The sequence below is a fragment of the Pseudonaja textilis genome, chromosome 14 (assembly GCF_049901715.1).
Source record: "Pseudonaja textilis isolate UNSWEBS1 chromosome 14, rPseTex1.2, whole genome shotgun sequence".
Classification (NCBI taxonomy): Eukaryota; Metazoa; Chordata; class Lepidosauria; order Squamata; family Elapidae; genus Pseudonaja; species Pseudonaja textilis.
In genome coordinates this window covers 9,555,428-9,698,084 of record NC_142003.1, presented here as the reverse complement: position 1 = coordinate 9,698,084, position 142,657 = coordinate 9,555,428, and the positions used below count along the sequence as shown (strand labels likewise).

Below are 142,657 nucleotides of genomic sequence, written 5' to 3'. Positions count from 1 at the left end.
TAAATCTGGCTTCCCCATTGACTTTGCTTGTCAGAAGGTCGTAAAAGGGGATCGCCTGACCTTAGAACTAGGCAACGGTCATAAGTATGAACCAGTTGCCAACCCTCTGTGAAAAACGGTTCATAAGTTGCTTTTTTCGGTGCCACTGTAACTTTGAACTGTCCCTAAATGAACTGTTAAGTTGAGGACTAAGTGGATGACAAAAGTGTGCATTGGTGCGCTGGCGTGCAATAGGGGCTCATGCCCAAAAGTCATGTGTTGTGGAGGGATCCACATCATGCTGCTTTTAATAGGAAGACTGTCCCCGTGTTCTGGAATAGCATCTGATTCCTTGTATCTAGCAACATCCTCTGTCATCTGCAGCAAACTTTCTGGAACATTGTGAGCAGCCTGAGACCAAGTCAGGCCACCAGCCCATCTGGCTCACACTGTCACATGCCAGCAATTCTCCAAGACTTCAGTCCTGGGTTTCTACCCAAGAGATGCAAAGGGCTGAAGCTGTCTGTGGAGCAAAAGAGCTCCTGAACTATCATCAACTGTCCAGGTTTTTTTTTTTTTCCACCTTCTGGAAGAAACCAAGAAGCCAAAGAAGAATTCTCCTGCAAGCAAATTTTCTCTTGCAATAGAATTCTGAGCACCTCAAAACAGTATTGGAATAAAAACAAAATAACCGGGTTGGAAGGGACCTTGGAGGTCTTCTAGCCCAACCTCCTGTTCAAGCAGGGATCCTGTACCATTCCAGACAAATGGCTGTCTTGTCTCTTCTTGAAAACCTACAGTGTTGGAGCACCCACAATTTCTGAAGGCGACCAGTTCCATTTATTAATTGTTCTCATGGTTAGGAAATTCCTCCTTAGTTCTAGGTTGCTTCTCTCCTTGGTTAGTTTCCACCCATTGCTTCTTGTCCTGCCTTCAGGTGCTTTGGAAGAACAGCTTGACTCCCTCTTCTTTGGGGCAGCCCCTGAGATATCAGAAGACTGCTATCATGTCACCTCTAGTCCTTCTCTTCATTAAACTAGACAAACCCAATTCCTGCAATCCTTCTTCATATGTTTTAGCCTCCAGTCCCCTAATCCTCTTTGTTGCTCTTCTCTGCACTCTTTCCAGAGTCTCAACCTCTTTTTTATATTGTGGCAACCAAAACTGGATACAATATTCCAAGTGTGGTCTTACTAAAGCATCATAAAGCATCTCACAGCTGGAAGAGGTTCTCAACACTGCAGCATTTTAAGAAATGGGTAATGCTACTCAGAAATAATTCCGGTGAAGGAATGCTTCATGAGCCTGGCTGGCTTCCTTCCTTCCTTCCTTCCTTCCTTCCTTCCTTCCTTCCTTCCTTATTTATTTATTTGGTGGGTTTATAGGACCAACCAACTCAAACCATGTGATTCTGGCTTTGATGGACTGATTCTGTGCCGTGAAGTCACTCTCAACTCCTAGAGAAAATATGGGGATAATCATCTTTCTTCGAGATGATTGTCCCATACTTGATCTTTTGGGGCTTCCTACTTTGGACACATTATGTGAAGACCCAACTCTCTGATGCTGGGATAAAGGTGGAAGGAAAGAGAGGACAATCCGCAGCAAGGGGGATGGATTCAGTTAGAGTGGCAAATGGGGGCATTTTTGGCTGACTCGAAGTACTGTACCAGTTTGGGGCACATTGTCAGAGGAAAATCAATCTCTGTGGCCTTTTAAGAGTTGACACCAACTTGATGGTGCATAATCAATCTGTCAGTGCAAAAAGCCAGCTCTCTGCAGAAGAAAAGGTGGAAGGAAAGAGAAGAAAACAAAGGGGATGAACTCAGTTATAAAGATGATGGGGACACTTTTGTGATTGATAGATTGATTCTTGGGGACAATATGCTGACATTGTAAATCACTCAGAGAGTGGTATAAAGCACTATGAAGCGGCATACAAGTCTAAATACTGTTGTTATTGCTATTTATATTCTACCTTTATTTCTTTACAACAACTCAAGGCATTGAACGTATCCCACACACCTTCCTCCTAGTTTCCCTACTACAACAACCCTATGAAGTTAGTTTGCTCGAGATTGGCCCAAGGTCACCCAGAAGGCTTTTGTGGCTAAGCCGGGACTAGAACTCACGGTGTCTTGGTGATTGGCCCAAAGTCACCCAGACAGGCTTTCATGCCTAAGGCCATACTAGAACTCACCATCTCCCGATTGGCACAAAATCACATAGCTGGCTTTTGTGGCTAAGGCTGGGCTTGAACTCACAGCCTCCTGGTTTCTAGCCCGGTGCCTTCACCACTAGACCAAACTGATTCTAGATAAAGCATTTAATACAGTGAGCGATGGGATGCCAACCACTTCTTGTTCTTTCATCTGCCAAATGGACCTGCCCCAACTAGTCATTCAGACCCCAAACAGCACCATGGACAGCACCCTGTGTAGCAGTGGCTGGTTAAATGGCACAAGGTGAGTTTGTCCTAATCTGGAAGCTGTCAACCCTCTGTGACTCCAGGTGGATGAGTTTGAGGATGATCCAAAAAGTCAAGGTAGCGGATCCAAAAAGTCAAGGTGGCCATTGGAATTCTGCAAAGCCCCCCCCCTCTTTGTTTATGTACAATGCCTTTAAAGGGGAGCATTGCCTACACAGTTGCAGCCACAACCTTGATTTTTTGGGGAGGGGGCACCTCCTCCCAACCGACTCGCCACGGCCAACTCACTATGAGGCAGCTCAACAAAGCCAACTTGCCATGTGACAACTCGCCATGGGAAAAAGAGTTAGCCCAATGTCCAAGAAATGGTAAAATAGAATAATTAAAGATGCAAAAGGAAGGACGAACGGAAATGTGAGCGACAACAATGAAAATCATTTTTTTTAATTATTTTAAATAATCAAATCATCCCACAGCAAAGTTATTGCAGGGTGAGTTGGCCACCACGAATTGTCCCTTGGCAAGTTGGCCGGGTCAAGATGGCCAGGACGAATTGGCTGTGGTGACTTGACCATGGCAAATCCACACTGTATATCAGACATTAATACAATTGAGCGAATCCAGCAGTATTTTACAAGAAGAGTACTACACTCCTCTGTTTGCAACAGAATACCCTACACCACCAAACTTGAGATTCTAGGCTTAGACAACCTTGAACTACGCCGGCTAAGATTGTACTTAAGCATAGTACATAAAATTATATGTTACAATGTCTTACCAGTTAATGAATATTTAAGCTTTAACCACAACAACACAAGAGCACACGGCAGATATAAACTTAATGTAAACCACAAACTTGATTGCAGGAAGTATGATTTCAGCAACAGAGGGGTCAATGTCTGGAACTCACTACCTGACTCTGTTCTCACCTGCTCAAACCCCCACTCCTTTACCCTCAAACTAACCTCTATTGACCTCACCCCATTCCTCTGAGGTCTGTAAGGGGACGTGCATAAGCGCACAATCATGCCTACCGTCCCTGTCCTATTGGGCCCCAATTATTCATTCCTATTTCATGTATTTATACTTATGTTTATTTTTATTTCTATTATATCGTAAGCATTTGAGAAAATAAATAAAATAAAAATTAAAAATAAATAAATTGGCCGCAGCCAATTGTCTCATTCCAACTCCTGGATCGAAGTATTTACAATCCTTCTTACAATCCTTACAATATTCTCTGACCAAGAATATCGAAAACAGCAGCCCTGCCTTCCGAAGGAAGAAAGCTGACAAGTTGTTTTTATTAAGTGAAAAATGGATGTGATCCAAGCTTTCCTTCCTCCTATAAAACCAAAAGTCTTCGAAGAAGCTAAATAAATGTCTCTCTGTCACCAAAGAGTCCCTTACAAACATCCGGAAGATTAGATGTCTGGTTTTGCTTCTTCCTTAACCCACTCTCTGCCTTGAACTCAATTCTCTCCACCATGCCTGCGTGCGTGGCTTTGCCATGTGCCCAACGCTTCTGCCCATTTACTTTCTGGATTTGAATTATTTTTAGCCCTGACAGCCACATTCAGAAATTTCCGTTACTCAGAAAGGCTGAAGGATTCTCACAGCTTGCCTGATGAATAATATTTATAGCGCTTAATCTTTGGATGCGGAGGTGTGCTTTTTAGGGGGTCCGTTTTACAAAAGAGAAAGGGAGAAGAAATACTTTTTTCCTCCCTTCCTATCTCCCGAGCTGGTACAAAAGTTTCCTTTGACCTTTTGTGCGTTGTTCAAAAGGTTTGGAGTGGTGGTGGCGGGGAAAACGCAGAAAATAGAAGCTGTTCTTGTTGGGAAATTGGCTCAGCGGGGAAAGAGGAGGATCTTTTTAAGTCTGGCTTCAAATCTTTGGCTGTAAGAAATAATAAATGGGAGCAGCAGCCTAGAGGCTGTCCTGGGGAAGGTGATTACCAGCTGTGCTTCCTTCCAAATATTCCCTCCCTTGCTTCCTGAGTTTCTTTTCCCTCCTCCAAGGAGAAACTTCCTAACAGTGAGGACTATTAACCAGCGGAACAGCTGGCCTCCAGAAGTTGCGGGTGCTCCATCACTGGAGGTTTTTAAGAAGAGACTGAACAGCCACTTGTCTGAAATGGTATAGGGTCTCCTGCTGGAGCAGGGGGCTGGACTAGAAGACCTCCAAGGTCCCACCCAGCTCTATTCTGATTCTGATAAGTAACTTGATGACCTGAGACAGGCTTACAAATTGCCTTTGTTGTGTGAACAGGGACATTTCTCCTGGAGGCATCCCGAGTTCCCGTTTTGTCCATGGAGCTTCTCGGTCATCCATGTCATGGTTGTGCCAAAGGTGCATTTTTAAAGAGGCAACTGGGCTTTCTTTGCTTTTTTCCTTGAAGGCATTTCCCTTCTCATCCAAGAAGCTTCTTCAGTTCTGACTGAATCAGGGGTTGTATTCAGCCAGTTCTGACCTGTTCTGGAGAACCGGTAGCAGAGATTTTGAGCAGTTTGGAGAACTGGGATATCCCACCTCTGACTGGCCCCGCCAACCCCATCTCTTCTCTGCCTCCCATTGAGTCCCAGCTGATCGGCTGGGTCTTCTTTGGTTGCCCTGCACAGGAGAACGGAGCTGGAAAGCAGGTTAGTGGGGAAAGAATGGGGATTTTGCAGTACCCTTCCCCTGCCACACCCACCAAGCCACACCCACTAAGCCACATCATGCCCACCAAGACTGCCATGCCCAATGACCCACGCCCACAGAGCCAGTAGTAAAAATGTTTGAATCCCACCACTGGACTGAATGGTTGTGAATGGAAAGGTTTACATGCCTTGCAGTGGTCTGGTCATTAGTGCTCTCTTAAAACTCTGAAAGAGAGAGAGAGAGAGAGAGAGAAAGGGTACTAATGACCAGATGGCTGCAAGGAATCTAAATCCTTCCATCTAAATCCTTCCGTTCCATGCAGTCAGAACTGAAGAAGCTTCTTGAATGAGAAGGGAAACAAGGAAAAACAAAGAAATTGAAAAAAAAAAAAAACACCTTTGGGACAACCTCCCATTTTCTTCTAAAGCTCAATAAAATACCCACAAACAGGTCCTCTGCAAACTCTACGATTCTCCCACACCTGATACACAGGTAATCCTCAACCTACAGCCATGGCTGGGACCAGAATTGCAACGGCTAAACAAGGCAGCGGTTAAATTACTTTTAAACAGATATCTAGTCTTCTTGGCTGTGCTTCTTTTGCTCCGTCTACCTCGCAAGGCTGGCAGTACCTTTGGAAGAGAGAAAGTGGTGTCCTCCATTTGCACTCCTGACTTTCTCGCGGGAGGTCAAGCTAACAAATTATTATTTTTTTAAAAAAAAATAGTCAGCAGTTTTATAAATGCAAGATTCCTGAATTCCCCTCCAGCCCTCACCTTGGATTATTTCTTGCCGTGCGGCCTGTTTTCCTCACTCCTGGCAGAGAGCCGGGGAGGAAAACGTTGAGCAGTTCAGTTGATCCAATAAAAGGCCTAATATTTGTCAGGAATGGCTGCCTGATCCTGGCCGAGCTCCAAAGTTAGTAATCGGATACCTCATAATCAAGAGGGTTTTCTTTGAAGGGGAGAGGAGGAAGATGCCAGCCTCAGACACAACTGGGAATTGAATCGCAGGGTACAATTATGCACAGCCCAATTAAGCATTTGCTCAGGTTTGAAATCCTGGTGCAAGAGAGAGAGAGAGCGGATGGGGGGGGGGTGGAAACAGTTCGCTTAATACGGTCACAAAATAGAAATCCTCGGCAAATAAAGCGTGTAATGTGCTTTCCTTTACAGCGTCGATTAAAAGCCTGCTTACTCCCTCGCCAAAGAACATCGATCTAATAAAGCAATAATGCGCATCTCAGGAGCTGTGATGATAATTTTTATTTTTTTATTTTTTTAAGTTGGGCAGAAAAAATTAATAACCAGCATCTAAGCAATTCGGATTGTTCCTTAATAAATGTTTTGCAGAGCCAAGCCCCCAGCGTTGGTTTGATTTCTTCGTGGCTTTTCCGCTTGTTGGGGAATGGCAGAGGAACAGGCTGGTTTAAGGACATGGACGTGGTATTTGAAAAGGACATTGAGGGCTAGAACCTTGGCCGGCTTTTGTTACTATTTGTTGAGATGGTACAATAGAATGAACAAAAGTTCCACATGATTCTTCAAGCTGTGTTGCTCTGCTTTCAGGAACCACACCTCCAAATTCAAACTATAAATGATTGTTTCGTAGGAATTCCCTTGGAGAAAAAAAAATGCTCCCTTCACTAACTTCCACTCCTTCCCTCCTTTTTCCCTTTTCTGGATGGTATATTAAATGAAAATGCATCGTTTGTCAAGTGTAGGCAGCTTTCTCCACTTTTTTTCTGTTTAATCCCCTTTTAAACCACTATGGAACTGGTTTGTGGTCAGGGCTGTGGATGTGAATTTCCAGAATAAACGCAAATATACGTGTCCCAGGATCACATTGGAGGATCCAATCTGAGTCTGTCCCTGGGACTGAAGGTTTATTCTTCCAAGCTTTGGGGCTTGTGCAGGAACCCCTCCTCAGGGAACTTCTCACTTAGCACTGATGGTGTAACCTAGTTGGGTCATGAAATGTCCGCAAGAAAACAAACAAGCGCAGAGAGCACCAAGGACCCCTCATGTCAAATTACAAATATTCTCCTTTATTAGACCTTCTTACTTGCCAGAAAACGAGAATTTCCATAGGTGAGGAACCCAGCTCCCAGAATTCTCTAGCCAGCTAGTTGAAGTCCACAAGTCTTAAAAGTTGCCAAGTTTGGAGACCTCTGCTCTTAAAGGAAGAAAATTCAGAATTCGCTAAAAAAATCCACCAGTGTTGGAGCATTCACAACTTCTGAAAGTCATTCCACCGACTAATGGTTCTAAACTGTCAGGAAATTTCTCTGTTTCTAGATGGCTTCTCTCCTTGATTAGTTTCCACCCGTTGCTTCTTGTCCTGCCCTCAGGGGCTTTGGAGAATAGCTTGACTCCCTCTTCTTTGGGGCAGCCCCTGAGATATTAGGACACTATTATCATCTCTCCCCTAGTCCTTCTTTTCATTAAACTAGACATACCCAGTTCCTGCAACCGTTCTTCATACGTTTTAGCCTTCAGTCCCCTAATCGTCTTAGTTGCTCTTCCCTGCAGGCTTTCAAAAACCAGCTTGCTCATTCAAAAGACACTTATTTAAAAAAAAAAAAATAGGAAAATTCCAGATGAGACATTATTCATTTTTCTGTTGTTGTTTTTCTCATCATGATAAACAAGGGAAACTGGCGGTAGCTCTTGGGAATGATGGAAGGAGGATCCCAGTGATGTCCCTGTTCTCAAACCTGAACTTAAAGTGTCCTCTAGTGTCTCTTTATATTATTGCAAGGAAATCTCTGCCTATCCGCACAGAAGGGCCAGCCTTCAACCAGCAATTTTCCTCATTCCTTAGCCTGTTTTGCAACCTTTAACACAGGCGGGGATCTTTCCCTAGTTGCTTCCTCATGTCCGCGTTGATCTAGTTATTTTAAAATACTCCCCCAGGCTGTGTTTAAGGACAAAAGTTCTCCTAGTACCATCTTCACGCAATGAAGTCTCCAGTGCGACCAGTCATGGCAACAACAACACATGAGCAACATCACGACCACCCAAAATGAACCGAGTCCAGCTTCTTTCAGTTCTGAAATCAAACATACCATTCTGAGTCAGTCAGCATGCTATTTGTTGTTGTTGTTGTTATTGTTGTTATTGTTGTTGTTATCTCTTTTATTCCTTAAACATGAAACTGAACATTTAAAAATGCATTATAAATATCACTGACTGGTGCTGATGGTTGATATGAGTTGCTGCCAGCGTCCTAGGTATCAACCAAGTATCTTCTGAAAATATACGATGTTCCGAGTAGCACAGTTTTTTGCAGTTCCACTGGTGTTATTGTAGGAAGCTGCAATTTCTTGATGTGTTTTGTAAAATTCTTGGACATGGTACCAAGTGCCCTGATGATAATGGGTATCACTGTTATATGTTTCATCCATAATCATGTAGCTTCAATGGCCAGGTCGCGAAATTTCATGATTTTTTCCAATTCTTTTTCTTCTACTCCAACATCTCCTAGTACAGCGATATCAATAGAGTAGAGTAGAGTAGAGTAGAGTAGAGTAGAGTAGAGTAGAGTAGAGTAGAGTAGAGTAGAGTAGAGTAGAATAGAATAACAGAGTTGGAAGGGACCTTGGAGATCTTCTAGTCCAACCCGCTGCCTAGGCAGGAAGCCCGACACCACTTCAGACAATAAATTGTACACTTTGGCCCTTGACAATCATAATATCTGGCGTATCAACTATCAAAATCCAACCAAGCTCTTCGGGGCATGAAACTAGAAAGACAATCGACAGCCAGCCGGTTTCAGTGAAGTATTGGATCAGAATCAGGCAGACAAGAGTGTAGGTAGGGAAATCCAAAAAGTCAAGATGGCGACCACAACTGCCCCATACAAGGCCCACCTCTTTTTACCGACCACATTCTGGATGATAAGGTGAGTGGTGGGGTGGCCTAAAGGTGGAGCTCTCACCTCACAATCAGGAGGCTGTGAGTTCGATCCTAGGTGTAGAGGCAGATATTTCTCTCTCTGGGCACAATGGGAATATATCTGTTGTACAAAACTCCACACTGGTGACAGGAAGGGCATCCAGCCATTAAAATACTCTGCTAGTTCCATTCAGTTGCCCAGACTCCACCCCGCAAGGGATATGGGGGAAGAAGAGGAAGAGGAAGAAGAGGAGGAAGAGGAGGAGGAAGAAGGAGGAGGAGGAGGAGAAGAAGAGGAGGAGGAGGAGGAGGAGGCGGCAGAGGAGAAGAAAGAGGAAGAAGAGGAAGAAGAAGAGGAGGAGGGGAAGGAGGAGGAGAAAAAAGGAGGAGGAAGAAGGAGAAGGAGAAGGAGAAGAAGGAGAAGGAGAAGGAGAGGAAAAGAAGAAGAAGAAGAAGAAGAAGAAGAAGAAGAAGAAGAAGAAGAAGAAGAAGAAGAAGAAGAAGAAGAAGAAGAAGAAGAAGAAGAAGAAGAAGATGATGATTCTGGATGATAAGTCAGATGAGATTGTGGTGAAGGCCGGTCTCCACTGAGAGCGACAAACGGCTATAAATGCATCTGAAACGTAATCTTGGCAAAACGAAACCATTAACTAATTCACTTAGAACATGTTTCTGGAGCCTGCTGTTCAGGAGCTGATCGCAAAAACAGGGGAAGCAAATGAGAGACCAAGAGGAGATCAGGTCCCCCGGGGGATCCATGCGCCTGCCAGCCATGTGCTGCGTCGCCAGCTGTTTCCTCTCTGCGTTCTAAAACCCCATTAGGAAGCCGAGGGCAGGGAAGAAACAGCAGCTCTCGCTGGGCCCCAAAATAAACCGAAAGCATCAACAGCTTCTCTCAACATGCAGAATTAGAAAAGGATGTCAGAGGGGCTTCATCAGAGAAAGCAGAAGGTGTAGCAGCCTAAAAGACCATGGGATTTCTTTACCTAGATCCTGTGGGATCCACAAGAGCTGGAAAGGGGAATAGAACCATCTGATGGGATCTCCGCTAACACCTGCCCCAGAAATCCAATGAAGTTCTGGGTTGGATCAACAGTGGGAGAGTATCACATGAAGTGTTAGCACCACTGTATAATGTCTTGGTAAGGCATTATATTGGAATATTGCATCTAGTTTTGGTCACCATGATACAGGATAGGATAGGATAGGATAGGATAGAGAAAGAATAGAATAGAATAGAATAGAATAGAATAGAATAGAATAGAATAGAATAGAATAGAAGGGGCCTTGGAGGTCTTCTAGTCCAACCCCCTGCTCAGGCAGGAAACCTTATACATTTCAGACAAATAGTTGTCCAATCTCTTTAAAACTTCCAGTGTTAGAGCATTTACAACTTCTGGAGACAATCCATTCATTAATTGTTCTCACTGTCTGGAAAATTCTTCTTAGTTCTAAGTTGGTTCCCTCCTTGATAAATTTCCATTTATTGTTTCTAGTCCTGCCTTCAGGTGCTTTGGAGAATAGCTTTTTTTTTTTTGAATTTATTTTGATTTGTCAATCACTTACAAGATAATAGGTATAAGTATATACATAGTTATGAATACATGAAATGGATTCATATAAGAAAAGTAAAAGAAACAGTAGGACAGGGACGGTAGGGACATTTTGGTGCGCTCATGCACGCCCCCTACAGACCTCTTAGGAAAGGGGTGAGGTCAATAGTAGACAGTCTAAGGTTAAAGTTTTGGGGATTTGGGGAAAAAAACCACAGAGTCAGGTAGAGTATTCCAGACACTGACCACTCTGTGGCTGAAGTTCGTATTTCCTGCAATCAAGTTGGGTGCGGTTAACCTTGAGTTTGTATCTATTGTGTGCTCTTGTGTTGTAATGGTTGAAGCTGAAGTATTCATTGACAGGTAGGACATTGCAATGTATGATTTTATATACCATACTTAGATCAGACCGAAGACGGCGTAATTCAAGGTTTTCTAGGTCTAGAATTTCAAGTCTGGTGGCATAAGGTATTCTACAACGAGTAGAGGAGTAGAGAGCTCTTCTTGTGAAATATTTCTAGACTTTCTCAACTGTGCTAATATCTGATACGTAATGTGGGTTCCAGACTGATGAGCTGTATTCGAGTATTGGTCTAGCAAATATTTTGTATGCTCTAGTTAGTAGTGTGATATTACCAGAGAAAAAGCTACGTAGGATTAAGTTAACAACTCTTAATGCCTTTTTGGCTGTGTAGTTACAGTGGGCTCTAGCACTTTGATCATTAGAGATGAATATTCCAAGGTCCTTTACAGAGCTTGGATCATCAACAAGGTCTTGACTATTCAGCTTGTATTTTATTTTCTGATTTTTGTTCTGCCAATATGTAAGACAGAGCATTTATTTGTTGAGATTTGAAGTTGCCATTTGTTTGACTATTCTGATACATAGTCAAGGTCTTTTTAAAGGGTAGCAGTATTGTCTGTGGTATTGAACAGCTTTACATCATCAGCAAAGAGAACGCAGTTGCTCTTAATATGATCACAGAGGTCATTTATGTAGAGTATGAAGAGAGTTGGTCCTAGAACACTGCCTTGGGGGACACCACTGTTGACAGGTACAGAATTGGATAGGACACTCCCAATTTTGACCATTTGTTGTCTGTTTGACAGGAATGCTTCTATCCAGTTATGCAGTTGTCCAGAGATACCATAAGTTTTTAATTTTAGGAGTAGTTTGTCGTATATCACTCCTTCTTCGTTGTGGCAGCCCCTCAAATATTGGAACACTGTTATCATGTCAACCCTAGTCCTTCTTTTCATTAGACTTCTAGACATACCCAATTCCAGCAACCGTTCTTTATATGTTTTATAAAGATCCCCAATCATCTTTGTTGCTCTTCTCTGCATTCTTTTCTAGAGTCTCAACATCTTTTTTACATCACATCACATTTACATTTACAAAAAAATATGTTGAGGTTCTAGAAAGAGTGCAGAGAAGAGCAACAAAGATGATTAGGGGTCTAGAGGCTAAACAATGAATGACTGAGGGAACCAGGGATGTTCAGTCTAATGAAGAGAAGAACTACAAGTGACACGATAGCAGTTTTCCAAAGTTTGAGAGGCTGCCCCAAAGAAGAGGGGGTCAAGCTATTCTCCAAAGCACCCGAGGGCAGGACAAGAAGTAATGGGCAGAAACTTATCAAGGAGAGATCCAACTTAGAATTAAGAAGAAATTTCCTAACAGTGAGAACAATTAATCAGTGGAACAACTTGCCCCCAGAGGTTGTAAATGCTTCAACACTGGAAGTTTTAAGAAAAACTGGACAATCATTTGTCTCGCTTGAGGAGGGGTGTTGGAGTAGAAGACCTCCAAGGTTCCTTCTAACTCTGTTATTCTGTATTCTACATCCTCCCCAAATTTACTACCAGTTTTGCGGGCATGGCTTGATGGGAATGGCAGGGGAAGGATATTGCAAAATTCCCATTCCCACCCCACTAACCTGCTTTCCAGCTCCGTTCTCCTGTGCAGGGCAACAAAAGAAAACCCCAGCCGATCAGCTGGGAGGCTGAGAATAGATAGAGGTGGAGCCAGTCAGAGGTGGGATTTGCCAGTTCTCCAAACTACTCAAAATGCCCACTACCGGTTCTCCAGAACTGGTCAGAACTGGCTGAATGCCACCTCTGCTCCCCAGGCCAGAAAGAAGGGTTAGAATATTGTCCAAAAGCTTTCAAGCATCCAAGTACCCTTAATGTGTTAAAGATCAGAAGGAAAAGAAAGGGTGGTAGAAATAAATGTGGTGGGGTTTTTTGCATGTTATTCCCTTTTTCCCCCAGCAAATTTTAATTATCTGGGTTATCCAGAGTGTGGATTCACCCAAGAGCTGAAGTTACATTATATTTAAATATGGTTTATGGGATAAATCACCAGTCAGCTTTATCAGGTAGACCAGACAGGAAACACAGCGAGATAAGTTAATTCTACTTTATTGCAGAGCTACGTTATCAGAATCTTGCAAATCGGAAAGTGCAAATCACCCACTACTTCTTTTTGCAGCCCGATGATTTAGGAAGGAGCGTCTTGCTCCATTATCAGGTTCCAAAAGCCAAGAAAGAGAAGTTCTTCTAAGCAGTTTCCTTTCTTGTTCCTCACTTATAGGCAGGAATCTTGCCAAACTAAAGCAATACTGTATTTGCACCCTAAAACCACATATACCCTGGGAACGACTAGAGATGTGCTGTCTTCAGCCTTGTTCTCCAACAGACGGTCTGAACTTTTCTGTCTCTTGGTCCCCGGGAAAGCAGCCTCTCCCTCCTATAAATCTGGTGGATATTTCATCACATCCACCCATTGTGCAGCTGTGGGCTATGCTCCCTCTTATCTGACCATTCCATAGGAAGCATCTCTTTGCCTGGTCTCCCAAAGAGTAGAGTAGAGTAGAGTAGAATAGCGTAGAGTAGAGTAGAGTAGAGTAGAGTAGAGTAGAGTAGAGTAGAGTAGAGTAAAGTAGAGTAGAGTAGAATAGGAAAGAATAGAATAGAATAGAATAGAATAGAATAGAATAGAATAGAATAGAATAGAATAGAATAGAATGGAATGGAATGGAATGGGATGGGATGGGATGGGATGGGATGGGATGGGATGGGATGGGATGGGATGGGATGGGATGGGATGGGATGGGATAGGAAATAATAGCATAGCATAGCATAGCATAGCATAGCATAGCATAGCATAGCATAGCATAGCATAGCATAGCATAGCATAGCATAGAACAGAATATGGAATGAATGGAACAGAACAGAATAGAATACAGAATGGAATGGAATAGGGAATAGGGAATAGGATAGGATAGGATAGGATAGGACAGAACAGAACAGCAGAACAACAACAGAATACTGGAATAAAGAGTGGAGTGGAGTGGAGTGGAGTGGAGTGGAAGAGAAGAGAAGAGAAGAGAAGAGAAGAGAAGAGAAGAGAAGAGAAGAGAAGAGAAGAGAAGAGAAGAGGTTGTAAGGGACCCTGGAGGTCTTCTAGTCCAACCCCCTGCTTGGGCAGGAAACCCCATACCACTTCAGACAAATGGTTATCCAGTCTCTTCTTAAAACCTTCCAGTGTTGGAGCATTCACAACTTCTGGAGTCAAGTTGTTCCACTGATTAATTGTTCTAATTGTCAGGAAATTTCTCCTTAGTTCTAAGTTGCTTATTAGGAGAGAGATGTAACAGCTGCTTGTTAACCAGAGAAGGGCGTGTCGGTTTGGAAGCAAGAGAAGAGAGAGGCCCACACAACTGTGCCGTGTCGGGTTGCGCCAAACGTTGTGCTGCTCAAGTTTCTCTTTGCAAGGTGGGGCTGAAGGACTCCCACGTTCGTAGAGAAGAACGGCCGCTGACGCACTCTTGGACTGCATTGGTTTGACCCTGGCTTGGATTTTACTGCAGGGAGTCCTTGGCGTACAATGACCACAGTTGAGCCTTCAATCTCCACGGCTGAGCAAGACAGTCATTAAGCGGGTTTTGCTCCATTTTACAACCTTTTGTTGCCAGGGTTTGTTAAGGGAATCACCGTAGAGGTCGAGTTCGCAATAGGGTTGTTAAATGAATCTGGCTTCAGAAGGTCGCAAAAGGCAGTCACGTGACCGTGGGGGGCAGGGCAACTGACACAAGTACATGCCGGTTGCCAAGCGTTTGAACTCGGAAGACATGATTGGAAAGACGCTGCAGCTGTCATAAGTACCTGCCAGTTGCCAAGAGCCTGAACTTGGATCATGCGACCTTGGGGAGGCTGGAAGGGTCGTTAAGTGTGAAAAACCGTCAGAAGCTGGGGTAGGATTCAAAAATCCCAGCAACCACTTCGCTGCCCAGTTGCCAGGTGGACGTGGCCATGGTGGGCGTGGCCTACCAGAACTTCCGATTTGGCCGTTTTTTTGCCTTTCCCAGAGTCCGGAGGCTTCCCTCGGGCCTCTGGGAGGGTGAAAACAGCCTCCCCCAGGCTCTGGAGGCCCTCCAGAAGCTGGAAACAGGCCTGTTTTGTGACTTCTGGTACTTCTGGAAGGCCCGTTTTTCCCACTCCCAGAGCCTCTGCACAGACCCTGCACTTACCTGCATCAAAAATGGGCCATATAGAGACTCCTGGGGGAGGGGAGGGGATCGCAGGGCTAGCCGGTCAGTTCAAATATCGGTTCACTTGAACCAGATGCAAATTTAACATCTGGTTCACTCGAACCAGTCCAAACCAGTAGAATCCCACCCCTGGTCAGAAGTCTCTTTGTTCAGCGCTGTCATAACTTTGAACAGTCACTAAACAAAGGCAAGTCAAGCACGATCTCTGCTACTTCGTCTTTTCCCATTAGACTCAGACAAGATAGTTGTCAACTCATAAAATATTCCTTTGGTGTTTTTAGAGTTGCCAGCAGAAAGGGAAGGGGGAGCAGTGCAGCAGCTTGGAAAGCGAAACTGCATTCCATAAATGTTTTCAAAGATAGTAACTAGGTGACTGAAGTTTCTGCTGCACAAAATTCTAACTGGAGAACCTGACTGATGACTCTTGGCTATGGATGTGTCCCATTGGAGAATCTGAATTACGATACACGCAGGGGGAAAACCAGGGTCAAGGGTGACAATGAATGATGTGTCTCAGAGTCAGCTACGCCCAGGCAGTGACGGCATGTTAACTCCCGATAAATCCTTGGGAAGTTTTGGAAGTTTGGCTCAAGACTCATGATTTAGATGGGGGTGACTGCTGGAGCCCTGACAACAGTGTCAGCAGAAGCTCAACCAAACCAAAACGTAGCTTCAGTGTGTAGGAAGACTGCCCTCCCGAGATTAAAATATAATTAATATTAAAAAGGGGCAGGATAGAATATTTCCCCTAAAGGAGAAGAGGAGGGGAAAAAATCTTAACAAAGACAGAAAGCAACCTCAAGCAGAAGCTTGAAGAGGCTGGCCTTTAGGAATGGAGATTTTGTAATCATTCAGAAAGACTGGGCCAATCTATTCATAAGCAAAGAGACTCCAAACAAGCAACGTAATTAGGTAAATCCAAGCTGACAAGATTCACTCAGACAAATACCTAAGATTTGCATTTCCCTGGTTGCCTGTAGAGCCAGTTATGACCCCCACATGACCCCACAGGAATCTGGCAACAGCTATTAAAATAAGGTCACATTCTTATACAGGAACAGGCATCTCAATCACAAAGCCCCAAAGAATGTATAAAAACCCATCTGTTCTCAACCCCATTTTGACAGCTACCCCAAAAACATGCTGCTGTCACTGACATTCCTGGCTACCAAATAAACAGAGACCTTCTTTCCTGCTGACGGCCTCCATTTTATTACCAGTACCTTTCTCCCAGCTTGGAACCAGACTGGATTTTTATTCCAACAAGAGAAAGAAAAAAGAATCGTCGTATTAGGGAAAGTTAATATTTTTTTAAGCTGAAGGACCAATTTCCTTCTCTCTGACCGTGGAAGGACAACTTATCCTCTGATTTTAAAGAATCATAAAATTTGCATTCATTTTCCTTTCCCATTCACATCAATGTCAAGGTTGAGCAAGGCAGAAACTTCCTATTTATTTTTAATAAGTACACTTAGATCTGTATATCACAGTGGTTTTCAAAGGCTGTGCTGCCACAATTGCCCAGTGGGACTGGCACAGAAGCAAAAACAAGAATGCAACGCTGATCAAATTAAAACAAAAAAAACAAAACAACAACATTGTGACTCCCTTCCAAGTGGCTTGGATTCCCCCCGCCCACTTCCCCCAAGGGGATCTTAACCATCCCTACTGCCTGTTTCTTAGCTCAGTGATGCTTGGAAGACACTTCCTTTGCTTAAGGATCCCCAGAATACAGAATAATGGGCTTGGAAGGGCTCTGGGATCTTCTAGTCCAACCCACCGCTCAATGGAATGGGACAACTTGCGGCAACCAACTCACTGAGGGACAAGTCAATGCGGATTAACAGTTTAACAATTCTATTTAATTATTTAAAATAAATGAAAAGATATTTTAATGTTTCCCATTCACATTTTGTCCATCTTTTTGCATTCTTTCTTTAATGAGACTATTCCACCATTTCTTTGATATTAGTGCAACTCTTGTCCCGCAGCGAGTTGTCCTGCAGCAAGTTGGCCATGGTGAGTTGGCCATGCCGAATTGGCGGTGGCAAGTTGGCCATGGTGAGTTAGCCATGGTGCATTGGCCATGCCGAGTTGGCCATGCTGAGTTGGCTGTGGTGAGTTGGCCATGTCGAGTTGGCTGTGGTGAGTTGGCCATGGCGAGTTGGACAGACCGAGTTGGCTGTGGTGAGTTGGCCATGCCGAGTTGGCTGTGGTGAGTTGGCCATGGCGAGTTGGCTGTGGTGAGTTGGCCATGGCGAGTTGGACAGACCAAGTTGGCTGTGGTGAGTTGGCCATGCCGAGTTGGCTGTGGTGAGTTGGCCATGGTGAGTTGGTGGTGGTAAGTTGGCCATGACGAGTTGGACAGACCGAGTTGGACAGACCGAGCTGGACAGACCGAGTTGGACAGACTGAGTTGGCTGTGGTGAGTTGGCTGTGGTGAGTTGGCCATGGCAAGTTGGACAGACCGAGTTGGACAGACCGAGTTGGCTGTGGTGAGTTGGCCATGATGAGTTGGACAGACCGAGTTGGACAGACCGAGTTGGACAGACCGAGTTGGACAGACCGAGTTGGCTGTGGTGAGTTGGCTGTGGCGAGTTGGCCATGGCGAGTTGGACAGACCGAGTTGGACAGACCGAGTTGGCTGTGGTGAGTTGGCTGTGGCCAGTTGGCCGTGGCAAGTTGGCCATGGCCAATTGTCATGGACCCCTGCTCAAGGAGGAGGCCTCATACCATTCCAGACAAATCCAGCTCGTATTCCCCTTTTGCCCTTCTGTTACTTACTCCGATTCCCCTTATCATTTCCAAATGGTAACAAGACTTCCCCTTTTCCATTACTAAACTAGGTTAACTTCATCAGTGCTAGTGATGAAATGTCTACAAGCCCACAGCCAAGCTCAAGGGAGCACCAGGTTCAAGGGAGCACCCCACGGTTCAAGCCCTGAGCTACAAATATTCTCTGATCAATTCCGAGGGTTCTTCCCATCACTTAAATCCCAATTCCTGCTTCTGAGTCGCCAAGCTTGAGAGTCTGCTGCACCAGCCGAGAGGTTTGAGACTGCCAATTTCTCTTTGTATTTTTTGTTTTTTACGACCTTGGAAAGTATTCCTTGGAAAGAGGCCGCCATCCATCACCATCTGCTTGGCATGATCACATCCATTTAAAACAAGAGGTTATGGCCATAACCCAGCAGGATGGCCTGGGATGGAAAAGTAGGCAGTTACCAGACTCACCGAGACTGGATGGGAAGGACATTGGATGAACTGGTTAAAGTTTTGGGTCTGGTTGGCACCTCTCAGGTTCAATACAGGTAGTCATTTAATCATCCCCATTTAACGATCTCACAATCCCTTGCGGGGTGAAGTCTAGGCAACTGAACGGAGCTGAGTACTTACTGGCCGGATGCCCTTCCTGTCACCAAAGTGGAGTTTTGTTCAGCAGATATATATTCTCAGTGTGCCCGGAGAGAGAAAAATATCTGCCTCTACCTAGGATCGAACAGTTCATTTAATGAATGTCTAGAATTATAATGGCACTGAAGGAAGTGACTTTCACACTGACAACCATCCTAGCATCTACGTAGTCACATTCAGACGATTGGCAACTGACTCGTATTTAGGACGGCTGCCGTGTCCTCTGGGGTTCACGTAATCCCCTTTAGCGGCCTTCGGAGAAGCAAAGTCCAAGGGGGGAAGCCAGATTAACTTAACAACCAGGTGACTAACTTAACCCCTGCAGTGATCCACTTGACAACAGCAGAAAGAAAGGTCGTAAAATGAGGCAAAACTCCCTTAAGTGCTGTCTCACTTAGCCACTGAAATTTGAGGCTCAATTGTGGTCGTATTGGAAAGGATCAGAAGTGATCAAGTCGAAATCTACAGTATATCTAACCCTTGACCTACAACCGTAATGGGGCCTGCCAATGACAGCAGCAAGACGCGATGGACATAAAACAGGTCATCATGTGATCGACTCAGTTTTACAACCTTTTTTGCAGCAGTCATTAAACCTTTTTTTTGGGGGGGGGGTAATCTGGCGTTTTATTGCCAAAATCTGCAAGTTATTCCAACAGGAAAGTATCCGAATTTGCTTTCTTCTTCTTTTTTCTCTCTCCAAACATAACGCTCGCTTCTGAGAAATATTGTTTTCCAAGACAAAAAAAGGAGAATGTTCTTAGCACAATCTGGGCCGTTTTCCAAGCGCGTGAGTTTGCCCTGCCACATCTGAGAAGCTTCGCCAGGGGCTTTTGTGTCACCTCCAAAATAATTCTGCAAATTGGTTTGGCTGGTGGCTTCGTGCGTTGCACTCCTATGATTAATTGAATAAGCCACGGCGACTGAGTTGTGAGTTCACACATCATCATGTGAAGCCCAAATCGAGCCAAACACCTCTGCACGAGCTGAATACTTTATAATTGTCGGATAATTTTCAGCATATGGCTTTATGAGCCAATAGGTTGCCCACTGCTGAGCATAAATGACACCCCCATGTCACCTTGGAATCCATTTTTTCTTGGAGGCTTCTGAGCTGCCACATTCCCTGCCTGGGAATTTGGAGCGAGGGATCTCAAAGAGCAGTGGAAGATTAGCCACAACAACATTCCTTTCTTGGAACGTCAAGGACATGTTACTCTGCACTAGTGGTAGGATTCAAATTTTATTTACTAGTAATTTTTTTCTGTGGGCATGGCTTGGTGGGCATGGCAGGGGAAGGATACTGCAAAATCCCCATCCCACCCCACTAACCTGCTTTCCAGCTCTGTTCTCCTGTGCAGGGAAACCAAAGAAGACCCAGCCAATCAGCTGGGACTCAGGAGGCGGTGAATACATGGGGGTGGGACCAGTCAGAGGTGGAATTTGCCAGTTCTCCGAACTACTCAAAACCTCTGCTACTACCACCTCTGCTCTGCAGTTGGAGGGGAGTGCCTGGGGATAATTTCCACTTGGAACCAAGTAATGATTGGACCATATAATGGACGCTTGGGTGCAGGGGTTGGATTTTGGATTTTGTTTGGGCTGGGGAAAATCCAGAACTCTCAAATTCAGGTTTTCCCCAGATGTGCCAATATGACATCTCTAATAAAATGGAGAAGGTGATACTCTTGGAGTTTTTTTCTCTGGAGGTTGTTACTTAGAACACTGACTCACAGTCAGGGATCTAGGAAATTTTGTTTGTGTTAGGTTTAGACAACACTCTTTCCCCTTCCTCTTAAGAAGTAGCCTTCAATATTCGGGTTATAAGAGGAACTTAAGCTGTGTAGATTTTATATCAGATTAATAGGGGGAAATACAATCGGTCCTTGACATACAGCTATAATGGAGTCTGCCCATTGTGGTTGTAAAATTATGACAGTCATAAATCACACTCGCTTACGTGACCGACCAGATTTTATGGCAAAGCCACGATTTGCTGTGGGTGCAGTTTTACTGGAAGTACAACTTTTCAGCAAAACTATCATTAAACACATAGTTTAATGATCCCAGAAAGTGGGAATATGCTAGGAAGAAGATGGATGGTTTTGCCCATCAGAGGAGCTAATAAGGTGGTTAGATGTTCCGCGACAGAGTCGATGCTGCTGACCATTTGTCTGGGTAGAGTTCCCGCTTTGTGGGTTTTAGGGAAACCAAAGTCCTTTTGAAAAAACATCCTTGGGACCCTGACCTAGGTGTTCCCAAATTCCCATCATAGACTGGGTTGGTGCAACTTCCCAAGGGATAATGAGACTAGGTTGGGGTGGATGCTGGTTTGATTCATACAACACACTCTATTAGGAGAAAATGAAGTTGGTTATTTTGCAGTCTGGCCTGGTGGGAAAAAAATGCTTTGTAGGGGTGAGCCAGCAGTTGTAGGTTGGCATGTTCCATGTTGTGTTCCGTCCCACAAATTCTAGCCGAGCAACTGGGCTTGAGGTGTTCTGTGGACACACAACTATGTTCCTTCCTCCTCCTGAATGAATTTGTTTGATGTCATCGAAAGGAGGGAGGTGGGAAAATTTGGGAAGAGGTGTGTTTCCAAGGTTAAACTCAACAAAAGTGAACATGGCTGCCACAGCAGTGGAGTATAGGTATTGCAAGTCCATCAATGTACGTGATGCTTATCAAAAGAGACAACTCTTCCATCACGCTGGCCTAGCTACCATCATGACTTTTGACATACCCTGTGGCTGCCTCTGCAATTGGGAGATTGCAAGGAGAAAATAACGTGTGTCGGTCTTAAAAAGCCAGGTTTCTGGCACAGCAAATGCAATATAGATACATAATGTTTCCTGACAACATTTTCCAATCTGTTGCTCTCTTTTACCAAACAAATCTTCAGTTTTTACCAATCTACAAGCTTGGTTCGCACTGCTATTTTAAGCAGAGGTGTGGGCAGTGCGGAAAAAAAAAAAGACAGGACATCAATCTAATAAGTAAATAAGCTGGGTTCTAGAGGACAATTTAGCACCAAATGTCCACCATTTTGATCAGGTTTTATTGAAGTTTCTCAGCAATTTAACTTCTTCTGGCTAAGAGGCCAAGCTGCTATCAAGCAAGCTTGCTAGGGGGGCGTGCATAAGCGCACCAACGTGCCTACCGTCCCTGTCCTATTGTTTCTTTTATTTTTTAATTTTTCTTATATGTATCCATGTATTCATAACTATGTTTTTACTTATACCTATTACCTTGTAAGCAATTGACAAAAATAAATAAATAAATGAATGAATAAATAAACAAAAGCTCAGCTCTTGCAGGGCCATCTGGTAACTCATAATTTGAGCCAAGGAGAAGGCTGAGTCAGCAATGGGACACCTGCTTTGCTGCAGGATTCTTAGGCTGGATTCACCCAACACGCAAAGCTGAACTCTTCGTGATTTCAAACCCTCTGTCTGAAATGGTATTAAATTTCCCACTTTAAGCAGGGGGGTTGGATTAGAATAGGGGTCCGCAAACCCTGGTCCAAGGACTGGCACCGGGCCGTGGCAAAGCAACAACCAGGCTATGTAAACAAAGCAAAGCCTCATCCGCAGGATCCAGGCAGCACGCAACTCCATGTCCCATCTGGTCCAGCAGAAAAAAAACTTTCTCCATGGAACTAGTCCCTAGTGATCAAAAGGTTGGGGAGCTGCTGGACTAGTGTCAGCCTTAGAAGCCATATTTTACTTGGAAGCTTTGAGGCTACCACATTTAGTGCCTGGGAAATTGGGAGGGGCGATTTCTTAGTGAGTAGAAGTTTCAAGGCTCAACAACATTCTTTCTTAGTAGTCAAGGACATGTTGCCCTGCACCTGGAAGGGAGCGTCTGGAGGAATGGCTCCAGTTGGGATGATGTTTGATTGGGCCATGTGATGGGCTGATGGGTGCAGGGGGTGGATTTTTGAATTTGTCTTGGGGAAGGGAAAACCTAGAACTCTCAGATTTGGGTTTTTCCAGATGTGACAATATGACTTCTCTCATAAATTTTTACTTGGAAGGACTTTGTTTCTGAGCGCTGAACAATTACGGGGGAGCTGACACAATCCCTAGTGATCAAAAGGCTGGGGTCTGCTGGACTAGAAGACCTTCAAGGTCCCTTCCAACTCTGTAATTCTGTTACTCTGACCCCAGGGACCATAGTAGACTAGGCCCCCTATCCTCCACCATCTCCTAAAGTTGCCCAAACTCGTGTTCCTCGTATCGGTGACACTATCTAACTATCTTCTCCTCTGCTGTCCCCTTCCCCTTTGGCCTTCCATCTTCCCCAATATTCAGGGTCTTTCCCAAGGTATCTTGTCTTCTCATTTGGTGGCCAAAGTAGTGGAGCTTCAGATTGGCTGTCTGTCCTTCCCTTAAGATTGACTGATTTGGACAGATCTTAATACAGGACTATTGAACAAACTGTGGTCAAGTAAAACTAGTTTAGCCTGACTGGGGAGCCTCATTCTGGTCTAAAGCAGATTGATCTTGAGCTCAAGAGACAGCACAAAAAAAAATCATTCTCTCTTGGGGGAAAAATAGAAGGAGGAAGCAGAGGTGATATTCAAGCCAGTTTGGACCGGTTCTGGTGCATTCAGTAGTGAAAATTTTGACACACTCTCCAAACCGGTTTGGGAAAAAAAATTTGAAACCCACCACAGGGAGGAAGGCATGTTGGATATGTTCGCCGGCTTGAGTTATTTGTAAAAATAATAAAAGGGGAGATACCAATAAATACATAATTAGGTAAGCAACATTATGTCCAGGGGATTCCCTCCCGCCCAGAACCATTTCTTCTCTAAGGAAAAAAGAGAAGATGAGTGAGGTGGAGAGGTGGAGGAACGGGACAACCTGCTCGCATCAACTCTGTTAGTGATTGAGAAGAGTCACAAACTCATAAGGGGAACGGATGTAAGAAGTGACATCATCTCTGATCTCTGCTTGAAAATTGGCTGGGCACAAAGCCTCGATCTCTGCAGAGAGAACCATGGCAACTCTATTCCTCCGAGGAGTTTCGACAGGATTCTGAACCAGGGTTTATCTAGCGATCACCACACTATAAAAAAGAGGTGGAGACTCCAGAAAGAGTGCAGAGAAGAGCAACCAGGATGATGAGGGGACTGGAGGCTAAAACATGCGATGAACGGTTGCAGGAGCTGGACATGGCTAGTTTAGTGAAGAGAAGGACCAGGGGAGACAGGATAGCAGTCTTCCAAAATTGGAAGAGCTGCCACAGAGAGGAGGAAGGGGTCAAGCTAATTTCCAAAGCACCCGAAGGCCAGACAAGGAATAATAATGGATGGAAACTGAACAAGGAGATTCAGCCTGGAAATAAGGAGACATTTTCTGACACAGCAATCAACGAACAGAGCAGAAGTTGCCTTCGGAAGTGGTGGGAGCTTCATCACGGGAAGCTTTCAAGAAGAGACTGAACTGCCTTCTGTCAGAAATGGTGTAGGGTCTCCTGCTTGGGCAGGGGGTTGGACTAGATGACCTACAAGGTCCCTTCCAACTCTGTTCATCTGTTAATCCTGTTAACTTCCTGTTTTGCATTTACAGCCCTGCAACCTAGACCAACCCAAATTGCTAAGCTAAAAAAGGTAGCTGGTTGGCTTGGGGTGCCATGTGCGTTTGGGTTCACCGCCTACCCTTCAGAGCAGGCCATTCTGGGCATGGCAGAATAATAGTCTGATCTGGTCTAAGGGAGGTTTTTAATCTCCTAACCTTTGCCTCGGTGAAATGGGCCGCAGAGCTCGCTTGCATCGTCAGACTGTATTTCTAGGAGGGGAGAAACAAGGGCAACGGTGTCCCTGAGCATGCACAGACCACCTGCGTGTTATCTCTCAAGTCGGCGTAAAACAACCACCCGCCCTGCGCTGTGGCGCCTGGGATCAAGGTTTAGGGTTCCTTATTTCTGACCTTTGGCACCTGGACATCCGAAACACCTGGACGCCTGCCTATTTGCCCTACCCCACTTTGCAGGGGCGCGCAGAGAAATATGGGGACCTACCTATTGGGTTTCAAAGGCTGGAGCTCCTCCTTCTGGAAGCAGGTAAAGCAGAAGGAATCCATCTTTCCAAGGAAGCAAAGCAAGGGGCGATCCTGGCCAGGCCACCCCTGACAGCCATCAGTATTTTGCAAAGGACGGGCTGGGCCCTCCACACTCAGCTGTTCTGGCCCAGCTTCCAGGGGCAAACATTTCGCACCTTCCTTTCTCCGATTTCCCGCTGCTCCTTCCAGGGTGCAAAAGGTCCCCGCCCCTGTTACGGGGTTGCTCTGCTGGGGATGGAAACCAGGCACTTTAGAGCCGGTTGCTTTGTAGGTATCTAGTAAATGCCTTGACAGGTCTCCCGGCTTCCATTGAGGAATGGCTTTTCCTTGAAAATTGGGGCCACCTTCAGAAGAGCTTGCTTAGCAGCTTTTGAGGGTGTCCTTCCTTGGGGAACCTTTGACGTTGATGTCTTCTTGGAAGATGAACAGGGAGGCCTCAGCATCTGTGTCTTCTCCTCTTGTTCAATCTTGCGATGGCCTGTTAGCTCCAGGTGTAGACCTCCAAAGAGACCTTATTCCAGAACCAGAGAAGAGGTCAAGGAAGTTCTCAATCTTCCGCCAGAAAGATTGACAAACTCGTCATCAAGTCTTTTGAGATTTCTCCCATGCCTCTTGCTGGTCACTTCCCGAAAAGTAAGCTACCATCTGCTGGAGAGGTTTTGTCTTCGCTGACTCTGAGAGATAGATGATGAGGAGAATCCCATTCAGCCCAGATGACCAAGCCAGGCTTTGCCCTTCGATCTTCCAGACATCCTAGGACAACTTGCCCGGTGGTAAGTTATCTTTTCCCTTTTGGGAAGGGAAGTCACGGACTTTGCGAGCGGAGGCAGCCAGCGCGACACTCTGGACCTCTTGGTCAGGACGAGGAGAAGTGACGCCTTGGCAGAAGGTGGCACTTCTATGAGTGCGTGTGTTTGAGGGAGAGAGAGAGAGAGAGAGAGAGAGAATATGTGTATGCCTAGGCAGACATCCACACAGAAGAGGAAGGAAGGGAAGGATTCACCCTGGGCAACCAAGCCTGAGTTCCGTGCTCACGGTCTCTTTTGCCTTGGGCATCAAAACTTCAAGACCTGCTGAATAGACCGAGAGATTCCCAGGGCTGTCTGGTTGACCGAGCAGCCAGCTCTCTCTGACAGATAAAGCAGGCAGGGTATTAATAGCTCGAGCTTCACGCGGTGAGGCTGGAGAGTTAACTCTTCCCCTGCCGCAGTTCTGGTCCGCATGCCTTGAAGACTGAACAGCAGCCTTCGTGCCTCTGTCTCTTGGAGAGAATCAGGGGTGGGGGGGTGTCTCAGGATGACCAGTCTCTGGAGGCTGGATCAGTGGGGGTGCCCCCCCCCCACTTTTAACTACTCATCCTCCCGGTGCCTTGGACAGCAGCCTTTCCCGAAGGAATGGAAAGGAAGAAACGTGACAATAAACATAACTGAAAAACTGGATTGGCTAGGTTGGGTTACAGGGCATAAAAAGGGGGTCTTAGCTAGATTCCCAAGATATGCTAGACTCGGCTCAAAGAGGTTGGGCAGCTTATGATTCAGCATCCTGTGGCAAACCGGTGTTGGGAGTTAGCACCCAGCCCTCTCCTAGGAAAATGAAATATTTTACGATATACTTTAAAAAGGCAGAATATTTCCCCTAAAAAGAGAAGTAGAAACTCAGAGGCAGAAACTCAGCCCCCCATCTTTGCTAATGGGCCATTACTTTGGCCTGGGCCAGTCTATTCTACATAACAAAGATCAACCTCCTTCAGACAGAGCCATAAGAGGAATTGCCCAAAGCTCTTTCATTACATCATCATCCAGCAAGGCTCAACCAAGCCTGGCACTCAGGACAGCCTACAGAGTTGCCCCTGCATGAGTCTGACAACCAATCAGAATACATGCTCAAATTCAAATCCCAACAGAGAGCATAAAACCAAGGGACTCTCAGCATGTCAGCCCCTTTTTTCTTCATCCAAGGCATGTGATCCTGTCCACCATTAAACCATCTTTCCAGGCAATCACCATGTTTCCAGTGTCTTTCTTCCCCACTTGGAACTGAACCCAAAAGGCTATTTCTTCCAGCACCGGCAATGGCCTTAGCTCCTCGCTTGAATCAGATTCCACGTTGATTCATCATAAGGAGCACACAGTCGTGTGTTATGGGAAAGGTAATAATCTTTTACAGCATAGTAATTAATGATGTTCGTCTAATCGTGTTCGAAGAGGACCTTGACATCTCACGGGGTTGGTGGTGCTGTCCACGGTGTGTCCGCAGGTGGCTGGTAAGGCCTATCCTGGCACGGAATGTTCCGCCATGTGATGAGCAGACCTGCGTGGGCACCGTCGTTGCACCATTTGCAGCTCTGGCTTAACGGAGTGCGTGCTTCTCTTGTGCTGTGGTTGTCCTTCGGTCTTCAAAGGCCTGGCAGCCTTGGTGGATCAACGTGTGCCATGTCGATCGATCTCATGCCAGGAGATGGTGTCAATATCCAGGGACGAGGCTTTCAGCGTTCCCCCTCCCCATGTCCTTGAGACAGCCCACCCTAGAGAGGCTGTGATTGGGGATGTGGTGGTCTGGCATCCTTGCAACATGGCCTGCCCATGGGGCTGGGCTGCTTATGTTTCAACATCTTGTGGCAAACCAGCAATGGCCTTAGTCCTTCGCATGAATTAGATTCCACATTTAATCCAGAGGTGATATTCAGCCGGTTCTGAACGGTTCTACAGAACCGGTAGCAGAAATTTTGAGTAGTTTGGAGAACCGGCAAATGTCACCTCTGACTGGCCCTGCCAACCCCATCTCTTCTCTGCCTCCCATTAGTGTCCCAGATGATTGGCTGGGTCTTTTTTGGTTGCCCTGCGCAGGAGAACAGAGCTGGAAAGCAGGTTAGTGGGGTGGGGAGGGAATGGGGATTTTGCAGTATCCTTCCCCTGCCACGCTCACCAAGCCATGCCCACCAAGCCACTCCCATCAAGTTACACCATGCCCACCAAGCCATACCCACCAAGCCATGCCCACAGAACCAGTAGTAAAAAAATTTGAATACCACCACTGATTTAATCATCATCATATGGTTGATGGGAGCACACAGTAGTGTGTTACGGGAAAAGTAATCATAATTTACAGTAGAATAATTATTAAACTTGTATGCCGCCTGACTCTGAACAATTCCGGGTGGTTCACCCTAATCAAGCCAAGAAATTGCAATAAAGCACAGAAGTTTAGAAGAAGAAAAAGACGGCAATTGTAATGGTGGGATCTCAGATTCCTGCACTGAAAATGATATCATGAGGCAAGGTTTCTGGGTTTAAGGTATGTTGTATGAACCCAATCTTAAACAGAAAACCAACAGCTCTTTCTCAGGAGAGAAGTTGACCTTCTAGTTATCTTAATTTATACATCCCCTGATTTGATGTTTCCTGAGTATGAAACACTAGTAATCCAAACTTATTTGGAGGCTGTTCTATCCAGGCTGGTTTTCGTACGACATTCTAATCTTAGTTTAATGAACTGTGGTTTCCCAAATTAACCCGGTTGCCTGAAGTTTCAAAATATAATCATGAAATAACCAACTGCCCTCCAGCTTAGAGTCCCGTGGGAACATAGCTGTTGATGAGCAAATAGCTCTCTTCAGAATCTTAGACAATATCTTTTTTTTTGCCTTCCTCTAGAGATTTATTTATATAGTTTATGTAAATGTCACTAAATGATCCCAGGGAGCTTCTTTAAGGCAAAGAGAAACTCCACCGCTGGGCTGAAAACCTTCTGCCAGGGCTGAAGACCTCCAAGGATAGCAGAATAACAGAGTCAGAAGGGACCTAAGAGGTCTTCTAGTCCAACCTGCTCTCAGGCAAGAGACCCTATATCATTGCAGACAAATGGTTGTCCAAACTCTTCTTCAAAACCTCCAGGGATGCAATACCCACAACGTCTGAAGGCAAGCTGTTCCACTGATTGTTTTCACTGTCCGGAAATTTCTCCTTCGTTCTAGGTTGTTTCTCTCCTTGGTTAGTTTCCATCCATTGCTTCTTGTCTTGCCTTCTGGTGCTTTGGAGAATAGGTTGACCCCCTCTTCTTTGGGGAACCCCCCTTTCAAATATTGGAACAGTGCTTAGAGCAGTGTTTCTCAACCGTGGGCACCTTAAACATGTGTGGACTTCCATTCTTTGACACGTCAGTCTTGTGTCTTTCTGGTCATGGTCCAGATTGGTCAGGAGAGGGGCATAATTGAAAGCAAATGCTTGCCAATGTTGAATGACCAGAGGGGGGAAAAATTCTTCAGACGGCCTTCAGAAGCCTCCTAATGTTGCAACAAAGGGAGTGTTTTCTGAGAAATGTTTGCTTGGATTTTGATGGACTTTTACAAAATCCCAGTGACGCGGTTGCCTGTGAGGGCAGCTCTTGACAAAAAGGAACTCCGTGCCTCTAATCCATCCCTGTAATGCCAGTTGGTGCCAAGCCCTGGGGTATTGATATGCCGCAGGAGCCAAAGGCGAGTTTAATAATATATCTTGCAGAAAGAGATGGACATTGCAGGAAGTGGATTGACGCACCGCCATTATCCTGGCCTCCAATCAATGAACTGGAGAGCTTCGGATTGTATTTGGAAATGTAGGTGCCTAAAAGCAGGTGCTCCCTGAACATTTTAGGACTCTCTGTATGTGTGTGTGTTTGTGTGAGTGTGTGTGCATGCATGCACATTCACGTGTATAAAAGTTCGAAGTGGCAATAAAAGTAAAAATGAAAACAGTAAAAAGAAAAGAAGAGAAGAGTAGAAGAGAAGTGAGCAAAGAGAAAGGGAGGGAGAAAGAGAAAATGAGGGGAAAAGAGAAGGAGAAAAAAAATATGTAAAGAAGTGATTTCCAGTCTTCTTTGCAGGTGATTTCCAATCTTCTTTGGAGATGAACACAGTTAATTTTCCCCCTTCTAAATTACTGTATATAACATAATTCTCTTCTTCCTGTAAACATACTTTTTAATCAAGAAATTATCCATTCGTTTTTATTTATTCTCAACAGAAAAGCCGATAAAGAGACCTTTTGCATTGAGCACCAAGCACTAATTCCTCTTCCACCTTTGAGGGAATCAAACAGGACCAGATTTAAATAATTATGAAGAGGCTGCATTTTTCAACCTGGTGCACAACAAACAAACAGATTCAAAATAATTAAAATGCCGTAGAACATCAAAGCCATCCAGTCCACCCAAATCTTTACATAAGAAAGCTACAAACAGTACCATACAAACATCTTGCAACCTAAGGGGATAAAAACAATTCATTTACAAAGCTCTGAAGAAGCTTCTTGGATGAGAAGTGAAATGTCTTCCAAGAAAAACCAGAAAGTCCAGTTGCCCCTTGGAAAAAAAGCAACTTTGAGGCAACCATGATCTGGATGACTGAAAATTTCAAAGCCATGGTTTTCCCAGTAGTAGTGTGTGGCTGTTAGAGTTGGACCATAAGGAAGGCTGAACGGCGAAGAATCGATGCTTTCAAATGGTGGTGCTGGAGAAGACTCTTGAGAGACTGCAAGGAGATCCAATCAGTCGATCCTCAAAGAAATCAACTCTGACTCTCTTTTGGAAGGACAGATCCTAAAGCTGAAGCTCAAAATACTTCGGCCACCAAATGAGAAGAGAGGACTCCTTGGAGAAGACCTTCCTAGCTGGGAAAGACAGAAGGGAAAAGCGTGGACGGCAGAGGATGAGATGATTAGATAGTGTCACCAACACAATGAACGTGAATTTGGACAAACTCCAGGAGACAATGGAGGACGGAGATGGTGGGGAGGCTGGTATACTAGGCAGTGATGGGATTCAAATTTTTTAACTACCAGTTCTGTGGGCGTGGCTTGGAGGACGTGGCTTAATGGGCGTGGCAGGAAAAGGAGACTGCAAAATCCCCATTCCCTCCCCACTCCTGGGGGAAGGATACTGCAAAATCCCCCTTCCCTCCCCACCCCACTTACCTGCTTTCCAGCTCCGCTCTCCTATGCAGGGCAACCAAAGAAGACCCAGCCGATCATCTGGGACTCAGTGGGAAGCAGAGAAGAGATGGGGTTGGCGGGGCCAGTCAGAAGTGGCCTTTGCCGGTTCTCCAAACTACTCAAAATTTCTGCTACCGGTTCTCCAGAACTAGTCAGAACCTGCTGAATATCCACCTCTGATACTATGGTCCATGGGATTGTGCAGACACAACTTAGCAACTGAACAACAACCACTACTTATCCCAGTAGATGGCTATGAAGGAAAAATGGGGTGGGGGGGCAGGGTTTGAATACTCCATGTGTACATCCTGCGGATTCAGGGGTGGGTGGGTGGGAGAGGGAACATAAATGCAAGAAAGAAGCAGGAACTCTGTCCATCTGCTGGGTTGCTTTTCTTTACCTGTAACTTGGGTGGAGAGGGTAGCGGTGATTGTGAGGCCCTTGCATTGTGGTGCCTGCGGAGAGCAGGGAAGGACTTTGTCATCTCATCTCCTGAATTATTGAGCAGGCCTTCATTTTCTCTGCCCCACCCAAGCCAGGCCTGGGCTGGCTAATGGGAAAAATCAATTGTGCCTTAATTTCGAGGGCCAGAAGGCTTTCAGTGGCTGCACACAGGAGCGCTTGGCATCTTCGGCTGGGACAGCATGGGGAGGCCGTGACTACACCAGAAAGCCAGAGAAGGGAGTGAAGAAGCAAGAGATCCAAGCAAAGAGCTGACACATCGCCCTAAGCTAGGATTCGTTTTAATCGTGGGTTGTTGCATAAGTTACAACGTGGTGGGTTGGCATGTTGCGCCAAGCTACTATCGGGGCCAAGAAACTGCAGAAGGGTTATATTATAGGAACATAGGAAACCAAATCAATGACATTGGAATTTAAGGATACCTATGAAGCCAATCTAAGGCTTGTTGGATAAATACAGGAAGAAATACATATTTGAGCATGGTTTAGGGTGATGCATAAACCCAGTTTATGTAAGACAATTTCCTTTCTTCCATGATTGGCACAGTAATCCAGAAAATAACCTGGAAAGTGCTTGATTTAATTAAAATGATTTTGTTTGCATAGCATGATAAACTAAAAAAAAAACTAGTTAATACAGGTTGTTAGTTATAAATTCTGATGCCTGCTGTTTGGGTAGAATTATTAATCCATTTTGAAAGCTACAAATCTGTAATATGCATATGCACATTTCAGATTTACAAAACATAATCTTCTTGGATGAAACATACAGAAGTCCAAGAGAGAAAATGAACACATCCAGAATAAACGTTCAACTGTCTTAAACCTCATTCTTATTTTTTTTCTTCATGAGCTTGTTTCCTCTCACTCATCCATCCTCTACCTGCTGATTTCAGTCTCTAAATCTCACTATAATTTGTCTACTGAAAATCCAAGGCAACCAGGCAGAAATATGCACCACTAAAGCCATTGAGGCTGAGGTCCCCTTTTTAGTCCAGCGTTCAAGATGAGGACGTTAAACAGATGGCACAATCTTCATCTCTCTTTTGGTTTGAGAAGAGCTGTTGGAGAATGTTTTTGTGTCCAGCTTCCAGACAAGGAGAAAGTAAAGTTTGGAAGCATCAGTTTAATAGATGTCGGCGGGAACAAAGAAAGAATGTAGGGACCAGCTGGGCTCTTCATTCAAACAACCATGGATCTGGGCTGCAAAAATACACCTGACCATTAGAAAACAGTGTGGAAAGGGAATTTCACGAAGGCCGTAGTGAAAACATTCCACGAGATGTGTTGCTTCAACCTAGACGAAACCTCAGGACTCGTAGAAAGGGACATCCACCACCTGAAAGAGCTAGCTCAAAATATTGGTCATGAGCAATCATTCCTAGACTTTTCATGGCTCTTCTCGTGGATACCAGATCTCCATTGGCTCAAAATCCTTATAACAACCATAGTCACTATTTGTGTCTTTGGAGCCCTCATGTGCTGCCTCTGTTGATGCATACCACCCTGCCTTAGTTGCCTAAAGGCCTGTATCCCCTCTCAGAAGAGAAAATCGAAGGGGAGACAGGTGGCCATGATGATGATCCAGATTGATCAAGAATACCAAGTATACCCAGACACTCAATCAGAGACCGCCCTCTAGAGAAGAAGAAAAAAAAATGAAGGATTGTGGAAAGGGAATTTCACGAAGGCAGGAGTGTCACACAAAAAAACCAGGAAAAGCCCAAGGGGAACATCAGGTCAGTCGGAAAACAAACTTATGTAGGAAAAGGAATCAAATAAAAAGTATTAAAGAATCCCTATAGACAAAAGCCTAAGTAATTAAGAAAACTAGACCAATAGGAAAAGGAAACAAAAGATAATTTAGAAAACCCTTACAAACACAGGACATACCAAATAAGCAAAACAAACAGACAAAAGACACAAAATATAAATTACAAAAGGGGCAGACAGGAGATTGCCATAGAACAAATATGAAAAACTATCTTAAAGCTAAAAGAGATTACAGAAAGCCAATAATACAATCTGGCCACCCTGCGGAGTTTGCCTTCCGCACCCCACGGAGTTCGCCCTCCGCTGGAAATAAAGACAAACTCAAACAGGATTTGAAACATTACGCACCAATACAAACACTCACACAAAATCAACTTACAAAGGGAGAAAAGGGTATAAAAAACCAGGGACTTTCCATAAGAAGCTAGCTAGCCCAGGAACACAGACTTCTCGCTGTTCTCCGCCTTCCTGAAAAATAAAAAGATCCAGCTTTCAAGCAGTTGTCCGTATCCTTGAGCCAGAGCTCTCCCAGCGGGAAAATCAAATCCTCGAAAGAAAGGCATTTTGACCCCTTTCAACAACAGCAAGTAAGTCCCTAGATATTTGCAGCCCAGATCTGGTCCCATAACTTCAGATTGCCTTTCCCTTCTTTAGATGTTCTATTCTCACACTTGGTGAGTTCCCTTAGGTCTTGTGTCTTGTGTAAATCCCACCAATTATGGTGGTTTGCATGGATTGTCTTCAACCTCCTTCCTGCTTTGAATGATTTTGTCCGCAAAAATGGATGCTCTTACTGATCTACCTTATTGATTTAATGAGATGTAACCTGGAGACATGAAATTCTTGGACGGAACAATCGGGAGGGTTCTGTTCTCAGGTTACCTTTCAAAGGCAGGCAGGAGTGTTTTTCAAGGACAACAGAATGTCTTTGGCCCTGGTCTCTTCCTGAGCTACTTAGACATTTTCTCCTTCCCCCCGCCCCACCTCTCAGATGTTCCCCATTAGCAGAAGGCCTTTTAGGACTTCAAAGTTTTCCAAGGATATTGAAAGTCTCTGGAGATTACCCAGCAGAAAAATGGAGAAAAAAAAACCCACCTAACTCTCAGAATGGAACAATGTTGTTGTTTTTAACCTCCTGAAATTTGGAACCAGTTTCAAAAAGGAAGTTGCTAGGTCGTCTTCGGAACTCTGAATCAGAGGGAACGTTTAAAGCCAGCATTTTGGAGGTTAGGTGAGATAGAAATGGGAAGGTTGGGAAGGAGGGAGGGAGGAGGGAAGGAAGGAAGGATGGAAGGACCAAACCTTTTTGGGTGGTATTATTTAAGCCAGTAGATCCTTTGACCAAATTTGTGTTTTAATTTCTGGGAACGTTAAAAAGCAGAGAAGTATATCTATAGTTGCAAACAGAAGACAGGGGAAATTTGGTGTTACACAGTATGCTGAGTCTAAACCAACCTCTTTATCGCTTAGGGCAAATTGAAAATCTAGGAAAAAATAAAAGAGAAAAGATGATGAAGAAACCTAGCTGTGAAAATGATGTGCTGGTGGAAGGAGAAGCCTCCAATTATATATGGAGGAGGCTTTTAAGGATTAAATGTGTAACCTTCAGAGAGCCCAGGGCTGTAGACTGGGAAGATGATAAACAATTCCAGAAGAGGCAAACAATACCCCAAAACCTATGTGGTTGTGCCCTGGAGCCAGGCTTGAATCAGAGAAGGCATTTCCCCTAGGAATTCAACACATGGACACACACAAATACACACACAGACACACACTTCCTCCCTGCCTGAAGCTGATAATTTCACGGTCATGAAAGATGAACGCCACCTGTGAAGGCTTTGCCTCTAGGCAATCCAGCCAGACACATTCAAGAGGAAACGTTAAAACATTAATATGTTTTAACTAATAAAGGACTCAAGGCAAAGTGACTGAGTGAGAGAGAGAGCCAACTCCACTCTCCGTGAAGGAGAATGCAAGAAGCTACTGTCAAACTCCGTATCTCCCTCTTGGGGTTTTTCCTAATGCGTTCCAGAAAATAAACATGGCTAATCCAACGTTCTCCTCTTCGCCCCCCACCCCCATATACACACACACAAAATACACAAATGCACACAGCCTGGCAACCCGCACCATGGCATGAAATCAGCAAGATCTGAATCTCTTTCTGCCCAACTCCAGCAAATTTGCAAACCGCAAGTGCCAGCAAGGTTATCCCAGGTGTTCTTTCTTCTCGACTGGCTTGATTCTTGTCACTTCTGCCTTCCGTGAGAAACACAAGGCAGAGTTCAATAAAAAGCAGGAGAGGTTTGGGAGAAATGGGGAGGTTTTAAGAGCTGGTTGGGGAGGCTGTTTTATAGGGTCACGGATGGCCCTGCTTGGCTCTGTTTTATGTTCTGTCTGTGCGAATAACTGGGGAGATTTTCAAGCAGCATATCCGGGCGGGCCGACCATTGCTACAAGGGGCTGTGCGATGGGATGGGGACTTCCTAAATTAGCAATTGGAACTTGCAGAGGGGGTGTACTTTAATGCAGCTGAGGGAAGATGCTTTCAGAAGGGCTTAACCGTCAGGCCCAAAGAATCGGGACTATGCATTAAGTTAAGCCAATTTATTGTTCATGCCTGTACACAAGAATCTAGTCAACTCTCGGTCAGCGCTAGAAAAGAGTTAATGGAATTCAAGAGAAGTTGGACTTAGACCGTTTGAGGTCTGGCAGCACCTAAAGTAAACCAAGTAAATAAATAGTTTTGCCATACATGTGCCTGGACTAGTTCTTAGCAAGAGTTTTTTCAGAAAACTGGTTTGCCATTCCCTCTTTCCTAGAGCTGAAAGAGAGGGACTGGCCTACCCAGCTGGCTTGAGTGACTAAGGCTGGATTAGAACTCACAGTCTTCCAGTGTCTTGCCTGGTGCCTGACAAATTACCATACCATCCCTTATTGGCATGTATTCACCAAGAAAAAGAAAAATCTCTGTTTCATGACCCCATTGGTTGGAGTGGAAGGAATTATTACAGATTCTTCAACTGTTGCGCAAAGGAACACAAACAATAATATAAAAACAAACATCTCAAAATATCATCAAAAGCAGATAAAATGCAGAACGAAGTAAAAAAAGCTAATAAGGTTATCATTTTATACAAACTCAAACTGACAAAGTATGGTAAAATTTGGAATCTTAAAGTAGCCAAACAATAAAACAATACAGTTGAAGTTTCTGTGTTGCAAAAGAGAGTTGATTTCCTTCCATCCGCTCCGAGGTATTTGGCTGACTTTTCACGGTAGTATATAAGACCTAGTTTGGAGTGGTAATTACAGGTATCAGGTAGAAACTGGGAGATTGTGAGTTCTAGTTCCATCCTAGATGCAAAGCCGGCTGGGTCACTTTCTCTCAGCCTAGGAAGGAGGCAATAGCAAACCATATCTTGTCAAAAAAACTGCAGGCGTCTCCTCCTCCTCCTCCTCCTTCTCTATCATCCCCATCCTCATTATCCAGTTTGGTGTAGAGCTGTGCTTTTCAACCTTGGCAACTTTAAGATTGTGAACTTCAAATTCCAGAATTCCCTAGCCAGCCAAGAAGGAAGGAAGAATGGTCCAATTACTTCCAAAATCTAGGCAAAAAAAATTTATAGGGGCTTGTTCAAGAGTCAACATTGATTTGAAGACACAGAAAGAACAAATGTAGTCTACAGCCCTGAAATTACCCAACTACTTGGGCTTCTGAGAGCAGCCAAGATTAGCTGGCTGCTGCCATCTTAGCTGAGAACAGTCAGAGATACAAGATGGAGGTCTTGTATCAAACAAAAATAACTTTATTAAGTTTTTTTAGAACATAAAAAACTAATATACATAAATAGCCAAAAAGGATAGATAGAACAAATAGAGAAAGATAGAGTGCCGAAAACAAAAACTATATAAAAAATCAAAAGTATAAAAAGAAAGTTACTTCCAACTTAAGAAATAAGAATAAATTTTATTTATTTTTAAATGTAGAAATAAAACTTAAGTCCAATCCTTAATTTAGGGCTGCATCATAGAATCAATTTTTCCAACAATCAGTAGTTTTTACCAATAATCTAATCCACATGTCATAATTTCCCCCCGCCCCCATTTCTTGCAAAAAGCCACCAAAGGTTTCCAGTTATTGTTGAAGTTTACCAATACCCTTTTTTAAATGAGAGCTGTTAATTTTGCCCAGTTCCATGACTTTCACTAATCATAACTTCTTACTATCGTTGGAGAATATTTCCAACATTGAACACAGAGGAATCATGCTGCAATTACCAAATATAAGATTAAGGTACCACATTTTTTGTGTGTTTCACATGTGTTTCATGTGTTCTGTAAACTTATCCAATATGTGTAAAACAGAGAGAGATCTTTGATCGTGCAGGTGATCTTGCCTTTTTCAACTCCTCCACCCCTAACCATACACATTTTCTGGAAAAATACTTTTTTTCCTGTCTTGAACCACCTAATTATTATTCAATGTATAACTGCACAAATTTAGAGTAGCTTTATTCATTAGATGCATTAAGATTGCAGACAGGGATTCCTTCAATGTTGTCTACACAAAAACAGTTGAGTTGAACAGGTCTAGTTGACTGGTCAACCTGGTTCATACAACTCATCTAGCCAGTTTATTAAGTTAACCATCATTGAATGGGTTCAAGGAGAGCACAATGAGACATGAATAATGGATTCTAACTCATAATGGCTGAATTTACACATTGCCAGGAATAAACAAATCATATCAAATCATATCAAATCAACAAATCAAAGACTTATTTATGTCTTGTAGGGGGTAAGGAAGAGAACCATGATTATGCAGTCCAAAATTGTATAGTTTAGGGGTTGGACCTGACATGGCTTTGTTAAAAATAAGCCAGATAGTCTTGTTCGCATACCATATTTGAAACTCTTGCCAATAAAAGGTGTTGTCCATCTGATGATTAATTTTTAAATAGTTTCCAGAACAACTGAGGGATGTTCTCTTTAATGGAATATTCCTCCAGGCTTTTAATGATTGGACTACTTATGCTTCAGTGTTTATAAAAAATATATAATCCTTTTTCATTGCAAAATCGTCTTTAATTGCCAAGCCAGAATTATCCCCTTTGATCCTTTTGGATGCTTTTTCTAAATCCTATTCTTAGCCTCATGCCTCGCTTGTCTGGATTCCAATGGATCCACTTGAAGTTTTCAACATGCAATTTGGAGAGAATCATTATAAAAATGCTTTAAATTTATCCAGGAGCTTTAGCAAGATAACGGCTCAGAAGCTGAAAATAGGCATGCCAACAAGACTGGTAGAAAATTTGGTCTTTTTCAGGAGTACTATGCAGCAGTTGCGGAAAATAGCTCAATAGTATTATTGCAAAATATCAGTGTACCACTAGATGGCAGTAAAGAGACACAGAAAACTGCTACTATCTTGTGGTGGTCTTGTTTGTTGTTGTTAGTTGAGTCAGTCTTGACCTCTGGTGATTGCGGGAACAAGAACATGCGAGGTGTTACCAGTTCCAGAAATTGCATCATTCCATAGTCATGTGATGATTGACAACCACGATTGGTGGTTTCCAGTGGAATGAATGGACTCGCTTTATGATTGTCACAAATAAAATTCACAAAATAAGATCAGTCACATAGGTGCCTCGACCTAAGACCATCATGACTTATTGATAGAAATTCCATTACAGTTGTAAATCGAGGACTACTTATAGAACTTGGTCTCCTAGTTTCTAATCCAAAAAGGAGAAATTTCCTGACCATGAGAACAATTAATCAGTGAAACAGTTTGCCTCCAGAAATTGTGGGTGCTCCATCAATGGAGGTTTATTAAGAAGAGAGGGACAGCCATTTGTCCGGAATAGTATAGGATCTCTTGCTTGAGCAGGAAGTTGGATTAAAAGACCTCCAAGCCAAGGTGCCTTCCAACTCTGTTATTCTGTATGTTTAACCACTACATCAAACTGCCTCCCTTAGACCTGGTAACCCTACTCAGAACGCAATTCACTTAACTCCGTGGCTTCCCCATGAACAGTTGTTTTTCTGCCATCCGTTTTGCTATTTTCTTCTTTGGAATGTCAGAGAATCACAGCGACTCAGACATTTCAGAAGTCTGACTTCGTGTTATGTAGTATTTTATTTTTTGTTTTTTTATTTTGTCAAACAATTAGGTAACAGGTATAAGTATAAATATAAGTATATTCTCTCTTTCTCTCTCTCTCTCTCTCCTGAATTTCAGGCATTTTATTAGAGTTTAGCAAGATTCCAAGTGTGTCCCAGCATAAAAAATGGAAGAAAAATAAGAGAGGGAATACTGATTCAATCTCTGCGTTCAGCACAGGATGTTCTTCTCTATCTGGGAAATTGGTGACATTTTCATGCCTGCAAAACTACAAAGTCCTGCCATCACGGCCACCTCCTAAACAATATGGTTGATTTCTCTCACACTCTTCCTGGCACAGTTATTTTTCGAGTCGCCTTGGGGAATGGATGCAAAGTTTTAGACCTAGCAATTCCTGTGAAACCAGCATCTGCATAATTTCTCAGCTGCAAATTGAAACCAGTTTGTGGAACAGCCACCAGGGTGTCTCTGATGAAATCATTGTCCGGTTCCTTTTATACTGCATTTGCCAGAGGCAGTTATGATTTCATATAATCCTGGGCTAAAATCTGCTTATCGGCACATTTTTGAATTGCTGTTTTAGTGGCTTGGTGGACCAACTTCTGGATAACAGGTTTTGTCTTCCCATGGGTCATTAAGGGTGAACTTGGGAGGTATGCATCTGGTTTGTGAATCTGATTTTGGTCAGAGGTTTATTTTTTTACTCTAAGTAAAGCAAAGTGCATTGTAAAAGAGTTGCTTGGTGGTGAGGTGAACAGCATATACATTTAATAAACAAATAAATCAATAAATAAAATGGGTGTACAGGCTTGAAAAAGGGACTTCTGGGTTAGCTGAAAAGACAAGGTTTTTCAGCCTTTGTGAGTATATTAAGTGTTGCACCTTATGATTCTTGACGAATGTAACTTTTCCTTTATGTATACTGAGAGCATATGCACTAAAGACAAATTCTTTTGGTGTCCAATCACACTTGGCCAATAAAGAATTCATTCATTCATTCATTCATTCATTCATTCTTTGGCAAAAGTAGGTGAGTTGAATTTTGTGGCATTTTCCACAGTCAAAAATACGGGCAGATATTTATAAATACATGAAGACTATTTACAAGACTCTGCTTTTTTTAAATGTCTAAGTCTCTGCAGTAATTTTAGTGTATCTTTATTATTTATTTGTCCGTTCATTGTTGTAAATATACTGTTTAGCAACAGAGTTCCCAGTCCTAATTAAGGACATTAAGTGAGGACTCCCTGTAAGACCCATTAGAGAAGTCTTGCTTATTGTTTATTCATTTATTTGATTGACATCCCAGGTTTCCATTCAACCCAAGGCTAATTTTTGATCAAATATCTGAATATTTTAATGAGTAAAAATATTTAGTTTTGATAACATTTCAAATAATAAATTTATAATTCAATATTATTAAAACAAGTACATTAGCATTTAAATAACATTTTACCTAATTTTAATCAATATACTTAGTAATATTGTAATATTGAGTCTTAGTTAACATTTTAATCAATATTTTTTGGATCTCAGTAAGATATTACTTAAGGCGCAATGTAAAACATTAATAATACTGTAATGTTATTTAAACTGATAAGCTATTAATATTTTAATTTTTAACTAATTTTAGTGTTGATATTTTACATTCCATTTGTAATGTCACTTTAGACGTTAATTAAACATGCCATTTTATTGAATCAACGAAAACATCGAATACTTCTATTTATTAAATAAAGGAATGCATTTATTTATTATTTTTTCACTTTATTTATTTTAATCCTTCATTAAAAGATGCGTTTTGTTCATTATTCTTCATTATTCTTCATTATTCTTCGATTAAGTCGAGAGAAAAAGGAGAAAAAGGCCCGCTCCCTATTTTGGCGGGAAAAAAAGTATGTTGAACCCAATACGCATGCCCACTGGAGGGAGGGGTGTGGTGATGGTGTGTATTGGGGGCGGGGCTTCGCCTCGCGAGCGAGCGTTAGTCGCGTCCTCGCGCCCTCTTTCGCGTGCGCCACCGCCACTTCCGGCAGAGAGAGACAGAGAGACACCCAGTCGCGCGCCCGCGGGGAGGCCAGCTAAGCGGGTCTCTTCCGGTGCGGTTGGATTCCGGAAGTCAGGCAGGCAGAGAGGAAGGAAGGAGGGAGGGCGAGCCCGCGAAGGGGGCGTGGCGTGGGCGTGGCCATTCCCCACCACCACCGCCCCCATCACTACCACCCGCCGCCGGAGAGGAAGAAGAAGGAGGAGGAGAGGCGGAAGTTGCCCGTCCGGATTTGGGGGGCGGTTGCCAAGAGGGGGCCAGGCGACGAGGTTCCGAAGCGCAGGGCATCCCCACCCCACCCCGTTAGGCCAACCCCCCCACCCTCTACCCCAGAAGACAGATACCCCCTTCAGTGCCGCCCGCCTTTCAAGCAGAGCCCCCTCCCCAAGAAATCCCGTTATTCTGCCCCCCCCAAGACCCCCCCCCTTATTGGAGGCTCCTCGACCCAGCCCCTGCTCCCCCACTCACCCCTGGGAGGAGCCCCCCTATAGACCGACCTCTTCCCTTTTCCCATCTCTCCCCCCTTTTTTTATTGCATGGGCTCCTTTTAAAATGAAACCCTGGTCCAAGTGGAGGCTTTTTTAATCAATAATCCCTATTTTTCCCCCCCCTGGCTGCTTGTTGCGCCTGTCTGATGGGTCCCTGAAAGCCTCCAGGTTAAGGAAAAAGGTAGCTTTTTTTCAAGGGGCCTTTTTTTTAATTCTTTCTTCCTCATGGAGGAAGAAAGCCCTCCCGAGAAACCATGACCTGAGCTGGGGCCAAAAGCAAAAAAAAAATCCCACCCGAGGAGCCCCGGAGGGGATCTTGCTAATCTTGGATTGACGCTTCCCAACAAACCATGGTGAGTTGAAAAGTAACCTGGCTTTTCCTTCCAGTGCAGGGTCAGGAGTGAAATGTTGCAATAAGAATCGAAAATGGTTTCTGTTTCCTGCATCGTCGCTTGCTTGGTGAATTTCCTGGGTGGTTGGTTATATCCTCGTGGCAGATATTCGGGGTTGTGGAAAGGGGGCTCACAGGACCCAAAGCATTGCCACAGGCTGTGTGGAGGGAGGGGTATTTTCTTAGCTTCTGCCAATGCCCAAATAATGATCCCTCTATGCTGCTTCGCTAGTGATTGGGCTCCTGCGATATAATATAAGGCGCAATGATAGATGCCATCATTAGGAAACAGTCCTGAGTGTGGATCTCTTCCTGCATTTGGGCTGTCTGTGGAAGGAACGGATTCAGAGCCTCTGCTAACAAAGAAACTTGGGATACTTGGAGGGGCTTTGTGGCTCGTTTTCTTTCTGGTCAGCTGGCGTCATAAAACTGGCTATGGTTAAAGAAAGGATGTTTCATAAAGGGGCAGGGCCTTAGGGGGGGAAGTCCCACTGCATGCATTTGTAAAACTGCTGCAATCTATATAATATCTCGTACCTTTTGAAAAGCCTCAAGATCTCAGTTTAATGGCATTTTCTCTCTCTTTTTTTTTATAAAACCCATCTGAAAATTTGAGGCTGTGAATTCCATGCATTGGAAATGACTTGCTTCAGAGCTTCGTTGATTGATCCAATGCAGATCAAATCAACATGCCAAGTCCAAGATAAATTCAGTGAGAATTCAAAACGTTTTTCTGGGGAAAGGGGGAAAAAAAACCCATCTTATTTACAGGTTTCCAGAACAGCCAAATGACTATTCTCTGTGTTGGTCCACGTCCAAGAAAAAGCTGCTTGTGCCATCTCAGATCCAGGAAGGGTGAATTTCATTAGCATTAAAAAAAAACCTATGTATTTGTGCCAATAAGAATTGTAAAAAATATCTGGTGTACTTGGGGCAGCGGAAAATTAGTTAGGTTTTCCACAATTGTTAAATATAAATAAGTTAGATAATAAATATTTGTGCGTGTATCTTTTCAGATTGTTCAAAATATTTCCCTGGGTGATTTCTTACATCAATGTAACTTTAGCTACAACCTTAATGAGTTGTTTTCAGTCTTCATTGTTTACTATAGTTCAACTACCAGTTATAGGTATCAATGGGATTTTATATTGTAAAAAGCTGGCTTGAGCTACCAGATGGCAAGGTTGCTTGAGATTTCAGATGATCTAAAAAGTTAAGTGCCTCTCTACATTGTCTGAAAATTGAATGCATCATTCCCATCAAGAAAATGCTATTTTTTTTCCTGGGGCTATTGCTGTGTGCAATGCTATATCCTTCTTATATACACCTGGCCTGCTATGCAATTCACTGAATTCTCACAGCTCTATAGTCTGGGCATAAAAGTTTCAAGTTTGATATAAAGGAGGCTGTATTTACTTTGAATATTCTAGCAATATTTTTCCCCTTTATAAGTTAGAAAACAATATATATATTTTGAGACAAGGATTCTAAAAGGCATGGAAGAAGAATTAGCGATAATAGGACAGACTGTCCAGGAAGTGATGCTGTTGCACCATTCGTTAAGTCATCTAACAATGCCAGAGAAATATTTTACATTTTAAAAATTTGGCTATAGTTACGTAGCTACCTCTGAGTGGTCAAGTAACATTGCTTTTTTGATCATATTTTCCCTTAAAATAAGATTTGTAAAGGGCTTTGTTTAATTTTCTTTTCCAAGTGCGTAGAAGCTTGTTGCCTTCTTGTATCAATCTTAATTTTTAAAATTGTTGGTTGCCACTGCATTTCCTGTTCCTTTGCACAATTTGAGTCATACAAATTCATTCTCATGGTTCCTTTATGTTGCAAGGAGAAAGAATCGAGCTATTTGTCTGATTTGAGTCTAGAGCAGAAAACTGTTTCATCATTTATCTGACAGGGTTTTTTTTCTCCCCTATAAAGACAAATACTGTACTAAGAACAGAGACAAAAGGCAGGTAAAGTTAAAAAAAACATTTAAGGCATGTATAATAAAACAAAATCCTTTCACGTTCTAAATGAAGAAAGACCTCTTAGAAGTAGATCTTATGAGAAGGAGCTGGCTATTCTGACAGACCATAGACTAAGGTCCCCAAACTTGACAACTTTAAGACATGTGGACTTCAACTCGCAGAATAGCATAGCTGGCTGGAGAATTCTGGGAGCTGAAATCCACGAGTCTTAAAGTTGCCAGGTTTGGAGACCTATGCCATAGAGTGAACATAAAACTAGCCCTGTGCTATAGCTTCCAAATGGACCAGTACATTTTTGCACTGCATGAATAAAGATATAGTGTTGAGAACACGGGGATTAAATTGTTCCTCCGTGAACTACATTTGGCATATTTAACCTGAAAAAGAAAAGGAAAGAAGACATGATAACACTCTTCTGATGTTTGAGAGGCTGTCACAGGGAAGAGAACGTAGATTTATTTGCTCTAGTGCGTGAGACGAAGGAGAAAAATTGATGGAAGCTTAACAGAGGGGGAGCCAAACTTGGAATAAAGAGGAATTTTCTTGACCATGAGAGCAATGAAGCAATTGAAACAGTTTGCCTTCTAGAGATGTGGATATTCCATCACTGGAGGCTTTCAAGAAAAGATTAGACAACCATTGGCTTAGGATGATATCAGGATTTCTGCCCTAAGCAGCAAGGTAGATTAAAAGCCTTCCAAGGCATCTTGAAACCTTATGTTTCTATAAAGATAATATTTAAGGCAATGTTAATTTTACCAACCATGCTGATCAATCAAAATGAAGTGATCATCAAAGAATTGACTCCATACCTGAGAAGGAGAGCATCTCTTCAAACTTCCCTTGCTGTGAATCTGGCACTTTTTAATTCTTTCTCAAGCTAGAAAGGATAGTTGGGTCTATTGTTTTTTAAAAGGACCAAAATAAGTTCTTGAAAAGGAAAAAGGGATGAAGATTATGTTAAAAGTTCAGTATTGTGGAACCTAAAATGGGGTCCTTGGATTTTTATTTTTATTTTTTGAGAAGAGTTGAATACAATACTTATCATAGCAGGAAGAATTAAGATTTCTTGTTGCTATCATAGTTACATAGCGCTGAATGAAGTTCTATACATTATAAATAATTTCTCGATAGAGCTCAGGATGTTGTCATGCCTTTGATCCTCAGAACAGTCTTGTGAAATTCAGCTGAGATGGTAAGATGCACAGCTGAACACCAGTCCCACACTGCCATGTTATCATGGGATGAGTCAGTACTGTTAACCTCCACATTTCAGATGGGGGGGAGAATTAACTAGGTTAATAGTGAGAAGCCATTTTAAGGAGGCTATGGCGGAGTGAAATTGGAATAGGTGGTTTCCAGATTCAGAAAGCAAGTATTTCAACCTCTATGGGGTACTGGCTTCTAAAAGTTTAATCCTTTTGTTTTTAACTTTGTATTTAAAGCTCTATTTCAGCACCACATTGCTATTCGTCTGTAGTCATTTGCAGTATTTTTTTTTAATAATGGCAGAGAAGTAAAGCACAGGTGGGTTGTAGAGTTCAGCCAAATGCCAAAGAATAAAAGCCAAATATTGAAATAAAAAAATTGGTAGAGCAGGTACGTCATTTAACGGACTACCAAAGCTTGGGTTCTAATCATATTTCTGCACTTACATTTATAAAGGTTGTTTTATTAATTTATCCGCATGTTTCCGAGCAGGTGCCAACTGAAGATAGCTTTGTAATACTTTTGCAACGCATCTCTCACGAAATGAAAACTTAAACACAAAGCAAAATTATAACAGAAACGGTACAGCTGTTACGCAGGCCATAAATACATTAGAGGAGGTGGCAGAATAAATAAATCCAAGCCCCACTGTGGAGAAAGAAAACAGCTAAAATGAAGTGGTTTTGGAAGTCATTCTGAAAATGAAAAAACCAAGACCCACTACTCTGCCATGTTGTGTTTGTTGGCTTTTCTCAGTTGAGAAGAGAAAAGGAGGTGACATGGCTGCCGGATTTAGGAAGACATATTCTGACAAGAGTCACCTCCTGCCATAAGTCGATGGAAATTCTCAGCCGTCCAAGTCATGGGTGCTTTTCCAAAAGGCAATTGGACTTGTTTATTTTATTTTATTTTTCTTTGAAAACAACACTTTTAAGACTTGAAGAAGCTTCTTGGGTGCAAAGTAAAACGTCGTTAAAGAGAAAAAGAAAAAACCAAGAATGTTCAGTTGCCTTTTGGAAAACTCCTATGGGACATCCTGCCGTAAGGTAGAGTTAGTTCTTGACTTATGACCGCAATTGAGGCCCAGATTTATGTTGCTAAGCAATGCATTTGTTCAGTGAGTTTTGTCTCAATTTTATGACCTTCCTTGCCACAGTTGCCAAGAGAATCCCATTTCCCCATTGACTTCGCTTGTCAGAAGATTGCAAAAAAGGATCACGGGACACTGCAACCGTCATAAATGTGAGTCGGTTGCCAAGCACCTGCATTTTGATCACATGGTTGCAAGGATGCCGCAAAAGATCGTAAACTGACAAACAGTCATAAGTCGCTTTTTCCATTGCCATTGTAACTTTGAACGGTCATTAAGTGAGCTGTTGTAAGTCGAGGACTACCTGTGCAGCCTCATGTACCTTTTTTTTTTGGTTTATTGAAGTTGCTTAACGCAGGCCAAAAAAACTGCTAATCCCAAAATGAAATAATTGTATTTATTTATTTATTGGATTTATATTGCCGTCTATTTGCCCATGGTGACTCAAAGCAGCCTGCAAGGTATAAAAACACATTTAAAACAGTAAAACTAGCAAGAAGAATCAAATAAATTAATATAATAAAATCACCCCCTAACCCCAGCAACAGCAGATCACACAAGCCATTTAATGGGCTCCATCCCGCTCTGGGCTCCCCAGGCCCTCTGGCAGAACTAGGTCTTCAGCGCCTTCTGGGAGAGTATTAGAGAGGGGGCCATTCTAATCTCTGGAGGGGATGATGTTTGAGAGAAAGGGAGCCACCACGGAGAAGGCCCTTCTTCTTCTGGATCCCACCAGGTGTATCTCCCTCAGGGATGGGACCAGCAACATTCCCTGTCTTTCCATTCTGATGGGTCGTGTAGATGTAACCAGCAAGAGACAGTCCCTCAGATAAGTGCACTTTATTGTCATTGCACCTCATACAACGAAATTAAATACCATCTTCAGTGTACATTGTGACTATGAAAATGAAAAATAACAACTATTATACATAGTTTTCCATTCAATTGTTGTTTCTTGAGAAGTCTCAGGTAGCATAATCTCTGCTGGGCCCTTTTGACCGAGGGCTGCAAATGTGAGCCCCCCAGGTCAGGTCCTCTTTTAGGGTGACACCCAGAAACTTAAAACTGGCCACTTGCTCCACTTGGTCTCCATTGATAAACAAGGGCTGGAGGTCTGATCTGTTCCTTCTATAATCCACTACAAGCTCCTTGGTCTTATTGGTGTTGAGGACCAAGTTATTGTCTCCACACCACATAAGCCGTGTTTTGTAAGGACACCCTCTTTCCTGTACTTGTGTTGCTAAATCATAGCTTACAGAATAGAATAGAACAGAATAGAACAGAATATAGAATATAGAATGGAATAAAATATAGAATGGAATGAAATATAGAATGGAATATAGAATGGAATGGAATATAGAATAGGAAGAGAATGGAATATAGAATGGAATATGGAATGGGATAGGATAGGATAGAATTATTTTATTGGCCAAGTGAGATTGGACACACAAGGAATTTGTCTTTGGTGCAAATGCTCTCAGTGTACATAAAAGAAAAGATACATTCGTCAAGAGTCAAGAATCATCAGGTACGACACTTAATGATAGTCATAGGGTACAATAAGCAATCGAATCATACTAGGAAACAGTCAATATAAATCGTAAGGATACAAGCGACAAAGTTACAGTCATACAGTCACATTTGGTGAACTTTCCCTCCAACTGCAGGGAAGAAGGACTTTCCAGCCGCATATTCAAAGTAGGCCTTGGGGAAACAATAATGCTTTAGCAACGCACACAATGACTCTGTTCACTGATGATCTAACCTGCTTCTCTCCTGTGGTCCACCACATATACTGGGCACTTCCATAAATATGCAGGTAGTCCTTGACTTAACAGTTCATTTAATGACCGTTCAAAGTTACAACAGCACTGAAAAAAAGAAAGGGACTTAGAACCAATGACCACCTTTGCAGCATCCCCCATGATCGTGTGACCAAAATTCAGATACTTGGCCCACTGGTTCATACAACTCTTGCTGTGCCTGAAGATCACGGGATCCCTTTTGGCGACCTTGTCACAAGCAAAGTCAAACGGGGAAGCCAGATTCACTTAACAACCTGGTGTATTCACTTTCTTCACTGCAGTGATTCGCTTAACAACTCTGGGCAAGAAAGATCATACAGTGAGTCAAAACTCCCCAAACAAATGCAACGCTTAGCAGCATAAATGTTGGGCTCCATTGTGGTTCATACTTCGAAGACTAGCTAACAAGCAGCGGATCAAAGTAATGGAAGAAGACAAATTTCAGTCTGACCAAACTCCATGAATTTTATTTGGGGGGTGGTATATAATCAGGGAGCATTGAAATGGTACGGTAACCTAGAGGAGGAGGCTGGGATTTCTGTTTTTGGTAGAGGCAGATATTTCTCTCTCTGGGCACAATGAGAATATATCTGCTGTACAAAATTCTGCATTGGGGACAGGAAGGGCATCCGGCCAGTAAACACTCTGCTAGCTCCATTCAGTTGCCCAGACTCTACCCCGCAAGGGATTATGGGGTGGTTAAAAGAAGACGATGATACAATTTAAAGAGAAAAAAAACTTCATTGTCATTCTTCTGGAGCTGTTGCTGTCTGTTATCTCCATCTTTTTTCCTTTTTGTTGTTCGAACTTTTTCAAGACTCCACTTTGTCCAAATTCCTTGTTTTCAGTCTCCCATTAGTCTTCAACAGCACTGTGTTACAAGTTCTTCGGTTTATCCTTTGGTTTATGACTTCTTTCTTAAGCCTCATACCATTTCCTGTTGACATGGTCATAAACTTGAGATCACAACTTGACTCAGGAGAAAATTGTGAGTCCATGATGCACTTGAATACAATTAAAAACATAATGCCAACGACATGGAGAAGTCTCCAGTTTATGTTAACGCACATTTTCAATTTCAATTAAGAACTTGACTTGGTATAGTACATGTCACACCTCCCATTTCGCAACTAATGAGCTGTGATATGAATCACATTTTTTCCTGTTCAAGAAACCTGATTCCTCAAATCCTTTAAAACCTGGTCAGACTGGCTTTCACGTTTTTTTTCCACCAGCAGACACAATGAGTTGTAGCTACTTAATAATCATGGGGGTTTTTTTTATTTAAATTTTATTGAACAGACAAACACAAACAAGAACAAAAAGAAAGATTAAAAACGTTGAACACGGTACAATCCTCCTAACCCACATCTTTGTCTTACATTGCTAAACCACATATAAAAATAGTACATGTTTACATTCTATATTACATATGTGTGTGTGTGTGTGTGTGTGTGTGTGTGTGTATGTATATATATATATGTATATGTATGTATTTATGTATACATACACACACACACACACACATTTAATCAAATCTTATAGTCTTGATCCTTTCTTTTTTCTAACCAACCATAAAACTTATCCCTTGCTTTCTAATAATCTGATTCATCCTTATTTTTTAATTCCTATTTGTTTTTACTGTGATATGAACTGATGGCTGCAGCATCTCAAAAGCATAGAGGTCATCCTCAACCTATGACCTCAATTGAGCCCAGAATTTCCACTGCTAAGCAAGACAGTTGTTTAGTAGTAAATCTCTCCACACACACCCCTCCATTTTATGATCTTTCATTCCACAATTGTTAAGTGAATCACTGCAGTTGTTAAGTTAGTAGCATGGTCTGTTAAGTGAGTCTGGCGTTCCCATTTCCTTTGTTTGTCGGAAGGGTGCAAAAGGGACCAAACGATCCTGAGACACTGCAACCGTCATAAATATGAGTTACCAAGCAGCAAATGTTGGTCACGTGACCACAAGGATGCTGCAACAGTTGTAAGTATGAGAAACCTAACTTTTTTTTTACAGTGCCAGTGTAATTTCAGATGGTTGCTGCACAGATGGTTGTAAATCAACGACTGTTCTGGACGGTTTCCTGATCAAAACTAAGTATAATTGGCGTCCTGTTAGCACTCAAGTAGGATAATGGTCAAAGCTTTGTATACTTTTGGTTTTGTTGTTGAGCTGAGAAGTCAGCTTAATCAACATAAATTCTTACCCTATGAGCCCCACATGTGCTGAGATTCCTGGATCCGGCTCTAGAATGTTTCACCCCTTAGTCATCGGGATGAGACAAAGACACATACACTGCCTTGAGCTCCTGTCTGAATAGTGATAATAATGACAACCACTGAGAGAGAGAGAGAGAGAGAGAGAGGGAGAGAGAGAGAGAGAGAGAGAGAGAGAGAGATCATGGATGGATGGGTAGGAGGCAGGTAGGTAGGTAGATGGATGGATGGATGGATGGATAGATAGATAGATAGATAGATAGATAGATAGATAGATAGATAGATAGATAGATAGAGGATACATAGATAGATAGATAGATAGATAGTCTTCAAACTTGACAGAATTCCTGAGCTGACATTACTGGAGAAGGAATTCTGGGAGTTGAAGTCCACAAGTCTCAAGCTTGCCAAGTTTGAAGTCCCTTGAGATAGATAGATAGATATATCTAGATAGATAGATAGATAGATAGATAGATAGATAGATAGATAGATAGATCATAGATATTAAATAGATAGATCATAGATAGATAGATAGATAGATAGATATATCTAGATAGATAGATAGATAGATAGATAGATAGATAGATCGATCATAGATATTAAATAGATAGATCATAGATAGATAGATAGATAGATAGATAGATCATAAATCGATAGATCGATCATGTTTTCTTCTTGATTTGTTTCTGCTGTGCTCCAAGCTGTTGCTGCATTTAAACGTTTGAACCACAACTATTTGTTCATGAGATGATCTTCCAATAATAACTTCCTTGAGGAAAGATGAAGGGTGACCTGTTGTAAAAAGGGCTAAACACATAGAGGAAAGAAATAAGATTAAAAGGACATTTTCCTTCTCCCTGTATAGATCTATTTCATGTTAGCCTTTCAATTATCTTTTTTTTTTTGGGGGGTAAATATTGTACACAATGTTACTTCATTTTGCAAACAAATTTTTATTTCTGCAGAGGAGATTTCAGCCTCTTTAAAACGGGCCTCCGTTCTTTGGGAAGGGAGTTTCTTAGATAGGGTTGAAAGCAGGGTATTTCGTGTTACCCGTCAGTCTTCGTTTAAATGCCATTATTTTTTCATTAGCATGAGCAATAAATTTGTTGGGACCTTGTTTAGCGCTATGTGCTTCCAAGTGCTAAGTTTTATGTTCTCGCCAAAAGAATGAACACCACTGTTTGTGAAGCTTCTGATTGTTTATTGGCAGGGCTCAAGACGGGAAATCCAACAGGTAGAGCAAATAAAATCTTAGATTTAGGCAAAAGTTCGGTTTTGCTCATGAATTACTGGGTTGCTTTCAACCGTGTTACAATGTTTGTTTGAAATTAAATAGGAGTTGTGAAGTGTTTTGCGTGCCCTGAAAGATGCTATAAAAGTTACTCAGGGCTGGGAAAAATTACAGCAAGGAATGGGGAAGGTGATTAGATAACACAGTAAATGATTACCTTATAGAGATAAAATAGATATTCTGAAATACTTTTCCTCCACATCATTATCCTAAGCGAGGAAAAAATCTTTTCTAAGACGTTGGCGTAGAAACCAGGCGACGGGGAGTTCGGGTCCCAGCTCAGACGTGAATGGCAGCTGAGTGACTATGGGCCAGTCACTCTCTCAGCCCAACCTGCCTCATAGAGTTGTTGTTGTCGGGAAAATAAGAGGAGGTATTAGGTATATTTGATGCGATAAAAATCCAATAAATAAACAATTTCATGATCCTGCCTTTGTGGAAATTCTTAAAATGTTTTTTTAAAAAAATAAATAAATTCTGAGTAAGTAGGCTTGTGAATCTATTGGGGTGAAAGTCTTGCATGATTACTAAGAAACTATAACCCATCCAGAGGTTGATGCAGAGGTTTGTTTGTTTGTTTTCCAGTCTATAGAAATATTTTCGGTAGGATAGGAAGAACTATTTCCATTTACAGGATTATTGATAATATCATGAGTATATTGGATTTAAATTGGAGCGGTGCGGTGGCCTAGGGGTGAAGCTCTTGCCTCGCAATCAGGAGGCTGTGAGTTCGATCCTAAGTAGAGGCAGATATTTCTCTCTCTGGGCACACTGAGAATATATCTGCTGAACAGAACTCCACATTGGCAACAGGAAGGGCATCCGGCCATTCAAACACTCTGCTAGCTCCATTCAGTTGCCCGGACTCCGTCCCGCAAGGGATTATGGGGTCATTAGATGATAATAATTATATCAGATTTAAATTTAAGATGGGTGGTCAGATCCTCTTTTGAACCACAAGCTTCCTACATTATAACTACATTTCAGTAAAGCTACCCTACAGATGACTAAAAGAAGAGACACATACCTTCCCATGTATTACTCTAAAAAAGCTAGATAAATAAATTTGTAGCCTTGTCACCAAGTACTTAGTGGTTTTGAATTCTGCTCATCGGCACTTGTGTTAATTTGTTTTAAACCCTCATGTAATTACACATTGGCTTGGATTTACCCTGTTACATCAAAGCTATTCTTACAATCAATTCTTGCTGTTCCCAGCCACTAATTGGGAGTTAGTAAGGAGAACAGCTTGTGTTGACATGGAAAATCATTACAGTACAACTTTTAAAAATATCATCTTTCCAAGCACACGCTTGGAAGGAAGAAGCTTGAATTCATTAGTCATTGGGAAGACATGGCTTTTGAAACACCATGTAGCTGTTCAAATATAGAAAACCTAATGTATTTTTCATTCTGCAAATATCTTCGTAAATCCAAACAACATTGTGTTGCATTCCTCCCACAACTTCTTTAAACAGTTTACAGTTAATGAATAACTGGCTAGTCCTTCATGATGTTTTAGGGGAAGAGGGAAATCATAAATTCTGACTTAAAAATTGTATATTAGGACTAATTCGGACATCATTTTTACATGTCTTTTTCCAAAGATCCTATTTTGCTATTTGTACTGTACAGTATGTATTATAGCAACAGCCATAGCACTTAGACTTATATACTGCTTCATAGTGCTTTTATAGCCCTCTCTAAGCAGTTTACAGAGTCGACATATATACCCAATACACCCAATAATTTGGGTCCTGATTTTACCGACCTTGGAAGGATGGAAGGCTGAGTCAACCTTCAGCCAGTCAGGATCGAACAGAGTTAGTCTGCAGTTCTGTTTTCTAACCATTGTGGCACCAGGGCTCTTACCAGTTGTTTTCAAAGAGTGTTAAGTAAATTGATTGGACAACAGGTCTGTTAAAATTCTTGAAGACTCAGTATCCTGGCCTGGTTGAAGGTATTTAAACGTGTTTCCAAATACTAGATGAAGGGGAATAACAGTGCAGCGATTTGGGACTCCCATTTCCTGTTTGCAAGTGATCAGAATATCTTGCTAGCAATCCTCTGAAACAGAATTCTAGACGAAGAGTCCTTGGCCCCATTCAGAACAATGATTCATATATTTTATAAACATTTGGAATCATACTGTACGTGAGATCTAGAGGAAGCTGTAGCAAGATCAACTTAATATTTCAGCAAACGTGGGTTTGCTGTAGAATATGCATTAAAGATGTTATTTTGCAAATGAAAGAGGAACGCTGGGGTATTATCGTTTGCCTGGCAATCATCTCTTCTAGGCAAGGTGACAGCTGGACTGAGCTTGTTTTGTAGATTATAAAAAAGGTGACAGAAGAAGTGCAGTCTCCTTATTCAATAAGCAAGAAAAACCCCAACTGGTTAGTGCAGGGGTCTCCAAATTTGGCCACTTTAAGACTGTGGACTTCAACTCTCCTACTTCCCCAACCGGTTGAAATATGTTCACTGCAGCAACAGATTAAAAACACACTTAATTTTGCTTTCTGAATCTTTGGTCTTTGTCGATACAGCATTAGCCCAGGGATCTCCAAACTGGCTGGGGAATTCTGGGAGTTGAAGTCCACGAGTCTTAAAAGTGGCCAAATTTGGAGAGCCCTTGGGCTAGTGCTGTATCAACAAGGATCAAAGATTCAGAAAGAAATCAAATTGAAAGTGTGTTTAATCCGTTGCTGCAGTGAGCGTATTTTAATGGCAACTTCGCCATTCCTGATTTTAACTCCAGTTTTACCGTTTCCAATGTAAACTGGAGGACCAGAATATCTGGTCCAAACATTCAAATTGAGCTGGAACCCAGAAGAGAAGAAGGAAAGAATATTCTCAATAATAATGATTGTGTGATAATAATATTGTAAGCTGCTCAACGGTGGTAAGATGGGGGCCAATACATTAAATAAAATAAATAAGCATTGGAGGGAATTGCAAAAAGCATGATGAAAAAGTTGAGCCAATCTATTTTGGTATCTAAAAGATAAATGTTCAAAGAGTTGTGAAGGAGAACTTACATTTGAAGCTAAAGCACTGGCACGTTTGACAATTTTCCATATTTTTCATATCTGGAATAATCTCCAGATCAGTAATCTTATGGGAAGTGCCTTCTATTTTAAAACTATGAAGAGCCGGTGAAAATTCAGTAGTCTGTTGCTAAGATACAAGCTGCAATGAGTAAGCCAGCCTAAATTCAGTTTTTCTGAAATAATTTGAGTGCAAATAGTCCTGATAAATGTAGGAGAAAGTGTCATTATAAAATCTACCCTGTGAAAATTGGAGAAACCCAACAGATGGACTCAGAGTGGCAGCTGAACCACTTTCTGGATGCTTGACACAGAGTAAGTGTTGCTGTATATTTCTAAAGTTGAAGCAGTCTTATTTGAAATTTCCAGTTATAATACACTTCAACTCTTCTCACAGGGTCTAGTTGAGTATTACGCAACCACGGCCTAATACTACGGATTTATGACATTTTTGTGTTGACAGTTTTTGCATTGTTTGGATGTAAACTGTTGGAAGACTATAAGCATGAAATAAATAAATGCAATCCAGATCAACTCTAGGTCCCAAGATTGAAGAAGCCTACATATGTTTGTTTGTTTTTTAATGTTGGGTGTATTTTCACTTTTTGCTCATGGAAAAGGAAATCATGTTGAAAATGTAGCCCCTGTTGACCAAATGACAACTGAAGAAAAGCAGTCTTAGATGCTGTTCTATTGTTCATAAGTCTAGTTTCTATGTCACTTTACCATTGTGTGCTATTTTTCATGAAATCCTGATTGGTTCTAGTCCTCTCAAAGATGCTTTTCAAAAAGGGAGTTGGACTTTCTTGGTTTTCTTCTTTGAAAAAGTTTTGCTTCTCACCCAAGAAACTTCTTCCATTGCTTTTTGGAAAAGCTCCTTTGGGACAATAATCATGACCTGGATGGTTGAGAGTCTCCATAGACAACCAGTTCTGATCTGTAAATCCTAGCTTTATTTTTAGGTCTTATGGAACCTTGATTCAGTTTTAGACACACACACACACACACACACACACACACACACAAGTCTGACCCAGATTCTCTGAACGTGGTACAAAGAATGCTAAGAGACACTTGCAGTATAAACCCCCAACAGGTATACAAGTAGTCCTCAACTTAGCACAGTTCATTTCGACGTTACAAGGGCACTGAAAAAGTGACCTACGACGGTTGCAGCATCCCCAGGGTCACGTGATTTACATTGCGGTGTTCTGGGGTCAGGTGATCCCCTTTCATGGGGAGCAAAAAGTCAACAGGGAAACCAGATTTTCTTAACAAGTTAGTAACAACAAGTTCATTTTTACTAACTTATAATAACTGCAGTGATTCAACAAACCGTGGCAAGAAAAGTCATAAAATGGCTCAAAGCTCACCGAACAAGTGTCTCGCTTAGCAACATAAATTTTTGGACTCCATTGTGGTCGTAATTTGAGGACTACCCATACTCTTGAGGACTGTTGCTCAAATGTTTGGGACCTCGGGTGGAGGCAATGTCAGGATTGAAGATCACGATCCACGGAGCCAGGTAGAAGTGTAGCTGGACGCCAAACCGATGTTGAACCACTAGAGATGTGTAAAAATATTTTTGTTTCCTTCCCCCCACTGCAACGATATAAGGCTGCATTTTGTCAACATTCCAAGTGTGACTTATTTCTCTTAAAACCTCTTTGGCAGGCATCCGAGGAGGCCTCGCTCCGAGCCTTGGAGAGCCTAATGACGGAGTTTTTCCACAACTGCACTACGAACGAGAGAAAGCGTGAAATTGGTAAGCCGGCCTCTTTCCCATTTTCTCCCAGGTTTTGCCCCAGATTTCATCCTTAAAGCAGCTTCCTTTTGTTTTGGTGTTTGCTCTCATAAGCCCCTTTGAGCACAGCAAGTTGAAGTGCACGCTTCCAAAATATTCCACATTTTTCTCTCTCTCCCTTTTTAAAGATGTTTTTCTTCTCTTTCTCTCTCTCGCTTTCTTTTTTTAAAAATGCAATAATCTGCCAGCCAGTGACAGGTCGTTTGAAAAGACTTTCTGTGCCAGAAAACCTTAATTAGCTACACGCAGGGCTCACCAACCTTTTGGACTTCAGGGACCACCAAACTCATAATTTTAAATCCTGCGGATCAGGGACCCTGGGAAAATTCCCAAAAAAGTCTGCAGGAAAATTCCCCGCCCCGTTATCCTACCGATGGCGATCATTCTTTATTTGGGGGCGCAGGATACTGTGTCCAGCTCTGTTCTCAGGGGGAGAGAGAGAGGGACGGAGAGAGAGAGAGAGACTGAGACTTTTGGCTTTGTGCAAGGAAAGCAGCAGAAGTCTTTCTTTCTCTCCCCCAAACTCCGCCAGAAATGAGTCTTTGTGAGACTTGGCGCACCGGCGCAGCCTCTTGAAGCAGGAGGCCTTGTAGGGTCCCAAAGACTCATTTCTGTCAGAATTTGGGGGAGAGAAAGAAAGACTTCTGCTGCTTTCCTTGCATGCAGCTAAAAGCAGAAGAAGCAGCCCAGTGGCCAGGCGAGGCACGTGGGGCGAGTGGGGCAAGTTCCCCCCCCTCCACTTACTACCTCGTGTTGTTTGCAATGCAGGCAGCACAAGCCTTGTGTTCTCCTGGGCCATGTGGGCGGTGCAGCCTTGTGGTAATTGCTTTGGGGGTGACATTTCTCTGTGGACCACCAAAATTTTCTTGCAGACCACCAGTGGTCCCCGGCCCACTGGTTGGTGACCCCTGAGCTACAGGACAATTATTGGGGGGCAGTCACCAGGTAGAAGGCTTGATGAAAATGGGATATGAATTATAGTGGAACGTTACTCACTCCGTTCCTTTTGATGAATAATGATTGTTATTTAGGGCCAGGGGTGGGCTAGAAGTACATTGATCAACCAACCATTAGATCAACCAAGACTTTTAGCCCAGTGGTTCAAAGGAAAAGCTGGTTTTTAAGCATTTCAACATCAGCAGGTTAAAAATAAGTTTAAGCCCTGTGGTTAGGGTTATATCAGTCATTCTTTTTATAGGCTCAGTGGTCTTTGGCTGCAGCTTTTAGAACCTCTGATCGATAGTAACTTAAATGTAAATAATGGTATAAATAGCTCGGGGCCAGGCCTGCTGGCTTTTCTTGTAAAACAAGAAGGATAGAGAAAGGCCTTTCTCCTTTTGTTCTAAAGTCTCATGCATGTTTGATTTGGTTTTGCTTTATTTGTCTATCCAGAAGAGCTTCTGAATAACTTCGCTCAGCAGGTCGGTGCCTGGAGATTCTGCCTCTATTTCCTGTCAAGCACGAGAAACGACTATGTCATGATGTATAGTTTGACGGTTTTTGAGGTGAGCTACCAGACTGGGCTAACCATGTTTGTATCAGACTTGTTTTGACCTAGGCTTCCCCAATAGCATGAAGCAGAGTCCACATCCTGATAAACCTCTTTTATTTGATTTACAAACCTTTATCAAGCTTGAAGTGTGGCCAGGCCGATACCTTTCAGACACTGCAATCCTTGGCAAGCATGCCAGAAGAAACTAATTGTCGCCTGCAAAGCCTCATTTCCCTTTCACTCCTCTTTTATTCTCTAGGGGAGGGGCCATTCACCGTCCACCAGTAGCTTTACTCCTGAGTCGACCCTTCTTCCTTAGCTGTTCCCTTCTCCTAGCAGCTCTGTGCTTGTGCACACTGGGAACAGGCTCCAGCTGTTCTTCTGCCCCACTGATCTCCGACTCCGAAGACAGCTGATAACTGTCAGACGGCCCTGGCCCCATCTCTGCTTCCGATGCAGAGCCCTCGTCAGAGCCTTCCCCAGACTCCAGGACTGGCCCATGTTCCTCCTCAACCTCCTCACTGTCTAAATCTGCTGCCAGCTCCGTTGGCCACTGTCGGGCCACAACAAAACTCCTTATAATAGCGGGCCCTAATCTTCGCAGCTTGGCGGCCCAGCTGGGGGGAAGTGAGCCGCGCGAATGGCAGGCTGGTCAGCACGCACAGCTCGACTTGCGCGAATGGTAGGTCAATGCACATGCGCATGAGTGCTGACCTGTCATTCATGCAAGTTGAGTTGCTCACATGCGTGTGCTCCAGCCAGCCACTCGCACGGCCTGATTCCAAATAGGACATGGCCCAGTAGTGCGCTGCGGGATCAGGATTTAACAGACATTTCTTCACCCCATGTGGTCCATTAAATGAATATTTCATTCCTTTGCGCTGGTACTGGTACTTTGTTCCAAAATCTGTACTTGGGTTGCAGAAACATGTACTGGGGTGGGGGGAAAACCAAGAAATGTTGCACCCTAACAGATTATTCAATCTGTTTCAGTCAAAAACAGTTCATAAAGCAGCGGCTTGACTGTTTTCATGTGGGTGGTGATAGCTATAAAATGAAGCATTTAACATTGTCATTAATTTTAAAAGAAATTAGTTTCAAGCTCCATTATTTATGGCAGAGAAAGTATTTTATTTTATTTTTTATGTATAATTCTGAGTTAGTCACAGTTATATATTTTAAGTGTGAATCAGATGGATCAAAATGAGATTAAATTGGTCTCAATAGTTGCCTATTTCTTCATTCTCCTGCAGTCCTAGTATTAGTTACTAGCAGGAATTAGTAGAACTTTAGTTCCTCCTGTGAATGAGAACTTACCTCTTAATTGTAAATACTTTCCCACTGAATTCAGTTAGTAAACAAAAGCAGCTTTCCAAGTAGCATATATTTTTAAAGTTGGTATTTTTATCAAGCTAACCTCTGTATTTAATAATACCTTGAATATTAGCTGTGGACTTCAGCAAAGAAGGTGATGTTTCAACCCGGTTCATAATAATACTGTCTGTCTGTTTCAGAATTTGATTAACAAGATGTGGCTTGGGGTCCCATCTCAGGATAAAACAGAGATTCGCAGTTGCCTGCCGAAGCTTCTTTTAGCTCACCATAAAACTTTGCCTTACTTCATCCGAAACAAACTTTGTAAGGTCATTGTGGATATTGGCCGGCAAGACTGGCCTATGTTTTATCATGACTTCTTCACAAATATTTTACAGGTAAGATTAAAAGCTAACTCTGTTGTTCGGAAACAAAATCATCTTAAGTCTTGTCCATTCTTATTGCTGGTACCTTCGAGTCAGTCCTGACTCGTGAATTTCAGAAGTGATTTCCCACTGCCTGCTTCCTAGGGCTGAGAGAGAGTGACTGGCCTGGCCTGAAGTCACCCAGTGTTCTGACCCAAATCCTTTACCAATAAAACAAACACGAACCAAAGGGAACATAAACCTTTTAATGCTTCTTACAAATCCCTGGTTAAAAGGCTGCTGCAAACTAATTAACTTTGATAAGCATGAGCCCCGCCAAAATTGTGCGAGGCTGCCAAGAATAACAGATAAGGTTATCTAGAAATATTTTACAACACAAGAGTCTTCAAATACCAACTTAAGATACTGCAATGTCCACGAGGCTGAGTTTCAAAACGTCTTTGCTTCCTGCAAAGAACGTCTGATTCACAGCTGGCTTTTATCTTCTTGAAGGAGGGCCCATTACCTTGCAGCCTTACTCCTGAGTCGCCCATGCTGCTGCAGGTGCTCTTTCCTGCGAGCAGCCCTGCGCGCACACACTTAGCACAGGCTCCTTGGGAACCTCCTCATCACTGCTGCCAACTCCCACAATCTCTGAAGGCAGCAGTCCACTCCCTAATGGTCCTGGCCCCTCATCTGAGTCCTCGTTCTCCTCAGCCGTCTGCACCTGCTACCAGCTAACCACAACACCCAGTTGGTTTTTGTGTCTAAGGTGGAAACTAGAATTCATAGTCTCCTGGTTCCTTGCTTGATGTCTTAATCACTGCAAGGTCGCTTACCAATCATTTCAGCAACTGTTTGAAGTTATGGGAGCACTGAAAAAAGAGACTCAATGACCAGTTCTCGAATTCCACATCCCAGCACTGCCCATAGTCACATAATCATGATCTGGAAATTTGCAACAATCTTACATTATGACGGTTGCAGTGCCCTTAATGACCTCAGATGATCACCATTTGCAACCTTTTCTGCAGAGCCAATTGGAAGCTGATAGGGAAGATTACAAGTCACTCCGCTAAGTACTTCCACCTTCCCTCACCTGGTAGTAGCTACCCCTGGTGCCGCTATGCTCACACCGCACCAGCCTGCTTGTGAGCTTCCAAGGACCTACAGTAGTTACTTAGTGGCGGCAATGCAGATTGCTTTTGCTGAGCAATGCAGCTGTGTGACGCTGTGCTTTACAACTGCATTACTAAGCTACGTAAGTTCCAGTCCTAATGACCATCATTAACTGAGGGCAACCTCAGTCTAGGTATACACCAGGCTAGCTCTCTATTCTAAATATTCTAAATACTCTGGAAGTAGCTTTCCAAAGAAAGGATGGGTGGATGAATGGGTGGGTGGGTAGACAAATAGAAACATAAAAGAAAGCTACTCATGCTAAAAGGGATGCGGTGGCTCAGTGGCCAAGACACTGAGCCTGTCGATCAGGAAAGTGGGCAGTTCAGCAGTTCGAATCTCTAGCGCCGCGTAACGGAGTGAGGTCCTGTTACTTGTCCCAGCTTCTGCCAACCTAGCAGTTGGAAAGCATGTAAAAAATGCAAGTAGAAAAATAGGGACCCCTTTGGTGGGAAGGGAACAGCGTTCTGTGCGCCTTCAGAGTTTAATCATGCCAGCCACCTGACCACGGAGACATCTTTGGACAGCGCTGGCTCTTCTTCGGCTTTGTAACAAAGATGAGCACCGCCCCCTAGAGCCGGAAACGTGTGAGGGGAACCTTTACCTTTACTCATGCTCAAAATCCATTCTCTTTAACAGTTAATCCAATCCCCAGTGACAACTCCACTTGGGCTGATCATGCTGAAGACCACGTCCGAAGAGCTGGCCTGCCCGTGGGAAGACCTCAGCATTGCACGCAAGGAGGAGCTGCGGAAGTTGCTCCTGGAGCAGGTTCAGAATGTCCTCGGACTTCTCACAGGTTGGTGAGACAGGAGGAAAACCCAGGTTGTCCACCAGCTGACCAAGGAAGCTGGCAATATTCCCTCTTAAATGGAGGTCGAAACATCTTTAATTTTATTTATGTACTTAATTTGTTAAATTTATTTGCCCCCTATCTCCCCATGGGCCAGGGGTCCTTAATGCCTGGGTCGCGGACCAGCCCAGGGCCACAGCATACCAGAAACCAGGCTGCGCAAACAAGCGAAGCCCCATCCGTGGGATGCAGGCAGCATGCAAACCGCTTCCCCTCTGGTCTGCAGAAAGACCTCTCCACGGTCCCTGGTGCCCAGAAGGTTGGGGGATTGCTGGTCTCGGTGGCTTACAACCATAAAAAGGAAGAAATGAAATGAATGTAAGCAGCAGAATTTAAATAATAGAACCCCAAAATGAAAAAAAGGACACAATTAGAATACAGTGGAACCTTGGGTCGCAGGCATTTCTGTCTGCATCCAAATCGAGTGACAACCAGAATTCTCAGAAAAGTTTTGTTTCTGGTCACAAACACATCTTCAGGTGGTGAGATTTTTCCCTGCCATAACCTTTCTAGCCATTTTCCCACGCCATAGCCTTATTTTAAATGCCTCTACCATATTTCCCCATCAATCTCTTTTGTATTTTTCTGGGGGGAAAAAACAGTGTTAGGACCTCAGGAGGGTACAAGCAGACAGGGTTTCTTTAACAGGCCACTGACTCAAACCTGAACCCTAAATAATCTCCCATAAATAAATCCCTAAATAATCTCCCAAAACAACCCTCTTAATTATCAGTTTTATTTCTGGAAGAAAATTAAGACCTCCTACCCATTTTTTTCTCCGCAAAGAAAGGGATGTTATTATAGCATTCTCCTTCGACATTCACATTGAGTTCTTCAAAGAGAGAGTGAAGAATCTGGTCCTGATGGACAGGTAAAGAGACCATGATACGCAGAGCGCAAGTCATAAACGCGCGTGAGGTTTCCTCAAATCCCCCGAATTCCACCGACATGCTTGAAATAACAAACTTGTAACTTGAGGCTGAGCGCCGAACATGCGAATGGATTTGCAGCTGCTGAGACTTCGTTCTTCTTTCGTGACAGGTATTTTGGAGAGCATCTGGGATAAATACAGTGTTACGGCCGCCACCCCGCCACCGTCTCCGACATCCAGAGAAAGTGGTAAAACCTTTGTTTCTCCTTCTGCTCGGGGTCGATACAGGTAGTCCTTGCCTTACGACCATTTGCTTAGTGGCACATTTGAAGTTACAACAGCCCTGAAGAAAGGGACTTAACAAGAGTCACAGTTAACATTATCACAATTTGGGTGCTTGGCAACCGGCATGGATTTACGAAATTTGCAGCATCCCGGGATTACGGGGTTGCCATTTGCGACGTCCCTGCCAGCTTCCTATTGAACAGAGCCAATGGGAAAAGACCAGTTTGCTTAATGACCACATAATCCACTTAACAACCTGGACAAAAATGGCGGTAAAATTAGGCATGACATGCTTAACAATGACCTTGCTTAAAATGGAAATTCTGGTTCCCCCTTATAGTTATAAGTCAAGGACTGCCTGTGATTCTTAGTGACACCTTCATCTTCATCTTCATTTAATGACCCCATAATCCCTTGCGGGCAGAGTCTGGACAACTGAATGGAGCTAACCGAGTGTTTTAATGGCCGGATGCCCTTCCTGTTGCCAATGTGGAGTTTTGTTCAGCTGATATATTCTCAGTGTGCCCAGAGAGAGAAATATCACTCCTCTTAGTAACACCTACATCTTGGGGGGGGGCGGGGGGAGAGTCACTATTTGGGACCAGGGAAGGAAGACAAGATGGTTTCTATACAATAAAACTTGAAAGTTGTACAGGAATTGCTGTGATGCAGCTTATTTTGACAATGTTGTTGCTTATTTCTGGAGGAATAACTGACTGCAGGAAGGTTGTGGTGGATTTGTGGTGTGTCCCAGGGCTTCTGGCCCTCACGAATTTGGCAGGTGTTTTTTTTTAACCTTGGCAGCTTTCAGGTGTGTGCTGGCTAAGGAATTCTGGGAATTGAAGTCCACACCTCTGAGTTGCCAAGGTTGAGAATCACCACATTAGGGAATTAATTCGGGCATCCGTTGGAACCCTGACAGTCACATTGCGTTTGCTACTTCTCCGAGCAAACTTTCTAATGACTTCCACTGTCTGACCTCTTTCTCCAACCGGCAGGGCGGTTCATCAGGCTAAGAAGCCTGAGCCGCAATACAATAATTCACGTTAATTAAAACCATCCCACGAAATTGCAACGACTTGCTGTCTCGTTAGCATAGATTGCTGTGCTCTTCACACGGACAGCTCGTACCGGCTGCCCATTCATTTAGCAATATTGGCTGCACAGTTTTAATGAGGGGAGATCAGAAGCTCATTTCAGAAACATGAGATGGGGGAGGATTAAGCTGGTTACCCCGAAGATCCTCTTCTGAGTGACTATTTCGGGAGCAAGTCAGCAGGATTTTCTGTCTATTCCACTAGGCTGCGGGGGTAAAAATTAAAAAAGGCAGATTCAGGCAGACTGACTGTAATGGATCCTGCCCATTATGGCCGCAGGTCATGGTGTTTGTTAAGTGAGATTGACTCATTTAAATGATTCCCACCCCACTGCTCTTCCTGTTGCGGTCGTTAAGCAGCACACAAAAGTGCCTTGAGGGTGGAAGGCGCTTAGTGCAGGAGCCAGCACACCTGTTCTGACCCAGGCTCCCCAAACACGACAAACCCTCTGAAATGAACTCAAAGATTCCTTTATTAGAAGCGCCGGCAAAAAAGTTTCTCTCTCACCGCAGGCTAACAATTCCGGCCGGCTGGAAGAGGAATTGTTATCTGCCATATCTATTCATCTCCACCCCCTACCTTTTATCCCCAGAGCTAGGGTGGGGCCTCGCTAGCTCGTCCGTCCCAAGGACTGGCCCATAGATTTCCACTGCTCTCCTCTCCTCTGCCTTCTGTACATCTGTGCGGCTAGGGTGGGGCTTCACTAGCAGCCGTGGCTCTTCGATCCCAAGGACCGGCCCATATAGTTCCACTGCTCTCCTCTCCTCTGCCTTCTGTGCATCAGGCACTGGGTTCAGCTGTTCCTCCTCTTCCTCATCAGCCACCTCCAGACCTGGGGGCTGTTGACTCTCCATCTGAGGGCTGACGGACAGTCCAGGCTCCACCTCTTGTCTCTATTTCTGACAGCTCTATTCCCTCTTCCCCCTCGGAGCTCTCAGGTTGCCTTGATGCTGACCCGGACTCCCACACCTCCTCCTCCTCTGATTCGGCTGCTGGAGGGGCCGGTGGCTGATAGGCCACAACACCAGCTACCCTAAACCTTCCAAGGCTTCCCTCACCCCCAGTGACACCCCTTGTTTGGTTTCCTACCCCTTAGGGGCCCTAAGTACCAGGACCTGTTTCGCCCCCTCATTGAATCTCCACAATCCTTCGGTCCTACGTAGCTTTGGGGGGGCTATCATAACTTTAAACACTTGCTAAGGGACCATTCATAAGTCGAGGACCACCTACATATTCTGGGAATTGAAGTCCACATATCTGACAGTTGCCAAGGTTGAGAAGCGCCTTGAAGAGACGTGGTGGCACAGTGGTTAAAATGCAGTACTGCAGGCTGGCTCTGCTCACTGCCAGGGGTTCGATCCCGACCAGCTCCAGGTTGACTCAGCCTTCCATCCTTCTGAGGTCGATAAGATGAGGACCCAGATTGTTGGGGGCAAGAGGCTGACTCTGTCAATGGCTCAGAGAGGGCTAGAAAGCACTGTGAAGCGGCATATAAGTCTATGTGCTATTGCTATTGCTGTAGTTGATTGGATGTTGCGTTAGGAGCCCTGGTGGCGCAGTGGTTAGAATGTGGTATTGCAGGCTGACTCTGCCCACAGCCTGGAGTTCAATCCTGACTGATTCAAAGTTGACTCAGCCTTCCATCTTTTCCGAGGTGGGTCAAATGAGGACCCAGATTATTCGGGGCAAATAGGCTGACACTGTAAACTGCTCAGAGAGGGCTGTAAAAGCGCTGTGAAGCGGCATATAAGTCTATGTGTGCTACTGCTATATTGTTGGCACGTCTTAGCATGACCGGACTTAACTTGTACATGTGTTTTTTTTTCCCCCTCCAGGCGATCTCTTGAGTAGCCTGTTGCAGAGTCCCCGGGCGGCCAAATTACTGAACCAGCCCATCCCCGTCCTTGACTCGGAGAGCGAATACGTTTGTTCCCTGGCTTTGGAGTGCTTAGCCCACCTCTTCAGCTGGATCCCTCTCTCGACCAGCATCACCCCATCCCTCCTCACCACCATCTTCCATTTCGCCCGCTTCGGCTGCGACACCCGCGCCAGGAAGATGTCCTCCATCAACGGCAGCAGCCAGAACGCCTCCTTGAGTCACGAACGCGGCCAGCTGGGCGTGCTGGCCATGTCTTGCATCAACGAACTCATGTCCAAGAACTGTGTGCCTGTGGAATTCGAAGAGTACTTGCTGAGGATGTTCCAGCAGACTTTCTACCTCCTGCAGAAGATCACCAGGGAGAACAACGCCCATTCGGTGAAGAGCCGGCTAGAGCAGCTGGACGAGAGGTAAGGCCGGACGAGTCAAGCCAACCACTGTTTTAGCTTTAACTCCCAAGATTACCTTTGCCGGAGGCTTTGTTATGCATGCTGTGTCTAATCCGCCTTTTTTCAGAGTCCCGGGACGGAGGCGGGATATACAGCCAGGTAAGTAAGTAGCTTTCTCTCTGGTAATATCACACTGCTAACTAGAGCATACAAAGCATTTGCTAGACCCATACTCGAATACAGCTCATCAGTCTGTAATCCACGTTACGTATCTGATATTAACACAGTTGAAAAAGTCCAGAAATATTTCACAAGAAGAGTTCTCCACTCCTCGTTGCAGAAGACCTTATGCCACCAGAAAACCTAGAACTATGCCGCCTTCGGTCCGATCCAAATATAGTATATAAAATCATGCATTGCAATGTCCTACCTGTCAGTGAATACTTCAGCTTCAACCATAACAACACAAGAGCAAACAATAGATACAAACTCAAGGTAAACCGCACCAAACTTGATTGCAGGAAATACGACTTCAGCAACAGAGTGGTCAATGTTTGGAATACTCTACCTGACTCTGTGGTTTCTTCCCCAAACCCCAAAAATTTTAACCTTAGACTGTCTACTATTGACCTCACCCCTTTCCTAAGAGGTCTGTAGGGGGCATGCATAAACGCACCCACGTGCCTACCGTCCCTATTGTTTCTTTTATATATATTTTTTTATTTTTCTAACACGTATCCATGTATTCATAACTATGTTTTTACTTATACCTATTATCTTGTAAGCAATTGGCAAATAAAAATAAATAAATAAAGCTGTGACCCAGGTACGTGGCCGTGGGGCGGTCAACTCAGCAGAAACGCGTTCGCGATGCCGTAGGAGTTGTGTTTCTTCCCCCCTCCCCCTCCAAACCTCCCCCCCTCCCCATTCATTACAGCTTGGCTGCTGGTCTGAGGTGATTCAAGATCTCCATTTGCCTCCATTCGGTTGTTGCTGTAAGCAGCCGAAGAGAACCTGTGAGGTAAAGGGATATTCGTGGTTTCCTGGTTGGCATCGTCCTACGGAAAGGCAGGGGTGGATGGGTCCGGCTTTGAGGGAAGAGCAGAGGCCTTAGGAAGGTGTTCTTCTCCAACTAGGGTAGCTAAGGGTGGTGGGAGATGGAGGCAGTTCTTCTCCGGGACAGCCTCTTGGAGAAAGGGAGGGCAGAATTTTAGCATCACTGTTTTTTTCTTTTCAAAGCATTGGAGTTGGAACAACTTCAGGTACGTTAGTTTTTGGAATGAATTTAGCTGCTTGGAAATAAATTACGTCAAAAGCAGATTCTGTTCTTTATTTCTGATTTCCTTCCGGAGTGGTGCTGTCGCCTCACAATCAGGAGGGTGTGAGTTCGATCCTCGCTAGAGGCAGATATTTCTCTTTCTGGGCCCAATGAGACTATATCTGCCAAACAGAACTCCTCATTGGTGACAGGAAGGGCATCCGGCCATGCGAACACTCTGCTAGCTCCATTCAGTTGCCCAGACTCCACCCCGCAAGCGATTACGGGGTCTTTAAATGACGGTTTTGATTACTGATTTCCTTCTCCTTGCCAATGCCTTTTTAAAGCAAGCGTCCCTTTGACCAGGTTCTGCCTGGCTTTCAGGGTTTGTTTGTTTTTTTGTTTTGCCAACTCCATCCAAAAAGCCTCTGGGTTTGTTTTGACAGCAGTTGAGGAAAGGACCTAAAGCACAAAGGGAATATTTTAGGTTTTGGCAAGCGTTGCTGAAATGGAGGTTGGCAAGAGCGGTTACAGAATGCAACCCTCGCATTTTATGCTGATCCGCTGGGCATCTCATCAGTTGTAGCTGGCAGGAAAATCCCTGCGTGCAGTTGAATGTCGCTGGAATGTCGCTTTCTTTTTTTTAAAAAAAATGAAACAAACCAAAACCTTTTAGAAAGAAGCTGGTATAGACTGTTGTCCTCGAGAGGGAGGTTTTTCTTTAATATATGTGAGTGACTTGAGGACACCGGTCAGATCTTAACAATACCCAGTTAATCTCTTACGAATTCTCCTCTCTGGGTTAGTGTTTCCCAACCTTGGCCATGAGCCCCAGTGGCGCAGTGGTTAGAGTGCAGTACTGCAGGGCTACTTCTGCTGACGGCCGGCTTCCTGCAATTTGGCGGTTCGATCTTGACCAGCTCAAGGTTGACTCAGCCTCTTCCATCCTTCCAAAGTGGTTAAAATGAGGACCCAGATGGTTGGGAGCAAGAGGCTGACTCTGTAAAAGAGAGAGAGCTGTAAAAAGCACCATGAAGCGGTATATAAATCTAAGGGCTATTGCTATTTTGAACTCTGTGGATTTCAAGTCCCAGAATTCCACAGACAAGCAGGCTGCTATGGAATTCTGGGAGCTGAAGTCCAGAAATCCTGGAAATTGAAGTCCAGAAGCACTGCTCTGGACCTTCTAACCTCTGGACCCATAGCTGGCTGTGGAATTCTGGGCATTGAAGTCCACACATCTCAAAGTAGCTAAGGTTGAGCAACCTAGGCTGTGCTAGATCTTCTAACTTCTAGCCTCCTATTTGATCTCTTTTTTCTAGAATTTTTTTCCTTCTCTAGAGAAGGGGGGGGGGGCTGATATTGAGTGAAATATCTGTTAAACCTGGATGGTTGCCCTAGCAACTACAGCTGCTCTGGGTGTGCTAAATTGGGAGAAAAATACAGGAGGAGGTTAAACCTTTCAAAGAGCTGGTTGAAGTCTCCAAGCTGAGATTTTCTCCCCCTTGGGTTGCTTTGCAGACTCCCACCAATTCCTTCCTTCTTATTGCCAGCAGCCCTTGACCTCTTCTTCCCTTCTGATGCAGGTGGGACAACCTGAAAAGCTAGTACAGGCAGGGGATTAGAGTTCTTAGAGTCACAAGTTAGGCGGTCCTGGTTTAAGGTCAGGATCTCAGCCCTGATTTAAGGTTGGATCTCAGTTGTGGTCCTTGTGCGAGCCCAAGAGAGTGACCCATCTGTTATTGGAGGATGTTGAAAAGAAGAACTGATGCAGTGGTGGGATTCAAATGGTTTTACCACCGGTTCGGTGGGCGCGGCTTGGTGGGCGCGGCTTGGTGGGCGTGCTTCGCCTAACGCCCACGCTCAGCTTTCTCCACCCCAGCTGAGGCCTGTAGCGCCAATCAGCTGAGAGGATAAAGAAGAGAAAAACGCCGGGGCCGCTGGCATGACTAAACGCCGAAGGTGCATGGAACGCTGTTCCCCTCCCACCAAAGGGGTCCCTATTTTTCTACTTGCATTTTTTTACGTGCTTTCGAACTGCTAGGTTGGCAGAAGCTGGGACCAGTAACAGGAGCTCACTCCATTACACGGGGCTAGGGATTCAAACCGCCGAACTGCCGACCTTTCCGGTCGACAAGCTCAGCGTCTTAGCCACTGAGCCACCCGCATTCGCTTTTGACTCCTTAGAACTTCTCAAATTTACACAAAGCAGGTGTTGGCCCTACCCATTTTCACAGGCAGTCCTTGAAACTCAGATAGAACTTGTGTACGGCATTGCTTTCTTAGATGTCAGATAAATGCAAATTTATGATGATCGTTCTAGCTTTGGAAACTGAAAATATGGGAATTGCTTTTTTTTTAAAAGTTCTACGTTGCTTTTTTAAAAAAAGTTCTACGTTGTGGCACTTTAAATTTTGTGAGTGGACTGAACATACTGTAGCTGAAAACCTCGAAGCTGTATGGTGTTGTTTTTGCATATTTACTTTGCATAACCAGAATTTTCAGAATCGGCAGTTTTTATAAAGACCTCATAGGCCATTTGTTCTGCTTGGGGATCAGACTGAATGAAACGAATGTTTGGAATGACAAGCTTTGTTATTCATTATTTCAGCATTGTATTATTTGAACAATGGGTTGGCTTTATGAAAGAAGGTCCAGTATTTAGAGAATTTATTTATATCGCAGGTTATTATTTTAAAAATAAGGCGGTTTACACTTGTGCTTAATGTCACACAATATCCAGACTAGTGTTCTGTTGGGAACTTGCAGTTTGTTAGAAGGAAATCAATATCATGGTTTTCAACCTGCCCTCCATTCAGCGTAGAAATTTCTGTTGGCAGAAGAGGTTCACAGAATTCTTAACTCATCCAGTTTCTCCGCCCAATATTGGCAATGGTGAAATGCATAAACCATTAAAGGGGTTTCATTGTGGAAGCTCTTAAAAGTGGTGCGGTGGTCTAGAGGTGTAGCTCTCACCGCACAATCAGGAGGCTGTGAGTTCGATCCTAGGTAGAGGAGATATTTCTCTCTCTGGGCACAATGTGAATATATCTGCTGAACAAAACTCCGCATTGGCGACAAAAAGGGCATCCGGCCATTCAAACTCTCTGCTAGCTCCATTCAGTTGCCTGGATTTCACCCCGCAAGGGATTACGGGGTGGTTAAACGAAGGTGATGATGATGATTGTGGAAGCTCTTAGCTTGAGCAAGCACTATAGTTGCTTTTGACAAGAGTCTTTTTCTGCTGTTTCAGGTAATAATGGAAGGAAGGGTTGCCTGCTGCGTAGGTAATAACTACAGAGCTTTATTTCAATTGTTGAAAAGGAATCTGTTTATCTTTTCAAAGTGGATTTTAATTCTTTATTCTTCGTTGCTCCTCAGCAAATCTCCCCATTTGCCTACTCAGGTTCCTTCCTCTTTCTCTTGCAGCTACATAGAGAAGTTCACTGACTTTCTACGCCTTTTTGTGAGCGTCCACTTGAGAAGGATCGAATCCTACTCGCAGTTCCCAGTGGTGGAATTTCTTGCCCTGCTGTTCAAGTACACGTTTCATCAGGTACTGCTTTGAAACGGGCAAGCTCTGTTCCCGTGTCGTGATCGCGGACTTGCGTAGAAATGTGATTTCTGGGAAGGTGCAAAACTGTTGTCTGTGTATTTTGGTTCTGCAGGAGGAACTCTTTATAGGCTTTTTTTTTCCCCGCTATTCCGTTTATTAACTTTGCATTTCAAAATCGTGTCCACCTTGGGTTGTGGATTTTCCCCTGCAAAACCCGCGTGTATCCTTTTGCCGTCTTGGAGAAGATCTATCAATGCACAGGTAGTCCTCAACTTACAACAGTTCATTTAGTGACCATTCAAAGGTACAACGGCACTGAAGAAAGTGGCTTATGGCCGTTTTTTCACCCATGCAACCATGGCAGCCTCTCCTCGATCACATGAACAAAATTCAACCCCTTGGCAGCTGACTCATATTTATGACGGTTGCAGCATCAAGCAAACAGTTTTTGATGACCTTCTGACAAAGCCATTTAACAGCCCCGTTACCAAGTTAACAACTGCAGCGCTTCCCTTTAACGACTGCGGCAAGAACATTCGTAAAACTCACTCCGCCGATGTTTCCCTTAGCAGCAGAAATGTTGGGCTCCATTAGGGTTGAAAGTTGAGGACTACCTGTAACCACCAAGAGCCAACCCTTGGCATATAAGAGCCTCAGTGGCGCAGTGGTTAGAGTGCAGTACCGCAAGCTACTTCTGCTGCAGCCAGTTGCCTGCAGTTTGGCAGTTCGAATCTCACCAGGCTCAAGGTTGACTCAGCCTTCCAACCTTCCGAGGTGGGTAAAATGAGGACCCAGACTGTTGGGAGTGATACGCTGCTCTGTAAACCGTTTAGATAGGGCTTAAAGTACTATAAAGCGGTATATAAGTCTAAGTGCTGATGCTATTGCTTTATAATTAGTCAGTGCAAAAAATATTCAGCTCACTTGAAAAACCTGTGATGCTCAGGAAAGGAAGGGGAAGAAAGCCTTTAGCAAGACAGATGGAATTGATCGGAGTGACTAGGGATGAACCGTTGCAATCCCTGAAGAGTCCCTATTGAGAATATCTAGGTAACTGCTAAGAGTTGACACTACAAAGATGCCACCTAAACAGCGCAAAGACCCAGCTCATTTCAGAAATCCATATTACCACGAAAGTTGGAAGAAAAGCAAAGGAAATGGCCTATAGCAAGGTGTAGGTACTCAATGAAAAAAGCAACAAATGCTCCATTTGAGAGGCCTAAAAGACCCAGTTGGGAACATTTTATCTTCGAGACAGTCAATGACTGTGGTTGCTAAGAGGTGACATTGACTTGATATTATGTAATCAATGCTTCAGAAGTCTAGTCTTGTCGGCTAGAAAGCTGGCAGCTCAGGTTCGAGACCCAAGCGCCAGCTGAGGGGGGTGAGTTCCTGTCCTCACCTCAGCTCCTGCCAACCTAACAGCTGGAAAGCATGCAAATGCGAGTAGATAAACAGGTACCACTTCGGCGGAAAGGTAACAGTGCTCCGTGATGTCATCTTGGCCACATGATCATGCAAATGTCTTCAACGCTCAATGGCCTTGAAATGGAGATGAAAACTGCCCCCTATATTTGGCAGCGACTAGCAGAGTAAAATCTGCAGGGACTCCTTTACCTTTACCTAAAATTGAAGTCATAATTGATTGATGATGAGCCATCAAGTCAGTTTTGACTCTTAGCAGTTACCAGTTTTCTCCAGGAAGGTGTGTCTCCAACTCAGGTCTTCCCGAGATGCACTCCTCACTGCTGTGATCAAACCTGTAATCAAAGTCCTAGACCGGTGCTTTTCAACCTTTGCAACTTTTAAGATATGTGGACTTCATGCTGGCCGGGGAATTCTGGGAGTTGAAGTCCGCATGTCTTAAAGTTGCCACCGTTGGACACCGCTGCTTTAAACTAAGTTTTTTTTTTTTAATGGAATGACTTACAAATGTGTCCGTTCACCACCAGTCACGAGGCTAAACAACCTGTTTTTGATGTACCCGTTTCAGCCCACGCATGAAGGCTACTTTTCCTGCTTAGACATCTGGGCTCTGTTTTTAGACTATTTGACCGGTAAAATAAAGAATCGCTTGGCAGATAAAGAAGCCGTACTCAACAGGTAAGCCACCGAGTTTGCTGTTCAGGTTGGGTACCCCCTCCCCCCGCCCCCCCCCCAAAAAAGACATGCCTTGATTACTTGACTCAGTGTTTTCTGCAATGTTATTCCACTGTCTGTCTCCTAAGGGGTTGGACTAGAAGACCTCCAAGGTCCCTTCCAACTCTGTTATTCTATTCCATTCCATTCCATTCTATTCCATTCCATTCTATTCTATTCTATTCTGTTCTATTCTATTTCATTCCATTCCATTCCATTCCATTCCGTTCCAATTCTAATTCTAATTTCTATTCTATTCTATTCCTATTCCTATTCCATCTTCTATTCCATTCTATTCCATACTATTCTATTCTGGGAATACAGGTAGTCCTCGACTTATAACAATCCATTTTCTGTCTGTTCAAAGTTACAACGTAAGTGACTTGTAAGGATTTTTCACACTTGCCTCTGTGGCAGCATCCCAAATGGCCCTGTGATCGAAATTCAGGTGCTTGACAGCTGACTCATGACTGTTGCCCAGGGTCTCGTGATGCCCCTTTGCGACCTTCTTTCAAGCAGAGTCAATGGGGGAAGCCAGATTCACTTCACAAGTGCCTCACTCACTTTATCGACCGCAGGGATTCACTTAACAGCTGAGGCAAGAAAAAGTTGCAAACTGGGGTAAAACTCACTTAACAAAGGCCTCGCTTAGCTTAGCGACAGAAATTTGGGGCTCGGTTGTGGTCGTAAGCCCGTGCCGTTTGCTTGGGAAAGAGTGAAGAAAAACCATAGTCCATGCCTGTGGAATTCTGGTTGGCACGTGGAATTACGAGCTGTTTCACTTGAAACCACTGGTGGGAGTCAGCCTGGAATGCTTAGCATCTTAAATGTATATTAAATATCCAGTGAGCGCATCCGCCAGTCCTCGAGGACTCCCTGCAAATGAGAACAAAAAAGGCTAATGTATCAGAGGACGAGGTTGTGGTCTGGCCCATTTAGCCTGGAACAATTCTTCATTCTTTCAATCCCGAGTTTAATGGCTTTGAAAAGAGCGAACTGGAGCCGGCCAACCTAGCTGTCCCTGTAATAGCGAGACAGGAACAAGCAGAAATAAGACGGCATCCCTTTTTGTGAAAGAGACTTTTCTATTGCTGTAGCTCTTTCTGAACTCATGGAAACAGGAAATGTAAAGCGAATGTTTACATGTAAATGTGGTTGCAGCACAGGGCCAACATTTGAGACTTCCGCTTAGCGTAGCCTAACCTGCTTCATATATTCAGTGGAGTGTGTCGTATCTGCATGATCCAGGTCAGAGGTCTCCAACCTTGGCCCACTTTTAAGACTTGTGGACTTCAACTCCCAGAATTCATTAGAGCATCGTATATTCCGGGGGTCTCCAACCTGAGCGACTTTAAGACTTGTGGACTTCAACTCCCAGAATCCCTCAGCCAGCTTTGCTTACAAATTATGGTACACCCAGGGGGTGTGGGGAAAACCAAGGTCAAGGGCGACAATGAATGATGTGGCTCAGAGTCGGCTACACCCAGGCAGTGCCGGACATGTTAACTCCCAATAAATCCTTTCGAAGTTTTGGAAGTTTGGCTCAAGACTCATGATTTAGTTGGGGGTAACTGCCGGAATCCTGACAGTTGCCTGCACATGATGCTTTGAGAAAGCCCTTTGATTAAGTTCACCAACAGAAAGAGGAGTTTTGAACAAGTCTGGTTGCAGTCTGCATGGTGATTTCCTCTTTCAGCAGGAAATTGGCTGGAGTATTTCCTTGTAAGACGTGAGGTCGCGAGCCTTCTCACTCTCCCTGTTTCGCCCTCATTTTGGACCGTTTTGCTTTCTTCCCAGGTACGAGGATGCTTTGGTTTTGCTGCTGACTGAAGTACTAAACCGAATACAGTTCAGGTATAACCAGGCCCAGTTGGAAGAGCTGGACGACGAGACGCTGGATGATGATGTAAGAAACGGAGTCCTTGGAGGTGTGAGATGCAGGGTGGGGAGGACAGCCTATAGGCCAAAGTCTCCCAGGGTTCCCTCCCCACAGTGTCCCTTTTGCAATTTTCAAAGGATACCCCCAAAAGATGAATTTTTTTTCCCCCAAGGCAAAAAGGCAACTGGACTTTTCCTTGAAGACGTTTCGCTTCTCATCCAAGAAACTTCTTCACTTCTAACCGAATGGAGGAGGATGGAAGGATGAAGCTTCTTGGATGAGAAGGGAAACTCCTTCCAAGGAAGAAGCAAAGAAAGTCCAGTTGCCTTTGGAAAAAGCACCTTTGGGACAACATGGCCCGGATGACTTGAGAACCTCTGTAAAGACCGGTTGCCATATTGTGAGACTTGAAAGGGTTACAAAGAGACCCATTCTCAGAATAAAGGCAGTAAAATATGCATGCAATAGAGAACGACGCAAATGAGATTCTTTAAGATTTTCCAAACACAACAATCTAATTCAGGGGGTGTCAAACTCAAGCCCTGCAGGCCGCATCCAGCCTGCGATGAGGTAGGATCTGGCCCGTGGGGACATCCTGGAAAATGTAACGTTGCTTCAACCTGGTCTACCCAATGCAAAGAGGAAACATGCCAGCAATTGGTTACCACGATGTAAAACAGATGTTGAGACTCTAGAAAGAGTGCAGAGAAGAGCAACAAAGAGGATTAGGGGACTGGAGGCTAAAACATACGAAGAACAGTTGCTGGAACTGGGTATGTCTACTTTAATGAAAAGAAGGACTAAGGGAGACATGATAGCAGTGTTCCAATATCTCAGGGGCTGCCCCAAAGAAGAGGGAGCCAAGCTATTCTTCAAAGCCCCTGAGGGCAGGACAAGAAGCAATGGATGGAAACTAATCAAGGAGAGAAGCAATCTAGAACTAAGGAGAAATTTCCTGACAGTGAAAACAATAAGTGGAACAACTTGCCTCCAGAAGTTGTGAATGCTCCAACACTAGAAGTCTTTACAAAGATGTTGGATAACCATTTCTCTGAAGTGGTGTAGGGTTTCCTGCCTAGGCAGGGGGTTGGACTAGAAGACCTCCAAGGTCCCTTCCAACTCTGTTATTCTATTCTATTGTTATTCTACTGTTATTCTATTGTTTCTAGTTTGGCCATGCCCACCCAGTTGACCCCTCCCCCCCCCGGGGTCAACCACAGCCCTGATGCGGCCCTCCGTGAAATTGAGTTTGACACTCCTCATCTCACCCCTCTTGGGCTGAAGGGAAATGAGATAAAGTGGACTGTTCCACTTTGGATCAGCAGCTCCCAACCTTTTGGGCACCAGGAGCTGGTTCCATGGAGGTTTTTCTGCAGACTGTAGAAAGCATCGTTTCGCATACTGCCTTCATCGTGAAGATGGGGGCTTCGCTTGTTTGCATGGACCAGTTTCTAGCATGCCTGGGACCAGTACCAGTTCGTGGACCAGAGTTTGGGGACCCCTGCTTTAGATTACAAATGGGTAACATCATCTTTAAACCATCCACCCGGCTGAAAAATATTTCCCGTCATTTGGAAACCAGCATGGGGAGATTAGAACCTTTCTCCTTGGGAGCAGTTTTGACTTCATAATGTAATTGCTTTCCCTCCATTGTTGCAATAAGTTTCCAGGTTTAGAGTTAAAAAACTGACTTTAAAGGAAATAAATTAAAAAAAACACGCTGGATTATGTCTTTGTTTTCACCCCCTTAACAGCAACAGACCGAATGGCAGCGGTATCTCCTTCAGAGCTTAGAAGTTGTGGCCAAAGTTATGGAGCTTTTGCCAACTCATGCCTTCTCTACGCTGGTAAGTGGACAGAGTGAATATCATGAAATAATAAAGAGCCGAGAGGGATCTCAGAGGCCATCTAGTCAATCAGTTTATTACAGTCTCAGACCGGAGACCAGAACAAATAAAAACACATGATGAGGTCTCCTTAGACTTGCAAAATATGCCGAATTCTGGGTTCAATGCATCCATTAAACAAACAGTACCTAGCTCTTGGTGTCAATAGTAATCCAGCATAATTATCTTCCAACCAGCGCCCCTACTGAGAACTCTACTGACAATCCAAAGACCAGTGCAAGAAAAATACCTTAAGCATTATGTCATAGAATGTAGCGTTTTAGAGGCCTAAGTTACCCTGATATCATTTTGGTGCAAGGGACTTGGACTGCGGATGACCTCCTGCTAAATCGGGGGTCCCCAAACTTGGCAACTTTAAAGACTTGTGGACTTCAACTCCCAGAACTGGATTTCTGGGAGTTGTAGTCCACAAGTCTTAAAAGTTGCCAAGTTTGGAGACCTCTGTGCTAAATGGTGATCATAATGGTTAGCATAAGCTCAGGGAGGCTGAAGGCCATCTAACCCTATTCCCTGCTCCGGGCAGGATCCACTAGAGCAGTGTTTCTCAACCGTGGCAACTTTTAAGGGGTGTGTGGACTTCCAGTCCCAGAATTCTTCAGCCAGCCTGTCTCAGGCTGTCAATGCTGCCTGGCACAGGGACGAGTCCTGGCTTGCCTTTTGGATGTAGCCTGGAAAATCCTATTTATGGTATTTGAGAGAAGAGTTAACTTTTGGGGTTTACTTGAAAACGGGAGTAGGTAAAAGAAGTTATGTTAAACACGACAGGCTGCCCCCCTTGTTAATCCTTCGGTTTGTGATTATTGCCCCGGATCTCACTCTCTTGCGCTTGCTCTGGGCATTCTCTAAAGTACTGCGTTGCTTCGTTGATTTGTTCTGATTCATTTAATTTTATTTGGTATTTTTCAGCCTCGGGAAGTTTTAAGATGGGTTGACTTCAATTCCCAGAATTCCCCCTGGATATGGGGAAACCCACACCCTTTTAGAAGTTCCAAAGGTTGAGAAACACTCAACATAGCTAGAAGGGTTTTTTTCCCCCCAACTGACCATGGAAAGCATTGTGCTGAAAGGTTATCGTGCCTTATAGTGAGGTGGTAAGAATCAAGCGAGAGTAGTTGGCAAACTTTTATATAGGGAAGATTTGAAGGGAAATTCTGCTCTCGGAACCCAAGCAACTTCATTTCTAGGCCTCTGCAGAACTCCCAAGTGTTCCCGCTGGTTTGCTACTTAACCCCAGTAGAAGGGATCCCTTCTCACTAGTTTCTAATGTTCTCCTTCCTTATTTGTGATACGCTCACGTGGTTTGTTTTTTTTCAGCATGCTCGGGGGGGGGAGGGGGGGTTTAAACGTTTTGAGCCTCATGTGACCTGTTCCAATAACATTGGAAACATGCGATCAGCCACCATGTAGATAATAAAAGCAGCTCAAGAAATGAAAGTCTCTCTGTGCTTCCTATTAGTGGATGGATGGATATTTCTGGGCACATGCCACGCCCCGTTGAGTAGCAGAGCATTTCCCGATATCTTGGAAAAGATAGATCGAAAAAGAAACAGCGATGTTTGGTTTTGTTTTTTTGTTACTTCTACTTTTGTTACTTGTGCAATGCGATTTTGTTTCTTTTCCTACTTGCTACACAGCTTCCTTGCCTTATTTTATTATGGGGGACAAAGACTGTTATGATGTCCATTCTAATCTTTGAGTCCACGATAGAGTTTTTGATCTATGGGTCTCTGGTGCACGTTTTAATACCAAATCTATTCTGATAACCTTTGTCCTTGACCCAAAGGTGCTTTTTTTCCAAGAAGCAACTAGATTTTCTGGTTTTTCTTTGAAGACGTTTCACTTCTCATCCAAGAAGCTTCTTCAGTTCTGAATCCATTCCCCACCATCCAGTCAGAGCTGAAAGAAGCTTCTTGGATGAGAAGCGAAACGTCTTCAAAGAAAAACCAGTTGCCTCATGAAAAAGCACCTTTGGGATAACCATGAACCTGGATGACTGAGAATCTCCACAGACTTTTGTCCTTGACTGAAGCTGCTCCTTCCCACAAGGAATCACAGAATATCAGAGTTGGAAGGCCCATTAGAAAATATCTTCTAATCAAACCCCCTTTTTAAGCAAGAGACCCTATACCAGACAAAATGGTTGCCAGTCCCTTCTTGAAAAGATGGGCAGCAAATAAATTCGATAAAGAAATAACATTTTAAAAACTTCCCTTTTAGGTATTACTACAATAATGCTGCCAAGTTAGAAATATCACAGGTAGTCCTTAGGACTGGTCACTTAGCAACTGCTCAAGGTTATGACAGACCCCTCCCCCCAAAAGGTACTTATGACCCAGTGACAAAGTTCAATGGCTGCTCCCTCTGTGGTCGCATAATCGCATTTGGGGTGCTGAGCAATCGATCCTATTTATGGCCATTTGCAGCATCCCCCGGTCACACGAAAACAACATAACGCTGTTTTTCCTGCAAACTGACGTTTCCTGGCACAAGCACCTCATAGTGAACAATAGCTTAGCTTAACGACTGTGGCATTCACTTAATGACAGCCACTTCACTTCATACCATGGTGATTTACTTGATGACTGCTGTGGGTTCCATTACGGACATAAGTCAAAGGCTACCTATATGGGAAAATTTTGCAAAAATAAAAACAGGGCAGCCGGAGTAAACCCAAGAAAGTCGGCCTAACGTTGATTTAACTAGGACCCTGGAAAGAAGAGTTTATTGTGATTCCTGCGCTGTACGTTTCATCCTCTTCTCCTGCTGAGAAACTCTGGCATACCTGCCAGCTTCTGTAACGGTCCTTGCCTGAAATTAGCGCTTTAAATTTCTTGGTTGTGACAAGCACATCTTGCGGAGACCAGCGGTTTCCCCCCACTGTTTCTCCCTGTTGCTTCCAAAGGATGAGGTGACTTTTCCTGGAGGGAGCTAAATCACTCCAGACGTTTTATTTATTTCTTCAATATTTCTTACCTGCTGTGTTGAGAGAGAGATTCGTGGCAGGCTACAATTTTTAATAAAACAGCCTTAAGTCTCTTAATAAAACAGTCTAAATAATTTCACACAGCAGCAATCCATAATTAAAATACAGATAAAAACCAGAAAACTACCCATCGCAAAGCAACAAAATTAATGGGATGGTATTAGTGTAGCCTAAAGATGAAGATTTTATTTTACATTTTATTTATTTCTTTATTGAATTTGTATTGCTGCCTATTCGCCCATGGCGACTCGAGGCAGCTTACAGAATGTAAATTGGTGGTCCCAGGTTTAAAACTTCCTTTGAAATGAGTTTCCAAGGTGGCCTTAAGTAGGACATGGAAAATACTTCTTCCTCTTGAGACATGTTTTAAAACCCAGTGATTTTTCCCTGAAAGAACTACGCTTGTCTGGAAATAATTGAAATTGTGTCCCAAAGGCGCTTTTTCAAAAGCTGGGCTTTTTTTTTATCCTTGAAGATGTTTCACTTCTCATCATCTTCAGTTCTGACTAAACGGTGGAGAATTCTGAAGAACTGAAGAAGGTTCTTAGATGAGAAGTGAAACAACTTCAAGGATAAAAAAAAAAGTCCGGTTGCCTTTTGAAAAAGCAACTTTGGGACAACCATGATCTGGATGATTGAAAATCTCCATAGAAATAAGAAATTGTGCTTTCGACGCTTGCTGAGTGGGCCAGATTGGGAACCATGCCATGGATCTACTCTGACCTTTCAAACTTAAATTTCTGAATGTTTTTTTTATTCATCGTGCTTGAGATGTCATCCATTTTGACTTTAATTTCAGCTCTTTTTTGCTTTAGTTTCCAGTGCTCCAAGAAAACCTGGATGTGTATCTGGGACTCCAACAGTTCATTGTCACCTCAGGGACAGGTAAGGTAAACTTTCTGTGCCTAAAGTCTCAGGTCAGTTAAACGTGACCAATGTTAAATAGGAGCTCTGGTGGTGCAGTGATTAGAATTGCAGGCAAAACTCTGCCACAACCTGGAGGTCGATCTTGACGGGGCTCAAGGTTGACTCAACTTTCCATCCTTCTAAGGTCAGCAAAATCGAAGACATGTGCCCTTGGCTATTTCCTTTGAAAGAGGTGCTAGTTTAATTCTACTGCGTGAATAATTGATGTACTAGAGCTTTTAAAATTTAACTTAGACGTTCTGATGTAGTACCTGTGGCTCTATACCTCTTGCTTGGGCCTTGGGAAGGGCTTGTGACAGGCTTTCAAAGTCGTAACATATCAAGGGGGGAGTGGAGTCAGATTCATTTCATAGAGGCCTTACTAACTTACCAACTGCAGTGATTCATTTGGCCACGAAAACTGTGGCCGTGAAAAATGGAGCAAAACTCAATGAGCAGCTGTCTCACTAAGCAGCAGAAAATTTGGGCCCAGGCGTGGTCATAAGTCGAGGACTGCCTGTAGTGCTTGACATTAAACTCAAGATTTAGGGGTTTGAATCTTGGGTGGCCGCTTGTGGTCCCGTCAAGTTGTCTCATTCAAAGCTTCCCAGGAAGGGAGGTGAGCAAGAGTGAGGGAGAATTAAAAGGAAGGCTGTCCTTTTCAGAAATAGTTCTTTGGTTTAATTGGAGCCATGAAAGGGTCTCCAGTTCAGAGTTTTGGCGGGCCAAGCCACTCCTTAGGCCAAAGGCCCGTGTAATGCAATCCCAGTAATTGTTTCATTTCCTGCAAAGGGAACGTTATAATTGGATTTCTCCTCTGAGAGCTTTGTATGCTTTCAGGGTTATCGTTGGTGGATGAGCTCAGTCTTGAAATTCCATTAAGAGCAAAACTAGTCCGTGTGTGTGTGTGTGTGAGAGAGAGAGAGAGAGAGAGAGAGAGAGAGAGAGAGAGAGAGAGAGAGAGAGAGAGCGCAATTATGGCCCCTGTTACGACCTGTGGACTTCAACTCCCAGAATTCCTGAACCAGCCATGATCACCACTTGACCCAGGGGGTGGGGAGCAGATAGGGTTTTCCTAAATGGGGCAAGCCGTCCCCGCATTTTCTCATCAAGGCGTGTGGGCTTGCCTCTCCAGGCCACCGACTGAACATCACCGCGGAGAACGACTGCCGGCGTTTGCACTGCTCTCTGCGGGACCTCAGCTCCTTACTACAAGCTGTGGGGCGGCTAGCGGAGTACTTCACCGGGGACATGTTCGCAGCCAGGTTCAGCGATGCTCTTACCGTGGTGGAGAGGTAGGTAAAACCCACCCGGACAAAACTGCCCAAAAGCAGCGTGGCCACTTTAAGATGGGTGGACTTCAGTTCCCAGAATTCCCCTGGCAACTCGTAAAGCATTCCTGCCTTGCTCTTGAGTTGCCATAAGAAGGAAGAGCGGGGAGATCCGATGGAGCGGGTCATTGCTGTGACCAGAAGCACATTCCACGCATAATCTTTCTCCAGATTGTGTCTCAAAGTTACCAAGCCCAGCCGGAGAGGCGTGTTTTCCATAGCCCAGTGAAAGTGCTTTTGTTGGAGAATGTGATTTGTGACACACCCTGGGAGAAGCAGGGAAAATAGAGTCACAGGTGGGCAGTAAACTACATAGGGCAGAGCCCGGCTGCACTCAAGAAAAGTGCCAATATGTCGCTCTAATAAATAATTGGGTTCCTTTTGAAACTTGGCTCGAGGCTCATGAATTAATTCGGGCATTCGTGGGAAAACCCTGACATCCCCTTTTATCTGCTGCACCCGCCTGTCGGCTACGGATGCTTCAGCCTTAGCCCCAAAGGTGCTTATTTTTTCAAGAGGCAACTGGACGTTCCGGTTTTTTCTTTGAAGAGCTTTCGCTTCTCAGCCAAGAAGCTTCTTCAGCTCTGGCTGGATGGTGGGGAATGGGGAGGATTTATACTCCTTGCAGGAGTATTTGCATCCTTTGAGAGAGACACTGAGGCCACTTGGAGGATTGTCTGTGTCCTCGGGGTCACCTGAGTGGTGCAAATGGGTGTGGAGCTTTCTTGGGTTCAACACTGAAGGGACACAGGGCAGAGAACATCCTGCAGAAAGCACAGCTCCACAACACAGTCCTTTTCAGCAGTTCCAAGAAGGCTCCACAATGTTTGTACTACTCAGGTTGACCCTGAGGACCCAGATAAACCTCCAAGTGGCCTCAGTGACCCTCTCAAAGGATGCAAACGACCAGCTATTTGAAAGGAATATAAATCCTTCCATTCCCCCACTATCCACTCAGAGATGAAGAAGCTTCTTGGATGGGAAGCGACACGTCTTCAAAGAAAAACCAGAAAGTTCAGTTGCCTTTTGGAAAAAAGAGCACCTGTGGGGCAACCTTGACCTGGAGGATTGAGACTCTCCATAGACATTCAGCCTTAGCCATTCTCTCCCCCACATCCACCCATACAGGATCTTCGAACTGTCTGTTATAAGGGGGGGAAAGGGAGGGGGTGTCATACAGATAGTCCTCAACTTACAATCGTTCATTTAGTGACCATTTGAAGTTACAGTGGCCCTGGAAAAGGGCACCTATGGCCGTTGCAGCATCCCATGGTCACATGATTAAAACCCAGGTGCTCGGCAACCGACTCGCATTTCTGGCGGTCGCAGTCTCCCAGGATCGCGGGATCCCCTTGAAGCCAGATTCACTTAACAAGCTTGTGACTAATGTCCTAGCTGCAGTGACTCACTTAGCGCTTGCGGCAAGAACGATCGTTAAATGGGGGGGGCGGGACTCACTTTGCAAACATCCCGCTTAACGATCGGAATTTGGGGGCTCGGTTATGCTTTACGGCGGCTTTCTCCGTCCCGTTGTCCTCCAGAGGAGCGAGCCCATCTCAAAATCCCAGGCACCAATTTGAAATCGTGAGGTTGGAGGGGGGGGTGTTCTTTTAAAAACCCCAATGATTAGAATCAGCAAAGTTGTACGCCTGTGTGCGGTAACGGGATAGCTTTGGACACTATCTGAAAAACTTGAGGTCAACTTTATGTTAACTTTATGTGCAAGCAGCAAAATTCTGTTCGTTCATAAATTTGCAATCACTTCCTTTTTTTTTTTCCTCCCCTTTAACCTGCTTTTTCCAGGTTGGTCAAAGTGACTCTGTACGGGTCCCAGGTTAAACTCTATAACATTGAAACCGCAGTGCCATCTGTACTAAAACCTGACCTTATTGACGTGTGAGTATGATGTGAAAACCGCAACACTAAAAAGCGTATTTCTTTTTTTTTATATATATAAATATAGTTTATTAATTTTTACAATTAAAACCAATAACAATACATACACAAATAAGCAAAAGAAAAAAAAGAAAGAGGAGAGGGAGAGAGGGAAAGAATTTTGAGAAAAGAAAGAAAAAGAAAGGGGGAAGAAAGAAAGAAGGAGATTACAAAGTAAAAAGTATTCTTATTTTAACAGTTTGCAAGATCTTCTTTCGTTTTCATAACCTTAACTTGTGTCATATAACCACACCTGTTTTTAACTTATATCGCCACCTCGTTATTATAGGTTGATACTTTTCTTTCATGCCTTATGATATATAATTTATCTTGGATCAATCCAATTATACCAACACTTCCAGCTATCGTAGTATAGTGAAGTGTCTTTGTTTTTCAGCGCCAAAGTCAATCTATCCATTTCTGCACATTTTGAGATTTTTTTCAATTGATTTTTTTTTCTTGAACCACATAAATGTTGTCCTTCTACAGTGGATCATCCTTGAACTGTTGCTTTTGGAGATACCAAGAGCCTATTCTGGGATGAGGTGGGCTGTGTGTCAACTTGTACAACATTCCTATGCCGGCTTCCAAGTTGCCCAAAGAAAAGAGAGTGGGAGGAACCCCTTTAAGGAGCAGACGGGGCAAATGAACGTTCCAAGCTGATCTTACAGAGATTGTAACTGAGGCAACCGGGTATTCTGGGTGCGAAAATCCTCTGTTGGAAAGTGTGATTGATGGCACCTAACCCATGAATGTGTGTTCCTCTGGACAATCTGAATTATGATACACCCAGAGGGGGTGGGGGGTGGGGAAACAGGATCATAAATTACATAAAAGTATCTCAGAGTCCGCCTCGTACAGGCCATGGCAGTATGTCGCTCCTAATAAAATCTTTGAAGTTTTTTTTTGAAGTTTGGCCCAAGGTTCATGATTTAATGAGGGTGATCGTTGGCATTGTGGCTGAGTCATCATCTGTGGTTGAGTCATCCCACCAAGGTCACTTCCAAGAATTCTTCTCCAGAGGTTATTTCTCAAGAGCCAAGTTCCCGGGCTTTGACAGCCTTCATGGATCCTGGAAGTATTCCTTCTCCCGGATCCTCTTCTCCCACATCCTCGTTTCTCAGAAAGCCGTTGGTAGCTTTTGACAGAAAGCCCACTTCCCCTTCCCCAAATATCGCGGGACGCTTAAGACCCCTGATTTCTTCAGTCCTACCCTCGCTCCTAATCTTCTGCTGTCTTTGCATCGGATGCTTATTTCATCCCAGCCAAATAAGCTCCGGTATCCTGAGTCCTTTTTGCCCTTCCTCCCATTCGCGAAAGGACATGAGCAAAATGTTATTAATGTTATTAATGTTATTAATCTTAATGTTATTGTGCTAATGCTGGACGTTTCAGGTACATTAACTCTTGCTAACGATGACCTAATCTCTCCCTTTTCACCTCTGGGGAAATAAAACCCATCCATATAAATTGAGATGCATTCATTTATGAGGAATGGAGAATTGTGCAGGGGAGGCTCAGCTTGGACCCAGTCGTACTTCTCAGATCCCAAGGCTTTGCTTTACAACAGTGTTTTCTCAACCTTCTCGGCGTTAAAACCGTTGGACTCCAATCCCAGAATTCCCTAGCCAGCATGGCTCACTGGGGAATGCTAGGAGTTGATGTCTACCGGTTTGAAAGTTGCCACAGTTGAAAAACACGGCCTTAGGGCCCGGTGGTGAGGTTCAATTTTTTTTTTAAACTACCGGTTCTGTGGGCGTGGCTTGGTGGGCGTGGCAGGGGAAGGATACTGCCAAATCCCCATTCCCTCCCCACCCCACTAACCTGCTTTCCAGCTCCGTTCTCCTGTGCAGGGCAACCAAAGGAGACCCAGCCGATCAGCTAGGACTCAACGAGAGGCAGAGGAGAGATGGGGGTGGAGCCAGTCAGAGGTGGGATTGGCCGGTTCTCCAAACTACTCAAAATTTCTCCAGAACCGTCCGGAACCTGCTGAATATCCACCTCTGCTTAGAGCACACACCCCTCGCCAACTTTCCTCCTTCCCTTTTAACTTTAAGGTCCCTTCTCTTTCCAGACATGCACAATCCCTGGCCGCTCTGCAGGCTTATTGCCACTGGCTGGCCCAGTACTACAGCGAGGTTCATCAGCAGAACCTGACCCAGTTTGTCACCTTGGTCTCCACTGCTTTGGAAGCGATTGCTCCGTTGATCAGCTCTAAGGTATCTCCTGCCCGGCTCCCCATTTTCTCCTCCTTTGCCCAGGCCCTGCTTGTATCTGTTGACGGATCCCTTCTCTTGCTCCAAAGCTCTATTTCCAGCTTTGCTAAACTTCTTTTCTGGCGGGGGGAGTTGAGGGATGTGGGTGGGAATTGATTGACAGGGATCCCTGAAATAAAGTTGCCCACCATCCCAACCCAGAATCAGAGGCAGATGTTTATACTTCGTTCCTGCTTCTCCTCTCTGCCCAGTCGTTTTATACGAGGGCTACCCACAAAATAGAAGTGCGCTCATGCACAGAGGCATGTGGCGTGCGGGGTTGGTTGTGCGCACATGCGTGGGAGGTAGAGTCACCCACGCATTGCATCATGGGTGCAGGCACGTAAGCGCACATGTGCGCGTGCACTTTTGGCACATAACGTGGAAAAGGTTAGCCATCACTGTTCTAGATGTTCCTCTCCTGCAGTTTCACAGGCTTTTGCAAAGAAGCAGGACTTGGCCAGGCCGAGTTTAGGACCTCTTTGGAATGAGGGGGTCTGTTCTGACCCAAACCCTTGTCCAATAAAACAAACGTGAACCAAAGGGAACAGAAACCTTTTTAATGATTCTTACAAATCCCCGGTTAAAAGGCTGGTGCAGACTAATTAAGTTTGATAAGCATGAGCCTCGCCAAAATTGTACAAGACTGCCGAGAATCACAGATAAGAAATAATTAATAACACAAGAGTCTTCAAATACCAAAATACTGCAATGTTCGTGAGGTTGGAGTTTCAAAACGTCTTTGCTTCCTGCAAAGAACGTCCGATTCACAGCTGGCTTTTATCTTCTTGAAGGAGGGGCTGTTACCTTGCAGCCTTGCTCCCGAGTCGCCTGTGCTGCTGCAGCTGCTCTTTCCTCCGAGCAATCCTGTGTGCATGCACACTTGGCACAGGCTCCTCGGGAACCTCCTCATCGCTGCTGCCAGCCCCCACAACCTCTGAAGGCAGCAGTCCACTCCCTAATGGTCCTGGCCCCTCATCTGAGTCCTCGCTCTCCTCAGCTGTCCACTCCTGCTGCCGGCTAACCACAACAGGGTCCCTCAAGAATCTCCACACCAATTCAAGTGATTTCCAGAGGCCAGTGTTTCCTTTGCAGCGTTTCTGTATCAGAAGACATCTAATCTCTTAAACGCTGTCTTCGTTTCCTGACCTCAAGACTTTCATATTCAAGTTGAGATCTCTCTTTTTTTTTTTCCTCTCCTCCCCTTGTTCTCCTCCCATTCCGCCCTTCCTCCAGGTACAGGAGAAGCTCCTCTTGTCAGCCTGCCATCTGCTTGTCTCCTTAGCCACCACAGTGCGGCCCGTGTTTCTAATTAGCATCCCAACCGTGCAGAAAATGTTCAACAGGATTACCGATAGCTCTGCTCAGCGCCTTTCGGATAAGGTAAGGATGACCTGTGGGGACCATGCTCAGGCATCCCGATTAGATGGCCAGGCGTGGCTGTCCATTTGAGACACGGTGCTTTCAAACTCTTGTTCCTGAAACAAAATCCTAGGAAGAGATTGGACAGCCATCGGGGTCTGGAGCCTGTGTAGTCAGAACTGTAGTCTCCTGCTTGAGGAGGGGGTTGGACTAGAAGACCTCCGAGGTCCCTTCCAACTCTGTTATCCTGTATTCTGCGATACCGTAACCTTCTGGCGATGGTCAGAGGGCAGCTCCTAGTTCAGGGCGGGGTCAAAGTCGATTTCATGGAGAGCCGCATCAGGACTGTGTTTTACCTCCAGGGGCTGGGGTGGGTGTGGCCAAGGAGGGCGTGGCCAGCTCAGTGTCACATGTGTCGGGGGCACCTGTGGTGGCCCAAGTGCTCTGCCAGCAAAAAGGGGCTCCCGAGCTTCGTTTTCAGTTGTGACAGCCTCCTACAACACTCTGGCCAGTGAAAACGGAGCTCCGTTTTTGCTGGTATAGGCGCCGCGATCCGGTCCTTCATTGTTTCCCGATCTTAGCACCCCACGGGCCACATCTGAGCCGCGTTTGACACCCCCCCCTGTCCTGGTTGCACAATCTTTCTTCTTCCTCCTCCTCCTCTCTCTGGCCTTCAGCTTGGTTGATCTTACTCTCCGCAGGCCCAAATCCTCCTGTGCAGATCACTGTCAAACATCTTGCTCCTACCGTGGCCAAACCTCCCGGAGGCTGAACAGCAATGGGCCATTCGTTCGACTAACCACGCCAGCCTCATATCGGCCCTCACCAGGGATTACCGCAGCCTGAAATCCAGTGCCATCTTGCCCCAGAGAAAAAATCAGCAGGACAATAGTAAGTCGCCCCAGTGCAGGTTTTTAGTAGTCATCAAACATGGGAAACACGGGGGACTAGGGTGGCTTTTTGAGAGCATCCATCAGGTCCCTGTTTAGAGGTGGATGAAAATCGCTATCAAATTCCTGTTTGCTAGAGAAGGCCTCTCTTTTTTAGGCTGTATTTTTGAAAGTGATACCGATACTTGTTTCTTCCTTCCTGGGGTCTTTGAATTCCTATAAGTGGGCATTTTCCTTAGGTTGTCCCAAGAAAAGCCAGGATTTTTTTACTCAGAAACTCCGAACTCCGAACAGGAATTGAATTTAATGCCTAGTTAAATGAAAAGAGTGACCATGGATGACATCATAGCAGTGTCCCAATGTTTGAGGGGCTGCCACAAAGAACGGTGTGTGCGTGTGTGTCAACCTATTCTCCAACGCATCTAAAGGCAGAACAAGAAGTAACAGATGGAAACTTATTAAAGAGAGAAGCAACCTAGAACTAAGAAGAAATTTCTTGAAAGTGAAAACAATTAACCGGTGGAATGATTTGCCCTCCAGAAGTTGTGGGCGCTTCATCACTGGAGGCTTTTAAGAAGAGACTGGACAGCCATTTGACAGGAATAGCATAGGGTTCCCTGCCTAAGCAGGGGGTTGGATTAGAAAAAGACCCCCAAGTGTCCCTTCTAACTCTGTTATTCTGGACTCAAGCAAAAAAAAATAAAAAATCCAGCCCAGATTTAAACTAGAAGCTACATATAGAATATATGTAGAACATACTAGAAGCTGGCACCACCAATCCCTTCCACCTTTGTGGCCAAGTGTAATTGGATACACAACAAATTTGTCTCCAGTGCAGAAGCTCTCACTGTACATACAAGCAATAAGTGATAAATCATGATAAAGATGAGCATAAAACACATTTATTATAAATCATAAGATACAACACTTAGTGATAGTCAGAGGACACTAAGCAATCCGCATAAATCATACTAGGATACTAAATAAAACAATATACTTCATAAGAGACGAGCAGCAAAGTCGATTTTAAAAAAGGCAAGCTTGAACTACCAATTGGCATGGTGCCTGCGCTCAGAAAGAGATTTAAGCGTTTCCCCCAGAAGTTGGTGGCAGGGAAATTGGCAGACATAATGCAAATATACTTTTTGTTTAGCTTAAAAATTCTTTTTTTGATCCTCAAGGAACTTGTTCCAACAGCTCATGTTCCCAAGGTTTCTTTGAAAACTTGAACATGCTATGGTTTTTTTTTTTCCTGAAATTTTGAGAAATGCTATCCATTTTCAGATAAAAAGAGAATGTTTTGGGATGAGGTAAGAGTATTAAAATAACTTAAAAGCCTGTTACAAAAAAAAAAAAAGGATTTGAAAGCTTTTAAATTGGATTTTTTTATTGTTTGCAAATGATGTTTATACTAATAGCTGTATTAGCCTAAGCTTTGTCAAGGCTTTTTTGCCTTGCCACGAGAGCTATAAATAACTAAATTTATTAAATCTGGTTTGAACCTAATTGCATGCAGCCAGTATCAGTGACGTTTAGCATAGCTATCGTAAGTAATTAGCAGTGTTCAAAATGTTTTGCTTTGGACTGTATTCGACACAAAATTCCACGTAATGCCTTGTACATGTGCAAAACTATAGTCTTGAGCACTTTTAGGAGTATGCTGATACAGGATAGAGCTGCTGGCCTGTTTTTAAGCTTAGAACTCTTTCAGAATGCTCACGGCTGCCGTTTATGCCCTTACAAGAGGACATTTTGTAAAAAAAAAAAAAAAACTGTGCTCTGTACAGTCTGAAATGAAGCCCTTTGAAATGACTTGCACGCTTGTGCAAGGATGAAATGCGTTTGAATATTAGTAGCTCGGGTTGGTAGTTAGGGTGTTGGTTTGAGCTGGGAACTTGGCGACTCGGTTGAGAACGCTTTGTCACTATTCGAGGAGACATCGTCGGTGTGCTTTGAGTTGGGCTCCTTCCGGCAGACAAGCCCAACTCACAACCCAGCGACGACGTCTCCTCGAATGGTGACGAAGTGGGAGCTCAAAGCAACAGCCTAACTTGTGCAAAGATGCTTTACCAGAGGCGTTATGTTTTGCAAACTAACATATTGATGAAACTCGTTTACATAAACGTTTAGACATGGACAACACAAGAAAATGACATACGTGCATGTCTTTAGGTGGCAGTTGATCACATGTTCAGGCAATAGGAATGGTAGGAGGATTTATCCTGGTATACAAAGAAAATATTGCCTCTTCAGTCACCCCTGCCAGCAGTCTTCCGTGGCATTTCCTGAATTTCTGGAATCTGGGGCATGTCGCTTCTGTAAATTAAAGCTGAAGGCAGATATTAACCATTAAGTTCAGAAAGTAACAAAAATCCCAACAGGATTTTTGGATTATTCAGAAGAACCTGCCTGCTGTATAGGTTGTCCTCAACTTGTGACCACAACTGAGCCCAAAATTTATGCGGCTGAGTGAGACAGTTGTTAAGTGAGTTTTTCCCTCATTTGACGACCTTTCCGGCCACCATTGTTACGTGAGTCACTGTGGTTAAGTTCGTAATACCGTTGTAAAATGAATCTGGCTTCCCCCGTTGACTTCGTTGGTCAGGAGGTCACAAAAGAGGGTCATAACATGACCCCGGGACACTGCCACCGTCATAAGTACGAAGCCAGTCACCAAAGTGCCTGAATTTTGATCACGCAAGCAACGGGGAATCTGCAGTGGTTGTAAGCGTGAGAAAAAAAAAAGTCGTAAATCACCTTTTTCAATGCCGTTGCAACTTCTAATGGTCACTAAAGAAATGGCCGTAAATTGAGGACTACCTGCACTCCTCCCCCCCCCCCAAAATGGGTCCATCAGAACTTCAAGCAGTCACTAAGTGATTGGTCATCATGGAGCTGCAAGAGAGGCCTATTTCTTCCTTCCCAAGGAACGCGGTCATTGTAGAGCAGGGGTGTCAAACTCGGATTTCATTGAGGACCAAGTCAGGGTTGTGTTTGATCTTGGGCGGGGGGCTGGCATAGGCATGGCAGGGTGGTCGTGGCCAGCTCAACATCACTTGTGTTAGGGCACCTGTGGTGGCCTGAGCTCTTTGGCAGCGAAAACTGGCTCCCAGGCTCCATTTTTGGCTGCGAACGGCCTCCTGCAACCCTCTGCCAGCGAAAACGGAGCTCGGGAGGGGCTCCATTTTCCCTGGCAGAAGCACCCCGGGCCAGTCCTCCTCTGTTTCCAGGGCTCCCAGCAGGCTGGATTCGGCCCAGGGGCCTTGAGTTTGAACACCCCTGTCGTAGAGGGTCCATCTTGGGAAGGTCTCCCCACTGCCTCCCACTCTTCTGAATGTAGCTGCTGATATTGCTGTGGGGTGACGCTTGGCATGTTCCCTCTTGATCTTGCAGCGAAAGTCCTCATCCACCAGACTCTTAGCATCCTGGAAGACATCGTGGAGAGCGTCTCTGGGGAAGCCACCAAGTCTCGCCAGATCTGCTACCAATCGCTGCAGGAATCTGTCCAGGTCTCCCTTGCCCTCTTCCCAGCTTTCATTCATCAGTCAGGTATAAACTCAGACCAGCTTTTCCTGGCCCGTCAACCTTAGTATGTCCACCTGAAATTAAATCAGGATTGCGTCGGTCTTTTTCCTGGATAGCGGTTCCCAGAGAATGCTACGGTCCAAAGAAGAGAAGGATAAGAGCAGGAGAAAAATTGAATTAATATTAAATATTAATATTTAATAAAAGTTAATATTGATCTGATCATCTCAGATCTGAAAGTTAATATTGATCTGATCACTCTTCGATCCTCTGTTTAAGAATTTGGGTTCTGCTTCAGTCGTGGACCTTCTTTCGAAGCTCCTGAAGGATACCTTCCATTGCCCATGTTCTTCATTGGACAAAAAATTGAAAAAAATAAATAAAATATAAAAGCAATACTTAAAACGTAATGACTTTAAAACGAAACAGTTCAAAACGCAGTTGTCATTCAGTGGAACTTCACTGCCGCATAGCTCAACAGTGGACTTCGGACTTCAACTCCTGGCTGGGTAATTCTGGGAGTTGAAGTCCATAAGTTTTTGAGTTGCTCAGGTTCGACAACCCTACACTCGAATTTAAGAGGAAACCATTCCAGACTGTTACCTTGGCACGAAGAGGCTAAAATGGGCTTCAGGCTGTTGTTGTTGTTATCTTCTTAAGACTGCTGGTGCTTTAGAGAGGCCTGTCATCAGCCACTCCACTTCAGACACTTTGCTGGGAGAGACAACTTGAGAGACAACTTCCGTGGGGAAGGAGAACAGCTTTCATCCTCTGATCCTTGTTCCTTCTTGCCTCCTCTCTTTCTGGTTTTTTTTTTTCCAGACATCACAGACAAAATGCTAAGCTTCTTCCTGACCCTGTTCCAAAGTCTGAGGGTGCAGATGGGGGTGCCTTTCACCGAGCAGGTGATACAAACATTCCTCAACATGTTTACCAGGTAATAATGCCTCCGTGGAAATCACCAGAAGCATCCATCGGTTGTCAGGCCCACCTTTAGTGGTTAGAGAGGAGATTTTGCTACTGGAAAAGCAGGCGCCAGTTCATCAGCCAAAGGGCTTATTACCTGAACTGGTGTGAAATTTGGAGGGGTCGGTGGTTCAGCAGCGATCCCTCCACATCAAGGGAGTCACTTTGTAAACCAGGTCATCCCATTAATAAGTATTGCCCTGGGTATAAAACGTCACAGAGAGCTAATTTGGATTAGTGGCAAAAGTGCTGGCCTGGGAACCAGGTATCTGTGAGTTCTAGTCCTGCCTTAAGCACGAAAGCCAGGTGGGTGATTTTGGGTCAATAACCACATAGCCTGAGAGTTCTAGTCCTGCCTTAGGCCTGAAAGCCAGCTGGCTGACTTCAGGTTAGTGACCAGTTCTGGTCCCACTTTAGGTATGAAAGCTCACTGAGTGACTTTGGGTCAATGACCAGGAGATGGAGAGTTTTAGTCCCACTTTAGATACGAAAATCATTTGAGTGCCTTTGGGCCAGTCCCTCTCTCTCGGCCCAACCCGCCCTGTTCTGAGGAAAATATGAGAAGAAAGTGTTAGATACATTTACCACCTCGAATTACTTATAAAAATAATAAAAGTGGGAATTTAAAAAGATCAAATCAATAAATATAATTGTCTGGCTTTTGCCATCACTATACTTGGGCTTCCTTGGGCCCAGAATTTAATACAGAGCTTTGAATCTGGCTCAGTCTACAGAGAGACCTCCCCGTGTTCCTGACTCTTCAGCAGCTGTTCAGGTGGAGGGGATTCCTCCCTTCCTCTGAGCGTCTCTCTAAAGTCACCGGCTTGGTGTGTTTTGCCACAGGGAGCAGCTGGCCGAGAGCATCCTCCATGATGGAAGCACCGGCTGCCGGGTGGTGGAGAAGTTCCTCAAGATCCTTCAGGTGGTGGTGCAGGAGCCCGGCCAAGTGTTCAAGCCCTTCTTGCCAAATATCATTGCACTTTGCATGGAGCAAGTCTACCCAATCGTTGCCGAGGTAGGACGAGTAGCCTCAGAGGAGATGCAGTTGGTTTTTACATTAGGGGCAGGGAGAGGAGTAGCTGCTGAGGGCTGGCTCATCATCTATCCAAATGCTTGTCGTCAAAGCAATGAGATGGTTGTCAGCATTCCAGGAAACCTCAACTTCAATAAATAACTCCGAGGCAGACATGTTCTCAAAAGTTTCCTTTTATTAAAGTAGTAAACTCTGGCACATCTGGGAAATCCCAAATCTGAAAGTTCCAGGTTTTCCTCCAATAAGTAAAAACATTACAAATCCACCCCCCTGTACCCCTCATTCCATCACATGCCCCAATCACCCTCCGTCCCAATTTGAGGCATCCCCTCTACTCCTCCTCAGGTGCAGGAATAACATGACCTTGACTTTAAAGAAGAATGCTGTTATGTCTAACCACATACCCTCCATGGAATTCTTCCCTCCCATTTTCCCAGGCTCAAAATGGTGGCAGCATGGAAGCTTCTGGTGCTAATATGGCTTCCAAATATGGCGGACAATGGTCCATGTGTGCCAGGAACCAAGAACTGACACAAGGAGTTACTTTGGAGGAGTTGCTCACCTGTAGGCAGGAATCTTGCCTACAGACTAAAGCACAAATCTGCATAACTATTAGATACACCTCTGAAAGGTTAGGGAAGGTCAGCCCTGCCTCTCTTCCTGCATACCAAGGGTTTTGTTCTGAGCTGCCTCTTCGCTTCCTCTTGCTACTCTGTGCCAGATTCCACCACATCTTGCCTGGAAGGAAGCACGTAAACTGAAGGAGGCGTGCAGAAGCCATTTGCCCAGGCAAAAGGAGCTGAAACAGTGAACAATGACTAAGGCAGAAACCTCCCCAAATTCACCGAAGTATAAAGGTGGGGGTGTAGGCCCAACGCAATCAGATGTCAACTCATAAAGCATTCCTATGCCTGTTTTCGAGTTGCCATAAACAAGGGTGGGAGGAGGAAATCCGAAGCAGTTTAAAACCAGAAGTACCTTCCAAAACTTATCTAAAAAAGATTGTAACTAAGTTACTGGATCTTCTGCGCTCACAAATCCTTAATTGGAGAATGTGATTGATGACACCCAGCCCGTGAACGTGCTTCAGTGGAGAATCCGATTTATTTATTTCATAAATACTTATTTTTATTTATTCATTTCATTGGAGAATCTGATTTATGAGATCCCCAGAGGGGAGGCGGGGAAATAAGGTCACAGGTGACTGTAAATTATGTATGCCAGAGTTGGCTTCATACAGGTTAATGCCGGACATGTTGCTCCTAATATAAATCTTTGGGTTTCTTTTGAAGCTCGGCTCGAGGCTCGTGATTTAATTAGGGCAATCACAGGAACCCTGAACTCAAGACTTGCAAGATTCTCTTTCGAATAGCCCATCTCAATAAAAGTAGCTTTGTCCTTCCTACGAAATTGACTTCCTAGTCTGGTCTACGTAGTAAGTCTGGCAGGTAGCAACAGGCTGGCAGGAAGATACTGGAATGCTGGCTGGAGTCGAATTCCACGCCTGTTAGAGCTGACAATCAGCAATAGAAAGACCAGAAGTCAACAAATCCAATGTGCTGATCGGTTGGTTTTATTTTGTTCGTTGCGTTTATCGAAGGAGCAGCTCATCCCCAGCCCACCTCTCACCCCAACCCCTTAAGAGGGGGGAGGCTTTTAAAGGACTTCCTGGCCACTGTTGGCATCTGCCCTGCAGCGAGCATCCCTCTCTGGCAAGCTGTCTTTGGGTTTCTTCATCTGCCTTGGACCCAAACAGCCCAGTCTGGAGAACCTGATTCCAACCCGATGTGCTTTACTTGTCCCCCAGCGGTCTTCTCCTGATGTGAAAGCCGAACTCTACGAGCTGCTTTTTCGGATCTTGCACCACAACTGGCGGTACTTCTTCAAGTCCAACGTGCTGGCCAGCGTCCAGAGAGGAGTAGCTGAGGAGCAGATGGAGAACGAAGCCCAGTTCAGTGCCATTATGCAGGTATCATACCATGATGATGATGATGGTGGTGGTGCTGTCCATTCAGTCATGTCTGACTCTTGGCGATTCTGTGGGCCAGGTCTCTCTCCACATGTTCTGATCTTGTACTACTTCTTTGGAGTTGTTCTGCACTCTGGATGGTGTCATCTTCAGTCGTGTCCGGCCACCATGTTCTTTGACGGTCTGGTTTTATCATAACAGCCAATGGCAAAGGCTCAGGTTGCAGCTAGAGAGATGCATCAGGCAGGAGAATTTCATTTGTAATGTGGGCCAGTTGCTCACAGTAAAAGAAGACAATAAAAATTAACTGTCATGCCCCTGACTTGGAGGGGGGAGCCGAACAGCTGACAGGGAGTAGGAGTGTGGCTCCGTTGGCTGTGGAAGAAACTGGGGAAGGGCAAAGTCCGGCTGGGCAGAGCAGGGGAGAGGTAGAGCAAGGGAGAGGGAATTCGGAGGAAGACCCGGACCCACCCCCTCTTCATTCTAGGGCACGCAGGGAGGAACAGAGAAGGGAGCAACGTGAGTTTCATGGCTTACAGGGGAGGAAAGGGCCCTGATTCCCTTCATTAGCTGTAGCTGGGAACACAGTGTATAAAAGAGGAAGCTGCGTACAGCAAGTTGTTGGGAGCAAATCGTGACTTTATCTGGTATCGTTGCGGCTTATCTGTGTTCCTGGCGTCTTCCCAACTGTGAGTTTTGCCGTGTTTTCAAGTTTGAAATTCCTTCTCCTGCCCTGTCCAATTAATTACTTCAGCTTGGTTTGTTTGGATGTTCAGTTACAGTTTGTATGTACCTGGTTTTGGACTGAATTTCCTCCAGTTAAAGGCTGTTCCTGGGAGAGTTTTTCTCCAGCCGAAGGTAACCTGGACATTGGGGACAAAGTTGGAGATAATAAAGGGACTCTTGTTGCTTATTTGACTGTGTTGCCTTTGTGCCACACCCCGGGTCATCACATTATCTTAAATTAAAACGTGGACTTCAACTCCCAGAATTCCCTGGCCAACTTTGCTCCGGAGGTTTAATGTGCGCTGTTCTCATGACGGGCTGAAGCATTCCCTTAGTGTGAGTCCACATTTAGTTCCCCCGGGGTATCTCTCTGTGCCATCAGTTCTTCCCACTGGGCCTCAGCCACACCCTTCTGAGACGTCTCTGTTCCCTAGGCATTTGGCCAGTCCTTCCTGCAACCTGACATACACCTGTTCAAGCAGAACCTGTTCTACCTGGAGACTCTGAACACCAAGCAGAAATTGTACCACAAGGTGAGCGGTGATTTATTCAGAAAGCCAGAGGGGGTCAATAACCTGCAGGCGACATAAAATATTCTTCCCCACAACTGCCTGCGTAGGAAGGACTGTTGGCTTGGCGAGAGCCTAGCACGCCTGCCACTTCTGAAAAACTCCTCAGCAAAGTGCAGATATATCTGTAATGAAATGATTGTCCGAAAGATGCTTTTGTTTTTTTCAAGAGCCAACTGGACTTCCTTGTTTTTCTTTGAAGATGTTTTGCTTCTCATCCAAAAAGCTTCTTCAGCTCTGAGTGGATGGTGGGGGAATGGAAGGATTTATACTCCTTGCGGACAGCTGGTCATTTGCATCCTTTTAGAGGGACGTTGAGGCCACCTGGAGGTGTGTCATTGTCATCAGAGTCACCTGAGTGGTGCAAATGGGTGTGGAGCCTTCTGACTGGATGGTGGGGAAGGGAAGGATTTATACTCCTTGTAGACAGCTGGTCATTTGCATCCTTTGAGAGGGTCATTGAGGCCACTTGGAGGTTTGCCTGCATCCTCAGGGACAACCTGGGTAGTACAAACATTGTGGAACTGCTGAAAAGGACTGTGTTGTGGAGCTGTGCTTTCTGCAGGATGTTCTCTGCCCTGTGTCCCTTCAGTGTTGAACACAAGAAAGCTCCACACCCATTTGCACCACTCAGGTGACCCCGAGGACACAGACAAACCTCCAAGTGGCCTCAATGACCCTCTAAAAGGACGCAAATGACCGGCTGTCTGCAAGGAGTATCAATCCTTCCCTTCCCCACCATCCAGTCCGAGCTGAAGAAGCTTCTTGGATGAGAAGCAAAACATCTTCAAAGAAAAAAAATCCCAGAAAGTCCAGTTGCCTCCTGACAAAAAAAGCATCTTTGAGACACTGTGACCCAGATGACTGAGAATGTCTTACAGACCTGTAATGAAACAGTAGATTTTTTGGGGGGGTGGGTGGGGTGGATTCCTGTTTTCACCTGGCTTCTTTTTTTTTTTTGGCTTCCCGTTTCCCGCAGAAGCTCTTCCAGGCATCGATGCTCTTTCAGTTTGTGAATGTGCTGCTTCAGGTCCTGGTCCACAAATCCCACAACCTCTTGCAAGAGGAAATCGCCATCGCCATCTACAACATGGCCTCTGTGGACTTTGACAGCTTCTACTCGGCTTTCCTGCCGGGGTTTTTAGCTGGCTGCGACAGGTTGGACACCAACCAGAAAAACGTCCTCGGGAGGAACTTCAAGATGGACAGGGTGAATTTGGGTTTGGGGCGGCCCCGCGCGGGCCAGTGGTATCCTTTATCTCCCGCCTGGGGGTGGGGGGCGGTGGGGCAGTACAGTTAGTCCTCGGGTTATGACCGTTCCCTTAGGCGACCGTTCGAAGTTTAATAAGCCATGCGGATGTTCTTTTCCACGCGGTCCTCTTCCTGGGAGGCATTCTGGGAAGGTGGGCCGTGGCTTATTTTCCAAGAATCATAAAAATAGACCTCGTTTTCCCCAGAACCGTGGACTTTGAATTGTTTGCTTGTGTATTTCTACATTGGCTCGGTGGCTTTTTCATCAAATAATGCAAAACAAGAAAATCGATTGAGAAAACTTTCATTTGCTTTTCAGTGGAGGCTGGTAAAGTCCAAAAAAAGGAAAAAAAGAAAAGAAATCCTCTTTATTATAAGGTTTTACAGGCAATCATCCTTGGTCTTTTCTGTTATGTACACTGAAGACATTTGCACCAGGACAGTTTCCTTGTGTGTCCAATCACACTTGGCCAATAAAGAGTATTCTATTTAGTGACCAAAGGGAATTACAACTCGAAAAAAAAAATAAGACTGTTTTCATAGGACCCCTTTTTACACGTCACGACCGTTGCAGCATCCCCGTGCTCACACGATCAAAATCCCAGGCGTTTAGCAGCTGATTCATATTTAGAGCAGTTGCAATGCCCTGAGGTCACGCGATCTCCTTTGGTGACAGAAAAACAAAGCCAACGGGAAAGCCAGGTTAACAACGCCGTTACTCCTTTAACAACTGCAGCGATTCATTTAACAAGTGTGGCCAGAGAGGTCATAAAACGGGGCAAAATTCACATAGCAAACGTTTCGCTTAGCAGCAGAAACGTTCATCTCGATTGTGTTTGTAAGACTAGAGCTGTATTTTGTAAATGTAACTTTCCCAAATGCACTTACATTCCAATAAGATCAGTGGTGGAATTCAAACGGTTCACACCAGTTCAACAGAACCGGTTATTAACTTCCTGAGCACTTTGGTGAACTGGTTGTTAGAAGAAATCATTAGGCCAGAGAGCCAGATGTTAACTTATTTTAATCCCACCATTAGATAAGATGTTATTGAAAGCTGAGCCTTTTCCATCGCACTCTGCCCTCTCTCCCACCAAAGCCTTCACACCCATGAAACTTTCATGGTGTAAACTTACTCCATAGAGTAAGTTTACGAAGCCCAGGGGCTGGATTACTCCTATCATGCTGAGCCAGAACCAGGAAGCCCATGCGATGAGGAAGTGTGATGTGTGAAATCCATTATGTAGGGATTTGTTTATAGAATCTGCAATTTGTTTCGTCCCAAAGTTTCACAGGGTAGTTTCTGGACTCCCATATGTTTGGAGAATAAACCGAGCCGTAAAAAATGATGGGGAAAAATCAATAAAAGGAGAATATTTGTAGCTCAGGGTTGAAATGAAGGTTTCTGAGCTGGGTTGTTTTCTTGTAGACATGTTTTATTACCCAGCTGAGTTAGCACTGAGGAGGTTTGCTAGTTGGGTAATGAAACTCCTGCAATAAAACAACCAAGCTCAGAGAGTACCAAGGACCCCAGATCATCGTCTCCTCCTCCTCCTCTTCCTCATCCTCCAAACCCCACTCCCTTTTAGCACTGATAACGTTACCAAGTTGGGTCATGAAACATCTGCAGCAAAACAACCCAGCTCAGAGAGCACCAGGGAAATGCTCCTATTGTAAGCAGCCTTTTTGAGCTTCCAGCTGACCAGAGCGTAACTAGCAAAGATCTTCCTCCGGCTCTAACCCGCTTCCTTCTGCCGTTTTCTTCCCTCCTTCCCAGGATCTGCCGTCGTTCACCCAGAATGTGCACAGGCTGGTCAACGACCTGCGCTACTACAGACTCTGCAACGACAGTTTGCCCCCGGGGACTGTGAAGTTGTAGCCGCCGCCACCGATGGATGGACGGACTCAAAACGGTTTCGATCTCCCGTCAAAGGAGTGGGATCCGGCCTGGCCGCTGCCTCTGTTCCTCCGATCTCGACGAGCCCTTTCGGGAGTGCAGAGAGCCCCGCCCCGCCCCACCCCATGTGCAGGTCAGGGCACGAAAGGCAGAGGCCGTGCCCCTTCCTCCGTTTTCCTCCCATCTCGACCTCACGGCTGAGTAGGCAGCTCTTTCTTCCCCCGGGGACTCGAAGACCGGCCGTTCCCACCATACCCCCCACCCCCGGCTGGGCGTTTTGTGTCTTAATACTGTGGCGTCGATTCAAGTCTACAGGTTTCCGGTGACTCGTCTTGTGCCGCCATCACAAGGCAGAAACACCAAAGTCTACTTGAGGGGGTTTTCTTCCCCCCACCCTTCATGCCATTCCACTTGCTGCCCTCCCTCCCCCGTTGCTGAGAGGATGGTCCTTCCCCAATCACTTGGTCCTGTTTTTACAATGCCTTGAACCCTTCCCTGCCCTTGGTGGAGATTCACAGAGGAAGAGAGAGAGAGAGAGAGACCAACAGACTTGACTTCTGTTTCTTTTATTATTATTATTTTCTAAAACCATGGTTTTTGTTTTTATTGTCCTTGTCATTCCATTGTGATACTAAAATGTGCTTAATGGAAATAAATAAATAAAAAAGCTTACTTGGTTGCTTTAAAACGGACGGGAAAGCCGCCTCTCTCTCTCTCCGAAGGATGCCATCCCTGGACGATCCCCAAAATATTTCTTCTACTTGGTGAAATATATGATTAAGCCCTGCGAGAGGACTTGGACTAGATCTGTGATGGCGAACCTATGGCATGCATGGGTGGCGGGCGGGGTGTGTGTGCGTGCGCCAGCACAGTGGGGCTCTTCCAGGCGGCCGCTTTCACGTGCCATGCAGAGCCACTTCGGCTGGCACGCAAAAGTGGTCGCCTGGAAGAGCCCCACTCTGCAGGCGCACGCACACACCCCGCCCGCCACCTGATTGTCGGGTATCTGCCACACGTGCACAGCGGGAGACACGTGTGGAAGACGTGCGTGCATGCACAGGCGTGCAGGGGGGTTGCGTGCATGCACATTGCATCATGGGTGCAGGCACGCGAGCGTACTTTTGGCACGCAACGTGGAAAAGGTTAGCCATCACTGGACTGGATGATCAGTCAATTAGCTTTGAATCCGGCCTCTACGGGTAGTCCTCAACTTACAACAGTTCCTTGACCAAAGTTAAAACGGCATTGGGGGAAAAAATGATTTGCGACTCTTTCACGCTGGCGACCGTTGCAGCATCCCTAGGGTCACGTGATCAAAATTCAGGCGCTTGGCTATTGACGCGTATTTATGGCGGTTTGCAGCATCACACGATCCCTTTTTGTGATTTTCTGAGAAGCAAAGTCAACGGGGAAGCCACATTCACTTAACAACCATATTTCTAGCTTGATAGCTGCACCAATTTTTAAATTTTCTAGCTTAACCACTGCACTGGTGGTTAAAACAATGGCAAGAAAGGTCTTGAAATGGCGCAAAACTCACTGAACGAATGTCTCGCTTAGCGACAGAAATTTTGGGCTTGGTTGTGGTCAGAAGTCAAGGACTACCTGTATAATACATTATTTTATACTGGTTTTTTTTTTAAGGCATGCTTTTCTTCATGATAGCCCAATGAGATAGACTGCCGCTGTGTTTCTCCTAACTGATGAATGGACTCTGGGTGAGATGCTTTAAGGCCATTTAGTGAAAAAATGGATAAACTGAACCCACGGATAGTTCAGCTTCAATCCTTGAATCCCTCTGCCATATTAATTTGGTCCATGGACTAGTTGCTGGGCTTTCAATGCTGCTGTTGTGGTTCGCTGGCAGCTTGTGCAGATGGCAGCGGAATCGGACAGTGGGGAAGAACAGGGACCAGTCTGGGAGTCTGGAGAAGACTCGGATGAGGGTCCTGCGTCTGATGCGGAGATGGCGCCAGGACCATCTGGGAGTAGGGTGCTGCCTTTGGAGTCTCCGGAGTCTGGCAGCAGCGAGGCAGAGGACCCAGGGGAGCCTCTTCCCAATGTGTGTGTGCGCAGCTGCTAGAAGGCAAGAGCAGCTGAGACAAAAGGGGCGACTCAGGAGTAAGGCTTGGAGGTGATTGCCCTTCCCATAAGGTATAAAGGAAGTGCAAAGGTAGATAAACCTTTGCAGGAAGCAAAGTCATTTGCTCTGTTCGGATTAAAGCTTGAAGCTCTGTGTGGATTTTGTACTTTGTTTTTTTTATAGTTCATTTGGCACTTTAGTTACTGGCAGCAATTCAAAAGAGAGAAAGGTGGGTGCTTATCTCGAGGGACTGTTTGGGATTCATTACAGGCTGGGGATGCACATAATTCCCAGCGTTGAAATAAAACAAGGGTTTTAACTAAGTGCGTGCTTGATTATGGTCTCAGGAAGCCTTGGTCAGAACAGCTGCTGGGTTTATTTTTAATTCTGGCGCTCTGGATTTTCTCGCTGGTGATTTGTGTTTCCAGATTGGACAATCTGGGCAGATTGGACGTTTGACTCCTTTGGGCCCATGGTTTGTTTGTTTTTTTCCTCCATGCCTTATTCTTCGACTTGTGGGTGCTGAAACGTGGAATCTCGATCCATGCTTGTAGTTGGATTTTGGCCCCAAACCCGTCCCCTGTGTCCCTGGCCTGGGGATGGGATCGGCCGCTTGCGAAAAAGCCTGGCTGGTTGCAGGTTGCATGTTTAACCCCCGTGCGTATGTTTTTTTTTCATCGGGATCGATCAACCGAGGGCACAGGTTTATTTGGAAAGCATCTTGGAGCCAAATGAAAGCAGTTGTGTTTCTGATATTTGGGAGCGGGTCAAGTATCGAGAAAAACCGCATGTTGTCGTCCTAGCTTTGGACTCCTAGCTTTCGTTATGGACTGAAAAAATGAAGCAAGGAGAACAGTAGGCCGTGAGAGCGAGTTGCACATTTAGTGCTTGACAAATGACCATAATGAAGCCTGCCCATTGTGGTTGTAGGTTGTGACGTTTGCAAAGCAGGTCAGTTACGTGAACGATCCGGTTTTGGGATGGTTTTTTTGTGGCGGTTTTCAGCGCACACCGCGGTCGTTCAATACCATAGTTTGTTAAGCAAGCCAGCGGCTCCCTGTGGGTGAAGTTTTGCCAGAAATGGGAAGCGAGGGCCAGTTTTCTGCAGAACCATCCTAAAAAGTGGGACATGTGACACCCACCCACCCCCAAGACCCTGCAAATGGTTGCCCAGCGCCCGAGTTTTGTTAGAGGGCTTGACGGGTGGGAAGTTTGAATCTGCATCGCAAGAACTACTTGTATGTCAACAATATCCAGGACGGGCTTTCATTGAAAGTTGGGATAATTGGGGGGAAATGAGCAGAAACAACAGATCTGGGGAGTTTTAAAAAGCCAGAAATTGAGGCTGTGGTCTTCCTTGTAGATAGAGCCCATCTGTGTTGGGGGAGAGCAAATATTTGTTCAGTTTACTCGTAAAAGCTTCCAGCACTTATGGTTTCAGTGATTCAATATAAGGGTTCTGTGGCCTATCCTTCATTGTGTTGGTTTAGCTGTTGTTCTGAACCTGAGACTAAAGGGAAGAGGAAGGAAGGAAGGAAGGAAGGAAGGAAGGAAGGAAGGAAGGAAGGAAGGAAGGAAGGAAGGAAGGAAGGAAGGAAAAGATAAAGGAAAGGAAGGAAGAAGAGAAAAGAACGATTAAAAAAAAGAAGGAAGGGAAAAGAAAGGCAAGAAGGAAGGAAGAAAAAGGAAAAAGTAAAGAGAGAAAGGAAAGAAAGAAAAAAGAAGGAAGTTTGGGGAAGTGGCAGTTTTGGAGAAAGCAGAGAACATCGGATTGGAACTATGTATGAGAATTGAAGAGCACATCAGACATTAATGCCCGGAGGGAGGGAAAAGTCTATGCCCTTGATGGCAATGCTAATATTTTCTCTGGGTCATTGTGCTAAGAGCAACGAACTCTGACACTGAGCTCTTTGGGTCACCGCCAGATTGGGAGCCAGGTTCAGGGGACAGGTTTGGAGAAAGTGAAATGCCCTGCGGGGGGGGGGGGAACCCTTGTGATTTAAGGTCTGATTGACATCTAAATTTTGACTGGTGGATTGTTCCTCTTGTAGATATTGTTGGTTGGCATAGGCAAGATTTTATTAATTAATTAATTTGATTTCTATAACTGCCCATCTCAACGAGGGACTCCAATTGCATTGGGCTGGCTTCTTGGTTTGGCCAGTTGCTCACTTCTCCCTCCAACAGACTTTACAAAAAAGTTTGTAAGTGAAATTTAAGTGTCACTCCCAATGGCTGATTCCCCCAGAGCTGCAACATAAGATAGCACCGTCTTTTTCTTCTTGATCGTTAAGTGCTTTGGTGCTTAAACCGCTCATTCTTATCCCTTGTATGGAGGATTAAAGCTATCAGGTGTGCACTTTAGTCTAGAAAGGTAAGGTGAAGATGATTTGGCTTGATGCAGGAAATTTCCTCCAGTGAATGACAGGTAAAACCCTTATGAGAGAGTCTTAAGCATCAGCCTAGAATCCAGGAAACTCTGGGTTCTAGTCTTGTCTTGGGCATGAAAGTTGGCTGGGTAACTTTGGGCCAGTCACCAGGAGACTGAGTTCTACTTCCACCTTAGGTATGAAAGCCAGTTGGGTGACTTTAACCAGTTCCTCTCTCTCCACCCTACCTGCCTTACAAGGTTGTTGTGGGAAGAATAGTAGGAAGTAGTATTATTTATGTTGGTTGCCTTGAGTTATTTCTAAAGATAACCTAATAACTTCATTGACTCATTTAACAGCTGACTTGCTTAGCAACAGATATTCTGGTCCCAATTGTGATCCTAAATTGAGAACTACCTTTTCAGGAACTAGTCTCACTAATCCGATGCTACATTCCTTAAGGGCCCATGAAGAAACTTTCAGCTACTCCAATCTATATGACATAGATATCTTGGATTATATCAGAAGTCTCCAAACTTGGCAACTTGAAGACCTATGGACTTCAAGTCCCAGAATTCCCCAGTGTTGGAGAAGTTGCCAAATTTGGAGACCCCCTGGATTATATATGATAGCACTTGTACTTTGAATACAATATGGATACACCCCGTTTGGAGATTCAGAAGTTACGGGTGGGCCCAAAGACTAGGAAGACGAAAGGGCAGCAGATTTATGTGTCATACAGACCTTCTTGTCCCGCACAGGTCTCAATCTGAGATACGATTTGGATGGAGGAAATGAGGATGGTAAATAAAGGAAGTCCCGGAGCTGCTAATAAAAGGAAAAGCTGTCTAGTGTTTTTTCCAAGTTTGGTGGTGGAACCTTTCAGCTCTCCGAAGAAATCATTCTAATTTTGCATACTAGGCTAGAGCAATGGCTATATTTTCCAACCAATAATATAAGCTATGGATTATTTTACCCAGAGCTCCCAGAAGGTATCTAGTGGCTTTGTATAGAGAGAAAAAAAACATTCTGGAAGGAGATCTGGTGGTTTGTTTCGTTTGGTTGGTGCAGCCGATGCTGTCACTGCTGTTCGTATGGATTGTTTCTTGGGGTCACCCTTTGTTTTAAAGAGGGAGGGGGAGGCCCCTAATAACCATCTGCAGTTCTGCTTAATCCATCACCTCCAACTCTTCCGTCTGATGGAGAAAAACCCATTTGCCATCACTCTTCTCAACGGCGACTTTCTTTGGGAGACCCAAACGGGGGACCTGTCCTAGACTCCTTTCACGTGGAAAGAAGTTGTTGTTAAGCCCGTGCTTGGCTACGACCCCGCGGGCTGGCTGGGGCGCAAGAGCCCGCGGGAGCGCGCCTGGCTCCGGCTGCGCTGGAGGGAGGAGGAGGAAGAGGAGGAGGAGGAGTGCTGGGCGGACAGCTAGCCGGTCTCTAAGGAAAGCCCCCAGCCTTCCGTCCAGCCCTCCCTCCCTCCGGCCCTGGGGTGGAGCCAAGGGGGCTGCTGCAGAAGCCGGAGCAGCGGCCCCCGAGGCTATAAACCCCGGCGGTCCCCTTGCCCGGCTCGGCAGGCAGGCAGGCAGGCATGGGGGTGCTGCAGCGCTGCCTGGCGCGGGGATATTGGCGTTTGGGGAGCCTCCGGCCGCTGGCCGCTGCGCCCTGCTTTCGCCTGCCCGGAGCGCGGCTGTACGGCTCGGGTGAGTGAGTGAAAGGGGGAGCTTCGGGCCGAGGGGGGCGGCCGAGGGGGGTGATGGGGTCTCGGAGGGAAACAAGCAAGCGCTTTCCTCCCTCCTTGCCTCTCTCTCTCTCTCTCTCCAAAGGCTGCTCGCCCAGGGCGCAAAGGAGGCGAAAGGCAGCGCTGCTGCGCTCCAGGCAGATGGGCATCCCTGGGTGTGGGGGCGCCTCCTTGGAAGGAAACTTCGGCCGGGCACATCTGGCAGAGGTTCCTTCGGGGATGGCGGAGAGGGGGGCAGTTTAGATGGCCTCGCGGTCTTTTGGGGGAGCTTTTGCTTTCCCATCCTCCAGACAGAGCAAGGGGCTCCAAACTCGGCAACTTTGAAGACTTGGGGACTTCAACTCCCAGAATTCCACAGTCAGCGTGGGGGATTCTGGGAGTTGAAACACCCCCCCCCCAAGTCTTATGGACATCCCTGTTCCAGAGCAGGTGCAGGTGAGCCGGGCATTGCTGAGGGATCACTTTCTGGGGAGAGGAGGCCCTCTTTTCTCCAAGTTGAAGGCCGTCTCTAGAGACAGGCCAGGTTGAGCGAAGGTTGATTGCGAAAGTTGGTCATTCCACAGGCCTGTTTTATAGGGCCAGCCCTAGCACCGATGAACCTTTGTGTTGGATTCCAGGTTCCTCAACTGCAGCCTTACAGACACAATCACCGTACTTTGCAGTCTGAACAGGCTGCCAAATTCAGGGTGGCATCAGCCTACCTGGATTGTTGCCCCGCAAGTCCAGATGGTGCTTCCAAAGCAAGTTTTGCTGGTTGTGCTGTTTGAAGGCTTCCTCTGGGATCTTTTGCCAATTACTCTGCCTTTTAGCTAGTAAAGCCGGGATCTCCTGGTGGTCTCCATATTCAAGCCTTAGCCAGCCTGAGCCTCCTCAGCTTCAACCCAAGGGAGAGAAATCACAGACACAATCACAACCAATCTCCTTATTCCTCTCATTTAGTACGTCTCACCCTCAGCAAGTTTAAGAAGTGTGAACTTCAACTCCCAGAATCCCCCACCAGCCTACATGCATTTTGGCTGGGGAATTCTGGGAGTTGAAGTCCGTCCATCTTGCCAAGTTTGTAAAAACACCACTCTGATTAAAGATCCCCTCCTTTAATCGTCTTCTTGCGTTCTTTCTGATATCTTTGCAATGCTGCAATTTATTTATTTTGGTTAAACTTGGATCCTGCCGGGTACGATTCCCAAGTAAAATCCGGGCGGCTAAACCCCCCCAAGTTTGTTTAATAACAGCTTGTTGAGTAAGTTGCCTGGGTTTACCGTACGCACTGAGCTGTGAACTGTGGTTTACATGATGCCATTCAGCTACACATTTCAACATAGCTTAACATGACGTTGAACTTGGTCTTGTCTTCTTCCCAGCCTCGTCCTTTTTCGTTCTGCTTCCCTGCCTTTCAAATAATATTCAGCATCTGTCTTCTTTGCTTTCCAGACTTATACACCATCTCCAGGAAGTTAATACCACTGGGAAAAGGAGGGGCAAAAAAAGTTTGGAGCATATAGCTTTATGCTTTTCACTGCTTTTTTTTCCAAAGTCTTGGGAACTGACTAGGCAATTAGTTCTCAGTTTCTTTCTTTTTCTTTTTTTCATTGATGACTTCAACATTGTTAGGGGGCCTTGGTCAACCACTTCAACTCTTTTTCACCTCTACAAAGCTGAGAATGGATAGAATTCACATTTTAATTTTAAAACATCCTAAAGAATGAGAGCTGTTCTTTTAAAGAGAACCCCGTTCGAGCCCAACAAGTAATTTTCAGCAATATTGGACAATGTCAGTTCTGTAGAATGAGGCTGCGGTTGTCCATCCTCTTCAATCATGCTATTGTTGCCTCACTTCTTAAGCCAACATTTAGGAAGTTTTAAATTGGAGACCGGGAAAATCCCCTGAAATACAAAAGGTTTGCCATACAAAAGGTTTGTCAGATAATAGCTGAATTCACCCCTTGGGTTAAGTCATCATGTGGATAGTTAGATAAGATTATAGCTGTATGAAACCTGGTGTTTCAACTATGCTTACTTAAAATAAACCATGCTTTTGTGCTGTGTATGTGTGAACGAATTCGCATTAGTTAGAACTAGTGAATTGGACTAGTTCAGGGTGAAGTAGTTCAGTCATGAACTACCAGTTGTTCTCAAGTTCTCAGGCATTAATTATCCCAAATCCCTTTTGATCAAGTCAGTGCTGAATATTAACATTGGAGATCTTCTTTATCCAAACCAATTGCTCTCCGGTTGAATTATGATCCTTTCTATGAAAAACAGCTAATTGGTCATTTGTTCATTAAGAGTCCTGCTAGCTGAGCCCTAGAGAAATAAGGCTTGAAGAAAGATGCAGTTGACTAGACGTCACTTCTTAAGATGTTGACTTACGTTGATACTCATAAATGATCACTTTGCAGTAGTGAAACCAGGACAGAAAAAGTTCCAAGTCAAGCTGGACTGTGAGATTTCATGGTCTTGCAATTTTCATGTCAACATTGCTGAAGTCAACGGTCATTAGCCATCTTTCCATAGAAGGGCTTCAAGAATAGGTACTTTAAGGTCAACATCCTACATCAGGGTTGTCCAACCTTGGCAATTATAAGACTTGTGGATTTCAATTCCCAGAATTCCCCTGATAGGAAATTCTGGGAGTTGGGGTCCACAAGTCTTAAAGTTGCCAAGGTCGGGCACCCCCATTCTACATGGTTGAAAAGTTCTTCCCACTCATTAAGGTTCTTTAAGGTCCCTGGTGCTGCCTCTGACTAGCCAGCAATAAGATGTTCCTGATCAGTGATGAGATGGATCACCTTGGAAGATGAGTTTAGGATTGTGCTTTGACGTGATTGGATGCAACATGTCTTGTATAGATGTGGGGAAGTTGGAGAATCTTGAAAAGGCAAGTTTTGAAAGGCCAAACAGGAGGGGTGAAATCTCTATAATACAGTATTTTCTTATGGCTGGCGATAAGAATAAACTCAGTTGGGAACTTCAAAACATTGTCCCAGTGGTGCTGTGTCTAGAGTGCAGTACTGCAGGCTACTTCTGCTGACAGCTGGCTGCCTGCAATTTGGCAGATCAAATCCCACCAGGCTCAAGGTCGACTCAGCCTTCCATTCTTCTGAGGACCCAGATTGTTGGGGGCAAAAGGCTGACTCTGTAAACTGCTTAGAGAGGGCTGCAAAGCACCGTAAAGCGGTATAGAAGTTTAGGTGCTATTGCTATATTTTGCTCATTAAGAAGACATCTGAGCCATGTTTTCTAGGGAATCACTCTATTTCCACAGAGTACTGGATTTGGAGGTTGGTTCTTACATATTGAGAAGGACCCGGATGCTTCTAGGATAGCTGTCAGGGGAGGCAAGGAAGGAGAATATATGATGGTTTAGCCAACTCAAAAACACTGCTAAATTGGACCTAGTATCTCTTGACAAAATACGGATGGACTTCATGAATGAAAGCATTTTTGCTTCACTGTGAATCACTGAATAAAGGACCAATTGTGTACAATATACAGTCACTGGCCATGGATTACAACTCCTAGCCCTTGGGCTCACCCAGCCCACAACCCTGAAGCCATGCAACTATGTCTGGCTTAGTTCACACGTTCTGTTAAGACCCTTGTTTGGTTTTGACTTGGGTCAATGATATTAAAATAGTGTAGCGTTCAAAGCCCCCCTACTTCTGAATCTGGGGAAAAAAATGTATTTTTTTTTAAATTAAGTAAGTCACCTAGAATAATTTTGGAGCCGGGAAGGCTTCTAAATCAAATCAAATAGGTGACCCTGGTGGTCACCTTTCCAACTGGGTCTTATTAATGAGTTCTAGCACATGACATCTGTTGCACCCCAAGATCCCACTCATGGACCAAATCCAACTTTTCTTTCTTCCTGCTGTATTCCCCTTAAGGGACTTTTTTTTTCCCAGACATTTTACCATGTGCTGATCTGGAACAGTAGCTATAGAAACAGGTGCAACTCCCTGGAGAATGGCACGCACACACACACACACACACACACACACACACACACACACACACACGAGAGAGAGAGAGAGAGAGAGAGAGAGAGAGAGAGAGAGAGAGAGAGCAAAGGCTGGGTAGCCCCACTGCTTGCAGAGACACACTATTTCACCTTGCCAGGTGTCTTTGCCGGCAACCGCCAAAGAGCAAATTAGTCACCAGGAATCAGGCCGTGTGCTTTGGAGTCCATCCAGCCTACCTTTGCTGCGCTCAAAGACTCAAGAGAGCCATAAAAGTGGGATCGTCTGGATTTAATGTTTGGCAATTTGATCCCCCAGGATTTCCAAAAGCAAGCAGGGTATTTTTTTCCCCCCAGCTCCTCGAAATTCAGGGGTTGTGAGGCTGAGTCAGTCCTTTCTTTAGGAAGACAAGGAAGTACGGGATCCCGAAAAGCAAAAACACGGGAGGGATGAGAAAGCAATGCCTGTGAAATTCGCACCGAATCGGATTGCTTTAATCAATGTTTCTCAGCCTCGGCAGCTTTAAGATTATGTAGGCTTCAATTCTGTGCTTGGTGGGGAATTCTGGGAGCTGAAGTCCACACATGTTTAAAGCTGCCAACTAGGTTGGGAAATACCGGTTTTAATCTAGAACTGGTGTTCAAGGTCACAAAACAGCTCAACTTCCAAATATCTATGGAGATTCTCAGTCATCCAGGCCACGATTGTCCTAAAGGTTGTTTTTTTTGTTTTTCAAAAGGCAACTGGACTTTCTTGTTTTTCCTTGAAGACGTTTTGCTTCTCATCCAAGAAGCTTCTTTAGTCCTTCAGAATTGAAGAAGCTTCTTGGATGAGAAGCGAAACATCTTCAAGGAAAAACAAGAAAGTCCAGTTGCCTTTTGAAATAATAGCACCTTTGGGGTCAGCTTCCAAATCTCTTGCCATTTTCCACGCAGGGGAGCCCCCTTGCCTTGGCCAAGAATGCTGAGGTCTAGCATCTTGTTTGCTGGTGTAAGCATTGACTTTCCTTTCCTTTTTTTTTTACAAAAGCAAATGCCTGCTAAATTAATGAGGCCACGGAGGGCTAAACAAAACAGCTGTGCTGGATCTCTTCAAAGATCAATTCAGCCCTGTATTCCTGGAACCACACCAACAGTCGCCGGAAACAATATAAATAGGACAAATGGATAAATTATAGATGGTCCTTGACTTATAGACATTTGTTTAGCGACCACTGGAGAGTGAAAAAGTGGCTTAACAACTGGTTCTTGCCAGTGATGTGGTTCAAATTTTTTTACTACCAGTTCTGTGGGCGTGGCAGGGGAAAGATACTGTAAAATTTCTGGTCAGAGGTTCTCCAAACTATTCAAAATTTCTGCTACTGGTTCTCCAGAACTGGTCAGAACCTGCTGAATACCATCTCTGGCTCTTGCGCTTATGACTGTTGAGGCATGACCACAGTTATGGGATCACCGTTTGCCACCTTTCCAGCCGGCTTCCGACATGCAAAGTTGATAAAGGAAGTTAGATTCGCTTAACAATTGTCTGATTCACTTAACAAACCGCCTTGCTTAGCCACAGAAATTCTGGTCTCAATTGTGGCCAAAAGTCGAAGATTACCTTTAACAGGAGTCTCCAACTTTAAGGCTGGTGGACTTCAGCTCCCAGAATTCCCCAGCCAGCTTTGCTGATTTGCTAACCAATTGTGACGGATTCTTTGCTCCATAGGTAGATTTAATAATAATAGCAATGGCTGTCTGCCGTGACGAGAAACCTTCCACCAATTCATCAAAGTTTCTTCCCGAATCAGGTGGTTTGTTGCCATCTTGTGGCAGGGAGTTCCGCAGTTCAAATGCACTGTCATGCCCTTGGTAGAGTCATATTCTGAGGGAGAGGAGGAACAACCGACAGGTAGTGGAGGTATGGCTCCGGAGGTTGTGGAGGAGGCTGGGGAAGGGCAGAGGCTGGCTGGGCAGTCAGAGGAAGAACCAGGCCCATCCCTTCTCCATCCTAGGGCACGCAGGGAGGAACGGAGAAGGAAACAACTTGGCTTATGAGAGAGGAAGCGGCCATGATCCCCCTCATTGGTTCAGCTGGGGAGAATAGTATATAAGAGAGACGGTTAAAACACAGCATTGCTAGAAGCAAAGTGTGTTTTATTTTGGGCTGAAGTTATCTTGGTTGGCATCCTTCCAATAGACTGTGCTTTGTTATCTCCTTGAAGTTGGCAATTACTTATCTTGGTCCGTTGTGGAATTTCCTTCATTGTAGGGTGGTGGGGTTTTTTTGGTTTTTTTATTTCACCTCTATCTGCTCATTAAGTTCGGATTGTATTGCTTTCTTTTGAAAACTATTTTTGAGTATGTTTTATCTCCAACTGAAAATTATTGAACAGCGGGGCCAAATTGGAGTTATTAAAGGACATTTATTTATGTTTTGGATTTTGTTACGTTTGTGTTATACTCCGGGTCATCTCACACACTCCTTGCAAAAAAAAAAAAAAGCCTTTTGTCACCTCTAAATCACCCAGAAATCATTGGTGGTCTTCTCAGGTTGGGTTCCAGTACCACCAGCTGGGTGTATTAGGATCACCTGTTTGGGGTAGACTGGTGCCAATCTGCAGCTCTTTTGTCAGGGTTCCGGCGATTGCCCTGATTAAATCATGAGCCTCGAGCCAAGCTTCAAAAGAATTCAAAAGATTTATTAGGAGTAACATGTCAGGCACTAACCCTATGAAGCCAGCTCTGAGATACGTAATTTACTATCACCTATGATCCTGTTTCCCCCGCCACTCTCCTGAGCGTGTCATAAATCAGATTCTCCAACAAAGGACATTCACAGGCTGAGTGTCATCAATCACACTCTCCAATTAAGGATTTTTGATGGGGGGCGGGCAGAAGATCCAGTAGCCTAGGCTACAATCTCCACAAAGATAAGCATGGAATTTGCTTCTGGCCTTCATCAGCTGCACTGCTCCCTCAGGCCTCACCCTCCCCTCTTCTAATGGCAACTCGGAAGCAGGCATAGGAATGATTTACGAGTTGGCATCTTTCTTTGCTTGGCAGGCGTATCTGAGCTGCAGGAGCGCACGCTGATCGCAGTGAAGCCGGATGGAGTCCAGAGGAGGTTGGTGGGAGACGTCATCCAACGTTTCGAGAAACGGGGATTTAAACTGGTGGGGCTCAAGTTACTCCAGGTGAGCATCTGGGGATAACTGAGACTTGTTTGTATGAAATTCCATCCATTAAAACCTGTAGCTTTGATGCCCTCACCTGTTCTGCAGGAAGAGGTAAGAAATCAGGAGTGCCACTTTCACAGGAAGGGCGGAGCATGACCAATTTTAATTTTATTTTTATTTTGGGGAGGTGGTTCGTTTGATGAAAGTTTATTCTAAAGTAAAATTCAGGTACAAACAAAAGCTAAGTGAAAAAGACTGAAAGAAAAGTGCCAAAAAAGAGAGGTTAAAAAACGTCCGACTTTTTTCAGTGCAATAGAATGCAAAAAAAAGAATTACAGTCTCAACCTTTTGCTTTTACATTTCTAGATCTTCCGAGCCATCTCTAAAACAGCAAAATGATTCTAATCATCCCAACCTACAATTAGAATTTCAAGGTTTGGTTTTGTTTTTTTCGAATTCTGAGCACAAAATCCAAAAGTGGTGTTCCTTTCTTTGCAGGCCACCGAAGGGATCCTGGCTGAACATTACCACGAGCTGCGCCGGAAGCCGTTTTACCACGATCTGCTTCAGTACATGACTTCTGGGCCTGTCGTTGCCATGGTAAAGGGATTTTCTATACTGGTCCTGTTGTTTTCTATACTGGAGGGGGTTAGAATGTCCAGTTTGATTTCAGGAGTAAACTGTCTCCCTCTTTCCCTTCTCTCTCTTCTCTCTCCCTCTCCTCTTCTCTCTCTCTCTCTCTCTCTCTCTCTCTCTCTCTCTCACACACACACACACACACACACACACTGTCTCTGTCTCTCTTCTCTCTCTCTCTCTCTCTCTCTCACTGTCTCTGTCTCTGACACACACACAAAACAATGGATGGATGGATGGAAGATAGAGAGAGAATGATATAGGTAGATGGATGGATGGATGGATGGATGGATGGATGGATAGATAGATAGGTAGATAGATAGATATAAAGAGATATGATAGATAGATAGATAGATAGATAGATAGATAGATAGATAGATAGATTGATAGACAGAAATAGATAATGATATATTGATAAATTGATTGATAGATCATAGATAGAAAGACCCATGATGGTGCAGTGGTTAGAGTGCAGTACTGCAGGCTACTTCTGCTGACTGCTGACTGCCAGACATTCAGCAATTCGATCCTGACCAGCTCCAGGTTGACTCAGCCTTCCATCCTTCTGAGGTGGGTAAAATGAGGACCCAGATTGTTGGGGGGCAAGAGGCTGACTCTATAAACAGCTTAGAGAGGGCTGGAAAGCACTGTGAAGCGGTACATACTTAGTCTATGTGCTCTTGCTCTTGCTAGATAGACAATCAGACAGACAGATGATAAACAGATGATAGATGGATAGATAGATAGATAGATAGATAGATAGATAGATAGATAGATAGATAGATAGAGTGTGTGAGAGAGTGAGTCCTTGCATATACAATCTCTATGTATGTATGCATGTATATGTTTTAAGGTTAATAATAAGAAATAATGCAAACTAAATTAAAACAGAAAAAAAGAAAAAAGAAAGATAGATATATGATATGTGACTTCACAATAGTTGTTGACCTGGATCTACAAGCCAACTACAAGCCAAGCCATAATATAGTATCATGGTGTTTGCATTAAAGACATCCAAAGTGGTTACATTTCTCGCAACTAGATGTTCTCATACGCTAGGCAAATGGAACTGGGTAGATTGTGGCTCAGTGTAGGGTGGAAACAGGCCCCTTGTCTTAGTACTTCAAGATCTAGATCGTCACCTTATGCCATCATGTGGATTATTTGACTCACATATGTTGTAGGAATCCAGCTGTTGTCAACCCACTTTTGCCTGTTGTGTGAAGGCAGACTTAGGTAGAGCACAGTCTATAGGAGTGGGTGGCTGTAATAAAGTTAAAGAAAGAAAACTACAGCCATAAACAAAATAGATTACATACGTAGTGCCCTTTCTGCAGCTTAAATTCCACCCAGCAGTGCTGTTTCTCTTTCTGATGTTTGTCAAATTGCACAGCTTTACCCTTTTCCCTCCTATACACCCTGTAGGTGTGGGAAGGTTACAACGTTGTCAAGACTTCCAGGGCCATGGTGGGAGAGACCAACCCGGCTGAAGCCAAGCCAGGCACTGTCCGCGGTGATTTCAGTGTCCATGTTAGCAGGTACAAGATGAGTGGTGATCCAGAGCGCAAAATGTCTGATTGGGGGCTTCTGTGTTCAAATAAGAGCTAGTTTGGTGTCCTCATTAAGGCACCAGGCTAGAAACTAGGAGACTGTGAGTTCTAGTCCCACTTGAGATGAAAGCCAGCTGAGTGACTTTGGGCCAATCACCAGGAGATAGTGAGTTCTAGTTTCTCCTTAGGCATGAAAGCCAGCTGGGTGTCTTTGGACCAATCACCAGGAGATAGTGAGTTCTAGTTTCTCCTTAGGCATGAAAGCCAGCTGGGTGACTTTGGACCAATCACCAGGAAATAGTGAGTTCTAGTTTCTCCTTAGGCATGAAAGCCAGCTGGGTGCCTTTGGACCAATCACCAGGAGACAGTGAGTTCTAGTTTCTCCTTAGGCATGAAAGCCAGCTGGGTGCCTTTGGGCCAATCACCAGGAGACGGTGAGTTCTAGTCCCACCTTAGGCACAAAGACAGCTGGGTAACCTTGAGCCAGTCACTCCTTATCAGCCCTAGGAAGGAGACAGCGGCAAACCACTTCTGAAAAACCTTGTCAAGAAACTTCATGGCTGTATCCAAGTAGGATTTTGGGGTGTCCCATCTCAGTCTCCCATCCAAGTTCTGACCTGGTCCCATCCTCCTTAGCTTTTGGTGATGATGCCCTCACCAAACGGAATGTTCTCTGGCCCTTTTTTTTCCTTACAAACAGGAATGTCGTCCATGCCAGTGACTCGGTGGAGACGGCGCAGAGAGAAATAAGTCTTTGGTTTCGCAGCAACGAGCTGATCAGCTGGGATTGTTGTGATCACAAGGTCATGTACGAACCGTGATGTGGCCTCTCCCATTTCCGGACATGGGATCTACTACCTCGGCTCCCTCGTTGCCTTTCTGGAGGATCGGGTGTTTTCAGCCTGGGCATCACAGGTTTAAATCTCAGTGGTCTTGAGAGGAGGCGAACCACATACCAAGACTTTGCTCAAGGCAGGAAACTGTGCCAGGCCTCTCCCCAAATGCCCGTTTTGCCAGCTGTCCAGGACCGTGCTGTTATTTTCGGAGTACAGTTCTTCTTCATGGGATATTCATTAAAAAGAAGCTAATTTTATTTTTCGGGTATTTCTAACATTGTGTTGGGATTCTTGGGAAGGCCTCATTTTGCCTTCACTTGGAGCCTGCTGGTGTTGCAACACTGCAGTACACACACACACACACGCACACACACACACACACACACACACACACACACACACACACAATATTTCATTTCTTCTGCCATCATTGTGAGTGGATGGAAGGGCCGTCTTGACTTATTTGGGCTGCCAGGATAAGAAAAAGTTGTTTTTTTCCTTAATTCTTATTCACCGCTCTCTAGAAGAAGTGGAGTTTGGGAAAGGGGCATGTGCCTCAGGGATATTTATTGAGATGCAGGAAGAAAGTATTTGAATGGCTGTTTTTAATTCAAAAGAAGAATGATATTAATACTTTAACTGCATTCTTTTCCTTTCTTCCTTCCCTCCCTACCTCCCTTTTCTTTCTTTCTTTCTTTCTTTCTTTCTTTCTTTCTTTCTTTCTTTCTTTCTTTCTTTCTTTCTTACCACCCTTTTATTTTCCTTCCTTCTTTTCTCTCCTTTCTCTTTTCTTTCTCTTTCCTTTCTCCCTTCTCTTTCCTTTCTCTCTTCTTTCTCTTTCCTCCTCCCTCCCTCCCTCCCTTCTTTCTTTCTTTCTTTCCTACCACCCTTTTATTTTCCTTCCTTCTTTTCTCTCCTTTCTCTTTTCTTTCTCTTTCCTTTCTCCCTTCTCTTTCCTTTCTCTCTTCTTTCTCTTTCTTTCTTTCCTTCCTTCCTTCCTTCCTTTCTTTCCTACCACCCTTTTATTTTCCTTCCTTCTTTTCTCTCCTTTCTCTTTTCTTTCTCTTTCCTTTCTCCCTTCTCTTTCCTTTCTCTCTTCTTTCTCTTTCCTTCCTTCCTTCCTTCCTTCCTTCCTTCCTTCCTTCCTTCCTTCCTTCCTTCCTTTCTTTCTTTCTTTCCAGCAGAGCACAATTCTGTTATCCTCTGAATTAGATTTAGTGAGGGTTTGTTTTCAATCAGACCTTTTCTACTTATCAGTTCCTGCTGGAAACAGATTTAGCCGTCTCTCTTTTCCGTGGTTCTTATTCTCTTGTCAGTTTCACAATCAGTTTCCCCGAAAACCGGGTCTAATCAGTTTCACAGCCTCTTGGACAGCCATAAATACAGCTGGTACTACAGCACTAAATATACTGTATCTAGAAAGATACACTATATTTGGCCTAGTGGTTAAGGTTCCAGGCTAGAAACTAGGAGGTGGTGAGTTCTAGTATTGCCTTAGGCATGAAAGCCAGCAGGGTGACTTGTCAATCAGCAGGAGACTGGGAGTTCTAGTTCCACCTTAGACCTAAAAGCCAGCTGGGTACTTTGGGCCAGTGCCTTTCTCTCAGTCCAATCCACTTCACAGAGTTGTTGTTATGGGGAAAACAGGAGTTGGAAGGAGTAAGATCTTAGACATCTTCAGCATCTTAAGTTATTTATAAAGTAATAGGTGGGATTAAAAACATCTAAATAAAAATAAAATAAATAAAATACAGAAGACCCCCATGTTTTAAACTCATAAAAGCAAAGCAAATAAGCAGAGAAAACAGTGCTACGCTGACAATGCATTGCATAGATTCACCTCAACACCTGACCCAGATGTTAGGTACCACAAACCATCAAACAGATGTGTTACATTGCTGTCTTCTGTTTGAGTCACAAGGGGCAAAAGTCACATTCCAGAAGACCGTCTCTCTTCCAACAGCTTTACTTACCTGAGGTCACATAGGGGAAAAAAAAAACCGCAACCCAAATCAGGCCTTCCAGAGGTTAAAAATTATGGGCCACGTTAATTTAATTTAGCTTCCTCACCAGAGGGGAGAATGGGGTAAGTAAGGGCTCCGTTTACACAGTTGGTGCAGACATTTGCATTGGTCAGACTTAAATTCCGTGTCCTGCAGGAGAAAAATTATAAACGGAAGAAAGCCCTTAAAGAAAAAAAAAAAAAGCTTGAGATGAAAACTTGCATCCCGTGCTATTCATATACGAGAGGGTCACATGAAAACCACTAAAAGAGAAAAAAGACAGAGATGGTAACAAACGGCTGGTTTGCAATTGTGCCCCGTGAGAGAACATTGGAGGAAAGGGGACTGGTTTGAACCAACATGCACAAAATCCCCACACATCCTGAAGAAGGAAATCCCATTAAATGCCCCTTTTAAAATGTTTTGTAAGATGAAACCATCTTCTTCCGCTATAGAGCATCCAATTCAAGATGTAAGATTTTTTACTAAAAAAAAAAAAAGTCTTGCTTTATCGCTGTTCATCTTTGTTAAGGATCTCCAAACTTTAAGACTTCCGGACTTCAACCCAGATTTCCCCAGTCAGCCACTTTGGCTGGATTGTTTATATGATACCTAACATCCACTGCGTGGGTCAAGCTTTGTGATGAAGGCTGCTGGGCAGGTAGTATTCAGCAGGTTCTGAGTCCAGTTCTGGAGAACCGGTAGTAGAAACTTTGAGTCGTTTGGAGAACCAGCAAATCCCACCTCTGACTGGCCCCACCCCCACCTATTCTCTGCCTCCCATTGAGTCCCAGCTGATGGGCTGGGTCACCTTTGGTTGCCCTGCACAGGAGAACAGAGCTGGAAAGCAGGTTAGTGAGGTGGGGAGGGAATGGGGATTTTGCATTTTGCAGTATCCTTCCCCTGCCATGCCCACCAAGCCACACCCACCAAGCCACATGCACAGAACCAGTAGTAATTTTTTTTTTTAATCCCACCGCTGTTCCACTTAAAAGTTGCTATGTTTGGAGACCACAGATCTTTGTCTTGAGTTCAGGATCCTCCACTCATCCTTTAGCCAGCAGATGGGCTTTGGGGGTTTGGAGGAGTGGGGAAAGTGGCCCAGTGGTGGTATTCAATTTTTTTTTTACTACCAGTTCTGTGGGTGTGGCTTGGTGGGCGTGGCTTGGTGGGCGTGGCAGGGAAAGTTACTGTAAAATCTCCATTCCCTCCCCACCCCACTAACCTGCTTTCCAGCTCCCTTCTCCTAAGCAGGACAACCAAAGAAGACCCAGCCGATCAGCTGGGACTCAGCGGGAAGCAAAGAAGAGATGGGGTTGGCGGGGCCAGTCAGAAGTGGTATTTCCCCATTTTCCAAACTACTCAACATTTCCACTACCGGTTCTCCAGAATTGGTCAGAACCTGCTGAATACCACTTCTGAAGTGACCAGCAAGATCTTCAAGCAAAGTGTGAAGATTTCACATACCAAAACAGCTGCGGGCTCTGCTGGATTAAGATGGGGGGGAAATATCACTCACACCACTAAGGATGATGTGAAACTAATTCTTGGATACATTGTGGGTACGGTTTGAGTTATTAATCTCACAATAAATACAATAGTAAATCTAATATCTAATAAAAATGATAAATAATCTAAAAAAATGTTAAAAAGGTGGGATAAAAAAGCAAATAAATAATACACAAATAAGATTAAGGCAGCACTATAGGGACAAGATAGAAAGAGATTGCTGAGTGGGTATGTTTGTCCTAGCCTGAGATGAAGGTTTCTGCGTGGAATCTGGGTCAAATTGCTTACATGTGAAACACCCTCCATTTTGAAAGCTTGTTTCAGTTGTCCTGGTTTTCACGCTACCTGTTTGCACCTGAACTTTGTCTTCCTATACTTTCTTCTTCTTGCACCTGGGCACATTTTAAAAAGTATATAAGCGGTGATTCATTATTGAAATAATGCAGGATCCTGTCTTTTTAAAAATTTATTTTTAATATCGCACGAATATCCAATGTTAATTAAAATGGCTATTGTTAATCTGGATGCAAAACTTCAGTAATCTATTGTTAATCTGGGTGTAAAACCTCAAATCAGTTGGTGATTTGGTGATATTGTTACAACATTGAGAAAATGCTTAACATTGGTCACAGATAGAACTGCAAACCAACTGCATTCTCCTCTTCTCCCAAATCCTGTTTTTCTTCTCCTCTCCTCTTCTTCCCGAAGGCAATCCTCCAGATCCCGGTTGTAACTAAGTGGGATTTCTTGGCAACTGAAGAATGTGTAGCAAGAGGACTTCTTCTTCTTCTTCTTCTTCTTCTTCTTCTTCTTCTTCTTCTTCTTCTTCTTCTTCTTCTTCTTCTTCTTCTTCTTCTTCTTCTTCTTCTTCTTCTTCTTCTTCTTCTTCTTCTTCTTCTTCTTCTTCTTCTTCTCCTCCTCCTCCTCCTCCTCCTCCCCCTCCCCCTCCTCCTCTTCTTCGTCTTCCTCCTCCTCCTCCTCCTCCTTCTTTCCTCCTCCTCCTCTTCTTCCTCTTCTCCTCCTCCTCCTCCTCCTCCTTTTCCTCCTCCTCCTCCTAAAGCTCAGACTGCGTTCGAAAACCAAGAGTAGAGCAATTCTCTGTCCATACCAAGGTGTTCTCCTGACGGCCAAGGACTCAAAAGTGCATTCCCAAAAGACCCTTATTTTTTTTTCCCTTGAAAACATTTCGCTTCTTATCCAAGAAGCTTCTTCCGCTCTGACAGAACTGAAACCAAGACAGTCCAATTGCCTTTTGGGCCAGCCGTGACCTGGTTGATTTGAGAACCTCCATAGAAAAAAGATTAGCAAATTTGTACCTTTTGCAAACCATCCGCCTAGAAAAGCAAAGTTGTGCAATAAAGAAGATGCACAGACTCACATGAATATTCCTTTTTTTTAAATTAAGTCCAATGAAGAGATTGCCCAATAGGATTCCAGCCAAAGCATCCCTTTTGCCAACAAGAGAACGACCAACCCTAGAATGTCCCATTGAACCGAGCGCCTCCTAGTCTTCCAAACAAGGAACTACCATTCCCGGCATGCTTTGGGGGTTCAACCCAGTGCGCAGGTGCATCGGAGAGCAAGCTCAATTCGGCTGAGAAGCTGCTTTAAACGAGAGGGTGAGTTGGAGGGAGCGGAATTGTTGGAGGGGTGCCTGTACCGAGGAGGAATTGAGGAGTGGGCCAGAGCACCCCCAATTGCAACCCTCTGCAACCCTTCTACGTGCTGGGGGAGGGGTGAGGGGGCTGCAACTCCCACTGTCTGTTGCAACCGCGGGCGGGGATAAGGGGAGTTGTAGTCCCCAGCTCATTTGTCTTCTGGGGAAGCTCGAAACAGGCTCGTGCAATTCCAGGGTGGGTGGGTGGGGGTTTCCCCCCCTTTCCCTGTCTCCCCACTGCATGTGGGGTGTCGGCCCAGGGTCCTCGGGGGTGGGGGGGCGAGAGGGCAAGAACGGGAATAGGGCTCAGAAAAGCTTTTGCAACCTGGCGCCCTCCGCTGGTGGGGAAATCTCGTCCTCTCTTGAATTGCCCATCAGCTGGGCGAGGTGGGAGGGGCGGCCAGCCTTGTGATCCTAGCCGAGGTGGAGAGGGGCAAGTCTGCCCTCCCCCAGGGAAATCGATTTGGGGGTGCAAAAATAGGGGGATTTCCCAGCTGCTGCAATGCCTTCTTGGGAACAAGCAGCTGCTTCATCTTTTTCAAAGTAGCTTTTCTTAAACTTTTTGCTCTTAGGGTTCCTCGTCTTTTGGGGGAAGCCCAAAGAGCTTTGCTTTGCGATGAGGGTTGAATATAGACCTAAAATGTTTATTATGTACAATGCCTCTATTTTTATTATTCTTTCTGTTGCTTTGCATGAGTGCTTCTGTACTGGAGACAAATTCCTCGTGGGTTTAATTATTCTCGGCCCCCCTAAAGTATTCAACTTCAATTTGAATTTTTGCAGTTGTTAAATGAATACATGGTGGTTTTCCTTCTCCTTTGCAAAGCTGGTCAAACCGCCCTGACTGCTTTGCGAGTGTCAGTCTTGCAAACAACAACAGCAACCCAGTTGCATCAAATTCTCTCCTTCCGTTCAATGCCTGGGTAGATCCTTCTCCATTTATTCCTTCTCTAGGACTCCAACATTCCTATTAATGCAAACTGAGGGGAAAAAAGGGTTTTGTTGTGCAGAGAGGTGGAATTTGGAATCCTTTTCCTTTAAGTATTCATCTTCTTGGAGCTGCCCCATACATTTCCCCCAAGACCTCGAAAAGAGAGAGAAAATCTAATTTTTACAAGAATTTTGTAAAACTCCCTCCCCCGCCCCAATGTTAAAGAAGCAGCATCTGTTTGGGCTCAAAAGCCAGTTTGGGTGAGAATTGTGATCTGCGTCACTCACTGCAAAGTTTGTATTTGAGTTTCGAAAGAAAAGGGAGATAAGAGACAGCAGGCACAAACTCGATTTTCCTTCCTTTTCCCCCTTCAAACCAAACCAATTTGGCATGGCAGTAGCTGATCTCTGGAGCAGAATCTATCTGTTATTTTCTGCCTTGAAAACGAGGCAGATGTAATGGATTTGGAGGGCCGTGAAGTTTGAACTTTTTTACACCTGTTTCTGGTGGTGTCCTCAATGGCAATAACACTTATATACCACTTTACAGTGCTTTACGGACCTCTCTAAGCTGTTTACAGAGTCAGCCTCTTCCCCCCCACAAATCTGGGTCCTCATTTTACCCACCTCGAAAGGATGGAAGGCTGAGTCAACCACGAGCTGGTCAGGATCGAACTCCTGGCAGTGAGCAGAGTCAGCCTGCAATTCCGCATTCTGACTACAGCGCCAGCATGAGTCTAGCCCAGGGGTGGGCAAACTTTTTGGCTTGGGGGCCTCATTGACTTTTAAAATTTGACAGACGGGCCTCCACCCGGTGTCGAAATGCCTGTCATTACAAGTCAAAATCAAATGAATGCAATCATTCAATCATTCACATCAAACCTTAATTCTGTACCAATCTTCGGTGGGCCGGATTAAAAAGACCAACGGGCTGGATGTGGCCCGCGGGCCGTAGTTTGCCCGCCCCTGGTCTAGCCACTCAGAGTTGCCTTGAACCCTGAGATGGATGGCAAATAAATTTAATAATGGGAACAATAGAATGACAGAGAAATTCAGAGAAAATGAAGAAGCTCAGGCGATCTGGGACTTTAGAATTCAGATCAATAAGCGCCTGCCACGTCACACCCCAGACATAACAATGGTTAAGAAAGACCAGTTTGTGGATGTGGCAGTGCTTGGAGAGCAGAAGAGAAGAGAAAGAACAAGAGAAGATCTCAAAACACAAAGGTCTGCAAATAGAAATAGAACAACTATAGCAAAAGAAAGCAAAGATGGTACCAATAATAATAGGTGCATTGGGCACATTCCAGAGGTGGTGCTTAGCAGGTTCTGACCAGTTCTGGAGAACTGGTAGTGGAAATTTTGAGGAGTTCGGAGACCCATCAAATCCCACCTCTGACTGGCCCCGCCCCCATCTATTCTCCGCCTCCCGAGTCCCAGCTGATTGGCTGGGTCTTCTTTGGTTGTCCTGCACAGGAGAAATGAGCTGGAAAGCAGGTTAGTGGGGTGGGGAGGGAATGAGGATTTTGCAGTAACCATCCCCTGGAGTAGGGTGGGAATAGAGATTTTGCAGTATTTTTCCTGTCAGGGCTCCGGCAGTTACCCCCATTTAAATCACGAGACTCGAGCTGAACTTCCAAAACTTAAAAAAGATTTATTAGGAATAAACATGCCTAGCACTGCCTGGGTGTATCGTAATTCCTATTCTCCAGTGGGACACATCCATAGCCAAGAGTCATCAATCATCATCTCCAGTTAGAATATTGTGTGGCAGAAACTTCGGTCCCCTAGAAACTATCTTTGAAAACTTTTATGGAATGTAAGCTGCCCACTGCTCTCCCACTTTGAGAAAGCTCAAACTGCCCAAGGAGCTGCTGATCCAGTTCTACAGAGGAATTATTGAGTCTATCATCTGCATTTCTATAACTGCCTGGTTTGGTTCTGCAACCCAACAGGACAGACACAGACTCCAGGGGATAATTAGGACTGCAGAAAAAAATAATTACTACCCACCTGGCTTCCACTGAGGACCTGTATACTGCACGAGTCAAAAAGAGGGCTGTGAAAATATTTGCAGACCCCTCACATCCCGGACATAAACTGTTTCAACTCCTTCCCTCAAGACGATGCTATAGAGTCCTGCACACCAGAACAACTAGACAAAAGAACAGTTTTTTCCTGAAAGCCATCACTCTGCTAAACAAATAATTCCCTCAACACTGTTCAACTATTTACAAAGTGTACACTACTATTACTTCTCACCACCTCTTATCACCCATCCCCTCCCACTTGACTGTTTCCTAGTATGATTTGATTGTTGATTGTATCCTATGACTATCATTAAGTGTTGTACGTTATGATTCTTGATTCTTAACGAATGTACCTTTTATGTATACTGAGAGTATTTACACCAAGACAAATTCCTTGTGTGTCCAATCACACTTGGCCAATAAAGTATTCTATTCTATTCCCCCACTTTCTGTTGGCAACTCTGAAAAGATCATAGAAATATTTTTATGGGTTGACACTTCCCCTGCCATGCCCACCAAGCTACACCCACAGAACTGATAGTAAACATTTTTGAATTCCACCACTGGCGCAATCCCAGAACATCTGAAACACCATTTGAACACCCTCAGCATTGACAAATTCATTTTCAGTCAATTGCAAAAGGCAGCTTTGCTCAGAATTGCTTAACTCCTGCAAGGATACCTCTTAACACCATCAAACATCCACACCTGCCTATCCCAGATCCTTGGGAAGAGCTTTCTAGCTGGATAAAAACTCCAATTCTACTCCGAACATCTAGCTGGCTGTGTAACGAACCATCATCATATATATTGTGGGTTTTCTCCCCATCTCAGGACTGGTTGTGAGCCTGCCGGGCTTCCTCTAAAAGCTAGCTGTCCATGGCTCATGCGGGCTTTGCTTGTGAACCTCCTCCTGATGTGGACACAGATGACTGTCTTCCAGAATATTCATATGTCTTCCAGCCTGACATCCTCAAGTAAGCATTCCCAAGGTGCTAGGTCTCTTTAAGGTTCCTGTAAACCTGGTTGGGCAGAATAGAGAATTAGAATAGAAATAGAAATAAACAGAATAGAAATAGAAATAGAAATAGAAATAGAAATAGAAATAGAATAGAATAGAATAGAATAGAATAGAATAGAATAGAATAGAATAGAATAGAATAACAGAGTTGGACGGGACCTTGGAGGTCATCTAGCCCGCTGCTCAAGCAGGAGAACCTATACCATTTCAGACAAGTGGCTGTCTTGTGTCTTCTTAAAAACCTCCAATGATGGACCACTTGCAACTTCTGGTGGCAAACAGTTCCACTGGTTAATTGTCCTCACTGTTAAGAAGTTTCTCCTTAATTCCAGGTTGCTTCTCTCTTTGGTTAGTTAGTTTCCAACCATTGTTTCTTGCCCTTGGGCGCTTTGGAGAATAATTTAAGCCCCTCTTCTTTGTGGCAGCCTCTCAAGTACTGGAATACTGCTATCATGTCACTTCTAATTCTTCTTTTTCTCCTGTAATCTTTTGCCTTTTACCACCTCGTTTGTTTAAAATATGAGTTAGCTAGGAGAGAGCTGGTGTAGTTAAGGACTGTGAAAACCAGATTCGGGGTTATTGCCAGCCAAGGAAATGCTTATCAGTCCAATCTACCTTGCAGGGATGTTGTGCGGATAGACCAGTAGAGATTCCCCCGAAAGCTACCTACGGCCCTTGGAAAGAAAGACAGGATATATATATAGGCAGTCTTCATTTAGCAACGGCAGTTGGGACCTGCTACTCTCATTAAGTGAAGCATAATTGCTTGCTTAGGATCTGCTTTTCTTTGCTTTACAGACCTCCCAAGGTTGTAAGGGCAGGCATAGGTTGCGAATTTATTTCTTCATCCCTGACATAATTGCAACGGTTGCAAAACAAGGGCAGTCTCTAAACCAAAGACGGCCAGCGATTTTCTATTTTATCAGATTCATCTGACTTCAGTGTTACTGGTTTTATGCTGGTCTGCAGCTGAAAGAAAAGCAAACCAGCATTGCATTTGCTAAAACCACCTTTATATTTCCTCACCTGTCAAGTGAAACATGAGAGCCAATTTAGCGAGACGGTTAAGATGCTGGCCTGGAAACCAGGAGACGGCGAGTTCGAGTCCTCGCTTATGCATTAAATAGTGACTTTTGTGCCAATCACCCAGGATACGGGGAGTTCTAGACCTGCCTTCGTCATGAAAGCTGGCTGGGTGACTTTGAGCCAATCGCTAGGAGACAGTGACCTTTAATCCTGTCTTAGCATGAAAACGGACTGAAGGGCTTTGAGCCAGCCATTCTTACTCTCAGCCCAACCCACCTCGCAGGGTGGTTGTTCTGGGAAAGTAGGCAACAGCATCGGGTATGCTCCCTGTCTTGAGTTTTATATATAAAAAGGGTGCAATACAAATATAATAATAATAATATACTGCTGCTTCTAAGCCATTCCTGTCCGGTTTTGCCATCTTTCTCCTTTTCCCCTTTCTAGGTGAAACTTCAGTTTCTTTAGTCTGAGTCACTAATCTGTAATAAAGAATATGATTCAATTTCCTTTTTTTAAATTATTTTTTTGCGAATTCTGGCATTTCTTTCCCGGTGTTTAACGCTTCTTCGCTTGGGAGCCACCCAGAGTTTTTGGGACGGCAAATAAATAAGGATATCAATAAGCGAACCGTGTTGGTAGCTCCTGGTTTCAGGCGTCTTTTCCTTCTGATTTTTCTAGAGGAAAAGTGGCTTTCGTCACAGGCGGCGGCTCCGGAATTGGATTCCGCATCGCTGAGATCCTGATGAGGTATGGATAGCAGATCTCTGGCGGGATCTTCAGCCAGGACTCTGCGGTTTAGATGTGATCTTAACAAAAGGCTCTGGCATATTTTTATCTTCCGTTATTTCCATGGCAGGACGGCTGCCATTTTGTTTCTGGCAAACAAATGTGTTCTTCTCCGTTGAGAAGACAGCATCTCTCACTGCTTTCCCTGTGTTTTTTTTCATAGAACGTAGAATCATAAGCCTGTGAGGGACCTTGGAGGTCTTCTAGTCCAACCCCCCGCTTAAGGCAACAAAACTAATGCCATTCTGATCAAAGGGTTGTCCAGTCTGTTTTTGAGAACACCCACAACTCCAGGAGGCAAACCGTTTCATTGATTGATTGTTCTCACTTTCAGAAAATTCCTCCTTATTTCCAGGTTGAATCTCTCCTTGTTCAGTTTCCATCCACTATTCCTTGTCTGGCCTTCGGGTGCTTTGGAAAACAGGTTGACCCCTTCCTCCTCTCTGTGGCAGCTCCTCAAATATTGGAACGCTGCTGTCATATCTCCCCTAGTCTTCTCCTTTGTTGGATTAGACATATCTAATGTGATGACCCAGGGTGGGGTACAAACAAACACAGTCACAGAAAACAGGTGAAGCCCCTTTTATTCCTTCACTTTGCTTCCAAGCTCCAAATATCCTTGATTGGAGACAAAAAACTCCCCCACAAGCAGTTACAAGAAGGAGGAAATGCCGTTTAAATTATAAAGAGTAAAAAACAACACAAACCAGGCAAGATAAGGGCTGGAGGATGTCCACAGATAACACACACTGGGAAGGACGCCAAACTCAGAGAGGAACTATTAACTAGAGATATTTACATGATTTGTTTCCAGCGTTCACCAGTACGCAGGTCCAAACTCTTATTCAATTGTCACACCTGCAGCCCATGAAGAGGGTCAAGGCCCCCTCCTCCCCAGTAGACCAGGTCTCCCTTATCCTCTCCTCCCTGGTGCCCTAGGATGGATAGGGGATGGGCCTGGGTCCTCCTCTGACTGCTCAGCTGGCCTCTGGCCTTCCCCAGCCTCCTCCAAACCACCGGTGCCACACTTCCATTCCCTGTCGGCCATTCCTCCTCTCCCAGTCAGCAGTCTTTCCCATGATTGTGATTCTTCCTGAACCAGACTGAGAGACCACTTAAAGGCCCAGGAACCCTTTGCAGGTGTTATGGCTTAGTTAGCTGATTAGAGTGGGACACTTTGAGCCTAGAATATTGAACCTTTTCGCAATATTCTAATTTTCTGAGATTGTGGATTTGGGGCTTTCATGAGCCGTAAGCCATAATCATCACAATTATGACACATCACGGCTTAAACTATCTTGCTTTGCATGTAATGAGTCTATCTCATATATTAGGTTCACCTTTTAAGTTGCATTACTGAAATAAATGAACTTTTGCATGATATTCTAATTTTTCGAGTTTCACCTGTAGTTTCCCAAATGTTTGCTTTTGCACTTCTTTAAAAAAACACCAACAACCCTAAAACTTTTTAAGTAAAAAGAAAGACGTTTTTTGCATTCCTTGACTTATCTGTCTGATCTTGGGAAATTTTCCTTTAGACACGGTTGCCAGTGTGTCATTGCCAGCAGAAACCTCGAACGGTTGACGGAGGTGAGTGGCTGCGAGATCCTAGTAGTTTTACTGTCCCATTTGGGATATTAGTAGCTTCTCGGTGAAGCAAAAAAGGATTCCTCCTTTTTTTGTGGTCTTCCAAAGTTTCAGGAAGACATGGTTGTTTTGGAAGGTCTTTAGAGATTGGTTCTGATTGGGCCATTGGCCCTGAATGTGGATTAGCAAATTCTTAAAAGTCGACAACTTCAAGGTGTGTGAACTTCACCTCTCAAAATGCTGGCTGAGAAATTCTGGGAGTTGAAGTCCACAGAAAGTCGCTGAGCTTGAGAAACACACTGACTTAGATTAGGTTGTGGTTGGGTTAATGTTTAATAACTATAATGCTATTTATATTTGTCTGGAGCTATTGTGGCATGTGCGTGGACGCTGCTAAAAAACCCTTTTTAGAAAGGCACCTCGTTCTATCCCGTTTCCAAGCAGCAAAAATAAAGAAAGAAAACATTGCCAGTTGGGAGATCGATAGAGCTGATCAGTGCAAGTATAGCTTTAATTTTCTTAAAGGAGGAAAATTAAAGTTTCTGGTTGATCCTTTTGATGCACATGGAAATCAATTGGTCTTCTACGTATTGCCAATCTTGACCAGTGGGGAAGGATTCTGGATGTCAACAGATATTGTAGGAGGAGGATCATGTGAAATGAAATCGTCTTTATTTTAACAACCCCATAATCCCTTGTGGGATGGAGTCCGGGCAACTGAATGGAGCTAGCAGAGTGTTTGAATGGCCGGATGCCCTTCCTGTTGCCAGTGCAGAGTTTTGTTCAGCAGATCTATTCTCCGTGTGCCCAGAGAGACGCCTCTACCTAGGATTGAACTCACAGCCTCCTGATTGTGAGGCAAGAGCTCCACCTCTAGGCCACCGCGCCACTCCAATCATGTTAAGTGAAATACGTTGAAAAAAAAATAAAAAATTTCAAGGTGGTATAACAGGTAGATCTCATTTAGCAGTTTCCCCATTTTCTTGACTGTTTTGAAGTTGCAACGGTGATGAGAATGTAACTTTATGACTTATCCTTCCATTTACCGCCTTGGCAGGGCTGTCAAGGAACTGAAAGCTGAGATAAGATCGTAAGCACGGCATAGTTTCATTCGGTGACCACTTTGCTTAATGACCAATGCCAGTTGTGGTCATTAAATGAGAACTGCCTGTATTTATTTTCCCGCATGACTGTAGTTATGACTGTTTGGTTTTGATTTTGTATGGCGCGTCAGCCCAACACAGACTGTAAGCCTGTGTTAATTTCTGAGTGAGCTGGAGAGTGATGGATGGATGCAGTCAAAATTGGATAAACGCAGCCTGGCTGAGAATGGCAGGCTAACCTAGCCAGTAAAACATCTCTGAAAAATAGGGCATGTTTCTTCCCATTCCAGTGTTGATCTCAAGGGCCAGTTTGCTATTTTGAAACGTGATCTGGTTCTTTTCTGGTGTCTCCTGCCGGGCCGCTGTCTGATCGTCCAAATTTGTTTTTTTTATTTTCCACGACAGGCAGCCAAGAAACTCTCTGCAGCCACTGGGCAGAGATGCCTGCCTGTCTCCCTTGATGTACGGCAACCTCGAAGCATTTCAGCAGCTGTGGACGAGGCCCTCCGAGAATTCGAGAAGATCGACATCCTAGTTAACAGTGAGGGTTTGACGATCCTCTTGGAAGTTGGAAGATCTCCCCATCTGCAAGCTTAAAGTCAGGAACGGGTGGTCCCTGAAGGGTGATCTTTGTGGGTGCTGGAAAGGTTCTGGTAGTCGAATTCATAAATGGCCCAGTGTACTCATTCGTACAGATGCTCTGCATCTCATGTTTACTTTTAGAAGATCTGTTGAACAGCCATCCAACCACCATCCAACCCCAAAGAAGCTTTGTCTCAAGAATCAAGAACGTTGGATGTTGTATAATTGATCGATTAGGGTTGACACCCACCTCAGCCCAACGTCTCTTTGAACAGTGCTTCTCAACCTTGGCAACTTGAAGAGGTGTGCAACTTCAACTCCCAGAATTCCCCAGCCGGCATTGAATTCTGGGAGTTGAAGTCTGCACCTCTTCAAGTTCTCAAGGTTGAGAAGCGCTAGAGCAGGGGCCTCCAACCTTGGCGACTTTAAGCCTGATTGGACTTCAACTTCCAGAATTCCCCAGCCGTTGGAAGTCCACCAGGGTTAAAGTCACCAAGGTTGGAGACCCCTGTTAGAATGCTTAGTTTCGTGATGCAAGTGTTAGGCTGATTTTGGGTTAAATTCTCTATTGATAGCCAAACTCCTTGGTCACTAGACAGATATTGCATCTAGTTTGATTTCAAACATGGCTCCCTACCTCCAGGATCCATCAAATTCGAATAATAATGGATGTGTTTATCAGGATATCATCACGTGCAACAGCTTCTGTGGTGGTACTTTCCATATGTTTGAGAAGATACGAATTCAGGCCTTAAGATTGCAATCCAGTAAGTCACACACTGTCTGTCTTGTTCCTTTTCCACGGTCTTGTTCTTCAGATGCTGCCGGAAACTTCCTTTGTCCTGCTAGCTCTTTATCGTTCAACGGTTACAAAACTGTGGTCGAAATTGACACTTTGGGCACCTTCAACGTCTCTAAAGTCCTGTATGAGAAATATCTTCAGGTAAGAGGCTCTGCCACGGGATGCGGTGGCTCAGTGGCTAAGGCGCTGAGCTTGTCGATCAGAAAGGTCGTCAGTTTGAATCCCTAGTGCCACGTAACGGAGTGAGCTCCCGTTACTTGTCCCAACTTCTGCCAACCTAGCAGTTCGAAAGCACGTAAAAAATGCAAGTGGAAAAATAGGGACCCCTTTGGTGGGAAGGGAACAGCGTTCCTCCGTGCGCCTTCGGCGTTTAGGCCTCCCTCCACTCGTGGCCCCATCTTGACATTTTTTTATTCCTCTGTGAGTGTCCCTGACTGGACAATTCACGCTGAGAGAGGTGAGGCTTCAATTAGCCATTTTATTTTTTATTAAATGCCACAAGGGGTGGCTATGAACTCTTTTGACATTGACCTGAACTTTGCTGCTTGCTTTATTGACGTAGGAAAATGGCGGCGTCATTGTCAACATCACGGCGACCCTCAGCTACAGAGGCCAAGCTCTCCAGATGCATGCTGGGACCGCCAAGGCGGCCGTAGGTATGAGGACCAAGCCCTCTGTGTCTCCTCTTCTTCTCACTGGTAGCTCTGTCCAAGGTTGAGGGCTTCTCGCCTCACTGAAGATGGTGGATCCTCAGGAAGGCATATTATAGCTGTTCTGACCTAGGCTTTCCAAGGTCATAAGGCAGACTCCTCGTCCTGATAAAAACCCCTTTTATTTAGGTTAAAGTGATTTCCCTTCCAGCAAAGTCCCGGCAAATAGTCTTTCATGAGATTTCACAACGACAGGCCTTAGAGAGTTGCCAGGCAGATAGCTTCCAAATGCCACACTGTAGCAGCAATTACTTGGCAAGAAGCCAGGAATAGATATTCACTCGAATGAATTGAACTAATTCTCTCCTGCAAACGCTACTCCCATTTCGCTCCTCTTTATTTCCTATGGGAGGGGCCATTCACTATCCACCTGAGCCTTTACTCCTGAGTTGACCCTTGTTCCTTAATTGTTCCCTTCTTCGGGCAGCTCTGCCCATGCGCACACTGGGAACAGGCTCCAGCTGTTCTTCTTCCCCACTTATCTCTGACTCCGAAGGCAGCTGATAACTGTCAGACGGCCCTGGCCCCATCTCTGCCTCCAACGCAGAGTCCTCATCCGAGCCTTCCCCAGACTCCAGGACTAGCCAGGTTCCTCCCCAACCTCCTCTCTGTCCGAGTCTGCTGCCTGCTCTGCTGGCCACTGGCGGGCCACAACAATAGCCACTCCCTCCAGTAGACCTAGCCATATCGGGGTAAGAACCTCCTTTGAGAACTAACTCCAATTTAGCTGAAATTTTTGGGAATCGGAGAACACATCCTCTTAGTTTTGAGTACGTTTTTGGTTGATAGACTTTGACGGCATGGACTTTTCCTTCCTGTGTGCAGGAAGCCACAATTGGTTGCTTATTTCTTCTGCACAGCAATCTGAGAGAATCCATGATTAACACCCTAACTCCAGGGCTTCTTAGCTGCTGCCCAATACATGGAAAGTATGAAGTATTAATTAAATCAGGTTAGTTCTTCATTCCAACCTTGTTTACCTTAAGAAGGTGTAGCCCAAGGCCCAAGAATATATGTTCCCAATTCTTGATAGGACCAAGACTGTGTATCTCTAAATTATGCCTTCATTTCGTGAGCCATATTCTCTTCCTCCTTCAAAAAAAAAAAGGGGAGTTTGAATCCTGAAATAGACTTCTTCGTATCCTGAAACCCTCTGGCGTTCTAATTTTGGGCTCCCCTGAGGCTATTCTCAGTATTCTTAAACCCATCTGTCTCCTCACAGAGGCTATGACGAAGCATCTTGCTGTGGAATGGGGGCCTCAACGAATCAGAGTGATTAGTGTCGCCCCTGGTCCCATCTCTGGCACAGAGGGGTACCGTCGCTTAGGTAAGTCTTCTGAACTGAGGACAGTTCAAATTAAAGTGCAGATTAAGCTGATTATTCAATATCTCCCATTATTGCCAACTCTCTGTGTATAGAGTTGAGATACGGGCATTTGTAAAGTTCTTTGTAAAATGCAAATTAAACTGATTATTCAGGACGTACTTCTTCCCCCCCCCGCCCTTCCCCTTCAAGGCAAGACTAAAAGCATTTGTGACTTTACAATGGGTTTCAATGGAAGAGAAGATCTTGTTAAATGCAGGGGTGTCCCTCAGGGTGTGGTCCCAAAATTCAAGATGGCCGCGACAATCCAATTGGAATTCCATATGTTTCTTTTCATGTGGGTGCATAAAAAGATACTGCCATTTCCATTCATTCATCCATCCATCCATCATATTTCTATACTGTCCCATCTCACCTAAGTGACTCTTGAAAGGCTTACAATAAAAGCATGTCACAAAATACAAAGGCATAAATAAGAATAACATCAAAAACAGAATTAAAAGGTAGGGTTGCACCATTGCAGGGTTAAAAAGTGTAAACACTCAAAAAGATGGAGACAACCGCCTCACAGCACCAACCTTTTTCTCCAGGATTGCCTAACACTAATAATGACATTGTGGTGGCCTCCATCTTATTTTTTGGGGGCCACACCCTGTGGAGACCAGGGATGTCCTTCCACACTCCTGTTTCTTCATAACGTGGGCGAACGTTGTGCTTTTGTTTTGTTCTAGTTCCACCCAACTTGGAATCCAACCACTACTTCCAGAACATTCCCCTTCAGCGGACCGGGAACAAGACAGAGATTGCTCACAGTGTCCTCTACCTGGTTAGCCCCCTCGCATCATATGTGACTGGCACAACACTTGTGGTGGACGGTGGAAATTGGATGACTTCGGAGAATTCTTTTCCGTCACTGTTGGGCATAGCTAAGCTATAGGTGAAGTTTCTTTCCTGCTAGGTGACTTTATAAGCAGGTCTCCTCTGAGTCAACTTCCTCTTCTGGTCCAGGTTGTGTTCCTTGCCATAGTGCAGAAGTGATTGGCTCTAATTTTCTGGTTTTTTGGGTGGGCGGCTGGGGGCTTCCTATGCCTGAGCAGACTTGTCCCAGCTTGAGTTCCCAACCCAAATCATCTTCAACAAAGAGGAGATTGAGATTGAGATGACAAAGCCATAAAGAAACAGGGCGATAATCCAGCAGGAAAATGGCTACCGTTATGGCCAACAAAAAGATTGCTTGGTTCTTCATTCACACCCCCAGCCTGTCTCCATATCAAGAGCTAGCCAACATCCCAGAGACGGTTAGCAATTTTTCAAGTTCAGTATAGAATCTGAACATAACCTTCATACAACAATCCTATGAGGTTGGCCTTTCTTAGTATGTTCTTCAGTCTCATAGAAGATGGAAGTTGGATTAAGAGATGTTTGGGTTTTAAGCCTTCGATAATAACTTGTTTATGGGTGCAGTTTAGCGCACAGCTCTCTATGGCTAAGTTCAAACTTAAAATCCTAAGTGTCAGGCTCCCAAAACCAAAACCAAAAAACAAAAACCCACAAGCAGAGCTTCTAAATAGTTTTCTTTATTGTTCCTCACCTAAAGACAGAAATATTGCCAAATTGAAGCAAACTACTTGCATCATTAATAATCATAGAGTTGTGGTGGTGCAGTGGTTAGAGTGCAGTATTGCAGGCTAACTCTCCACAGTCTGAAGTTCGATGCTGATGGGGCTCAAAATTGACTCAGCCTTCCATCCTTACGAGGTCGATGAAATGAAGACCCGGATTGCTGGGGACAATAAGCTGACATTGTCCTATAAAGCAAAATGAGGCAATATATACTGTACGTCTTAAGTGCTCTTGCTATCCTTAAATATATATACTCTGAGAAGTTCTAGGGAGGAGTCCTCTTGACTCTTCTTTATCCCAGTCAAACAATGTAGCTGTCTCTCGGTCCTCTGGGATTCAGCCCCTCCCTCCTGGGAATCCAGACTACATTCCACCACATAAGAGAATGTATTTGTCTTTTGGTTTAGTACAGTACAGCAGGAATCCCCAACCCCTGGTCAGCGGACTGGCACCAGTCCGTAGCATGCCAGGAACCAGTCCACACCAACAAGCATAGCCCCACCCAAAGGATCCAGGAAACATGCAATACCACGCCTCTCCAGTCCACGGAAAAACCTTTCTCCACGGAACCGGTCCCTTGGTGGCCTAAAGCGTTTGGGGGCCACTGCAGTACAGGGTTTTCCAAACTTTGCAACTTTTAAGATATGTGGAAATACATTCCCAGAATCCTGCTGGCTGGGTATTCTGTAAGTGGCTGTCCATGTGGACAGCTGGGGAATTCTGGGAGTTGAAGTCCGCGCGCCTTAAAAGTTGCAAAGAATGGGAGATGCCGGCTTAGTGCATCATGCAGACCCAGCCATTTAGGTTTATAATGGGGTGGGAGTCAAAAATCCCAGCAACCGGTTCGTTGCCCAGTTGCTGGGTGGGTGTGGTCATGGTGGGCGTGGCCTACCAGAACTTCTGGGAGGGCTGTTTTTCACCTTCCCAAGGGTCCAGAGGCTTCCCTTGGGCCTCTGGGAGGGTGAAAACAGCCTCCCCCAGGTTCTGGAGGCCATCTGGAAGCCGGAAGCCCATTTTGTGATTTCTGTTACTTCCGGAAGGCCTGTTTTTCCCCCTCCCAGTGCCTCTGCGCAGACCCTGCACTTACCTGCATTGAAAATGGGCCACATGGAGACTCGGGGAGGGGTAGGCAAGTCCAGCCGATCAGTTCAAATACCAATTCGGCAAACCAGATGCCAGATGCAAATTTAACCTCGGTAGAATCCCACCCTTGTTGATAATGCAATGTATAGCTTAGTCTGTTGTATAAACCAGTACAGATGCGACTAGTTTGATAAGCCACGTTAAAAATCCATGGCTTGGCACCAAATATAGCCACAGTTATATTTCGGGCCAATTGGCTGTTTAATTTTTGAATTCGCGGTTTCTAATTCCGTTGGGCAAAGGGCAGAAGGCTGAAATCCCTTTGAACCAAATTGATCTGAAGGGGAGTAAATTTGAAATCAAGAGGCAGACTGGATTCCCCCTTTGGACATTCCACGTCCATCTCATCCTTCTGTTCTGTCATTAGACTGGGCTTTGAATGGTTCACCAATAAACCTCACGAGCCGTTCAAAGTTCACAAGAACTTTCTGGCTTTTTCGAACAGAAAAAGAAGATCCCTTAGCTTCTTTTATCCTTTTGCGTTGTTATGCCTAGTTTATTTCATTAGAATCATAGAGTTGGATGGGGCCTGAGAGGTCATCAAGTCCAACCTCCTGTACCCTAAAGGATTAATTACACCAATCTCACTGGATGGCTATCCAACCTCTGTTTGAAAGCCCACCAGTGAGGAGGAAGAAACTATACTCTGTGCAATACTGTAATCCATTGTTTCCCAAGCTTTCCTTCATCACAGACGCCCTTTAAATACCTTTTATGGCCACAGGCCCTCAAGACTTAAGATTTACATCGTAACATTTTTTTTTCAAGCCTTTGTGGATCTCCTGTGATGCCATTGGGGCCTTCCCCAGGGGTCTGTGAGCCACGGGTTAAGACCCACCGCTATAATCCATTCTGCTGATTGAAAGCTCTTACGGTCAACATCTATGGAGACTGTCGGTCATCCAGGTCATGGTTGTCCCAAAGGTGCTTTTTCAAGCGGCAACTGGGCTTTCTGGGAGAAATCATTAACTGTTGATGACATTTGAGGATATTTTTTTAACAACGTTTTTTGTGGAATCCCTTAGGCGGCCCAGCCTCACCCAGACTCTGCCTCCAGCGGCCCCCAGGTAAATTGAGTTGGAGACCCCTGTTTTAGACTGTGTGTGAATGCAACCCACCATCCAGTCAGAGCTGAAGAAGCTTCTTGGATGAGAAGTGAAACAAAAAACCAGAAAGTCCAATTGCCTCTTAGGGGAAAAAGCACTTAGGGTGCACTTAGGGTCAAGTTCTTCTTAACATCTCATCTACATCCTTGCAGTTTCACCCCATCTAGTCTTACCCCCTGGAGCAAGTGAGAATAAGTCCGAACCTTCTATAATAAGGCAGACCTTCAGATATTTGAAGAGGTCTACCACATCTCCTCTTGACCGACTTGCCATAGCCCCATCTCTCCCTTTCTCCAGAAGCTCAAGTTAGCTCTTCTTTTCCCACCTCCCCTAGTCTCCGACTTTCTAAAGGACAATTTCTTGGAAGTATCAAACTTCAGGTAAGTGACCCTGGGGGAAATGCGGTGGCTCATTGGCTAAGATGCTGAGCTTGTCGATCAGAAAGGTTGTCAGTTCGGCAGTTTGAATTTCTAGAGCCGCTAGGATGGAGTGAGCTCCCGTTACCGGTCCCAGCTTCTGCCAACCTAGTAGCTCTAAAGCACATAAAAAAATGCAAGTAGAAAAATAGGGACCCCTTTGGTGGGAAGGGAACAGCGTTCCGTGCGCCTTCGAAGGCATTTAGTCCTGCCGGCCACATGACCACGGAGACGTCTTCGGACAACGCTGGCTCTTCTTCGGCTTTGTAACGGAGATGAGCACCGCCCCCTAGAGCCGGAAATGACTAGCACGTATGTGCAAGGGGAACCTTTACCTTTAGTGACCCTACCTGGACTTCAATTCCCCATGTAAATGGGGAAGAGCCGGCAGACTAGACAGCAGTCAGATAAGAGGCAGCTGAGCCTGCAGCTGGAGGGTGGGTAAAAATGTACTTTCAGACTTGCAAGATCCTGTTAGTAACCTTACAATAAAGTTAGAGATAATCCTCCTAAGTATGCTTGTTGTCTGGGTTACTTTGCAAGAGGGACAACAATCTTGCAAGCCTGAAAAATACACCTCTTCTTTATAGTCTGGCACTATCATTATTATTTCCTACCTGAAAATACAGCCCTTCCTCCCAGTGTTAGAACTAATCCTTCCATCACCCCCTGCCATTCTGCCAGAACCGATGAAGCTTCTTTGGATGAGAAGTGAAACGCCTCCTTTTCAGGGAAAAAAACCCAGTCCAGTTGCCTTTTGAAAAAACTTCTTTAGTGCCATCATGGCCTGGGTGACTGAGAATCTGCAAGAGACATTCTTATCTGGCCTGGTCAACTACTCTTCCTCTTGTCTCCCAAGGTCACTTCTATATACCACCCACTTCCCGAATCAACTTGACTTCCCCGATAAGTTTTATTTCAAGGTCATTTCTCTACTTGGATATTTCTTGTTTTTTTTCTCTCCTTCCATCTATTTGAATGTCCCATCCAGGTCACTTCCCGTCTCTTTGGTTTGTTGCAGATTTCTGGAGCATGGAACGAAAGAGAGATAAATGAGAAAAAGACACCCCGACATTTTAAGGAAGTGCCTTCACGGCTTCTCCGCAAACCGTCGGTGGCAATGTACGGATAGCAGCCCCTCACCTTTCCTAGTTGCAAGGTAGCTTAGGTAACCTGGCCCTTGCTGGTTTGTAAGATGGGTCCTTGTTGTACAAAGATTGGTGATGGTGGTGGCACAAAAATCTACGGATTGCATCCTGTTCACCCAACAGCATACACCGTATCACCGGAAGGGTGGTTGAGGCTGAAGCCCACCAGTGACAGAAACAGCTTTGACTATGATTTGATTGGCTTGTAAGCCTTCGTATCATTTCCAGTTCATTCTCAAATCACAGTTTTTGGGTCCCAAGTGGTGAGTTTGCATTTGTCCGGCTCCTGCTGTCCGCGACATCTGTCACAGGTCTACACCCTTAATAAATAAATACTCGATATTTTACAACAAACTCCCTTTTTACAACCCTGTAATCCCTTAATTCGGGGCGGAGTCGGGGTGACTGGATGGAGCCGAGCATTTACTGGCCGGGTGCCTTTCCTGATGCCATTGTGGAAGTTGTTGTTCGTCTTGTAGCTCTGTCAATCCATTCAGTAGCCATTCTGGGGAAAGATGTGCACCACGATGATTGGATGTGTTTGATGGAATGATGTAGCCGTGGTCAACCGTGATTTCTTCCCAAGGGGCTGTATTTTTATTTATTTTTATTCCTGACCCCTAGGTGGGTACGAGGAGATTGCTTACAGCAGGGGTGTCCAATCTTGTCCACTTTAACACCTGTGAATGTCAACTCCCAGAATTCTCTAGCTGTCCCATGCTGATTGGGAAATTCTGGGAGTTGGAGTCCACTAGTCTTAAAAGTTGCCAAGGTTGGACACCCCTGGCTTCAAGGGGGGCACCAAAGTTTCTAACCTTTTTAAAAATGAGGTGGTGGGAAACTTACACAGCATGCCTGCTAAAAGAATGTGCCTCGTAGGTCCTAACCTCCTCCCCTTGCCCCCAAATTATTCTTTTTAAAAATGACACTTTTTTTGCCATTATTATAGTGGACAAACACAATTCTGAAGCAGGGTCCTATCTCTTCAATTCATCCCACATAAACGCAAATAATGTTTTTATGAAGGCCGCTTTTAGGAGAAAAAGAACCAGTTTTGAAATAGATGTCTTCTCCCAAAATGTACAAACGCTTCCCTGAGGAAAGATACTCTTATTGTTATAGCCTTGGGTAAGATTTGGAACTTCCAGGACTAGCGATGGTCTATCTGAAAGCCAATTTGCAAAGAAGGAATGGCCGCGAGACAGCTGCTGCATTTGTGCTGTTTGGTTTAAGTAAAGAGTAGAGTAGAGTAGAGTAAAGAATAGAATAAGAATAAAATAAGGGATAAGAATAGAGTAGAGTAGAGTAGAATAGAATAGAATAGAATAGAATAGAATAGAATAGAATAGAATAGAATAGAATAGAATAGAATAGAATAGAATAGAATAGAATTCTTTATTGGCCAAGTGTGATTGGGCACACAAGGAATTTGTCTTGGTGCAAATGCTATCAGTGTACATAAAAGAAAAGATACGTTCATCAAGAGTCAAGAATCATCAGGTACAACACTTAATGATAGTCATAGGGTGCAATAAGCCATCAAATCATACTAGGAAACAGTCAATATAAATCGTAAGGATACAAGCGACAAAGTTACTGTCCTACAATCACAAGTGGGAGGGGATGGGTTATAAGGAGTGATGAGAAGATTAATAATAATAGTAGTGCAGACTTTGTAAATAGTTGGACAGTGTTGAGGGAATTATTTGTTTATAGTAGACTAATGGCATTCGGGAGGAAAACTGTCCTTGTGTCTAGTTGTTCTGGTGTGCAGTACTCTATAGCGTCGTTTTGAGGGAAGGAGTTGAAACAGTTTGTCTGGGATGTGAGGGGTCTATATATATTTTTAGAGCTTCTTTTTGACTCACGCAGTATACAGGTCGTTGATGGAAGGCAGGGTGGGTAGTAATTGTTTTTTCTGCAGTCCTAATTTTCCTCTGAAGTCTGTGTCTGTCCTGTTGGGTTGCAGAACCAAACCAGACGGTTATAGAGGTGCTGTTATGGTTATAGACGGTTAAAGGCAGCTGGCTTGGAAACGTGGACAAAGAAGTACAGAGAGGGATGCCAGAACCCATTGCTCACGTCCTCTTCCCCCACCCTAACTGGTGCCCCTTGCCTTTCCCAGGGTGGGTTTCTGCCTTCGCTGTCACAGAGTTGTCAAGTGAACCGTTGCTAAGCAATTAATCCTTCCTTCCCTCCCGAGCCAATGAGATTCCTGAAACCTGCCGCTCTGCAAGTCTTTGCGTAGCTATAGTAACAGGCGGGTGCTGGAGGTGGGAAGCATCTCTTGTCTCTAAGGGATGCAGGCTTTAGACTCAGGCAGGCATCATAAGCTTGGGACAAGAGCATGCTGGTCCTTTTAGCAGGGAGGGAAGGATTGTGTCCCATTTTAAACAAACGTTCTTGTTGGTTTAGGGGGGGAAAAAGTGTTGAGGATGACTCAGTGCTGTGGCACCTGCTTCCCTGGTGGTAGCTCCCAAGGGAGGCTCTCGAGACCTTCGGATTCGATGCATCAGGCAGTCAGTTCAGAGGGGAAGTAAGAGGCGACATGGGCGTGATTGCACAATCTATTGATTTATTTATTTCAAGATTTGTAAGACCTTTTCATTTAGACGGGGTGTCGTGCCTGTCGGAATCCGATTCAGAGGGGGATGCCCAGTAGATGACAAGGAGTGGGAGTGTGGCTCCGTTGGCTGTGGAGGAAACTGGGGAAGGGCAAAGGCTGGCTGGGCAGAGCAAGGGAGAGGTAGAGCAAGGGAGAGGGAATTCAGTGGAAGACCCAGACCCATCCCTTCTTCATCCTAGGGCATGCAGGGGGAAACGGAGAAGGGAGCAACGTGAGTTGCATGGCTTATGGGGGAGGGAAGGGCCCTGATTCCCTGCATTAGCTGCAGCTGGGAACACAGTGTTTAAAAAGGGAAGCTGCGCACAGCAAAGTTGTTGGGAGCCAATTGTGAATTATCTGGCATCGTCGAGGCTTATCTGGGTTCCTGGCATCTTCCCAACTATGTGACATAAGCTCACAAACCAGTGTTTTTCACTTTAAGATGTGTGGACTCCAACTCCCAGAATTCACCAGCCAGCCCTGAAACACTGATACACATGGGTGTAGGGAATGCTGTTTTTAATGCATTTCTTCTCTTTTAAGCCCCATATAAAAGACGGTTTGCTTGGAGAACAGCTTCAAAATATAATTTGCAAAAATGCCCGTTTGTACATGTTGCTGATCATAGGTTGCTGGCAGTGACAGAGTGAACCTTTATATATTTCCCAGAATGCCCTTCAGCGGGGTTATGTCAAGTGCTGAGGGGAATTGTAGGAAATAAAAAAATGGTTGTTTGATTCTAAGCAAGGCTGTGCTTTTCCTTCGGGCTTTCATGGAGGCTGTAAATGAGAGGGAAGCTTTTTTAAAATTTTATTTTTATTTATTTATTTGATTGGTCAATTGCTTACAAGATAATAGGTGAAAGTATAAACATGAGTAAGAATACAGGGAATAGGT

The 142,657-nt window shown here is 44.5% G+C and overlaps 4 protein-coding genes across 5 annotated transcripts in view; 3 read left to right on the top strand and 1 right to left on the bottom strand.

The window, feature by feature from the left end:
- The window catches only part of SBK1 (SH3 domain binding kinase 1), a 67,815-nt gene extending 42,926 nt beyond the window's left edge, over window positions 1-24,889 (bottom strand). Inside the window, exon 1 of the mRNA XM_026704631.2 lies at window positions 24,498-24,889. Coding sequence (XP_026560416.2) covers window positions 24,498-24,559 — 62 coding nt within the window. The 5' untranslated portion in view covers window positions 24,560-24,889. The remainder of the gene's footprint in view (window positions 1-24,497) is intronic.
- A 16,010-nt stretch (window positions 24,890-40,899) lies between these two features.
- XPO6 (exportin 6) lies at window positions 40,900-101,009 on the top strand. Its single transcript, XM_026704164.2, has 24 exons — window positions 40,900-41,750; window positions 56,125-56,215; window positions 57,647-57,759; window positions 59,261-59,458; window positions 61,244-61,403; window positions 62,499-62,576; window positions 65,546-65,999; window positions 70,666-70,792; window positions 72,786-72,895; window positions 74,729-74,837; window positions 76,565-76,657; window positions 80,516-80,585; window positions 81,742-81,901; window positions 83,741-83,833; window positions 85,947-86,091; window positions 87,364-87,510; window positions 88,191-88,380; window positions 91,773-91,928; window positions 92,727-92,841; window positions 93,714-93,885; window positions 95,711-95,872; window positions 97,033-97,131; window positions 98,147-98,377; window positions 100,196-101,009. Exons 1-24 carry the CDS (start codon window positions 41,748-41,750, stop codon window positions 100,295-100,297), a joined length of 3,378 nt encoding a protein of 1,125 aa, XP_026559949.1. The 5' UTR covers window positions 40,900-41,747; the 3' UTR covers window positions 100,298-101,009.
- A 5,328-nt stretch (window positions 101,010-106,337) lies between these two features.
- Window positions 106,338-116,906, top strand: NME4 (NME/NM23 nucleoside diphosphate kinase 4). Of its 2 annotated transcripts, XM_087912456.1 has the most exons (6): window positions 106,338-106,473; window positions 113,515-113,645; window positions 114,126-114,227; window positions 114,694-114,833; window positions 115,689-115,801; window positions 116,514-116,906. In XM_087912456.1, exons 1-6 carry the CDS (start codon window positions 106,362-106,364, stop codon window positions 116,561-116,563), a joined length of 648 nt encoding a protein of 215 aa, XP_087768582.1. In that variant the 5' UTR covers window positions 106,338-106,361; the 3' UTR covers window positions 116,564-116,906. The 2 variants fall into 2 exon arrangements, with proteins under 2 accessions (XP_087768582.1, XP_087768583.1); XM_087912457.1 differs by lacking the exon at window positions 114,694-114,833.
- A 4,820-nt stretch (window positions 116,907-121,726) lies between these two features.
- Window positions 121,727-139,509, top strand: DECR2 (2,4-dienoyl-CoA reductase 2). The gene is made up of 10 exons (XM_026704172.2): window positions 121,727-121,780; window positions 125,613-125,755; window positions 127,504-127,572; window positions 129,150-129,201; window positions 130,707-130,842; window positions 131,702-131,826; window positions 132,248-132,341; window positions 133,618-133,722; window positions 134,451-134,656; window positions 139,029-139,509. The coding sequence occupies exons 2-9, from the start codon at window positions 125,658-125,660 to the stop codon at window positions 134,654-134,656; spliced, it is 885 nt and encodes a 294-aa protein (XP_026559957.1). The 5' UTR covers window positions 121,727-121,780; window positions 125,613-125,657; the 3' UTR covers window positions 139,029-139,509.
- Window positions 139,510-142,657: the final 3,148 nt, after the last annotated feature.

What these genes read in the sequence shown, in the direction of transcription:
- XPO6 (XM_026704164.2), top strand. An exon ending in TGTCCTCGGACTTCTCACAG is followed by an intron (nt 61,404 to 62,498) that starts GTTGGTGAGACA and finishes CTTTCGTGACAG; the next exon opens with GTATTTTGGAGAGCATCTGG. An exon ending in CATTGTCACCTCAGGGACAG is followed by an intron (nt 80,586 to 81,741) that starts GTAAGGTAAACT and finishes TTGCCTCTCCAG; the next exon opens with GCCACCGACTGAACATCACC.
- DECR2 (XM_026704172.2), top strand. Translation starts at nt 125,658, where the DNA reads ATGGCTCATGCGGGCTTTGCTTGTGAACCTCCTCCTGATGTGGACACA. An exon ending in TGTATGAGAAATATCTTCAG is followed by an intron (nt 131,827 to 132,247) that starts GTAAGAGGCTCT and finishes TTATTGACGTAG; the next exon opens with GAAAATGGCGGCGTCATTGT. An exon ending in GACCGCCAAGGCGGCCGTAG is followed by an intron (nt 132,342 to 133,617) that starts GTATGAGGACCA and finishes GTCTCCTCACAG; the next exon opens with AGGCTATGACGAAGCATCTT.
- NME4 (XM_087912456.1), top strand. Translation starts at nt 106,362, where the DNA reads ATGGGGGTGCTGCAGCGCTGCCTGGCGCGGGGATATTGGCGTTTGGGG. An exon ending in TGGGGCTCAAGTTACTCCAG is followed by an intron (nt 113,646 to 114,125) that starts GTGAGCATCTGG and finishes CTTTCTTTGCAG; the next exon opens with GCCACCGAAGGGATCCTGGC. An exon ending in CTGGGCCTGTCGTTGCCATG is followed by an intron (nt 114,228 to 114,693) that starts GTAAAGGGATTT and finishes ATTGATTGATAG; the next exon opens with ATCATAGATAGAAAGACCCA.